The sequence below is a fragment of the Bufo gargarizans genome, chromosome 2 (genome assembly GCF_014858855.1).
Source record: "Bufo gargarizans isolate SCDJY-AF-19 chromosome 2, ASM1485885v1, whole genome shotgun sequence".
NCBI lineage: Eukaryota > Metazoa > Chordata > Amphibia > Anura > Bufonidae > Bufo > Bufo gargarizans.
Genome location: NC_058081.1, coordinates 51709658 through 51838879, shown reverse-complemented (window position 1 = coordinate 51838879; position 129222 = coordinate 51709658). Strand labels below are relative to the sequence as shown.

The 129222-nt window shown below is 46.7% G+C and overlaps 2 protein-coding genes and 1 pseudogene across 2 annotated transcripts; all 3 read left to right on the top strand.

Annotated features, from left to right (window-relative positions):
• Positions 1-9068: 9068 nt before the first annotated feature.
• Positions 9069-9737, top strand: LOC122925599 (annotated as a pseudogene).
• An 11327-nt stretch (positions 9738-21064) lies between these two features.
• TNFSF12 (TNF superfamily member 12) lies at positions 21065-45307 on the top strand. The gene is made up of 8 exons (XM_044276956.1): positions 21065-21915; positions 27047-27082; positions 37462-37543; positions 39315-39383; positions 39535-39751; positions 40932-40966; positions 42098-42222; positions 43684-45307. Exons 1-8 carry the CDS (start codon positions 21748-21750, stop codon positions 43933-43935), a joined length of 984 nt encoding a protein of 327 aa, XP_044132891.1. The 5' UTR covers positions 21065-21747; the 3' UTR covers positions 43936-45307.
• Positions 45308-52924: 7617 nt separating this feature from the next.
• TNFSF13 (TNF superfamily member 13) lies at positions 52925-105714 on the top strand. Its single transcript, XM_044278915.1, has 6 exons — positions 52925-53440; positions 87479-87560; positions 97615-97662; positions 98118-98236; positions 98329-98467; positions 105298-105714. Exons 1-6 carry the CDS (start codon positions 53258-53260, stop codon positions 105405-105407), a joined length of 681 nt encoding a protein of 226 aa, XP_044134850.1. The 5' UTR covers positions 52925-53257; the 3' UTR covers positions 105408-105714.
• The last annotated feature ends 23508 nt before the right edge of the window (positions 105715-129222 follow it).

The window sequence follows — 129222 nt, the reverse complement described above, 5'->3', positions numbered from 1 at the left end:
TATATGGGGGTAGGACTAGTAACATAGTATATAAGGCCGAAAAAAGCCCTCTGTCCATCCAGTTCGGCCTGTCATCCTGCAAGTTGATCCAGAGGAAGGCAAAAAACCCCTGTGAGGAAGAAGCCAATTTTCCTCACTTTAGGGGAATAAAAAATTCCTTCTCAACTCCAATCAGGCAATCAGAATAACTCCCTGGATCAACGATCTCTCTCTAGTAGCTATAGCCTGTAATATTATTACTCTCCAGAAATACATCCAGGCCCCTCCTGAATTCCTTTATTGTACTCACCATCACCACCTCCTCAGGCAGAGAGTTCCATAGTCTCACTGCTCTTACCGTAAAGAATCCTTTTCTATGTTTGTGTACAAACCTTCTTTCCTCCAGACGCAGAGGATGTCCCCTCGTCACAGTCACAGTCCTGGGGATAAATAGATGATGGGAGAGATCTCTGTACTGACCCCTGATATATTTATACATAGTAATTAGATCTCCACCAGTCGTCTTATTTCTAAAGTGAATAGCCCTAATTTTGATAATCTTTCAGGGTACTGTAGTTGCCCCATTCCAGCTATTACTTTAGTTGCCCTCCTCTGAACCCTCTCCAGCTCTGCTATGTCTGCCTTGTTCACAGGAGCCCAGAACTGTACACAGTCCTCCATGTGTGGTCTGACTTGTGATCTGTAAAGTGCTAGGACTATGTTCTCATCACGGGCATCTATGCCCCTTTTTATGCAATCCATTATCTTATTGGCCTTGGCAGCAGCTGCCTGACACTGGTTTCTACTGCTTAGTTTGCTGTTCACTAAAACTCCTAGGTCCTTTTCCATGTCAGTGTTACCGAGTGTTTTACCATTTAGTATGTACAGGTGACTTGCATTATTCCTTCCCATGTGCATCACCTTACATTTGTCAGTGTTAAGGAGAGATGGCCTTGCGGTTCACCCGGTGGTCGTTTTGCGGCGAACTTTGCCCGTTCGCGATTTGCAGAGCACGCGAACATATGGTGATGTCCGCCAGCGCCATATTCTTTTGCATTGCGCCGAACTTTGACCCATGACACATCCATCAGGTGGAACAGGACAGAAAATTGAAATTTTCAGCACACGGACACCCCCCCACCTTATAAATAAACCTGATCTGGCCGCCATTTTACATTCAGTGTTTTGCCAGTGTAGGGAGAGGTTGCTGTGTGGAGCAGGGTTAGACTGTTAGGGACACCAAACGCTAGCTAATAGGGCCACAAAAGTCCTTTTGAGGACTGGTATATGTGTGCTATCGATATGTGTGATATACTGAGGGGTGTGATATAGCTTTAATTTACCTTCTAACATAGAAAGTATATTATAGTGCATTTGTATTGTGCAGCAGCTATACAGAGGCAGGGCCAGTGCAAGGATTTTTGCCGCCCTAGGCAAGATAAAAATTGCCGCCCCGCCCTTATCAGATGATCTGCCCATATCATGACATCACATATGCTCCACCCCTTTTCTCAGCATTTAAAGGGAACCTGTCACCCAAAAATCGCCTATTAAGCTGTTTACAGTACCTTATAGTGCTGTATACTCGTTTCTTGATGCACTTTTTGTTCGTTTTCCCGCATGTCTGCTCATTCAGAAATCGATGTTATATTCAGCTGCTGCCCCGTGCTTCAAGTCAGGCTTGAAGTCACGGGGGCAGCGGCCTCGGCGTCTTACATGGCCCTCTCCCCGCCCCCTGCCTCTGTTACTGACAGCCGAACTCCGAATCCGGGACCGCGCTCAACGGCCGCATGCGCAGTAAAGGGCGGCAGGAGCGCGGTCCCGGCTGCCGCGCGTACTCCGCGCCGTCTTACTTTCACCGCACTGCGCATGCGCCCGACATCCTGTATCAAACGCGCCCGCGCCCAGATGCCGGGCGCGGGCGCGTTTGATACAGGATGTCGGGCGCATGCGCAGTGCGGCGAAAGTAAGATGGCGCGTAGTACGCGCGGCAGCCGGGACCGCGCTCCTGCCGCCCTTTACTGCGCATGCGGCCGTTGAGCGCGGTCCCGGATTCGGAGTTCGGCTGTCAGTAACAGAGGCAGGGGGCGGGGAGAGGGCCATGTAAGACGCCGAGGCCGCTGCCCCCGTGACTTCAAGCCTGACTTGAAGCACGGGGCAGCAGCTGAATATAACATCGATTTCTGAATGAGCAGACATGCGGGAAAACGAACAAAAAGTGCATCAAGAAACGAGTATACAGCACTATAAGGTACTGTAAACAGCTTAATAGGCGATTTTTGGGTGACAGGTTCCCTTTAAATGAAAAGAACTGCGATGTTTCCCTTAGGGTTAATCAGGCTTCTTGTAGCCGTCTCCCTGACAGCCGCCACTAGAGGTGCTTCCGCGATTCTCACTGTGAAAATTACAGTGGTGGGAAGACACGGAACATAGTTTTGAATGCGTGCGCATGCGCATTCGCAGCAGAGAGGAGGATCGGGGAGAAGAGTTCCCAGTGCCGGCGCTGGAGATAGGTAAGTGGCTGAAGGGGTTTTAACCCCTTCAGCCCAGTGGGAGGGGGACACGAGGGTGCCCAACTCCTAACAACTATATAGTGCCAGGAAAATGAGTTTGTTTTCTCCTTTACCACCAGTACTGCCCAGTGTCTGTTCTCTGCAGGAACAGGTTATAGACACCAGTACCACTACATTAACTGTACTGGATCTGGGACTATCGTGTCCTTTTAATGTGAGGTAAATTAGTTTCCAATGTAGTATTAATAACTAAACAATTACATAATAAACATATTGCATTGTCTACTTACCACCAGGACAATAAGGTGATCTGGTCTCTGGCTGCAGTCTGGCTCTTGGTCTGGCTCTGGGGACTGGAGACAAACACTAACGTCGCCCTGGGGAATAAGAAAGCAGCTGCACTCCAATCTAGGAGCCCACTTCTATCCCAGAAGGCACTGGGAGACAAGAAATTGCTGGTGGCTGGCTGCTCGGCTGCTCAGTGGCCTTCCCTTCCTTCTTCGCTCCATCCCCTCTCTGCTCTGTGTGCTCAAGGGTGGGAGGGGTCGGGGGGGTAAACGTAGAGATCAGGGCGCACAGTGCACGGCTGTGCGCCCTTGAGCTACCCAGCCTTCCATCCAAGTCGGCAGAGCTCCGCCTCCACCCTCAGCCTGAAGATAAGCTCAGTCAGACCAGAGAGACAGCGGTGTCAGTCTCTCTGGTCTGCTGCGCCCCCACGGCTTCACTGAGGCTCTGGACTGCCTGTACATCATCTCCAGCTGCCGGCTCAGTGCTGTGCCGCCTGAGGGATTCTTACTAGAGCGCTCAGCCGCTCAGGCCGGCCGGCCGCCACTTAATCACCGTTTTATTTTTTTAACCGCACGGTTTCCTCGCTTCCTGCTTAATCACGCTCTAGGCGGCTGCCTAGGTCGCCTTACAGGTGGCACCGGACCTGTACAGAGGGACAAACACTATTAGAACAACTAATTGCAACGGGTGTGATATACCTGTTGCCCCCCAAAAAATTGATTGAGGGGTGTAATTTACCTTCTCCCACAAAATACTGATTGAGGGCTGCGATATACCTGTTGCACCAAATAAACAGGGTGGTGTGATATAACTGTTGTGGCAAAAAAATATTTGAGGGGTGTGATATACCTGCTTCCACAAAATATTGTTTAAGGGTTTTAATATACCTGCTTCCAACAAATACTGATTGAGGGGTTTGATATACCTGTTTTCACCAAATATTGATTGAGGCCTGCGATGTACCTGCTTCCACAAATACTGCTCTTCTCTAGGGATTTAGGCACAGGGTCATTTTGAAAATGAAAGGCAGAGTAAGAGGCAGGTCGTTCCGTAGGGGTGGTAGGGGTCGGGCAGATGCACCAGGCCGGAGCCTAAGTGGGAAGTTGGAGAAGGCATTTGCGATTTCTTCAAAGGACGCACCAGAGTTGGTTGATTGGCTCACTCACCCTTCCTCTTCTGCTCCCTCCTCACCCTCTGTATCTGCACCCTCCTCACTCTCTGCTGTGTGCACCCCCAAATACACCACCACCATAGCCCCTCCACTCGAGTCAGAGAAATTATTTTCCCATCCATTCCCAGACCTTACTGATGCGCAGCCATTCTTGACATCAGATGAGGAAGAGGAGGTAGCAACGGCCGCCACCCAGCGGTCTGATGACAGTACCCAGATCAGCCCAAGGAGGGAGGTCCCCGCTGTTGCCGCCTACTCCGAGATCTCTAATGTCAGTGGTGGTGAAGGTGACGATGATGACATGTCGATGGACGTCATGTGGGTGCCCACAAGAGAGGAAGAGGAGGGGAGTTCAGCGGGAGAGACGGAGCAGCAGAGAGGGAGGAGAAAGAGGAGAAGCAGGCAGAGCTCTCAGGGCACAGGAGGCAAAAAGCAGACTGCAAATGTGTCTGGAGCGAGCCATTCACCATGCACGGTCACATCTGGCGCTCCCAGGACGCCGGCACATGGCTCCGCAGTGTGGGCTTTTATATAACGTGTAAGCTGCTGACAATAGTGTTGCCATCTGCAGCCTGTGCTGTCAACTCATAAGCCGCGGTAAGCCCAACACTCACCTAGGGACGACTGCCTTAAGAGCCCAGTGGGAGCAACGCCATCAGAACTCACAAAGCCCCACTCCCGGCGCTCCACGTCCTGCCTCTTCTCCTCCCATTTGTCCTCCACTCCAACTTCCACTGTCCCGTGTCACTTTCATCTGGCAGAAGGCAGGCTTCCGTGGCCCAAATGTTCGAGCATAAAAAGTAGATGACGCCGGATAACCCTCTTGCCTAACGACTGACCGCTGGCTTGTCGGAACTGCTATCCCACCAACTACTGCCATATAAACTAGTGGACTCGGAGGCCTTTAGAAAATTTGTGGCCATTGGCACACCGCAATAGAAGGTCCCCAGGAAGGAAATATTTCTCCCAGAAGTGCATCCCAGAGCTATATGTCCACGTTTAGTGGCAAGTGAATATATCTCTGGCACACAGTGTCGGTGCCAAGATACATCAGACCACAGACACGTGGTCTAGCAAACACTGGCAGGGAAGGTACATAACTTTTACTGCCCACTTCTGATGGGCAGAACCTTCTGACGGCCGTCAAGCATGTAACCTGTGGCTCCAGTGTGGATTTGGTGTTACTGCCAAGGATTGCATGCAGGCCTGCCTCTTCTTCTCCTCCTCCATCCTCCATCTCCTCCTCGGTTGACTCCTCCTTTTCCACTGATACCGCCTCTTCTGCTTAACCCCCCAAGCTCCCCAGAACCTATTCGACGTTGCCATGCTGTGCTGCGTCTGTTGTGCATGGAAGCCAAGAGCCACACTGATCCTGCACTCCTTTCAGCTCTGCGGTCACAGGCCAATCAGTGGCTAACCCCGCTCAATTGGACAGTTGGTAAAGTGGTGTGCGACAACGGTGCCAAACTGCTGAGCGCGCTGAAACAGGGCAAAATGACACACGTGCCGTGCATGGCACACGTCCTGAACTTAGTTGTGCAGCGATTCGTTGCCAAATACCCCGGGGTCCAGGACGTCTTGCGGCAGGCCAGAAAAATCTCTGGCCATTTTAGAAGATCTTACACGGCCATAGCTTGCCTTGCTGACATTCAGCGGCGACACCACTTGCCCGTCAGACGTTTGATTTGTGACTGCTCGACGCGCTGGAATTCCACCTTGTATATGCCTGATAGGTTGCTCCAGCAGCAACGTGCCGTTAACGACTACCTGTACGAACTCTGCAGCAGGACAGGTTCTGGGGAGCTTGGTTTCTATTCACCGCACCAGTGGCTGCTCATGCGCGACGCATACAGACTTCTGCGGCCATTTAATGAGATCACCAAACTGGTCAGTCGCAGCCAGGGCGCCATCAGTGACATCGTACCTTACGCAATTTGCGGATCCGCAAAACACTACGGACGTGTGAATGGACTCTTAGTCGAGTTTGGTTCTCACGAGATGTTCCAAATTTGAATACTTGGATAAATCTGGTTAATAGGGCAAAAAACTATGAGAATGTCCTATATAGGCAAAGAAATAGAGAGGAGTAGTGGACTAAGATATGGGAGGCCTGGAAGCCTTAATCCTTCTCGCCCCCCATTGGCCGCACACGCAGTCACCTTTTGCTATGGAGATGGTGAGGCTTCTCCACCGTATTTTACTCCCCTGTGGGATTAGTACACGTGGGCATAGGAAGTGGCATAAAATTAATACCTAGAACTAAGCGTATGTCCAACCATCTTCCAATGAGGTGGGGTGGGACTCGGTAAGCGGACCCTATTTCTACATAGATACAGGTCCTACCCATGGGATCGGCTCCGATCCAGCATTTATGGCATACCCTGGGTGTCTGAGATGGGACTACCCCTCTAAATATTGAGGAAAATATACTGTATGAATGCGCTGCACAGGTTTTACCTCTTTGGAGTGTCCTAGTTTGCTTTGCCGCGGTGCGTGGAAACCGGTCCAGTGAGTATTACAGGTCATAAAACGGTATTGTACACAGGGCCGTCTTTACCAAGGGGCAAAAGGGGCAGCTGCCTCTTGAGCCCTGCTAGCAACTGCCCCGGGTGTCAGGCTGTCGGCTACACAGGCATCATGATCGTACTGTGTTAATGATCTTAATTCTAGGACCTTAATGAGTTTTGATCTAAGACCTTAATGACATCATTACCATGTGACCAGTAACCTAGCAATTACTGGTCACATGGCTATGAGGTCATCACAGGTCCTACTGAGTGTTGCAGAAGTTAACTGTGGAGCTTTTTTGTGTAAAGATTACATCAGAAAAAGGTGACAGGGGCTGTTATGTTAATATACTGTAAACTACTGTATAGTGGGGTGCTGTATACTGTGTGGTGGGCTGTATACTGTGGGGGGCTGTATACTGTGTGGTGGGCTGTATATTGTGTAATGGGCTGTATACTGTGTGGGGGCCTGTATACTGTGTGGTGGGCTGTATACTGTGTGGTGGGCTGTATACTGTGGGGGGGCCTGTATAGTGGGGGGGGAGTGCTATACTGCTGTACTGTATAGTGTGGGGGGCTGTATACTGTGGGTGCGGTATAGTGTGGAGTGCTATACTGCTGTACTGTATAGTGTGGGGGCTGTATCGTGTATAGTTTGGGGTGCTGTATACAGTGAGGTGTTGTATACCGTGAGGTGCTGTATACTGTGGGCTACTATACTGCTCTACTATATACTGTGGGGTACTGTATAGTGTGGGGTGCTAAACTGCATACTGTGTGGTGCTGTATACTATAGGGTGCTATACTGCATACTGTGGGTTGCTGTATACTATAGGGTGCTATACTGCATACTGTGGGGTGCTGGGGTGCACTGTAACGCTAGGTGGAGCCGAGCCCTGGTCTCCTTCCTGCAGAGCGGTGCCCACTTCCAGCCCAGAGCACTGATCCTGAGCCGCAGGAGTCTTCAGAACTGGAAGTATTTACAGTCATTCACTGGACTCTACCAGATGTGTGGATTTTTTGTTGTGTTGTGGTGGAGGGCGTGATTGCCTGCTAAGGTGTGGGAAGGCGGGATCCAGGGGGCCCAAGTACATTTTTGCCCAGGGTCCAATCAATATTAAAGACGGCCCTGATCGTACACGAGGGAATCCCGACTTTAGTGTAAATCTGGGCTGTCTGACAAACTGCCAATATGAGAGCTTCATGCCGAGCAAATATTAACTCAGAAGCAGGTTGTGGCGCATGCCCGCCACCCCCGCCTGCGCCTGGCACTGCCATCTCTGTGTCTGCAACTCAATAACTGTACAGTCGACCGCGTCTCTAGTGCTAGACAAATCTTCCCAGCCACAGAATATCAGCCACATTGCCCTGTCATGCCGGTTTTGGTGGCTTCGTGCGTTTCCCGTGTGGTGACAATTCTGGAGCGTCTATTCCTGTCACTCTGTGATGTGCCATTCCTCTATTGTTCCTGCAGGAAGTTGTGGGCGAATTGCCAGCAGTCTGCAGTGGGGGTGCGGAGGGTGTTGCCGGTTGGGGCGTGTCCCCTGCACAGTCTGGCACTGATTGGACAAAGTCAGACACACCTGCTGCCGGTGGCGCCTGCTGCAGACTGCTGGCGATTTGATGGTAAGCTTTTAGCGGGAATGATACAGGAACGGCGGTGCACGGAGTCGTGGGGGTACATGCAGGTAGTTACTAGAACAGACATGTCAGGAGAGGTGACAGCTCCTCTTAAACCCAAGTCTAGATCTCCCATGTTGTTTAATCTCACAGCTGTAATTGTGCAGTGACCCGGTGGTTCACTGCTAAAGGGTTACTGCTATAATGCACCATGGTTCACTGCTAAAGGGTTAATGTACACTGTATATGCACTTCCATGCATAACAATGGCTAATGTGACTTTAGTCAGTCTGCACTATAGGCTAGTAGTTAACTGGCAAGAAAGTCAAGGGATAGGATTTGTATGCAGTTGGAGGACTATTACCACCCATACCCAGCCTTCAGGAAAAGCATACCTTGATTTATACTGGGCCAACCATTATCCACTCAGTCAAAGAAGGACTATATTTTGCTTTAACCATGCTGGCCTGGTCATTTGTCTTCATGGCCGACCCAGGTCCCGGTTCTTCTGCATTGCACACCGCTGCTCATCTAACACCAAGGGCACCTCAAGACATACAGGAGACATCAAAATCCTCAGAGGAGAAGAAGATTTGCACCTTTTCTATCAATGCAGGCCCGGCTTGGGGGTAGTGCTGGAGCAGGGGACTACAACTACCGTCATTGCCACAGCCATCACTCCCATCCTATCTACCCTACACTGCATTTGTATTACGTATGGATCTATATAGAGGTCTATCTAGAGTTCATTGCAGCCAGTAGATGGAGATCGATTGCCAGATGTCTACAGATACTGTAGGGCTCATGCACACAGCTGTACTATGGATCCATGCTTTCACGTGTGGTATGGGCGCAATACGACGGTATACTAGTGACAAGGCGTTGGAGAGCCCAGTGTCTACCATGCAGTGGTGGTTATATTTTTGGAGTTTTTCTCCTGGGGATTGCTGACAACGCCCATGTTAACGGTTCCCTCAGCACACCTTCTTAATGAATGGCCTAATCCATGGAGTGAAGAAACGTCTGTCCTTCTTGAGTGCCCCCCTGATTGGAGCATTGTCTGATGTTTGGGGCAGAAAGTCTTTCCTTCTACTCCCTATATTGTCAATTTTGGGTCAGACTGTGGTGCTGGGAGATCAATTAGCAATAAGAACACTATATTACTTGGTCTTGGCTTCCAGATATTGCAGCTTGCTTGGTATGGCTTTGGGTCTCAGCCATGGATGATGTGGGCTGCTGGTGCAGTAGCGGCAATGTCAAGTATGACCTTCCCTGCTATCAGTGCTGTGGTGTCTCGCAATGCAGATCCAGACCAGCAAGGTGTTGTACAAGGAATGGTAACTGGAATTCGTGGCTTATGTAATGGAATAGGGCCAGCTTTATATGGGTTCCTCTTTGAATGAAATGAATAAGGAGGAGCCTTCCGACAAAGTCCTGAAACCCAATATGGCCAACCCTTCTGATGAGAGAAGTATAATCCCTGGTTCACTCTTCCTGTTTGGGGCTTGTTCTGCATTGTTGTCCTTGCTTGTAGCACTCTTCATCCCAGAGCACACCGGCCTTACACTGCGTTCTGGTGGTGCTCAGAGCCATGCACTTCTACCTTCTGCCCACCTCCCTGAGGGCAAGGAACCGCTCCTTGATGATAGCAGAGTATGACCCAAGGACTTTTACATGGGTGTCCAAGCGAGAAGACTGTCAGCATCATGGATGGCTCCAAGATAGTTGAGGGAACTTAACTAGAACACCAAAGAAAGGACCAAATGACAGAGGAAACTTTGACAGTGTCTTTTACCATGGCTGGGATTGAGGTGGTGGGTCTGTCTGTAAGAACGTGGCCTGGAAAGGTATACATGAATAGTTCATCAGTTATATGCTGCAGGGAATTGGATATGCCATGTAAAATGTTATAATAGGAAGACTGGCTGAGTGAGATGTTATGAAATCAGAAAATCTCTTGCCAAATCCAAGAAGAGGACTTCAGTAGGAGCTGCCCGAAGTTCTGCCTTTACACCAAATTACAGAAGAAGAGCCAATTGCATTGTGACAAAAATTATACCTTTTTGTTAATTCTCACTGAATTGAGTTGACTGAAATAATGTGTACACAATGTTTATTTTTGTATATTATGTTTTCTCCATTTTTTAAGCCCTGCAGTTGGAGGGCCACAGGTTGGGCGTCCCTGCTCTAGATCACCAGGGATCATCTGGTTTAGATAGAACAGTGCCGCAAACCAACACAAGTCCTGTATACTGTACATATCATGTTTCAAGTTGAATCACTGCCTATAATAAAAGTGGAAGCAAATACAATACAAAGTAATTACAAAACACAGCAAGACGTTCCAGCTGACCACAGCTCAGACCACCCACGTGCCCGGAAAAAACTGGAAATAGAGTGGCAGGAACAACTATATCCAGCACAGTAGGGAGGTCCGATAACACTTCCACTTTATTTCAGTACAGCATAGTGTCCAGTGAGATAAAATTGCTTCCATATTTTGGATTGTAACATCTGTAATCCTGATTATCCGAAAAAGTGTCAGTGATTCTAGCACACTGGATATGTAACGCCCCAGAGGTGCATTACCACTTCTGCACCCCACTATTGTCTTTATTGGTTAACCTAATGTCATCTGTGCGTTTATTTCCAGATCCTATATTATGTGCATATCACTATTCTGTAACTGTTTATGTTATGATGTGTAATGTGCCTGGTTCAACAGCAGGTGGTAGCATAAAAGGCAAAGCTATCCTACATAGAATGGAGCTTTCCTTCCCATTCTAACACCCCCTCTGTGCTGAAGGAAGGGTGGGGATCAGTGAGAGTTAGTCTAGTTTACCCCCGTGATGCAGGTGCCCGTCCCTGTTGGACGTGGCCTTGACAAGGCCAGCTGGAGCACCTTCAGCTTGGCTGGAAATGGAGGCAGAAGCTTAAGAGCCTCAGGAGCCAGGAGAGAGAGACTCCCTGGTATTAATTCAGAGTCAGACTACAAGTGAGAAGTTGCAGCACCCAGAGAAAGCTGAGTTACCGTACATAGCTATCCTGTTAACACAGCAGAGCCAGAGAGCAACAGACGTAGCAGAGAGGAGTTTGCCTGCCACAGTTCATGCTAAAGCCTGCTGGAACCAAGATAAAGTCTGTGAACTGTTTTGGAGAAACGTTTATTCAAGTAAAGCTGTTATCAACTTCATCACAAGGTCTGGACTCAAGTTATTTCTTCAAACCCCTCAACTATTCCCCCTATATTTCTGCTTTCGGAGGTCAATGCCTGGGGTATCCAGGTGGGAGCACCGTGACACGTGCACCAACATTAAGGGACATTTAGGCCATCCTACACCATTCTGGCATTCCTACCCCTGGGTACCATCCACAGTATCACTAAAAAGGAACCCTGTGCCCTTGTTGCTTCACTGCAACTGGCGTCACGAAAGCAAGTACTTTTTTTCCTCTTAGAGGGACCCCTTGACGTTGCTGTGCATCGCAGATACCAAACGTTTTATCCGACCTCCCTACTGTGCTGGATACATTTTTTCAAAAGTAGTTTTGCTATGCCAGGGACGGCTAACCTGCACCCCTCCAGCTGTTGTAAAACTACAGTTCCCACCCTGCACGCTGATAGCTGTAGGCAGTCTAGACATGCTGGGAGTTGTAGTTTTGCAACAGCTGGAGAGCTATGCCCTTTATGTGCTCATGATCTCCCTGTACTGTAGCACTGACATCCAGGTTACACAGCATTTACTAGTATTCAGCCAAGGGTCTATTTCCAGTAACATTTCCAGCGTTCGGCCGGTCCCACACCCACCCTGTGAGGAGGCTGGGATACTTGGCAGTCTGAGGATCATTCATTACTGCTCCCTGTAAGGCCGCCTGAGGATCGTGGTGCAGGTGTAGGGTGGGTCTGGTCACGGACACTGCATGAAGTCACAACTTAGCCGAGCTGATCGGATTCTTACACTTGGAGCTGTGTCCAGGAGGAAGTTCTAGCAGCCATTGTTAGCAGCTATGCTGGGTAGAACCAAAATCACTTTACCAGAAAATTTCATTTCCTGTAGTCCGTAGGCAGCACGGGGGCAGAGACAGGTTAACAAGCAGTAAAGATCAATTATTCAATTAACTAATTGCCATGTCCCCTATAAAGCTGAGCAGCAGGAAGGAGAGTGTCATTTTATCCAGCAATAGCCCGATGAAGGCCCCCGGCGGCTGTTCTCGGAACTGCCTGCTCCCGGTGACCGCATTTCATTTCAGACCGGCTCCCGACACAGGCACAGGGAAGGGCTTACCTGTGCATCTCCAGGACTTGTCAGTTAAGATGGCAGATTGCATGTGTTCGCGGGCGAACACGGCGAACTGGCCATCACTGCCCCTAATCCACTGACCTGGGGATGTTACTTCCTCTGACCACTTCTCCTGTCCTGTATACTGGGTGTAATCCTTAGTGCGCTGGAGCCAGTGGACGGGTGTGGTTGTGTGTGGAGGAGCTCATGTTGATTGCAATCAGACTTCCAGGGATTTTTCCATCTCTCCCAGCCCAGGCCCTGCCTCTCCCTAGGGAGGTGGTAGGTTCCTGGGCCATGAAGCGACTGAAGACCCAGGATCCTACTTCCCGGGGTAGGCCGGCGGGAGGTAGGGGAGGTGAGCTACCGGCCTCAGTTCCATCTTCCGCCCCAGGGTTCAGAAGATCCAGCAGGAGTCGTAGTGTAGCGGACCCTGCAGCCCCCGGAGGTGAAGCCGCGTCCATCGCCGGCAGTTCCAGGAGGGCGGACAGTAGCCCTCCAAGAGGTACGCAGAGTGCTCCTGGGGGTGGGCCGGGCTCGGTTGCGGCTGACTGGGGCAGCATGAAATCCCAGGAACTAATCGCCGTTTACAGCCTACCTCCAGGAGTATGAGGAAGCGAATAGGACCCTCAAGAAGCTGAGGGAGAACTTAAAGCTTGAGAGGAGGAAGCTTGACAAAGCGGCAAGAAAAGACAGGCCAGAAATATCAAATAAAATAAAAGGCTTAAAAGAAATTATTAAAGAGCTGCAAGAAAGAAGGGCGGCCATTCTGGAAAACAGTGGCCCCTTTAAAGAAAAGCTAAAGAACGACAAAAGGTTCACTGAAATGGCTGGAAGCCGAGAACAGCAGGAAGATGACTCCTCTAGTGAGGAGGAAGAGTCGCACATGGGGGGGCAACCTGCAGAAACTGGTATCGCCACAGGTATCACCGCAGAGCAGCAACTGTGGGTGGAGGGGGTGGGTCCGCGGGTACAGCGGTGTCCCGATCCGGAGTTGCAGGGGGAGGGTGCGAGGTGGCTGCCTCCGCCCCCTCCCAATTTGTATGCCCAAGTACTTGCCGGGGTTCCAGTCTCCTCTGCCCCGGTCTGCTCCACTTCAGTCCCTTCCGCTGGTATTTTTGTGGCGGCGGGGAGTGGAGGCGCAGTGGGAGTGGTCAGGGGTGGAGGGGGTGGGGCTTCGGATATTCAGAAAGGAACTCAAAGCAGTGTGTGTGTAGGCAGAGAGGGAGGGGGCGGTCCTGATGCGAGTGTGGTGCGCACCGCCCCTCCCTCCTGCACTGTCCATCAAGTGGATAAGGCCGGCGTGGCTGGGACCAGTGGTTCTACAGCCCGCCGGCCCGAAAAATCAGGAAAGACTGTTAAAAATGTTTCCAGCAAGGAGATGCTGGACAAAACGAATAACGTGACCTCTGTCCCAGCAGTGTGTGTGGGTGGAGGGGAGAGTGCGGTAGTGGCCACTGAAGAAGTGGTCACCTGTGTAAATACAGTTTCTGTTAGTGGTGTTGCCCCGGGCCCTGATGGAGGGGTGAATGTTGGAGGTCGGCAGGCCACTGTACAAGTGGCCGGTGCACCTCATGTAGCCCCTTCAGAGGGGTCTGGAGTGGCACCTGCTGTAGATAGGTCTGGGGGGGTGGGGGTGGGCCCGATCCGGCTGCCCCTCCTGCGTCGGTTACGCCTGGCAGAAGTTATACTGGTGTGGTCGCCGGCGCAGGGGGGGAGGGGCGGTCCCCATTGTCCTCCCCATTACCAATGTCTGGTGACGGTAACTTGCAGCGGCAACTTCTAGAGGCTCTTGGGAGAGGGGAGAATTCCATTACAGTAGGGGGGGAGCAGGTGGATCTATCCTTCTGGATAGACAGGCATGGCCTGCGTGCCTTCCGAGAGCAAGGCAGGGGCGAGACCACCTGGTCTTTACCCACAACTGGCCCCGGGTCAACCAGACGGAATGTCGTCTGTCTGAAATGGAGAGGCAATGAAGCGTGCCCTACCAGGAAGAGGGTGGCAGAGCTTCTCTTTCAGATGGGCATCAGGGCATGTGACATCTTTGCCCTGATACATCCGTATGGCACCCAGGAGTTTGATGTCAGTTTTGCTCGACCAGAGGGTCTTGAACTTTTTTGGTCTGGGTATGAACTGGCAAAAGACCAGCCGGACTGGCAGGGTTTTTTTGTGCAAGCGATAACCCGCCAGAATGAGGTAAAAAAAAGTGACCGTTCTGACCCGTAATGAGTCACTTTCTTGTGTTGACATCTTGACCTGGTTGAGCAGGTACGGGGACGTCCAGGGTCTTCCTAGCAAGAACCTGGATGAGTTTGGCATCTGGTCGGGTGCCTGGACGTTTCTGATTAAGTTGAAACATTCAGGGGGGTCGGTTTCCCACATACCGTTTCCCACATACCGTCATCTGCTTTCCTTGGTCGGGATAGGATCATGGTGTTCTACAGGGGGCAGCCTAAGCTGTGTTACAAGTGCGGCAGCCCTTCGCACTTCAGCGCCAGCTGCCAAGTGCAGAGGTGCGCGTTGTGCGGGGGTGAAGGCCATCTAGCTGCATCTTGTGGGCAGATTAGATGCAACCTGTGTGGTGAGCTAGGGCACCCGTTCAGTCGTTGCCCTCGCTCTGTCGCCAACGTGGCTCGTGCACGCGCAGAGGCGAGCCGGGAGGCCCCCACTGCCAAGGCGGGTGCTGGCGAAGGCGACAGGGCAGTGGGGTTGATGAAGAGAAAAGACAGCCCGTCCCAGCAGAGAAGGAGGGAGAGGCGTCAAATGGAGAGGGGGCAGGTGGAACCCTGTCCTGGGGTGATGCCTGTGCCCTCCCAAGAGAATGCCTCTCCTAGAACTGAGACCCTGGGGAATATCGAGGTGAATGAGGAACTCAGGAGACTAGACCGTTCCGAGGTGACTCTGTCCTCTTGCTACGAGAGTGCAACAGAGGAGAGCGAGACAGAGTCTAAAATAACAAGAAGGAAACGTCTGACCAAAAAAAGATCTAGCCCGACTAGAGTGCCTGTGGAAGGCAAAGCCAGCTCCCCCCTGGACCTCTCTAATCCTGACTCTCTTCCCCTGGATCTTTCCAACCGGTACCTCACCTTGGATGAGATCTCCACCTCCTCTTCTTCCGGGGAGGAGGTTGAAGGTGGGGAGCCGGAGGGGCAAGAGAAGGAGCCTCTGGAAGGTCCTCGGGAGGTGGGGCGGGTTCAGACTCTGGTAATGGGAATGACAAGGGTGGTGCGAAGGAAGAGGCGGTGGTGACTAATGAGATGGACACCACTGTCTCTCTCAAAAGAGATCGTGCCACCTTAGGGGGTAGCCCCAAGAGGGGTAAGAAGAAGAACAAGATAGGGAAGGAAGAAGGCCGTCTAACTTAATCACTATATATGGCGGCACTCTCTCCATTGACACTGGCGACCATTAATGTCGCCAGTATTAAATCGGATGCGGCTAGGTTTGCAGCCTTTGATTTTCTCAGCCGGGTTGAAGCTGACATTTTATTTTTGCAAGAGACCAGGCTGCCAGATTTGGCGGCTGTATATAAAGCAAAAACGGAGTGGAGGTGTGGTCCATCATATTGATCTCTTGTGGCTGAGCCGTATAGCGGAGTGGCGGTTCTTTTTACCGCACCAGTAGAAAGCCGACGAGTGATTGAGTTAGAAATGGGGAGGTGTTTGATTTTAGATGTCCTCATGAAGGGTCAAGAGCTTCGCCTGATAAACATCTATGGTCCCCAAACCAGGTGGGATCGGAAGCGTCTCTTTATGAGGATCAAACCTTTCCTTTTTACGAGTCGGCAGGTGGTCTTTGGCGGGGACTTTAAAGGGACTCTGTCATCAGATTTGTGCCCTATAAGCTAAACATATGGTCACGTCGGTGCTAATCACATGAATCCTAAACTGCCCTTATTAAACCTGCTTGTGGCTCTATTAGCCCAAAAAACAGGTTTTTATAAGCTGTCACTCACCTACCTAAGGTGCCCAAGGGGTTTTGCGTTAATCCAGGATGCTCGCCTGCACCCCTCGCCGTCTGGTGCCCAGCGCCGCCTTACTCACCTCAGCGCCGCCTCCTCAATCCACCCGTCCCTCTGCCAGATCCTGCGCCTGCGCACTAGGCTCAGCCTGATGCGCCGCGGACTCCTGGCAGCGGCTTCATTGAGCAAAGTGCGCATGCGCCGACCTGATGCGCATGCGCACTTCGCTCAACGAAGCCGCTGCCAGGAGTCCGCGGCGCATCAGGCTGAGCCTAGTGCGCAGGCGCAGGATCTGGCAGAGGGACGGGTGGATTGAGGAGGCGGCGCTGAGGTGAGGAAGGCGGCGCTGGGCACCAGACGGCGAGGGGTGCAGGCGTGCATCCTGGATTAACGCAAAACCCCTTGGGCACCTTAGGTAGGTGAGTGACAGCTTATAAAAACCTGTTTTTTGGGCTAATAGAGCCACAAGCAGGTTTAATAAGGGCAGTTTAGGATTCATGTGATTAGCACCGACATGGCCATATGTTTAGCTTATAGGGCACAAATCTGATGACAGAATCCCTTTAATATAGTCACAAGGTCCCAAGACCGGGGAGGCGCCAGAAACCGTCTGGCTTATGATAGTGTATCCCTGAATAGCATAGCTAGCGAGGCTCGCCTGGTGGATGTCCACATTAGGCACACCCCAGGCCACGGTGGTTTCACTTATTATAGAGGTAGTCAGATTAGGTCTAGAATAGACAGGTTTTATTTAAAGAAGGAGACTACTTTTTCACCTTTAGAGGTGGTAGAGGTGGAATTCTCTGATCACTGTCTAATTATGTTCTCTTTGAATGTTGCAGAATCCCCCCAAATGGGAAGAGGCTATTGGAAGCTAAATTCGGCCCTCCTGGAGGAAGCAGAGGGGAGACAATCCTTTAAGGACTTCCTTCAGGGTCAGGTAGAGTTGCTGGATCTTTGTGACACTAAGTCTGAGTGGTGGGAGATATTCAAAGATCAGGTGGCAAAATTCTTCCGCCAGCTCTCGAGCCTCAGGTCCCTGGACAAGTACCGCTTGTATCAGGGTCTGAGGAGGAAACTCGAACAACTGGTCTCGACTGGAGGTAGCCGAGAGGATATCTCCAGGGTGAAATCTTTGCTTAAGAGGTGCCAGTACGATAGGCACGCATCTTTGGTTTTTGAGAGGGATTTCGGGAAGTACCGCTCGCCCGACCCTTACAGAAACTGTAAGATGTCAGTGAAAAGTAAGTTGGTGACAGGACTGGTCGATGGTACGGGATCTCTGGATAGGTCCAGATCAGGGATCTTGGAAATCGTCAAGTCCTTCTACTCGTGCCTCTTGAGGAAGAAGGATCTGAATCGGGACAGGATTTCTGCTTTCCTGGCTGAAACCATCCCTGAGTCAAGAGTAGACCACTCTCTTGGCGTTTTGATAGAAGAAATCAGAGAAGAGGAAGTCAGCCTGGCGATCGAAGGGCTTGCCCTAAAGAAGTCGCCAGGCCCGGATGGCTTAACATCCGAGTTTTATAAGACCTTTAAGGACTCCTTGGTTCCCCTCTTGACTAAGGTATTCAATGAGTGCCTTTCCTCGGGTGCTCTGCCAAAGTCAATGAGGAGGTCAGCTCTGATCCTTATATCAAAGGGTAAAGATCCGAGCCGTATTGAGAATTGGCGTCCCATAGCGCTTCTCAATACGGACAGAAAGATCCTGGCCAAGATACTGTTTAATCAGTTGGTGCAGTTTGCGCCCCGGCTCCTTTCAGAGACCCAACATTGCTCAGTTCCAGGCCGAAGCACGTTTAGTGCTGTGCTCGGTGTCCGAGAGGCAGTGGAGCAGAGTAGGGCGGGTAACTGGAAGGGGTACATGCTGGCTTTAGATCAGGCAAAGGCTTTTGATCGGGTTGACCACGAGTACCTCTGGGCAGTCCTTCTGAAATATGGCCTGCCGGGGGGGTTTGTCGATTGGTTAAAGATCTTGTATGCAGGGGCAGAGAGTTTCCCGCTGGTGAACGGTTGGTCTGACAGCCCTTTTGAGGTCGGGTCTGGAGTCCGCCAGGGTTGTCCATTGAGCCCGCTCTTATACGTGTTTGCGATTGATCCTTTTATTAGGAGGATTGATCGAGGACCGTTGGCGGGAGTCAGGATGAGTCTGGAGGAGCTAGAAGCCACTCTGAGGGTGGTGGCGTATGCCGATGATGTCACTGTTTTCGTGTCCTCGGGAGGGGAGGCGGAATACGTGATGTCGGAGGTAGAACGCTACTCGGAAGTCTCCGGGTCCGTGATTAACCGGGATAAGTGTGAGAGTCTCTGGCTGGGAGGGGGTGATCCATCTTTCGGTCTCCCGGTCCAGTCGTCAGCCAAAGTCCTAGGCGTTCAATTTGGCCATGGGGATTATCCCACCCAAAATTGGGACAGCAGGCTCACGATCACCGCTCAGAAGGTTGACCAGTGGAAGGGTTGGTCTTTGACCCTCAGGGAAAGGGTGAACCTGATCAAGACTTACCTTCTCCCTTTGCTTATCTATTTGGCCAGTGTATGTGTCTTGCCAGAACCTCTCTGGACTTGGGTTTACAGTCTGTTCTTTCAATTGTTATGGGGGAATAGGCTGAACCGAGTCAAGAGAGAGGTGACATACCGTACGAGGAGATTAGGGGGGTTGGGTATGGTCAACCCAGTGGTGTTCCTTGTGAACACCTTTGTTAAGATCAACCTGGCAAACCTCTGGAAAGAGAGGGCTCCTCCGTGGGTAGTCTCTTGCAGGGGTTGGTTTCGGCCTTTCTTCCAGGAGTGGGAGACAGGAGGGCAAGTGAAGGATTTGCGTACACCTCACGGATATCTTCCGGCTTATGTCACCCCGATTCTGAAGGTGATCCGCCGGTGGGGTTTGGGAGTGAGGGAAATCAAGACCCAGTCAAGGAGATCCCTTGACGAGAAGGTCTTGTTGACCCACTTCCAAAAGCCCCTGGCCCTTAAGGATTGCCCAAGCCGGGATCTAGACAGGGGTTTACAGTTGTTAAATTCGGCAAGGATCCCCTTGAAGTTTTGGGACTTGGCTTGGCGCTGCTTTCACGGGAAGCTGTATGTAAGGGGCAACTTGAGGTATAGGAACTCTGATGAAAGGGGTTGTCCCCGGGAGGAGTGTGGCGACATACTGGAAAGTATGGAGCACTTCCTGATTCAGTGTCCCTTTAATACAGAGGTATACAAACGGGTGGGCGCATCCATTGGCTGGCCTAGGCTAGCCAACCTCTCCTATGTGGAATGGGCTTATGGAGCATTCAAAGGTTTGGGAAGAAGGGACCCATGCACAGCTTTTGTAGTTAGCATAGTGGTCAGGTACTTCAAATGGAACGCACAGTGTTTAGTTTCAACCCAGCAGAAAGTCCTCCCTGTGGAAGAGGTGTGTAGGAACATTCTAGGTGACCTGGCGAAGGTTCGCTCTCTTGAGTGCGAGAAGGTGGGTACGGATGGGGTCTCTTACCTCTGGAGAAGCTTCATCTTTGATGTGCCTTAGCCTCAGTAGCACTTTTCCTGGTGTTGGGCTGAGGCTTTCACATTAGGTTTTTGTTTTGTATTTAAGATTAGTTTTTGAAGAAAGGTTTGCAAATGACTGAACTTGGGCCTTCGGGTGGATTTTAATATTGGTTTGTATAGATTGATATGGTTGTTATAAGATGTATATATTGTATGATAGGGTAAGTGGGGTGTAGTTAGGTTGGGTGGGATAGGGTAGGGGGGGGGTTCATATTCTTTTTTCGTGTGGGGAGGCCTGCATCCAGCCCTGGACTATGCGGACATAGGAGGACATGAGGCGAGGGGCTGGGTGTGGGTGGTGGAGGAAGGGCTGGCCTCATGGAGGGACACGAGGCGGAGGTTGGCCCTGGGTGAAGGTGATGGGATAGATAGATTGGTAGGGTTAGTATAGGTTTGTTTTTGTTTTTCTCATATGTGTGTGTATACCAAAAAAAATATACAAAAAAATACAAAAAAAATGTATATATAAAAAAAAAAAATACAAAATAAAAATAAAATACAAAAAAAAAGTGTAAAAAATAAAAAAAATTGTTATTATTTATTGTAACAATTTGTCATTTATTTTCTGTTAGAAACAATTTGTGTAAATTTGTATAAATTTGTCTATAGTCGGGGTTCAGCCGGATCGGATGTTTACGTTAGGCTAGGTTTTATTTTCTCTTTTTAGTAGGTATGAATGAGATAGTACGCATGGAGCTGGGCCAGTAGGGTAAGTGTATATACTTGTTTTATATCTTGTTTGGAAATTTTATGGCAAAATTTTTGTATTTTTGTATAAAAGAGTTCCTCAGTATCTTCTCTTATTCTGTATATATGGACACTGCACAGTACCACTTCTCCGCTCCTGTATCCTGGGTGTAATTCTCAGTATCTGCTCTTATCCTGTATATATATACCCTGCACAGTACCACTTCTCCTCTCCTGTATACTGGGTGTTTTGGTCCACATCTATTCTTACTCTGCAACCTTTTACCCAGTAACACACAGATCTGCATTGGACCCGGACGTCTCTGCTGAATCACTGCCATTTTTTGTGAGGGACCCGTCCCCGTGGTGGGATACTCCCCCGCTCGCACAGGTGCAATTTCCCATGCTGTAAGAAGCTCACACATACTACTACTACTACCACCGCTATTATTTCCTGTCATGTGTTGAGTAGTCATTGTCTCCATCCATCTTGTTGATGGTCATCCTCTCAGCAGTCACTGCTGCTTGTTGCTACTCCCCCCTCTCCTCCTGTCAGTGCTTTATGCAATCCCTCGCTGTCTCTCCCCCTCTCGCTCCTCCTTCCTCCTCTCCTTCTATTTCCTGCCATTCTTTATTTTTTTCCTTCTTTTCTGGAGCTCATCCAGAGACAAGAAAAACACGAGCGCTGAGTCCGACCAGCTGAGTACAACTCTTCCAAGTGCCCGCTCACTCTTCTACTTCTGCAGCAGTCCAGCCTCATTCTCCTCAGGGTGTCTGTCACTTCTTCGAGAGGCCATCCTTCGCACTCACCGGGATCTTCTCCATCGCAGCAATCGCCTAAGTGGCCTTGCGAGGAGAGGGGTGTCTGAATGTCCCCTTAACCCTTCATTGTCCATGGTGGTCCTAGTGGGGCAATACAATATGGCTGCTCTCTGGTCAACGTCAACTCGTGAACTTGTCCAATCACAACTAGAGGGAAATTTTTGAAAGTTTCTTCTGCTGATTTTTTTTTTCTCCGACGAAGTCAATTTTTGCATTTTTCCCCCCCCAGACATGGCCCTCTGATCTTCATTACTTCCCCATTTGGAGACATGTAGAGTGGGGTGTCGTCGTCGTCGTTTCTTAGGGTGGATTTTGGCGGCACATTTTGCAGTGGGAGGGGGTGCAGGTGGTGGGGCCATAGAATGAGTTAGAAATAAGGAGAACCTCAATGTCTCGCTGGAGTAAGAAACGAACGGGCAGAGGTGCTCTGCTTCCGCTGCTACTTCTGGCGCTGGCACTAGGGGGCACCTCTCTTGTCTTGGCATCCCTGAATCTGCTACTGACCACCACCGCCTGGGGACAGAACCTGTGCCACGGACGGGCGCAGCAACAGCGGGTAAGGGGCATGTTATATACAACATATACACATCCCATGTACATCCAAGCCTGTATCACACGGCTTACCTAGATGAGAGGTTGAGAAGACAAGACCACGCTCTAAAGCTACATGCACACGGCCATATGTGTTTTGCGGTCCGCAAATTGCAATCCACAAAAAAAAAAAACGGATGACATTCCGTATGGCATCCGTTTTTTTTGCGAATCCGTTTTTATCCATTGTAATAATGCCTATCCTTGTCCGCAAACTAGAAAAAAAATAAGACATACTGATGCGGACAGCACACTGTGTGCATGTAGCCTAATACAAGGTGGAGCAGACCGTATCACACAGGATAGGATTAGATACACAGCTCAGCAGACAGTATCACACAGGATAGGATTAGATACACAGCTCAGCAGACAGTATCACACAGGATAGGATTAGATACACAGCTCAGCAGACAGTATCACACAGGATAAGATTAGATACACAGCTCAGCAGACAGTATCGCACAGGATAGGATTAGATACACAGCTCAGCAGACAGTATCACACAGGATAAGATTAGATACACAGCTCAGCAGACAGTATCGCACAGGATAGGATTAGATACACAGCTCAGCAGGCAGTATCACACAGGATAGGATTAGATACACAGCTCAGCAGGCAGTATCACACAGGATAGGATTAGATACACAGCTCAGCAGACACTCAGACAGTATCACACAGGATAGGATTAGATACACAGCTCAGCAGACAGTATCACACAGGATAGGATTAGATACACAGCTCAGCAGACAGTATCACACAGGATAGGATTAGATACACAGCTCAGCAGACAGTATCACAAGGATAGGATTAGATACACAGCTCAGCAGACTGTATCACACAGGATAGGATTAGATACACAGCTCAGCAGACAGTATCACACAGGATAGGATAGATACACAGCTCAGCAGACAGTATCACACAGGATAGGATTAGATACACAGCTCAGCAGACAGTTCACAACAGGATAGGATTAGATACACAGCTCAGCAGACAGTATCACACAGGATAGGATTAGATACACAGCTCATCAGACTGTATCACACAGGATAGGATTAGATACACAGCTCAGCAGACAGTATCACACAGGATAGGATTAGATACACAGCTCAGCAGACAGTATCACACAGGATAGGATTAGATACACAGCTCAGCAGACAGTATCACACAGGATAGGATTAGATACACAGCTCAGCAGACAGTATCACACAGGATAGGATTAGATACACAGCTCAGCAGACAGTATCACACAGGATAGGATTAGATACACAGCTCAGCAGACAGTATCACAGGATAGGATTAGATACACAGCTCAGCAGACAGTATCACACAGGATAGGATTAGATACACAGCTCAGCAGACAGTATCACACAGGATAGGATTAGATACACAGCTCAGCAGACAGTATCACACAGGATAGGATTAGATACACAGCCAGCAGCAGCAGTATCACACAGGATAGGATTAGATACACAGCTCAGCAGACAGTATCACACAGGATAGGATTAGATACACAGCTCAGCAGACAGTATCACACAGGATAGGATTAGATACACAGCTCAGCAGACAGTATCACACAGGATAGGATTAGATACACAGCTCAGCAGACAGTATCACACAGGATAGGATTAGATACACAGCTCAGCAGACAGTATCACACAGGATAGGATTAGATACACAGCTCAGCAGACAGTATCACACAGGATAGGATTAGATACACAGCTCAGCAGACAGTATCACACAGGATAGGATTAGATACACAGCTCAGCAGACAGTATCACACAGGATAGGATTAGATACACAGCTCAGCAGACAGTATCACACAGGATAGGATTAGATACACAGCTCAGCAGACAGTATCACACAGGATAGGATTAGATACACAGCTCAGCAGACAGTATCACACAGGATAAGGATTAGATACACAGCTCAGCAGACAGTATCACACAGGATAGGATTAGATACACAGCTCAGCAGACAGTATCACACAGGATAGGATTAGATACACAGCTCAGCAGACAGTATCACACAGGATAGGATTAGATACACAGCTCAGCAGACAGTATCACACAGGATAGGATTAGATACACAGCTCAGCAGACAGTATCACAACAGGAGTAAGGATTAGATACACAGCTCAGCAGACAGTATCACACAGGATAGGATTAGATACACAGCTCAGCAGACAGTATCACACAGGATAGGATTAGATACACAGCTCAGCAGACAGTATCACACAGGATAGGATTAGATACACAGCTCAGCAGACAGTATCACACAGGATAGGATTAGATACACAGCTCAGCAGACAGTATCACACAGGATAGGATTAGATACACAGCTCAGCAGACAGTATCACACAGGATAGGATTAGATACACAGCTCAGCAGGACAGTATCACACAGGATAGGATTAGATACACAGCTCAGCAGACAGTATCACACAGGATAGGATTAGATACACAGCTCAGCAGACAGTATCACACAGGATAGGATTAGATACACAGCTCAGCAGACAGTATCACACAGGATAGGATTAGATACACAGCCTCAGCAGACAGTATCACACAGGATAGGATTAGATACACAGCTCAGCAGACAGTATCACACAGGATAGGATTAGATACACAGCTCAGCAGGACAGTATCACACAGGATAGGATTAGATACACAGCTCAGCAGACAGTATCACACAGGATAGATTAGATACACGGCTCCGCAGTCAGTATCACACAGGATAGGATTAGATACACGGCTCAGCAGACAGTATCACACAGGATAGGATTAGATACACAGCTCAGCAGTCAGTATCACACAGGATAGGATTAGATACACAGCTCAGCAGACAGTATCACACAGGACAGGATTAGATACACGGCTCAGCAGACAGTATCACACAGGATAGGATTAGATACACAGCTCAGCAGGCAGTATCACACAGGACAGGATTAGATACACGGCTCAGCAGACAGTATCACACAGGATAGGATTAGATACACAGCACAGCAGACAGTATCACACAGGATAGGATTAGATACACAGCTCAGCAGACAGTATCACACAGGATAGGATTAGATACACGGCTCAGCAGACAGTATCACACAGTACAGGATTAGATACACAGCTCAGCAGACAGTATCACACAGGATAGGATTAGATACACGGCTCAGCAGACAGTATCACACAGGACAGGATTAGATACACAGCTCAGCAGATAGTATCACCCAGGATAGGATTAGATACACAGCTCAGCAGACAGTATCACACAGGACTAGGATTAGATACACAGCTCAGCAGACCGTATCACACAGGACTAGGATTAGATACACAGCTCAGCAGACAGTATCACACCGGATAGGATTAGATACACAGCTCAGCAGACAGTATCACACAGGACTAGGATTAGATACACGGCTCAGCAGACAGTATCACACCGGATAGGATTAGATACACAGGCTCAGCAGACAGTATCACACCGGATAGGATTAGATACACAGGCTCAGCAGACATGTATCACACAGGACTAGGATTAGATACACTGGTCAGCAGACAATATCACACAGGATAGGATTAGATACACTAGCTCAGCAGACAGTATCACACAGGATAGGATTAGATACACAGCTCAGCAGACAGTATCACACAGGATAGGATTAGATACATAGCTCAGCAGACAGTATCACACCGGATAGGATTAGATACACAGCTCAGCAGACAGTATCACATAGGATAGGATTAGATACACAGCTCAGCAGACAGTATCACACAGGATAGGATTAGATACACAGCTCAGCAGACGGTATCACACAGGACAGGATTAGATACACAGCTCAGCAGGCAGTATCACACAGGATAGGATTAGATACACAGCTCAGCAGACAGTATCACACAGGACAGGATTAGATACACAGCTCAGCAGACAGTATCACACAGGATAGGATTAGATACACGGCTCAGCAGACTGTATCACACAGGATAGGATTAGATACACAGCTCAGCAGACAGTATCACACAGGATAGGATTAGATACAGTGCTCAGCAGATGGATTCCGTGCGGCTGTTCTCAGGACGCCATTACTATGACTCCTGTACGGTGTCGCCTGCTGTCTCCTCGGCAGGGTCTGGTCTGCGCTCTCTTCCTTCAGCTGACGGCCATTATGTAATAACGTACAAAGAAGAAGTGACAGGCCGCAGCGTGCTCGAGTCAGCATGACATATCAACTTATACACAACTGAGAACAGAAACTCATCCTCCGGAGAGGGGTTCGCGGAACACCAGCGAGGCTGCCTGTGTCATGCCCCGCCCCCTCAGGCCCTGCAGCCAGCATACCCTAATGTGTTCCTTTAGGAAATCTTAAAATGCAGTTCTGCATGGAATGTAAAACTTACTGCCTGCACATACCAATGCCCAGCGTACTCCCCTCGAGTTGTCTTATACTCCGATCACATCCAGAGCTGCATACACAGTAAGAACACCATAGAAAAACTAAAAGAATTAGCTTTAAAACAATCAACTCCCACCATTCTGTAGGGTTCAGTTACACAGTGATTTTGGCAGTGCGACGTGTCGTACCCAAGTATCCCAGTGTAGCAGGGAATCCATAGAAATGAGACCACAACCCCAGAATTGCACAAAATCCAACCCTGCTGGATTTTATGCAATTCTGCCGTCGCTGCAAATGTGTTCGTTGCACTGCAACCCCGATCATTTCTAAGGATGCTCTGCTACACTGAGATACCTAGGTGAGACTTACAAGATCAGTGTATTGTGTGTAATTATAAACCTCCCACCACTAGGGGGGGCTCTATCAATCTTCCTGCAGCCAGGACACTTTCCCATCAAGCAGCTCAGTGTCAAGTCCCTCCTACTGGACTCTTAGTCACATGACCAGTCTCTATGGCGGGTAGAACCTTCCACCTTACTGCAGACTCAGGGTCTATACTGAACATGCTCTTCTAATGTGGATGTACTGATCTGATTGTTTAGGGCTGCGTCAGCAGAATTCTTTATGCAGCTCTGGATGTGACTGGAGTATAGGGCATGATGTCAATTTTGATGTCCAGTTTCGACTTCCTAACATCCTGTTTGTTCGTTCTTCAGGTGCATCCACTGCGAGAGCCCAGCGCTGATACCCGGGTAAGAGAGTCACACACTGCATGCATTGTATAGCCCATTCTTCCTTTTTCTCTACTAGTGTTGTGTAAACTTCTGTTTTCAAGTTCAGTGTACAAGGTTCGGGTTCTCTAAGAATTCCATTATGGATAAGTTATGGTCCGTGGTAGCGGAATCCATAACGGAATTCTTAGATAACCCGAACATTGTACACCGAACTTGAAAACAGAAGTTCGCTCATCCCTAGTGCCTACCTATTACCAGAACTTTGTCTACTGGACCCTGCATGCATGCTACCAAAGCATATTGTATGAGGGACGAACAACATGACAGCCGATGGTCTTCCTTAGAGATGAGCGAATCGAAGTTGACGAAGTGGAATTCGAACCGAATTTAAGGAAAAATTCAATTCGCACCGAATCCGAATTTCCTCACGCTCCGTGGTAACGAATCAAATTTTTTCCTATAATGGCTGCTGCACGTGTGAGGACATGGAGCAAGAAACTCTGGAAAGGCGCGATCACCCATAATGCCATGCATGCAGCCAGGCAGCCCTATAAATAGCCATTTTGGATTCAGCCATTTACCAGTGTGCTTAGTGCAGGGAGAGACGTCAGCGGGCGCTAGGGACAGTGCTAGGAAAGACTTCATTCTGCTGTAAAAAGATTTACAAGTTCAGGGAAAGATTATTCAAGGTGTAGGGAAAGCATAGGGAGGAATTATTACACAGTATTGAAGCAAAACAGGGTCCAATAGGGGTGTTCACCGCCTGGGTAATAGGAACAATCATATTACACCTTGCTGCACTGACTGGGGATCCAAATCGCCATTATAAACCGTTCTTATTAGGGTGCAAGTGCTGTGTGATACAGCCATTAACAGGGTTTATTGCAAGGAAATATTTCTATGTCTTATTTGCCCTTGTGCGGTGCTGTTATATGTTCTAAAACGAAAAAAAGGGCTTATTAGCCGTTGTGTGTTAAAGCATGAAAATTACAGCCCATTTTGGCGTGTATTAGTGGCTAAAAAATATATATTTGCCGTTCAGCGGTGCAGTTATATGTTCTAAAGCCTTTTGTGGCGTGTATAAGTGGGAAAAAATAAGTGCCTATTTGCCGTTCAGCGGTGCAGTTATATGTTCTGAAGCCTTTTGTGGCGTGTATTAGTGGCAAAACAATATATATATATTTGCTGTTCAGAGGTGCAGTTATATGTTTAAAGCATTTTGTGGCGTGTATAAGTGGAAGAAAATAAGGGCCTATTTGACATTCAGCGGTGCAGTTATATGTTCTAAAGCCCTTTTTTGGGTGTATTAGTGGAAAAAGAAAAATATATTTGCCGTTCAGCGGTGCAGTTATATGTTCTAAAGCCTTTTGTGGCGTGTATTAGTGGCAAAACAATATATAAAATTGCCGTTCAGAGGTGCAGTTATATGTTCTAAAGCCTTTTGTGGCGTGTATAAGTGGACAAAAAAATAAGGGCCTGTTTGCAGTTCAGCGGTGCAGTTATATGTTCCAAAGCCTTTTGTGGCATGTATTAGTGGCAAAAGAAAAATATATTTGCCGTTCAGCGATACAGTTATATGTTCTAAAGCCCTTTTTGGCGTGTATTAGTGAAAAAAAAAGGGCTTATTAGCCGTTGTGTGGTGAAGTGAGAAAATTACAGACTTTTTTGGGGTGTTTTAATTTCCTATTTATTTATTAGATCTAACAGTATGTCAGACAGAGAAGTGCCAGGCCCTGGACAGGGGAATGGCAGAGGCCTAAATGTTTCTGGCGCAGGCACAGGTTGCAGCAGAGTAAGGGGGCGTGGCAGCAGGAGTCGCAGCGAGAAGCCTGAGCTCCTGGTGTCATCTAGCGGTCGTGTCTTGACCAGAAACCCAGCGGTTATTGAATGATTGACTCGGTCATCCACTTCGTCCCAAGTGACATCAGACACCCCTAGTCAAGAGTCGGTGGGTTCGTCAGACACAACCCTTAGTTGCCATGGCCTGGGAGCAGGCCCTGTGCCCTTACCTGTCCTCAACCTGCCTCTGTCCCTTTCTGTTCCCTCAACCAGAGAAGTATTATATACTGTGGGCTCAGCTCCACTATACAGCGAGGACGCGCTACTAGAGGACAGTCAGCAGCTACTGGCCAGCCAAGATGTGGAGTAGACATCCGCTGCTTCCTCCGCTAGGTGGGCAAGTAGTGATGAGGCGAGTGGCATGGGAGCTGGTGTTGCAAGCGGTCAGGCTCCTGACCCAGAGACCGCTGAGGAGGACATCAGTGACGTGCAGACAGTACTCGATGATGATGATGTAGCTGATCGCACTCAGGAGCCGGGTGAATTAGGGGCTTCATCATCATCGGGAGAAGAGGGTGTCAGCTTGCCCGTGAGGCAGCGGCGGAGCCAGCAAGTCGCCAGCGTGGCCGGGAGTCAGCAGGGTGGCAGCAGTGGGAGGTCAGTAGCCAAACGTGCCAGGGGTAGACCACCTGCATCGCAGGAGCCTACCTGCCCGGGTGTCACAACCAGACAGCTGAGAAGCTCTGACAGAAGCCTTTCAGAACCTCCTCCTTGAGTTTTCCTTGTTGTGGTGTTCAGTTCCTCATCTTGTTAGCCTCTCTCAGCTGTCATGTAGTTGGACTGATTGCATCCCTTTAAATTCCTCCCCATAATGCATTACTGGGCGGCTTATACTACTTCCTGGAGTGTGTGTGCATGCTGATCCTGTTTCCCACTCTGCTACAAAGTTAAGTGCTGTACATTTATCTGTTATTTTCTGTTTGCTGGATCCCAGGTGACCCTGACTCCCTCCGTGTCTGGTGCAGGGAGCCGGTGGTCGTGTCCCCTCACTATTTTAGGGTGTTCAGGGGTTATATAGTCGAGGTACGTGGATATGCAACCATCCACCTTTGGGATCTTTGCATAGGCTGAGCAGCCAGGGAAAGTGCCAGGTTTTGTGCAGGGGTCTCCCTTTTGGTTCCTTAGCTTTGGATTCAGTGAGTTATATATTCATGTTGCATTGTCTTGTTTCCTGTCCACCGTCCGTGACATTATAAGCCGCCAAAACCGCCTCAAGCATGGATCCGGTTTCACTTTTGGCTGAACGCCTTCAGGGTCTTTCATTGGAGGTAGCTGATCTCCGCAGGACTTTTTCTCAGCTTCAAGTGACCGGTTCAGCTGGCGTTCATGGAGTTTGTTCTGAGCCTAAGATCTCGCTCCCGGATACGTTCTCCGGGAGTAGTGAGAATTTTGTGCGTTTTAGAGAGGCTTGCAAACTCCATTTTCGCCTTCTTCCCCATTCCTCTGGTGATGAGGAATGGAGGGTGGGGATCATTATATCGCTGCTCAGGGGTAACGCTCAGTCTTGGGCCTTTTCGCTGCCGGAGGGGGCACGGCCTCTCCGTTCAGTGGATGAATTCTTTTTAGCCCTGGGTCAGATATATGATGATCCGGATCGTATTGCTCTGGCGGAGTCTAGACTACATCTATTATGCCAGGGTAAACAATCCGCAGAGATATACTGCTCAGAATTTTGGAGATGGGCAGCTGATACTGGTTGGAATGATGCTGCACTCTGAAGTCAATTTTGCCATGGTCTTTCAGAGGGATTGAAAGATGCATTTGCCTTTCATGAGAGGCCTATTTCCTTGGACTCTGCTATGTCTCAGGCCGTTCGTATTGACAGGCGTCTTAGAGAGAGAGGAGAGATCTCTACTTCCTGTCATACTCAGTCCCAGGACAGTGCAGCGGTCCCTTTCTGTGTGCAGGAGTCTCAGTCGCTGTCAGCCCCTTCTGATCAGGAACCCATGCAGCTGGGGTTGATTGCTTCTGACAATAGAAGATTCAGCTTGCATGGGAAGGTTTGTTTTTGTTGTGGAGGTATAAATCATTTGGCAAATGTTTGTCCCTCTAGGAGATTCAGGCAGTTCTCTGGGAGTAATAAAGAAACAAAGAGGAAAAAATCTTTTAAAAATGTTCCGTCTGTTACTATTGGCAGGGTTGAGGCGGAAATTGAAGGTTTTTTATTTGCTTGTAGTTCCCGTTTTGTCCTGCCTGCTAGGGTGGCGCTAGAGAGCAAGATCATTTTTTTGTGAGATTTTTGTGGATAGTGGAGCAGCTGTCAATCTCATTGATAATCAATTTGCAATAACTTATGGTTTCCAGGTGTGCACTTTGGGAAAGGATATTCCTGTTTTTGCTATTGATTCTGCTCCACTTTCTCAGAAATCATTAAAGGGCATAGTTCACAATATCCGTTTAATTGTGAGTGATGCTCATGTTGAGGATGTGTCATGTTTCGTCCTTAGCGGTTTGCCTACTCCTCTAGTGTTGGGGCTACCCTGGCTCACTAAACATAACCCCACCATTGATTGGCAAGCGAGGCAAATAAATGGTTGGAGTGACTTTTGCAGAGAGAATTGCCTCACGACATCTGTTTCTGAGGTTTCTACTAAGACTGTACCATCTTTTCTCTCTCTGTATTTTCGGATGTCTTCTCTGAGAGTAGAGTTCAGGATTTGCCCCCGAACAGGGAGTACGATTGCCCTATTAATCTCATCCCAGGCGCCAAGCTGCCTAAATCTCGTTTATACAATCTTTCCCAACCTGAGAGGATCGCTATGCGTGCTTATATCTCTGAGAGTCTGAGAAAGGGACACATACGACCCTCGAAGTCACCTATTGCCGCTGGTTTTTTCTTTGTTAAGAAAAAAGATGGTTCTTTAAGACCTTGTCTGGATTTCAGGGAGCTGAACAGTATCACAATTCGTGACCCTTATCCGCTTCCTCTGATCCCGGACCTGTTTAACCAGGTTGTTGGGGCTAAAGTCTTTTCCAAATTAGATCTAAGAGGGGCATACAACCTGGTCAGGGTCAGAGAAGGAGACGAATGGAAGACGGCCTTCAATACCCCTGAGGGCCATTTTGAAAATTTGGTTATGCCTTTTGGTTTGATGAATGCCCCAGCCGTTTTTCAGCATTTCGTGAACAGCATTTTTTATCATTTGATGGGAAAATTTGTATTAGTGTATTTGGATGACATTTTGATTTTTTCTCCTGATTTCAAGACTCATAAGGAACATTTACGTCAGGTCTTGCTCATCCTGCGGGAGAATAAATTATATGCGAAACTGGAAAAATGTGTCTTTGCGGTTCCAGAAATTCAATTTCTGGGGTTTCTTCTCTCCGCTTCTGGTTTTCTCATGGACCCCGAGAAGGTCCGTGCTGTGCTTGAGTGGGAGCTTTCTGAGAATCAGAAGGCGCTGATGCGTTTTTTGGGCTTTGCCAATTATTACAGGAAGTTTATTTAGAATTATTCCTCTATTGTTAAACCACTCACTGATATGACCAGAAAGGGGGTAGATTTTTCTTCTTGGTCGGTAGAGGCGCGTAAGGCTTTTTCTAATATCAAGGAGAGTTTTGCTTCCGCTCCCATCTTGGTGCAACCTGATATTTATTTACCCTTCATAGTTGAGGTTGATGCTTCTGAGGTGGGTGTGGGTGCGGTCTTGTCTCAGGGTTCCTCTCCTGCCAAATGGCGACCGTGTGCCTTTTCCTCGAAAAAACTCTCCTCCGCAGAGAGAAATTACGATGTGGGAGATAGGGAATTGTTGGCCATCAAGTTGGCTTTTGAGGAATGGCGCCATTGGCTAGAGGGAGCCAGACACCCTATTACCGTGTTTACTGACCATAAAAATCTGGCCTACTTGGAGTCAGCCAAGCGTCTGAACCCAAGACAGGCTAGATGGTCTTTGTTCTTTTCAAGATTTAATTTTGTTGTCACGTTCCGCCCTGGGGTTAAGAATGTGAAGGCAGATGCCCTGTCACGTTGTTTTCCGGGAGGCGGGAATTTTGAAGACCCGCATCCCATTTTGGCCGAAGGTGTGGTGGTCTCTGCTCTTTTTTCTGAATTGGAGGCAGAGGTGCAGGCAGCCCAGTCAGAGGCTCCTGATCTTTGTCCTCCTGGAAGGTTGTTTGTGCCTCTCGCTTTAAGACACAAAATTTTTAAGGAACACCACGATAAGGTCCTTGCTGGGCACCCGGGGGCAAGAGCCACACTGGATCTCATCGCTCGGAGATTCTGGTGGCCTGCGCTTCGTAAGTCGGTTGAGGGTTTTGTGGCAGCCTGCGAGACTTGCGCTCGTGCCAAAGTCCCTCATTCACGGCCGTCAGGTCCTCTCCTTCCCTTACCCATTCCTTCCCGTCCTTGGACACATCTGTCCATGGACTTCATAACGGACCTGCCTCGTTCCTCGGGGAAGACTGTGATTCTGGTGGTGGTGGACCGTTTTAGCAAAATGGTGCATTTCATCCCTTTTCCTGGTTTGCCCAATGCTAAGACGCTGGCGCAGGCATTTATTGATCACATTGTCAAATTGCACGGTATTCCTTCAGACATAGTCTCTGATAGGGGCACGCAGTTTGTTTCCAGATTCTGGAAGGCTTTCTGTTCTCGCTTGGGGGTTCAATTGTCATTCTCTTCTGCTTTCCACCCGCAGTCGAATGGCCAGACGGAGCGCGTCAATCAGAATCTGGAGACATATCTGCGCTGTTTTGTGGCGGAGAATCAGGAGGATTGGTGTTCTTTTTTGTCCCTTGCTGAGTTTGCTTTAAATAACCGTCATCAGGAGTCCTCTGATAAGTCACCATTTTTTGGTGCATATGGGTTTCATCCGCAGTTTGGGACTTTCTCGGGAGAGGGGTCTTCTGGTTTACCTGATGAGGACAGATTCTACTCGTCTTTGTCATCTATTTGGCAAAAGATTCAGGATAATCTAAAGAGCATGAGTGAGAGATATAAGCGTGTGGCAGATAAGAGACGTGTGCTTGGTCCGGACCTGAATGTTGGTGATCTGGTGTGGTTGTCTACCAAGAATATCAAATTGAAGGTTCCCTCCTGGAAGTTGGGTCCTAGGTTTATTGGGCCTTACAAAATCCTGTCTGTCATCAATCCTGTTGCCTACCGTCTTGATCTTCCTCAGACTTGGAAGATCCATAATGTTTTTCATAAGTCCTTATTAAAACCTTATGTTCAACCCATTGTACCCTCGCCTTTGCCTCCTCCTCCGATTATGGTTGATGGGAATCTTGAATTTCAGGTCTCTAGGATTGTGGATTCTCGTCTTGTCCGCGGTTCTCTCCAGTACATTGTTCATTGGGAGGGTTATGGTCCTGAGGAGAGGATGTGGGTCCCAGTGACGGACATTAAGGCCTCTCGTCTCATCAGGGCTTTCCATAGGTCCCATCCTGAGAAGGTGGGCTCTGAGTGTCCGGAGTCCACTCGTAGAGGGAGGGGTACTGTCACAACCAGACAGCTGAGAAGCTCTGACAGAAGCCTTTCAGAACCTCCTCCTTGAGTTTTCCTTGTTGTGGTGTTCAGTTCCTCATCTCGTTAGCCTCTCTCAGCTGTCATGCAGTTGGACTGATTGCATCCCTTTAAATTCCGCCCCATAATGCATTACTGGGCGGCTTATACTACTTCCTGGAGTGTGTGTGCATGCTGATCCTGTTTCCCAGTCTGCTACAAAGTTAAGTGCTGTACATTTATCTGTTATTTTCTGTTTGCTGGATCCCAGGTGACCCTGACTCCCTCCGTGTCTGGTGTAGGGAGCCGGTGGTCGTGTCCCCTCACTATTGTAGGGTGTTCAGGGGTTATATAGTCGAGGTACGTGGATATGCAACCATCCACCTTTGGGATCTTTGCATAGGCTGAGCAGCCAGGGAAAGTGCCAGGTTTTGTGCAGGGGTCTCCCTTTTGGTTCCTTAGCTTTGGATCCAGTGAGTCATATATTCATGTTGCATTGTCTTGTTTCCTGTACACCGTCCGTGACACCGGGAAGTAGTGATGCACGGGTTCACGGAAGCAGCAGCGGTAGCAGTCAGTCAGTGCGTAGTGTTGGGGGTAAAATCACCTACTCCGCAGTGTGGCAGTTTTTTGTTAAGCCGCCGGAGGAGGTGAACATAGCCATATGTAGAATCCGTGGGCAGAAGGTAAAGTGAGACCACGGCCCTGCGTCAACATATGCAGCCTCACCATAAAGTGGCCAGGGAAAACCATTGCTCCGATGTAGTGGTCCAGCCTGCCGCAGCAACTGCTGCATCACCCAGTGGCATGAACTTCAGATGGGTACATATCAAACTAAAGATTTTGGCTGTACAAGCCTACAATACGGGCTATATATGACAGCTACAAATATACGACCTGCTAGTACAAGGGTAGACTCAACTCCAGTAATCGCAAGAGGTGCTCCTCATAATTCAGATTGACTCAACTCAGAATCACAGTGCATATTGAGCAACATAATACAAAACAGATGGCTGCACACCGTTATTTAACAACATAGAGCTAAGAAATGGGGGTCATTCTAGATAAAAGTGGTACAATACAGATGGTGGCATACTTGGACAGTACCTTCCCAACCAACATTGAAGATCCGCTGGACTACTGGGCAGCCCAACTGGATTTGTGGCCGCAACTAGCAGAGTTTGCCCTGGAAAAGCTGTCTTGCCCGTCCAGTAGTGTGGCATCAGAGCGGGTGCCATAGTTACCCCAAGAAGAACTCGCCTGTCAACCCAAAATGTGGAGAGACTCACCTTTGTCAAGAGGAATCAGGCGTGGATCAGCCAGGATTTCCACCCACCAGAGCCTGATGCATCAGACTAGATCATCCATGGTGCCACACCAACACTTTGACAAAAGAGACCGTTTTCTTCTGGCTACCTGCCTCAGCTACTATTCTGATGCTGCCACCCGCCTGATGCCACACATCTGCTGCCAAGTGCTCCTTCTTTCACCCACCATCTTCAGCTGGTACTCGTATTGCCACCCACCTCCCCACTTTGTCACCGGGTCACTCTGTGGTCTCCTGATGCTGCTGCCACCTCCTCACTCTGTCACCGGGTCACTCTGTGGTCTCCTGATGCTGCTGCCGCCTCCACACTGTCATTGTGCCACTCTGTGGCCTTCTCCTGATGCTGCTGTCACCTCCAGACTCTGTCAATGGGCCACTCTGTGATCTCTTTATGCTGCTTCCACCTCACCACTATGTCATAGGGCCACTCTGTGGACTTCTCATGCTGTTCCCACCCTCCCCACTTCATGACTGGGCCACTATTTTGCCTTTTGGCCTGGCTGACATCATCATTTATTTGACCTTTCTTCTGATCTGTCAGAAGGAAGGAAAAATGAGATGCCCAATGGATCTTGTCTGTGTAGCAGCTGTAAGGTCCCATCAGAATTGGCTTATGATTTGGTAGCCAAAAGCAGGAGTGGGTACAAAACACAGAAGACATGCAAATATTCCATTCACGTGTCATCTCTGTTTTGGATCCACTCCTGTTTTCTTTTGGGCATTAGTAATACTGATGGATTATTGAGCAAATACTGACCGAGTGAAGGCGGATGCTCCACAGCCAGGATCCGTTTTTTGTGGGTTGACGGATCAGAGGAAGGGCAAAATATTCAGTCACGTCAACACAAACTTACTGCTGACACTCTTTCCACTCTGTCCGGGGCTCTTCCTGTAGAAGTGTTTAATAGAACAGGTTCTGTAGACATCTATGTGCAATCAGCTGACGACGGTGTAAAAGGAGTGCGCTTCTTCTTGGCGCTAACATCGACCTGTAAGGCTGAGTTCACACTTGAGTTATTTGGTCAGTTTTGGCCTCGTGACTGCCCAAATTAGTGACTTGTGAAGTGATTCTAAGAGCGACACCTGTCATCTCCATGTCATACTGACTCACAGTGTTATTTTACTACCACAGCAGACTCCCTATGTGTGTTACTGCAAGGCACCGTGTTCTACACCCTATAAAGGCTCTCAGCAGACAGGAAATAGACGTTTTTTAACGCGAATAAATTCGGATCAAAGTGAATTTTTTCAAAAAATTCGGCGAACCGGCCGAATCTAATTTTTTCTAAATTCGCTCATCTCTAGTCTTCATCTTATAACGGGCCAAAGTAATAAAACTTGCATAACATTCTCTGGTCTCATATCATGAAACGACCATATTGTTTGTTTCCGTTGTGTGCAAGAGCTTAGTAACCAACAGTCCATACTACAATTGCAAATGGCAGATGCATCCTTATAGATATTTCTCAAGTTTCTCAGAGATTTTCTATCTTTCAGATTTTCTGCCTCAATTACAGTTCCATTTTTGGACTCCTAACTTTAGTTCTTATCACCATTATGACAGATTTTAAGGGAAGCTTTCCTTTATTACATTTCTTCCACTTCTTTTTACTTTTACTCGTCTTCATCATGATCTTCCACGTTCCAGCGGACTTGCGTTGACTTTCTATCTAATGACCATAAGACTGAAAGAGGGTTACCTAACCCTAAATCTTCTAAACCAATAATGATCCATTCTTGTGCCTTGGGATGATATCCAATGCAATTAATGAACAACTTTTCTTTTAGATCTACTACCAGAATGTCTGGGAAAAACATCAACTTCTGTATCAGAAGCTGACAGAGGATAGGAGACGTCACAGGCGTTCAGGTAATTACATACAACGGTGGAACCTACAAACATTACAACATATTCCAAAAAGCCCTAGTTACCGTATTTTTCGTTTCATAAGACGCACTTTTTCCCCCTCCAAAGTGGGGGGGGGGAGTCACTGCGTCTTATAAAACGAACATGATGCAAATTAGGTGGCTCAGGAGCTCTCAGTCATTAACAGCTCCTGAGCCTGCCATTAAACTGTTCGGTGGGATGACTGCTTCACTTAATGTGCTCTGTCTGCCGCCAGCCCGCACGTCCATTGAGCTCCCCTATCGTTATAAAGCGGTGGGCGGGCTGGTGGCTTCACTTACTGTGCTCCGCTGCCGCCAGCCCGCACATCCATCTTACCAAGGAGCTCCTGAGGCCACGTTTGGGCGGGCTGGCGGCTTCACTTACTGCGCTCTGCTGCTGCCAGCCCGCACCGTTCAGCTGATTGGTGGTGAGTGCATCCTGCTACCCACACCTCCACCAATCAGCCTCCTTCCTATCTCCCGCCTCCCGCCGTACCAGCACTGCTCCTGCTGTGTACGGTGGTTTTGTGGATCTAGTCTCTGGGTGAGTCGGGCTCAGGGGCTATAAATGTGTGTCATAAATGACTATAACCCCCCTCATCCATAGGTATCCACTCATATACTGCAGTATATGAGTGGATTCCTATGGATGAGGGGGTTATAGTCATATTTAATATAAATACTGTCCAGCGACTGTTCTGTAATTAGCACGTGTTTATATTAAATAAGACTATAACCCCCCTCATCCATAGGAATCCACTCATATACTGCAGTACATGGGTGGATTCCTATGGATGAGGGGGGTTATAGTCATATGCCAATTACAGAACAGTCCCTGGACTGTGTTTATATTACATATGACTATCACTCCCCTCATCCTTCAGAATACACCAATGTACAGTACCTACAGTACATCAGTGTATTCTTTAGGATGATGGGCATTATAATCATATAACAGTGTCATCCACAGTTCCCTCATAACAGTGTCATCCACAAATCCCCCATAACAGTATCATCCACAGATCCCCCATAACAGTGCGTCATCCACAGCTCCCCCTCTATCAGTGTGTCATCCACAGATCCCCATAACAGTATCACCCACAGATACCCCATAACAGTGTGTCATCCACAGCTCCCTCCATATCAGTGTGTCATCCAGAGCTCCTTCCATATCAGTGTGTCATCCACAGATCCCCCATAACAATGCGTCATCCACAGATCCCCCATAACAGTGTGACTTCCGCAGATCAGTATTAGTTCAAAACCCACCAAAAGCACACCTTTTGGTTAAAAATTTTTTTTTCTTATTTTCCTTCTCAAAAACCTACATGCGTCTTATCATCAGGTGCGTCTTATAAAGCAAAAAATACAGTAGTTGTTTATGCCCTACAGTTAGACCAAAAGTTGCGTATTGCCAAAAAAATTAGTTTTACTATAAGTTTCCCCAAAAGTGGAGCTTTAAATCAAGTTGCCCAAATTGTGATGCATCACTGTCCCCAAAAATTTGCCTTACTGTATATTGCCAAAATGTGGAGCTTCAAAGTGGCATTTCACTGTATGTTGCCCAAACATTCAACTTTACTGTATTTAAGCTGCCCAAAATGTGGAGATTTACTGTACTTTACCCAAAATGTGCAGCTTCACTCTAGCATAAACCTTTTAAAAAATGTCCACCTGAAATGACTCAGCTTTTTTCCTGTCTTGAAGTGATATAGTGTGATATTTTCTCCTCACTGTTCATATTTATTTTCCAGCAAATGGTAATAGAAGAAACAAACAAAATAATCGGAAATCTTCAGTAGTCACAGCAGCTCATTATGAAGGTAATGCTCCCAACATCTCAATCAATCTTCTTCAGATCTTCAGCTCAGTCTTCATATTCCTGAGATCTTCAGCTCAGTCTTCATATTCCTCAGATCTTCAGCTCAGTCTTCATATTCCTGAGATCTTCAGCTCAGTCTTCATATTCCTCAGATCCTCAGCTCAGTCTTCATATTCCTGAGATCTTCAGCTCAGTCTTCATATTCCTGAGATCTTCAGCTCAGTCTTCATATTCCTCAGATCTTCAGCTCAGTCTTCATATTCCTCAGATCTTCAGCTCAGTCTTCATATTCCTCAGATCTTCAGCTCAGTCTTCATATTCCTCAGATCTTCAGCTCAGTCTTCATATTCCTCAGATCTTCAGCTCAGTGTAAACCTGGCACTGAGTGTAGGTCAAAGGAGGAACAAGAAGGTTTCCAAGAAGTTAAATATTCCAATTTAAATTCTTGAATTAGTTAAGAGTTAAAAAAGTGAGACTTAGAGAGGTTCTGCAGGATCCTGAAAAATGTCATTTAATTGTGTAAACTTCGAATAGTCTCCTACAGAGCAGAATAGTCCACTTTTCCAGAGTCTGCGCTTCAATCTCCGTGCTTCCGCTATGATCCATTGTCTACCATACAGACGAGCAGCAGTCACAACACTTCCCATAGTGCTGTGTGCGGCAAGCTCAGCCAGAAATGTAAACGCCACTACATCCCCCATCATCCCCTTGCTGTTTCCTCCCACATAGCTTTCATATGACCAGCAGTGGACTATGTCTACCCTGCTCGTGGATTGAGAGCATTGACCGGCCCATTCCAAGATCACATGGGTCTGACATCAAGACTATTTGGCTGGGGATTCTGATGAAGGGCATCATGGGAGGTCTGGTCGTGATGTCTCTACAGAGGGCGCAGTCACGTGACCACTCTGCTGATCTCTGGAGAAAAAGTAGCTTAGTATATTAGTAAGTTGTAGGGCTTGGCAGGGGAAGGACAGGGTAGAAAATTTTGATTCGGATAACTCCTTTAAATGGACTGCGGCACACAAATTATTCTCGGTGCCAGACAGTGAGCTTTGAGAATCTCAGAATCTTCGAATCTTGTAAAACAAAAACATCAAGGGAACATCAGTTTTAGGTGCAAAAACACCATGTCAATATGAAAGGGTAAATATGTTGGTGTTGTAACAGGACCTGCTGCAACCAATCAATTGCCACATGTGATGAGACAAATCCCTTTAATACCAATTTCCACCGTTGCTGCTGACCATGGCCAAGCCTTTATGGCTAACGTCTAATAATCAATACTTCCAGAAGGAGAACATGTGATAAAGCTCACACCATCTCAAGATGGTAATCATCTCAGTCTACTCCAATATGGCAACCACAGATTTCCCAGGGAGTCGCCCCAACCCCACAACTATCCCTAGAAGAAAAGCGCATTACAGATTTTTGTCATTGTGATCCAGGAATCCTTTCAGAAGGGTTTGCTTTGAATGAGGCATTAAAAGTAATTGATCTTGTGCAAAGAATTTTGTCTGGCGTCAACGATGGCTTTTGTATTTTTCAGTAAATTGCCAAAAGGAGGACAACAGATGAATGCAGGTGAGCAGACGACAGATGAATTTCCACTGTGTTATATGAAGGTGTCACTGAATAATGTAATTACCCTTAAAACTTAACATTTATTAGTGATACCTTAAAATATATATAAATATATCCCCACAACAAAAAACTAAATCAATTCAACAAAACATAGATAAATGGAGATTATTATCAGCATAAGGGACATGTCCATAAATTCAATAATATTCAACTGGTGCCACAAGTGTGGTCACTCACTATACTGTAGACCCCTATGGTAAAGGGACCACATTCACCATATCACTCAGTGGGGATTACTTGGATACTTGCTGCAGAGACTTGTGGTCTGGAGTCCTCCAGGTAATTAGGAAGGAGCATGTAGGTTAATGCATAAAGTCTGCTTTCAGTCATCAGGGAAGCTATCCCTAAATTTCTGTACTGTCCCTGCCTAAAAGCGAAGTAATCGCCCTGAAAGGGGCGGCCCCACTTAATGGTGGCTGTACCCTCACTGAGAGTCCCTACCTATTCAGTAATTCCCAGTCACTTATGATGCCAGTTCTTTCAATCAGTTGTCCCATGCGGTATAGGATCTCCAATTTTCAAGTGTCCCGACGCGTTTCCCCTATTAGATGTGTTGGTTCATTGGGGGACCAGTATAGAGAAAGCACGGTGGCATGAAGTGATGGAAGGCCAATGGATAGTACTGACCTGCGGCGCAAATGGCTTCCCGCCGCGGGTTTAGATACCCTGTACATAGTGGATATTGGCGTCCGTCAGAGACAGGTGTGCAGGCACCGTATCTAATGCTTGCGCCTGGTGCCAAGCATGCTTCCATTAAGTGTCTGAATAAAGGGCAGAATCAGGAGTGAGTACGTCACTCAATGTAAAAGCACTAACAGCGCATGTGCCCGCTCCGTACTCCGGTCATCAGCGATACTGGCAGGCGGCATCCATGCGCTAAACTGAGTATGCGTGAATACCAATAGCTGAATATGTCGGACAAATGTCCAAATATATGATAGAAGCTAAGTACCCTTACTGAAGAGGATAGAATATGCTTTATATATCTTCATAAATTATGATGTAGGCAGACGATATCTTCCCATTTCTTTCCACTGTGTGATATAAAACTATAACCTTCTATCTTCACAGATGATAATGGTACGATCCTTCACTGGAGTGAAGTTCCACGAAACTCTACCAGCCCAGTCAGATATGATGATGGAAAGGGGGAGTTTATGGTCAACGTCAAGGGATTGTTCTATTTGTATTGCCAGGTGAGAAAGATGTTACCTCCTGGGTTCTTCACTTCCCATTCCATGAACTAAATCTGACTTCCAGTCCATCTTGTTTTTATCTTGTTTCACTTTCTTTTCTGAGATACCATATCTTCAGTCAGAATTACTACCACCATTCACCATAAACCATCTTCATCCTTCTTCTTATATCCACCACAAAATTGCTAACATCTTGACAACTGTCTACAATGAACCACACCAAGTCATTCATATCAAAACCATTTGTTGCCATTTACAACAATCTATAAGTAGTGTGAGGATTTAGGTAAAGAAACATGTAGATGGACACTCCGTAGATGGCACACAAGAAGGTTGCAATCCACACAGCAGAATTTTTTATGCAACTTACCTCAGTCAGTGTCATTTATAAGTTGTGACAAGAGGAACATAATTTAACTAAGCAAAGTCAAAGCCTATGCCTGTGTGGCTCTGACTTAAACACAATACGGTTGCTAACTAACCAGGTTTTGGCTTAGTGTCTAGTACCACACATCAACAAAGCAGTACAGTTCATACAAGTGGTAAGTTTTTCAAAGTACTAAAACTCCAGCTTCTTTACCCAGAACTGCACCAACTGCAGCCCTAAAATAGCCCGGCCATTATATATTGACTGGACTGGTCCTGGAGCCGGGAGTCAATGGCAAGATCCACTAACAATCCTACCTGCCTTTCCATAGAAACCTAGGCCCAGAACGTCAACTTATCAACAAAAAGCCTGAGCAAACTAGATTTGCTGAGGAAATCCTGCTTTCTGAGTTCCTCCTCTCACCATACTAGAAAACTAGGTGAGATGTACACCCCACCAGCTACAGGCCTATAGTATCTACCTTGTAAGTCAATGTCTAACATTACAGATTCTTGACTCAGGCTATCGGTAATACTACAGACACCCATCCGCAGACATCAAAGATTAAGAAACATTGCTCCTAGGAAGCATTGCTATAAATACTCTCTAACAGTTGGACCTCCACAAAAAAAATTAGTACCTGCTGAAAGTCCAACATCTTTGTCCTGTAGGTAGTATACTTTGATTACCATTCTACCAAAGATAACTTATGGGATAGTAGAAAGTGGCGCCACAATTCAAACTGGTTCATAGTCAAGTGTCTACTTTGACATATACAGTAAAGCTATTGGGCAGGCTGCTCCAGCAGAGGAACAGCCTGACCGAGTTATAACTAAACAAAGTCTATTACTGAATTTTCATCAACTGACATTGGTCACAAATTTTGGTAACCTTCTATTGCTACCATAATTGCCTTAATAGTCTTCTTGTTACTAAAACAACTTACTAGCATTCCCTGCTCTACTTCTTTTAATTTGTCTACCTCTTCCCTGTCTTGGTCTATCTCTTCTTCAGTCATATATTGTTGATGGTATCCTTCTTTAATAGGTTCCATTAATGTTTGCCTACAAAGCTTCCATCTCCTTTTTTCCAAGGTGCACTTTAATGAGGACCGAAGCAGCTACATCAAGTTGGATTTACTTCTAGATGGTAATCTGATATTTCGTTGCCTGCAAGAATTTTCTGCTACTGCTGCAAGTATCCGTGACCCCAAACTGAAGACCTGCAGTGTTTCAGGGCTTGTGGTCCTTCGTCCTGGCCACACCCTCCGCATCAAAACTCTACCCAAAGTCAGCTTGAAGGTAGAGCATTTCCTCACCTACTTTGGTCTTTTCCAGGTCCATTGAGAGTTTTTATTCTTAGGGGTTAGAAAACCCCACAAGGACTTTCCACAACCTTGTCCATTATCACCATAATGCCTGGTTCCAAAGGTCAACTGAAACACCAAAACAACTCTGGAATGAATGAACACATATTTCTAAATAATCAAAGCCACGACACAAGATCCAATTCATCTTGAGAACAAAGACTACTATGTTAGCAGCCACTGAAAATAGTGAATCAACAATTAAGCAGAACTTTCCAGTTACGGTTAGCAAGCAGAACTTACAAGACTAACTACATAGTAGATCAGACAGGAGACAGAAGCTTTGTATAGGAAAAAGGTTACTGATCCATAAAATATTAGTATGACATGACTTAGTCTAGTCCCATGTTCTTGATCACATAGTGTACAAAAATCTCTATAATTTCTGTTAGTTCACCAAATGGAGCCCAGTTGACCCATGGTGACCATACAACCTGTGTTCGTATCCAGTCCATAGGTTGGGTCTTTGTGCCTTTTGATGACTATGGTGTCTATTACTTTCTTGACTGTCCTAAATCCAAGCTTTTAACTTTTAGAAGCCATAACAGTCTTCATCAATGAGATTTGTCTTCTCATAGTATGTCAAATACAATAAAGCTTTGTGTATCAAGTGGAAAGTTCTACTCATGTCAAAAGGCAATTGATCCAAAAAGTATTACTATGACATGCCTTAGTCTAGTCCCATGTTCTCAATCACAGAGAGTAAAAAAAAACTCTATATATTGTGTTAGTTCATGGAATCCAGTTGACCCATAGTCAACATACGACCAGTATTCTTATTTTGTCTGCAGGTTGGTTTTTCATGCCTTTCAAAGACTATGGTGTCCATGACTTTCTTCACGGTCTTAATCCAAACCTTGAACTTTTACAAGCCATAATAGTCTTCACTAATGAGTTGGGTCTGCTCATTGTATGTTTAATACAAAGCTTTGGGTGTCAAGTGGAAGGTTTTGCTCCACTGTATCAAAGATCCAATGTTTAGTTGTCTTTCCATTTGTGATGTTCTCCAAAGCCATTGAGCTCTAGACCAATCCAAAAGACTACATGGAAAACTATACAGACAACAGAAATCTTACTCATGCAAAGTAGTATTTACTACAGGATAACAGGGTTCAGCATACGTATTGGTAATGAACACTGGGGATCAAAAAGTGCCTACTTGTCTGATGTATGCAGAAACTAGTGAACTTTTTGTATAATTTTTGTTTATTTTTCTGAATTTAACTTCAACCCACTAACCTTATGGACTGCAAGAACGGTTCCAGAGTATTGATGATCTGTACAGGTCATAACTAGATATTTGATGAATTTATATAACACTGATCACTTTCAAATAAATTTTATACATGGGACACGTTAAATGATAATATTGCTTATTATTTGATTATTGTATTGGGGCAGTATAATAAAGAGCATATACAGGACCTATAAAAAGTATCTTCTCCCCCCATATGAACTATTTCAGTGACATTTTTAACACTAATCAACACAGAAAGACTCTTTAAAGGGGTTCTCTGGGAATTAAGAAAATAAAATTACTGAAAATACTTAATTACTTTATTATAAAGATACTCCCAAATACCTTTCATTAGTTATAATGGCTTGTTTTGTCTGGGGAATAATCATTAGGAGAAATAAAATGGCCGCCATGCTATCAGTACACACAAAACCTGTCCTAATCACACAAGAGCACACGTTACTTCAGCACATTGAGCTAAAGAGCTGCCTCATCCTCCTCTCTGCTCTGCTCGTCAGGGATCATGGTCCTGAGCTGATAAGATCTTCAGCTGAATCTCTGTAGGAATGGAGTCCATGAGGAGACATGAAGTAAAGAGAGGAGATGGGGATGTGGTTAATGAGCAGCAGCACTTGTATGTAGTCTCCATTACCACAGTCTGTCCTGTCCATCCTCTCTGTACTTTATGTCACCTCATGAACTTCATTCCTACAGAGATTCAGCTGAAGATCATATTAAACTGTATCTAGGATCATAATCCCTGAGAAGCAGAACAGAAAGGAGGATGAGGCAGCTCTTTAGCTAAGTGTTGTGAAGTAACTTATTGTGTGATTAGGACAGGTTTTGTGTGTAGTTATAGGACTGCGGCTATTTTATCTCCCCTTATGATTGCTCTCTACACAAAACGAGCCATTATAACTAATGATAGGTACTTGACAGGCTTGCCATAGCTACATTCCTATAGACAGCCTGTATACAGAGAACTGTCAGTCTCTGAGTAGGACCACCCACTGGATAACTGTCAGTCTCTGAGTAGGACCACCCACTGGATAACTGTCAGTCTCTGAGTAGGACCACCCACTGGATAACTGTCAGTCTCTGAGTAGGACCACCCACTGGATAACTGTCAGTCTCTGAGTAGGACCACCCACTGGATAACTGTCAGTCTCTGAGTAGGCCACTGGATTTCTAAACCAGAATATATGAACAAATGACAATGTATACTGATTCCTTTCCAACAAAACTATATATCAATCTGCTCAGCTACTCCTGCCTGTGACTAGAAAAACATAGCTGCTCAAAAAACAACACCACACCTTTCCACAGAACTCAGTCCCATTTGCGTCAGTGGTAAGTTGGCACAACCTATGGACAGTTATTTCTAGAAGAAAGCAGACATGTTTTTCCAATCCCACTTGATGTCTATGTGCAACACAAATTAATTCATTACAATGATCAAATGCATAAGTGTGTACACCCTCCAAGTAAGTATTAACCTGGATTCAATGTGATAACCAAGATTTGTTTGAATACATCTCCATCATCTTTAGGCTTTATTCACAAGGTGTGATTAAATCAAATTTTTTTCTGATTATTTGCAAAATTGCTTCAGAAGAGCTGCATTCTGTCGCAATTTTGCAGAATTCCCTGCAGCATGTGAACAGACCCTCAGACATGTACAATAAAACTTTCGAAGCTCTGGCATAGGTACTGTGAATGCACAGCTAATGTATCTTCACGTTCAATCACACATTCTTAAGGGGGTTGTCTCATCAAGGACAATGGGGACATATCGTTAGGATATGCCCCCCATTGTCTTATAGGTGCGGGTCCCACCGCTGGGACCTGCACCTATATCAAGAACGGAGCACTGAAGTGGTGGAGGGCACACTGCGCAGCCGCCCTCTATTTATTTTCTATGGGGCCTCCGAAAATATCTAAGCGCTGGATTGGTTTGGTGGTGGCCGGACTGGAGACCTCCAGCCACCACTTTGCGGGGCTCTGTTTCAGATATAGGTGTGGGTCTCAGTGGTGAGATCCGCACCTATAAGACAATGGGGGCATATCCTAGCAATATGCCCCCATTGTCTGAGATGAGACAACCCCTTTAAGTAAATCGGACTATTTGCTAAATCATGCCTGTTTAGCTTTGTCTTTAGGTCTGGGATCGTCTTTTTGGAAAACCAATTTTCTGCAAAGTTGGAGTTCTCTTGCAGACTGCAGCAGGTTTTCTTGAGAATTTTTCTAAGGAATACGTTGAGTTTTATGCAATTTTGTGTACTGCAGCTGTCATGTATTAAAATCAATCTGCAGTGCTAAATAAGGTCTCCATGCAGCCCTAGCCTAAGGCTGGAGCTGCACCTATACTTTTTGTACATTTTTTATTTAGTTTAACCGTCAAGTGATAGCTGCAGTACACAAGATTGTATGAAGTCAATGCATTGAACTACAGCTGCCACTCTATAGTTTAAAAAGTCTAGGTGTAGCTGCAGCCTTAATCCTCTCCCCAGATTTATTCTAAATGAAGTGCTAGCAATGAGGGTAATGCTGGCAATATGGCAAGTGACTTGAGTTCTGGACTTGGTCACCTCAAGACATTGATAAAAGTTTTTCTAGCCTGTGTAGCTCTGGCTTTAAGCTTGCGGTTGTCTTGATATTTGTCTGCAGTTCTCTTGCAGACAGCAGCTGGTTTTTCTCCAGAGTTTCACCCTACTTTGCTATTCTGCAAATCATGTTTCATCTTGTTATGTGAATCATCAAGGGGTATATAGGATGCCTTAGTACCAATTAGAGCCTAAAGGCCATTATACGGAGGCCCGAGGATCGAGGCAATTCTTGGGATGAGCATTTGTTCGAACACTTGTTCCTGATAACTGCTCCATATAAATATGCCAGCAATCACCTGAGGAAAAGCTTGATTATTGGGTGATCACATATTGTATGCGGGACATAAAGTCATCAGCTATCAGCAGATTGTCCTGTATGAACAGGGATGTGCCCCCAGCAAACAAAAAAAATCTGTATGGGGATGAGTGATCGCAGTATCGATCGCTAATCCCCATAAAGAGGAGATGATTGCTGGATGTAACTTGCTGCCAGAGGCTATGTATTGCTAACCTGTGTGCCACATCACGGGTACGGCGGAAGGATGAAACAATTTAATGGTACATTGTCCACCACAATCGGAAATTTATTACTACTGATTATTTCAAAGTACAGAATGCAATCTCAAAGTTCACCACATTCATGCCTTACCTTAGGTAGTGGACCTCCTGGTAAGAGATCGCTGACTGCTAGACATGCCTCTACGACGTACTCGAAGACATTTTGCCCAGTTGACAGACACTAAGATGGGGCGCATCACTGGACTGAGAGAAGCAGGATGACCATTTCAATGAACTGCCCACCATCTAGACCGTTCTGTCCCAACTGTGAGGAGGTGTTGGGAACAGGGGATACACGGAGGCACGGATACGCGGTGAACAGGCTCTGGACAGCCCAGACAGACCACCAGTAGAGAGGATTGTTTGACCCAGTTATGGAAAATTGAATTTGGCTGCTTCGCCGAATTTCACAAAGAAATTTGGTTCGTGACTAATTACTTTGTCACGAAGTGCATTTCTTTGTATGTAGAGGGTGCTATGACGGGGAACAGCGATTGCACCACCCCTCCGTCATTGAACCCCTTGGATGCTGCATTCATCGCTGAGGTTAACATTGAGGGCTTTCAGGAGTTAATCTGGTAAAAAACATAAAAAATACTCACTTTAGCATAGAAGCCGCGGCGGCAATCGTAAGATTTTGCACAGTGTATTCAATTAAGATAGCCGCAAATGTATGAGGTATGTATTTTTTTGTTTTTACTGCCATTTCAGGAAAAATGTATTCTTTACCATGAAGCATGAGGAAATTCAGCTTTGCAGAGAATAAAATTTTTCCTGAAATTCGTATCGAAGTCCACTAAGTCGGATACTTCGATTAGCTCAACACTATTTGCTTGTGTGTTGTGAACGAGAAACCTGGACTGTGTTATGACCAGTGGGTGGGAACCCGCTGCCCCACGTGACCAACTCCCTCTGAGGACAATGTCTGAGGAAAACCCCTCGTTCTTCACACAATACCTCTGATGGTGAAGAGAGACTTGGACCTCCAGGTGACACAATACACCCAGTAGATGCTGGGAGGCCAGAGGCTGATCAGACGGAGGCGTAGTCAGGGTACGAAGACAGAAGTCAGGGCAGACGGCAGGCAGGCAAAGTCCGTACACGTAGATCAGGGTCAGGGCAGGCATCAATCAGGCAAAGTCCGTAAAAGATAATCCGAAGTCCGGTACTTAGAATGACAAGAACCAACAGAACATCTTCACTCAAACAGGAAACTAGACTAGCTAGGAACCTAAGCTGCTCCGGCGCCTTCCTGTAAAAGAGGCGCCTTTAAATACCTCCTGCATGCAGGCCATAGGCTGGGGAAGATAGGAGGCGTGCGCAGTCTGCCTCACAAAGGGTGGAGAGACACGCCCGCACACACCCTAAATACATACAAGGAACTGAGCCTCCTGGTGGCAGGAATGCAGACCACATCTAAGAACCCCGCTGCCCGCACCTGTCAGCATGGCATGCAGCAGCGAGGAGGAGTGAAGAAGCCCGTACCTGCGTGTGGGGACAGAATCTCAGGTATAGGTTGCTGGGCTAATAGACTACCAGGGACTGGAACCAAATTGTCTTCAGCAACAAATCCAAATTAGGTTTGTAATCTGATGACGGTCCAGTTCGAGTATGGAGGCCTGGTGGTGAGCACTGCCTTTGCTGCGGAGGACACACTGCCCCAACTGCTGGTGTGATGATCTGTGGAGCCATCACATATGATAGTCGGTCACCCCTAGTAGTGATATGAGGGACACTAACAACTCAGCGATATGTGGAGGACATCCTGCCTCCATGTGTGATCCTCTCATGGTAGAACTTCCACCTGGCATCGTTTAGCAGGATAATGCTCATCCACACATCCTTGGCTGCCCAGTCACCAGATTTATCACCAATCTAGCATTTATGGGACCAGTTGAGATGCCAGCTTCAGCAACCTAAGGCCCCTTTTAGTGAGTTTTCCACGCGGGTGCAATGCGTGATGTGAACATAGCCATTAATTTCAATGGGTCTGTCTGCATTTTTTTTTCACGCATCAAGAAAGTGCGGATGCAATGCGTTTTTCACTGATGGTTGCTAAGAGATGTTGTTTGTAAACCTTCCGTTTTTTATCAAGCGCGTGAAAAACGCATCAAAACGCATTGCACCCGCGCGGAAAGAACTGAACAGCTGAACGCAATCGCAGACAAAACTTGCAAAATGGTGAGTTTCCCTGAACGCATCCGGACCTAATCCGTCACGCTCGTGTGAAAGAGGCCTAAGAGTGTGCAGGGTCTACAGGATGAGCTGTAACATCTGTGGGCAAATATACAGCAGGACACCGTACAGAACCTGTATGCCTCCACGCCCAACCGTATCTCATTCTCTGTCCAGGCTAGAGACGGTCAAGCAGGGTCCTGGAGCCTCCTTTCAATTGTACAGTTTTCCCTATTAAGCTTCCTTTCGCTCTAATATTGTAATCACTTCGACATTTCATCATTACCATTATACATAGAAAGCTTCATTAGATTCCAACAACTCCTTCTTGGCGACTTATTTTTTTGGTCAATGAGGTGTATTAAGTGGTCACCCATTCATTTGAAATGAGAGGTCTCACAGGGTGTAGGTTAGACTTGTAGTCATCACTCGATCGATGGGGTGGATCCAACCTAATGAGGGTTTTTCCGAATGGGTCAACCCTTTGCCATAATCTAGCTTATAACCTAGGAAAATTACCCTAGTGCATCCAAGCCAATTCAGGCAAAGTATTGTAAGCGTAATACTACTGACTGAGAAAAAAAATAAACTGGAGAAATACTAGAAATGTAGTTGCTTCTTAAAACAAACTTCATCGGAGGTAGTGGAATAGAATAAAAAAAAATCTCCTTGACAAGAGTAGAAGCAATTCAACTCCATTACCAAAATAATTTGGAATTTCAAAAATTCAGATCTTTTATTCAAAAACAAAAGGAAAAAAAGACAAAAAAATGTATAATTTTTTTTTTTCTTCCCAGTCGTAATCTAAAAACTAGGTCTCTCAGGGTAATGTGAGGGAAAGAATAAAGGTGTCCATTTTGTATACATATTCATTTATATCTACAGGGTGGGCCATTTATATGGATGCACCTTAACAAAATGGGAATGGTTGGTGATATTAACTTCCTGTTTGTGGCACATTAGTATATGTGAGGGGGGAAACTTTTCAAGATGGGTGGTGACCATGGCGGCCATTTTGAAGTCGGCCATTTTGAATCCAACTTTAGTTTTTTCAATAGGAAGAGGGTCATGTGACACATCAAACTTATTATGAATTTTACAAGAAAAACAATGGTGTGCTTGGTTTTAACGTAACTTTATTCTTTCATGAGTTATTTACAAGTTTCTGAACACTTATAAAATGTGTTCAATGTGCTGCCCATTGTGTTGGATTGTCAATGCAACCCTCTTCTCCCACTCTTCACACACTGATAGCAACACCGCAGGAGAAATGCTAGTACAGGCTTCCAGTGTCCGTAGTTTCAGGTGCTGCACATCTCGTATCTTCACAGCATTGTTTTTCTTGTGAAATTCCCAATAAGTTTGATGTGTCACATGACCCTCTTTCTATTGAAAAAACAAAAGTTGGATTCAAAATGGCAGACTTCAAAATGGCCGCCATGGTCACCACCCATCTTGAAAAGTTTCCCCCCTCACATATTAACTTCCTGTTTGTGGCACATTAGTATATCACCAACCATTCCCATTTTATTAAGGTGTATCCATATAAATAGCCCACCCTGTATATATAACCTGCAGGATTTAGCCTCGGAAGGCAGGAGTACAAATTCCACGGTGGGCCCCTAGGGGGGGCTATGCTGACCATTCCTTTTCAATTGAAACCAAACATAGTCACTCAAACCTGGTCTTTACCTAGGACACCTTTATTGTGATGGTCTATGTATAAATATTTTCACAGCTCATTACAATAAAGAGGCCATTATGAGAAACCCATCCATGTGTGTCTTGACCTCCAGCCGGCTCACTCAACTTCAGAACTATTAGGACACCGCATCAGAAGGTCGGTTTGCGACCACAGTAAGTTGACCAGTCTTAATAGCTCAGGTTTGCAAAATAAATTTTTTGAATTCGAAACTAAGCCTAATAATAATAATTATCAACCTGTTCACCTATGGATCAAACAGATAAAAAAAATTAACAAATATAGTAAAAAATATAGAGTAAGAATCCCTTGGTGACGCTGGGCCCTCATCCATCTTTGCCTGAGATGCTTGCACTCCACGGAATGGACGTAAACTCTTGCGTCCTTACTTCAGTCAGTTGTGACAGACTTTTTTGGCAGGAAAAAAAAGTCTTGGACACAACTTGGCCTTTCACAAGAAAAAAAAAATTACCTGCTTTGCATATTAGGATTTTCCTGGTGAGTCATTTAACTCATTGCTGTCCAGGGGTTTTATGGATTTATTGACGGGGAAGGATGATTAACCTGACCGTACCACTTTAATGAGAGATTATAATCAGAGATTCCCGGGGGCGGGCGGCGGGCGCGGGGGGGGGATTACGAAATGTCTTTGGCTTATCCATAGTCACTACTGTTTGGCTGGCTAGTCAGCTCTCCCGAGCATCTCGTGTTTATAGCAGTAATATACATGACTCTCTCTTAGGCAGTCTCTTTCCTGGACAGCTCTCCCTCTCTCTGTAATTTCAGTTATTCCCTTGCCACTTTCAGTTTCATTGTTCAATTACTGGCGTTCCCTTTTTTGGCTCGGTTTTGTTTCTCTTCTTTTATTGTCTCCGGCACAATCCATCGGTGCCACGTTCATACCAGCTTGCGGGACTGTCTTCTCCAGGGAACAGTTTTCACCGGATTAATCCTATACAGTCGCTGTTACGCCCTGCTTTCTGAATAACCTCCTGCCTTTGCCCAGTTGGTTGCAAGGAACGCCATGGCTCATACCATGACGGTCAACGTGGTTCCAAGTCTGGCACGGGGAATGTGGGGTGGGACAGGATCTTGGCTGGGTGTCCTTCTTTGCCTAATTGCATTGGTCTACCAGTCCATTAATCTTGGGAACCTGCAGAGAGAACTTTCTGTATTTCAGAAGAGTAAGGAGCAGTCCAAGGGGGAGGTAAGTGCCTTCATGTAGGATCTTCTAATGTCCTGCTTAGAGGGTTGACCGTTCTTCAGAACTCTTCTGGCCACTTTTTGTATGCTGCTGATCCAATGACTGGGCATAACTATAGCCATAGCTCTTGATATGGGCCCCTGAGGGGGTTGAGGGGGTCCAAATAGGTCAAGAACATTGTACCTTTTTGTAGGGAATAATAATATGGTGGCTTTTTGCTATAACGTGGGTTTTCTGCTATATTGTGCTATGATACATATCTATAAGTCTTGCTACTTATGCTGCTGTTTTAATTTTGGTAGGGAGGGGGGGTCCCATTTTATTTTGCTATGGGGCCCCAGTGAATTATAGTTACGCCCCTAACTGCCAGTGCCACAGTGCAAATTATATACCTCAATGATCAAATATTACCACAGAACTGGCTGTAAAGTCATCTGTTTGTGTTTTATAGGTCATCTTGAGCAAATATTAACTTGTGCTACTTAATAGGAATAAACTACAGATTAGGCTTCGTTCACACTTCAGATATTTTGATCAGTTATTGTGAGCGAAAAACGGAATAGATACAAGTCAAATCATTATATCTCCGTGGAGGCTTCACTCCTGGCTTTGGTTCACGATAGTGGAATGATGGAAATAACGGACCGAATAACTGAAGTGTGAACTCAGCCTTGCATTAGAAGAATTTTTATGTAAAAAAAAAAATAGAAGGATCACGGAAAATAGGGAAACTTCCAAGAACAAATCTTGAATAAAGTCCAGCGGCAGAAGTGGCGAGCAGTCTGAAGAAGAATAATAAACTAGAATGATAAAGAACAGCCATAACTAGAACAATAATAACATAGAATAAAGACTAGATAGAGATATAAATAGACCGTAATATAAGTAAAAAAAAACAAAAACAATGCAAATAAAAAAGAATAATAAAAACAGGAATACATTAACCACTTCATTACCGGAGTGTTTATCCCCCTTCCTTACCAGGCCGGTTTTTCAGGTTTTTCATGCGTCCATCCTAGCGTTTTTCTTTTCCGGCATTGAGTTCCGTCCCAGGGGCTCAATACCGGAAAAGAACTGATCAGTTTTATCCTAAAACATTCTGAATGGAGAGCAATCCGTTCAGGATGCATCAGGATGTCTTCAGTTCAGTACATGTATTTGATATCATTTTCTCTCGGGATACCTTAGACCTTTCTTTTGTGCCATTAGATGATGGATATAATATAAAAAAAAATCAGGAAAAACTAAAAATTATGAAAACATTATTTTTCCTTTCTTAGCAATTTTTTTAACTATTACAAAAGGTTTCAAGACAAAACATTTCTAAAACCACAACCGTACTATTGTACTTTGAAAATAAGCGCTCTTCATGGAATGTATCTACTGGCTGGGCCCGCCGCAAGACTTCAAAAGACTGGAGCGCATTTTGGCGGCCTATATTTCTATCGCTGGTTCTATAGCACTGTACTGCCAGAAAAAATTTGTACAGCGCCAAAACGCTACAAGCCCATTGAAAGTGATTTTTTTTTTTAGGTTATTCGCCTAAGGTATTCATCTTGGGGAAATTTAGACAAGATTTTTAGACAAGATTTTTTTTTTTTTTTAGACAAGATATTTTATTTTATTTTTTACATTTTTACGTGCGTTTGTATATTTTACACAGAAAACAATACCCTGCTATACCAAATATAGCTAAAACAAATACCTAGATTTTTAAATAAACAAGTGTGTGTATGTTTGTATATTTTACACATACAAATTCCACTATACTATTGCTAAAACTAATAAATATAATAAATATATATTTTTTATTTTATTTTTTATGAACAAAAAAGGGGCAGGATTGTTTGTATGGGTGTGTACGTAGTCTAATTACTATTGCTAATATTTATAACTATTGCTATATCTTTTAAATCTTAAAAAAAATAAATTATACATCTATTTTAAATTATTTCTTTATTTTTTATTTTATTTTTTAAAGTGAATTAACCCCTTTCTGCCACAGTCAAGGCAGGAAGAGGTTAATTCCCAGCCTGCAGGCTGACATTTCATTTTAAAGCCAGCTGTTTCTTACACAAGAAATAGCGCTCCCTGCCAGCTTTCAACTTCCTGAATGTAAGACACACTTGTAGCAGAGTGCTACAAGCGTGTATTACAAGCACACGGCTCCAGCTGGCCACGGCAGCTGTCTAATGACAACGCGGTCACAGAGACCTGTGCCGGCACGGGCCACCGGCAGATCGCGATGTAACCCCGACGCTTTTTACGTCGGGTTACAAATAGGAGCCTGCCGCCGAGACGTAGAAAGTCATGCTGCACTTTTAAACAGCAGACACTTGGGACTAATGTCTGCAATCAGCGATAATGCCGATCGTAGACATTATCAAATGTGACCATAGCATCTGAGATCTGAAAACCCAGAAGCACTGTGTTTCCAGGCATGGAACAGCTCCCCCACACACTTATTTATTCGTTGTGAAAGATCTGAGCCTGCTGGAGACTAGCCTTTCAAAGGTATATTCCAATGTTGGCCTGAAGGGGGCAGCACTATATTGGAATATACTGAATTTTCTATTTAGCAATGTCTTAAATCCATTGGTAAATAGAAATGGCAATCTAAAAATTGTATGTTGTTAAGCCATTGGGGGTATAAAAACAGCAAAAAAAAAAAAGTTTTGAAAAAAAAAATTAAAAAAAATCATCCCCATTACTGCAGAATAAAGATAAACAATAAAAAATAAATATCATGGGCATCACCATGTCCCCAAATGCCCAAACTATTAAAATATAAAAATATTTATCCCATAAGGCAAACAGCATAATGAAAAAATATTAAAATGGCCAAAATGCCATTTTTTTACCGTTTACCTCCCCAAAAATTTGAATGAAAAGTGATCAAAAAGTCACACACACACTCCAAAATGATATCAATAAAAGCTACAGAACATCCTGCAAAAAAAATGGGCCCCGCCAAAGGTCTGTAGACATAACTATAAAAAAAATTATGGGGGTCAGAATGTGGCAATGAAAATAAAAAAATACTTCTCCCAAAGTTTTTTTTCTTTCAGTATTAAAACACACAAGAAAAAAAATATAATTAATATATATATATATATATATATAAATATGTATATACACGTGGTATCATTGTAATCATACTGACCCAAGGAATGAATAGCCTGAGTCAGTTGTTTTTTTTTTTATAGCAAAACAGTATTGAGGTAGTAGAAATGAAAGTGGGTATAAAGCATTAAAAATATCGGGGTGGTGCTGGACAAACTGTGGGGGGTGGGGGGGATCTCTTGCAGGGTGGCAGACTCAGATTTAGCACTCACCAGCATGTATAGGTAAATTCTTAAATAGACAGTAATGGTCTGTTTGGAGGATCAGGAAGGGAGTATTCCACCCAAGGTGTCCATAGTTTTAATAATTGATCGTGACAGTCTGCTAAAATGGAGGTCAATTTTTCTTTGACCAGGGAGGGTTTTTTCTAGGCTGTGGCAATCATTTGCTTGGTGGCCAAGAAAAAGAAACCTATTCACCGTCAGGAGTGCGAACAATTCTCAGAATTCTCTTATTGAGCAATGCCTCAAACGGGTTCTTCTGTGTAAACTCCCTCCTCCTGTGTAAACCCCACTCCTTTGGCTAGTCACAATCTAGACCAGACTAGGCTGCCACGCCGTCCTTTTCCTATAAAATATGTATATATACAGTTGCAAGAAAAAGTATGTGAACCCTTTGGAATGATATGGATTTCTGCACAAATTGGTCATAAAATGTGATCTGATCTTCATCTAAGTCACAACAATAGACAATCTGTCTGCTTAACCACTTCAGCCCCGCTAGCTGAAACCCCCTTAATGACCAGGCCACTTTTTACACTTCTGCACTACACTACTTTCACCGTTTATCGCTCGGTCATGCAACTTACCACCCAAATGAATTTTACCTCCTTTTCTTCTCACTAATAGAGCTTTCATTTGGTGGTATTTCATTGCTGCTGACATTTTTACTTTTTTTGTTATTAATCGAAATTTAATGATTTTTTTGCAAAAAAATGACATTTTTCACTTTCAGTTGTAAAATTTTGCAAAAAAAACGACATCCATATATACATTTTTCACTAAATTTATTGTTCTACGTGTCTTTTTTTGGGTAAAAAAAAATGGTTTGGGTAAAAGTTATAGCATTTACAAACTATGGTACAAAAATGTGAATTTCCGCTTTTTGAAGCAGCGCTGACTTTCTGAGCACCTGTCATGTTTCCTGAGGTTCTACAATGCCCCGACAGTAGAAAAACCCCACAAATAACCCCATTTCGGAAAGTAGACACCCTAAGGTATTCACTGATGGGCATAGTGAGTTCATAGAACTTTTTATTTTTTGTCACAAGTTAGCGGAAAATGATGATATTTAGGCAATGATGGCAATGATGGCAATTTAGGGGCCCAAATGTGTGAGAAGTAGTTTGCAATCAAAATCTGTAAAAAATGACCGGTGAAATCCGAAAGGTGATCTTTGGAATGTGGGCCCCTTTGCCCACCTAGGCTGCAAAAAAGTGTCACACATCTGGTATCGCCGTACTCAGGAGAAGTTGGGGAATGTGTTTTGGGGTGTCATTTTACATATACCCATGCTGGGTGAGAGAAATATCTTGGTCAAATGCCAACTTTGTATAGAAAAATGGGAAAAGTTGTATTTTTGTCAAGGTCTTACCTTCTTACTGTTCTCCTTCGTTTGACATGTGCTGGCGGCCATCTTGGTTTCTGGGTTTCTTGTAGCCTCCCACCCTGCGGCTTCTCCTTCCCACTGGGAGGAGCTGGATGCCTAGCTCATATATATAGGAGGTCTGTGGCTTCAGTTCCTTGCTTGGTCCTCCTGTGTTCACATGCTTCTAAGACTGCTGCTGCTTCTGGTTCCTGATCCTGGCCTCGTCTGACTACCCCGTTGGTTCCTGATCCTGGCTTCGTCTGACTACCCTGCTGGTTCCTGATCCAGGCTTCGTCTGACTACCCTGCTGGTTCCTGATCCAGGCTTCGTCTGACTACCCTTCTGGTTCCTGACCTCTGTCTACACAAGTCCCTGCTTCGGTTTAGCCATCCGTTTGGACTTTTGCTTACAGCTTGATTTTCAATAAAGCCTTCTTATTTTCCACTTATCTCTTGTTGTACGTCTGGTTCATGGTTCCATGACATTAGGACCAAGCCATGAATTCTGACGGTACAGGGCCATCCTCGCTACCTACGCTGGTTGCCAGACTTGATCAGCAGGATCACCTGTTGGGTCGGTTCGCTGTGGCGTTGCAAACCCTGCTTGAACGCACGGCTCATTTCGCTTCCGTTGCCGATGGGTCGGTTGTCGCTCCTGGGCCCGCTCCTACTGCCGCTCCAGTTGTTGCGCCAGAGTCTACCCCGACACCTGTTGCTGCGCCTGCGGTGTCTCGGGGTATGACCGGTTCTGCCCCCCTTCCACAGCGCTTTGGGGGAGAGCCAACTCAGTGCCGAGGTTTCCTTAACCAGGTGGGCATTTATTTCGAGTTGCTGCCACATGCCTTTCCTACTGAGAGATCAAAGGTGGGCTTCTTGATCTCGCTGCTCTCGGACAAGGCCTTGGCCTGGGCCAGCCCTTTATGGGAGAACAACAATCCGGTGGTTGCCGAGTTTTCCGGTTTTGTTGCTTCTCTTCGGAAGGTATTCGATGTGCCGGCTCGTGCTGCCTCTGCTGCGAAGCTCCTTATGTCCATCAGACAGGGTTCACGATCCGTAGCTGAATACGCCATTGAGTTTCGTACCCTGGCAGCAGAGGTGGGCTGAATAATGAGGCTCTGGTCGCTGCTTTCTCTCATGGTCTCTCGGATGCCTTGAAGGATGAGGTTGCAGCTAAGGACCTACCAGTGGAGCTCGAGTCTCTTATTTCTTTCCTGATTTTGATTGACACCAGACTCAGGGAGAGACCTTCCTTTAAGGAGAGCCTGCGGAGGTCTTCTAACAGATTGGCGCCTACGTTTGCTGTCCCACCCGTGCCTCCCTCTCCTCCCACGCCTCCTGGGGATGACTTGTCTGGGGGTGAACCCATGCAGCTGGGGTTTGCTCGCCTGTCCGAGGGGGAGAGGGTACTCCGGAGACGCGAGGGCCGATGCATGTACTGTGGCCTCGGTGGGCATTTTCGGTTGGCATGTCCGAACCGTCCGGGAAACGCTCGCACCTGAGATCCTGTCGGGGGCAGATCTTGGGTGGAGTCTCCTCGTCCCCGGTTTCCTGTGTTGACAAACCACTGATCACTGTTGTCCTCTCCTGGGTCGGGGGCTCGGTGACGACCCAGGCGTTGGTGGACTCTGGTGCTGGTGGTTTGTTCATTGATAGTGTGTTCGCTGCCGCCAATTCCATTCCTCTGCAGCCTCGAGGTTCCCCACTGGCTCTTGAGGCGATAGACGGCAGACCCCTTCTGCCGCCACACGTGACTCATGAGACCCTTCCAGTGGGGATAGCCATTGGTGCCGTTCACAGAGAGTCGGTCTGTCTCCAGGTGATTTCGTCTCCACACTACTCGGTGGTCTTGGGGTACCCCTGGCTCCAGAAGCATAATCCGACTTTCGATTGGAGATCGGCCGAGATCCTCTCGTGGTCACCGCAGTGTGGGGCTAGTTGCATCCATGGGCCTGTCAAGTTGCTGTGTACTTCCTCGGACTCTCTGTTGCCTCCTGAATACGAAGAGTACCGGGATGTATTCGATAAGGTGCGCGCGGTTGCCCTACCTCCGCACCGCCCATACGATTGTGCCATAGAGTTACAATCTGGTGCCGTTTCTCCTCGTGGCAAAGTCTATCCACTGTCGGTAGCGGAGAATGAGGCCATAGAGGAGTACGTGAGGGAGGCGCTTTCACGCGGACACATTCGCAAATCCTCGTCCCCGGCAGGGGCTGGATTTTTCTTTGTGAAAAAGAAGGGCGGTGAGTTGAGGCCTTGCATCGATTACAGGGGTCTCAATCGCATCACGATCAAGAACGCTTACCCGATACCCTTGATTTCCGAGCTGTTCGATCGCCTCAAAGGGGCCACGGTCTTTACCAAACTCGACCTGAGGGCGGCATATAACCTGGTAAGGATCAAGGCGGGCGATGAGTGGAAGACCGCGTTTAACACCAGGACCGGTCATTATGAATCCTTGGTTATGCCCTTTGGGTTGTGCAATGCGCCCGCAGTCTTCCAGGAATTCATCAACGATGTTTTCCGTGACCTGTTGCAGCAGTGTGTGGTGGTCTATTTGGATGACATCTTGGTATATTCTGAATCCATGGAGGCCCACATTATGGATGTCAGACGAGTGTTGCAACGGTTACGAGAGAACAGGCTGTTCGGTAAGCTTGAGAAATGCGAATTTCACCGATCCCAGGTAACCTTCTTAGGTTACATCATTTCCGCTGAGGGGTTCTCCATGGATCCTGAGAAGGTTTCGGCTGTCTTACAGTGGCCCCAGCCCAGTGGTCTCCGTGCCCTGCAGCGCTTTTTGGGCTTCGCCAATTATTATCGGAAGTTCATCAGGGACTTTTCCATGCTAGCCAAGCCTCTCACGGATCTGACCAGGAAGGGCAGTAATTTCCAGGTCTGGCCGCCCGAGGCCATCCGAGCTTTTGAGGCTCTAAAGTCCGCCTTTGTGTCGGCTCCGATTCTGTCGCATCCCAACCCTGGGTTGCCCTTTGTCCTCGAGGTGGACGCGTCTGAGACGGGAGTAGGCGCCCTTCTGTCTCAGCGTAGAAAACCAGAGGGTCCTCTGCTTCCTTGTGGGTTTTACTCCCGGAAACTGTCTTCCGCGGAGTGCAACTATTAGATTGGTGACAGGGAGTTATTGGCCATCGTGCAGGCCCTTAAAGAATGGAGGCACTTGCTCGAGGGTTCGGTGGTTCCGGTCCTCATCCTGACGGACCACAAGAATCTGACCTACCTTTCTGAGGCCAAGAGATTGACACCACGTCAGGCCAGATGGGCTCTGTTCTTGTCACGTTTTAATTACGTGGTCTCCTACCTACCCGGTTCCAAGAACATCCGAGCGGATGCCTTATCACGGCAGTACTCCGAGCTGTCCGGGGAGGAGTCGATTCCGACTTCGGTCATACCTCCGAATCAGATCCTGGCCGCCATTCGCACCAGCCTGACCTCTCCCCTGGGTGATCAGATTTTGGCGGCTCAATCTGGTGCTCCCTCTGGGAGACCCAACGGCAGGTGTTTTGTGCCTGAGGAGTTGCGCACTCGGTTGTTGCGAATCTACCATAACTCCAAGGCCGCGGGGCATCCTGGAAAGAATCAGCTGTCCTGGGCTGTTTCACGTCTGTTCTGGTGGCCTTCTCTACGTTCCGACATCGCCGCATATGTAGCGGCATGCTCCGTTTGTGCCCAGAGTAAGTCCCCTCGGCACCTTCCGTTGGGCCTTTTGCAACCCATAGCCACCGGGGAGCGCCCATGGTCACACCTGGGGATGGATTTCATTGTGGACCTCCCTGCATCCCGAGGCCATACGGTCATTCTCATGATTGTGGATCGGTTTTCCAAAATGTTCCACTGTGTTCCTCTCAAGAAGTTACCCTCTGCACAAGAGTTGGCCACGATTTTCGCCAGGGAGGTCTTCCGGTTGCACGGTTTGCCCAAGGAGATTGTGTCGGATCGGGGGAGTCAGTTTGTGTCCAGGTTCTGGCGCGCCTTTTGCTCCCAGTTGGGGATTCATCTCTCTTTCTCCTCGGCCTACCACCCTCAGTCCAATGGGGCCGCAGAACGATCCAATCAGGCCTTGGAGCAATTCCTTCGTTGCTATGTCTCCGATCACCAAGACAATTGGGTTGACCTCCTGCCTTGGGCTGAGTTTGCCAGGAACACGGCGGTGAACTCTTCCTCTGGGACGTCTCCCTTCATGGCCAATTATGGGTTCCAACCTGCCGTGTTACCGGAGGTATTCTCTCCCCAGGATATTCCGGCTGTGGAGGATCACCTTTCTGTCCTACGTGCTTCTTGGGTACAGATCCAGAGGTCCCTTGAGGTCTCTGCGCAGCGCCAGAGACTCCAGGCTGATCGCAGACGAGCGCCCGCTCCTTCCTACCAGGTCGGAGACCGTGTATGGTTGTCCACCCGCAACTTCAACCTTCGAGTGCCCACTCCCAAGCTGGCGCCTCGCTTTGTTGGTCCCTTCCGAGTGCTTCGCAGGGTAAACCCGGTAGCCTATGCCCTTGCGCTTCCTCCTGGCATGCGGATCTCCAACGTGTTTCATGTCTCCCTGTTGAAGCCATTGGTGTGTAATCGTTTCACTTCCTCGGTTCCTCGGCCCCGTCCGGTCCAAGTGGGCAATCGTGAGGAATATGAGGTGAGCAATATCCTGGACTCACGCCTGGTCCACGGTCGGTTGCAGTTTTTGGTCCATTGGCGTGGTTATGGTCCAGAGGAGCGTTCCTGGATTCCCTCCGCAGATGTCCATGCTCCTGCTTTGCTCCGAGCCTTCCACGCACGCTTCCCTCAGAAACCGTTCCTTACTCCACGGAGGAGGGGCCCTTGAGGGGGAGGTACTGTCATGGTCTTACCTTCTTACTGTTCTCCTTCGTTTGACATGTGCTGGCGGCCATCTTGGTTTCTGGGTTTCTTGTAGCCTCCCACCCTGCGGCTTCTCCTTCCCACTGGGAGGAGCTGGATGCCTAGCTCATATATATAGGAGGTCTGTGGCTTCAGTTCCTTGCTTGGTCCTCCTGTGTTCACATGCTTCTAAGACTGCTGCTGCTTCTGGTTCCTGATCCTGGCCTCGTCTGACTACCCCGTTGGTTCCTGATCCTGGCTTCGTCTGACTACCCTGCTGGTTCCTGATCCAGGCTTCGTCTGACTACCCTGCTGGTTCCTGATCCAGGCTTCGTCTGACTACCCTTCTGGTTCCTGACCTCTGTCTACACAAGACCCTGCTTCGGTTTAGCCATCCGTTTGGACTTTTGCTTACAGCTTGATTTTCAATAAAGCCTTCTTATTTTCCACTTATCTCTTTTTGTACGTCTGGTTCATGGTTCCATGACACTTTTGCCAAGATATTTCTCTCACCCAGCATGGGTATATGTAAAATGACACCCCAAAACACATTCCCCAACTTCTCCTGAGTACGGCGATACCACATGTGTGACACTTTTTTGCCACCTAGGTGGGCAAAGGGGCCCACATTCCAGAGAGTACCTTTAGGATTTCACAGGCCATTTTTTACACATTTTGATTGCAAACTACTTCTCACACATCTGGGCCCCTAAATTGCCAGGGCAGTATAACTACCCCACAAGTGACCCCATTTTGGAAAGAAGACATCCCAAGGTATTCCGTGAAGGGGCATGGCGAGTTCCTAGAATTTTTTATTTTTTGTCACAAGTTAGCGGAAAATGATGATTTTTTTATTATTTTTTTTTCTTACAAAGTCTCATATTCCACTAACTTGTGACAAAAAATAAAAACTTCCATGAACTCACTATGCCCATCACAAAATACCTTGGGGTGTCTTCTTTCCAAAATGTGGTCACTTGTGGGGTAGTTATACTGCCCTGGCATTCTAGGGGCCCAGATGTGTGAGAAGTAGTTTGCAATCAAAATCTGTAAAAAATGGCCTGTGAAATCCGAAAGGTGCTCTTTGGAATGTGTGCCCCTTTGCCCACCTATGCTGCAAAAAAGTGTCACACATCTGGTATCGCCGTACTCAGGAGAAGTTGGGCAATGTGTTTTGGGGTGTCATTTTACATATACCCATGCTGGGTGAGAGAAATATCTTGGCAAAAGACAACTTTTCCCATTTTTTTTATACAAAGTTGGCATTTGACCAAGATATTTATCTCACCCAGCATGGGTATATGTAAAATGACACCCCAAAACACATTCCCCAACTTCTCCTGAGTACGGCGATACCAGATGTGTGACACTTTTTTGCAGCCTAGATGCGCAAAGGTGCCCAAATTCCTTTTAGGAGGGCATTTTTAGACATTTGGATCCCAGACTTCTTCTCACGCTTTAGGGCCCCTAAAATGCCAGGGCAGTATAAATACCCCACATGTGACCCCACTTTGGAAAGAAGACACCCCAAGGTATTCAATGAGGGGCCTGGCGAGTTCATAGAATTTTTTTTTTTGGGCATAAGTTAGCGGAAATTGATTTTTTTCTTGCCTCCCTACTCTTGGCGTTCTGACACGTGAGAAAATAACCAGCTGTGACTCTATTGTTGTTAATTTGTTAGCTTCCCTGCTGTACTGAGGTGAAATCTTGCTGCTTCCTCCCCTTTGTGGTGCTGGAGAGGGGGGGATAGAGGGGTGATAGAGGGGAAAGAGAGGAAAGGAAAAGGTCCAAAAGAGGAAGCAAAAAGGGAGGAATAAGAGCGGGGGAGAAAGAAGTAAAAGGGGACTCAAAGGAGAGGATAAATTAAGAGAAAGGGAAGGCAAAGAAAGAGGGGGGGAACAAGGGGAAAAAACAGGGAAAACAGGGGGGGAAGAAAGAAAGGGGAATGAAAGGGGGGGAGGGAAAAAAAGGGGGAAAAAGAAAGGGAGGAAAGGGGGAGGAGAGGGGAGAGAAAAGAAAGGGAAAAAAGGGAGAAAGGAGAGGAAGGGAAGGAAGAAAATAAGGGAAAAGAAAAATGGGGGAAAAAAAAGGGAAGAGAATGGCCCCAAAGCGACGGTCAGTGGAATCCTCTGTAGCAAAATCGGGGTCTAGGACTCCAGAGAATAAAATTGATAAGTTCTTGAAATCGCCCTTTTTAAATTAAAAGAACTTAGCTAAAACGAAACTGTCCGCTAATTTGAGAAATCTGTTAAAACTCCCCAAACTGATGAATTTTCCGAGGACGGATCAGCGGAGGTAGTTCAGGAGATAGGGGGGGAGGGTCCCTCTGCACAAATGCGAACCGAATACGACCCTTTTGTCTTGGATAAAATCCTTTGCGCCGTTGAGAACAACGGCACTTTAGTGCAAGGGATGTCCACTCAACTAGGGTCTGTGTAGAGCGATATTTCTCTAATAAGAGAAGACCTGGTAAAGATCCGCGACCGAGTTCTCAATGTGGAAAAAACAGTGGACTCTTTGCAAACCGATATGGACATGTTAAAATCTAAAACCCTGCTTTTCGCCTCAGAAAATCAAGTATTACAAAATAAGCTAGAGGACCTTGAAAATAGGTCAAGGCGAAACAATGTTCGTATAATTGGTTTCCCAGAAGGAGTTGAAGGCCGACACCTAGAGGAACAACTTAAAGATGTGGTGCAATTTTAATAAAATTACTATTATCCGCTGATAGAGACATGATATTGAGAAGAGCAAGAGAATGTGCACCCATTGAATATCAGGGCACTAAATTGCTCTTTTTTCCTGACTTCGCAAGGCAGACTCAGGAAAAAAGAGGAAAATTTATAGAGATAAAGAAACGCCTAGCGTCCAAGGAGATTAAATATTCTCTACAGTATCCAGCGAAACTAAGAGTGATCCATAACGGGACTTCCCTTTTTTTTGAAACACCACAACAAGCATCAGACTGGATGGACCAAATGGATATCTGAAATTGTGCACCACTATGACTGAAGGGATGGAGGGGAGGTGGGGCTAGGGTGGGGGAGAACGGCCGGAGGTTAGAGGTTCGCTGACTAGATCGGGCAGATCAATGGAGGGGGGGGGGAGGCGGGAGGGAAGGGGGAGAGGGAACCCACCTTGCAGGTATGTTTTTTTTTTTTTTCTTTTCATTGTCTTGTGTTTTTTTTTTTTATTGGCCCTGATTGATGTCCACTAGAATTGTATCATGGAATGTTAGAGGGCTTGGGGAGAGGGTCAAAAGGCAAGCTATTATGGATGCATTAAAAAGATATCTTCCAGCAATTATATGCATAGTAGAAACCCATCTTACTAAAGAAACCGTGTCCCGTCTGACAACGGGATGGCATTCCCAATCTTATCATTCTACTTTTAGCAGTTCTTCTAGGGGCGTCTCAGTTCTGATTCATAACTCTGTGGACTTCACCCCCATAGAATCTCATATAGATGATCAAGGAAGATTTATCTTTTTGTACGGTAAGCTGCAGGGCCATAGTTACATCCTCACATTTTTTTATATTCCTCCGCCTTTCTCAATGTACCCATTGATCCAGTTAATATGTTTCTCTGAAAAGAGACCAGAATGCCGTTTAGTTCTGATGGGGGACTTTAATGCGGTCATGGACCCTAATAAAGACAGATTTACATTAGATGCAGAACGGGGGAGGAATTTTTGCAATTCCCCGCTGCCACAGTTCTGCTTGGAGGTTGGAGTGGTGGATATATGGGAACATCTTGGCGGAGGAAAAAGAGTATACTCTTGCGTCAGCAGGGGTGGCAGAACAATGTCTAGGATTGATTTAGCATTCACCAATGAAAGTAACCTGAGCAATATCCGGAAGATACGATATGGGGTAAGAACAGTTTCGGACCACTCACCCGTACTAGTGGAGGTCTGCACTGGGGAGAATAAGGCTAACAGGGGGCTAGGATTTAAGTTGAATCCATATTGGCTCACTATTATGGATAACCTTCAATCTATTAAATTACTGATATCCTCCTTTTGGGACGATCTAATATGGGGGAGGAAGCGCGTTAGATTGAAGCTACTCTATTTCTCCATGCCCTATAATCGGGGAGGTTTAAACCTCCCCTATTTTAGGGGTTACTTTTTGGCCTCCCAACTCTGCCTTTTTTATGACTGGGAAAATAGCCACTTCTGCAGCAAAGTGGTGAAAGATTCAGGTTTTTCGGATTTTTTTACCGTACTGGAGTCTGACTATTTATCAAACACACAGACTGGGCACACACTTTTCTGCAGAATGGCAATAAAGACTTTGCTGGTTATAAGGAGTTGGTGTGGAGTTAAGGCATCACTTATCTGCACCCCACTATGGTACAATTCAAAGCTCTTGAATTTAAATGATTTAACCTGCCGCCAGTATTGGAGGACCAAGAAGGTTCAGTACCTACATCAGGTGGTCAGTGGTGGTCAAATCCTGCCCCTTATGGAGTTAAGGCAAAGGGCAAATCTAGGCGATGTGGCTTGGTATGCATACTTTCAATTGAGGTCAGCACTCTTTAGCACTACGAATAGTCACCTTTTCTTTATAGACACTCCTGAATTTTTACATGATTTAATTTGTAAGAAAGTTGCCACGAGAATTAAAGTATCTCACTGTTATAGACACTTAATGGAAAAAAAAAATTGGGATGTTCTTTCTCCAGGACAGAGATCCTGGTCTTCTTTACTTTCAGAGGTGGGTCCTCCAGACTGGGAGAATATAGGGCAAAGCTTAAAATTTGTTTCACATAATTTTAATCACACGGTCGTACAATTTAATATTTTGCACAAAATATATGTGACACCCATATGGTTACACAGGAGAGGACTTAGAGCCTTCTCTGACTGCCCTCGCTGTGGCGATTCCGGGGCAGATCATTTACACCTGTTCTGGGACTGCCCAATGGTGGGCAGGTATTGGAGACTGGTCCAAACCAATTTGGCCCGTAAACTTAACATTGACGTTCCTTTGTCCCCCAGGATATGGGTCCTGGGAGACTTATCGGAGGTCAATTGTCAGCCTACAAAACGTCAACTGCTGATTAAGGTGATGTTTTTAGCCAGGCTTCTCATTTCTAGATCATGGTTTTGCTCCTCTGTTCCAGACTGTAATAATTGTCTGGGTTTGGCTGAGAAAGTGAAAAACTATGAGAGGATTTTGTATAAGCAAAGAGGATCTTACCTAAAGTGGGGCAAACTGTGGAAAGACTGGGACACGGTTAATTAATCAGGACTCCTATTGTCGCCTCAAACGGGTTCTTCTGTGTAAACTCCCTCCTCCTGTGTAAACCCCACTCCTTTGGCTAGTCACAATCTAGACCAGACTAGGCCGCCACGCCATCCTTTTCCTATAAAATATATATATATACAGATGCAAGAAAAAGTATGTGAACCCTTTGGAATGATATGGATTTCTGCACAAATTGGTCATAAAATGTGATCTGATCTTCATCTAAGTCACAACAATAGACAATCACAGTCTTACTGATATCCTCCTTTTGGGACGATCTAATATGGGGGAGGAAGCGCGTTAGATTGAAGCTACTCTATTTCTCCATGCCCTATAATCGGGGAGGTTTAAACCTCCCCTATTTTAGGGGTTACTTTGTGGCCTCCCAACTCTGCCTTTTTTATGACTGGGAAAACAGCCACTTCTGCAGCAAAGTGGTGAAAGATTCAGGTTTTTCGGATTTTTTTACCGTACTGGAGTCTGACTATTTATCAAACACACAGACTGGGCACACACTTTTCTGCAGAATGGCAATAAAGACTTTGCTGGTTATAAGGAGTTGGTGTGGAGTTAAGGCATCACTTATCTGCACCCCACTATGGTACAATTCAAAGCTCTTGAATTTAAATGATTTAACCTGCCGCCAGTATTGGAGGACCAAGAAGGTTCAGTACCTACATCAGGTGGTCAGTGGTGGTCAAATCCTGCCCCTTATGGAGTTAAGGCAAAGGGCAAATCTAGGCGATGTGGCTTGGTATGCATACTTTCAATTGAGGTCAGCACTCTTTAGCACTACGAATAGTCACCTTTTCTTTATAGACACTCCTGAATTTTTACATGATTTAATTTGTCACAACAATAGACAATCACAGTCTGCTTAAACTAATAACACACAAAGAGTTAAATGTTACCATGTTTTTATTGAACACACCATGTAAACATTCAAAGTGCAGGTGGAAAAAGTATGTGAACCCCTAGACTAATTACATCTCCAAGAGCTAATTGGAGTGAGGTGTCAGCCAACTGGAGTCCAATCAATGAGATGAGATTGGAGGTGTTGGTTACAGCCGCCCTGTCCTATAAAAAACACACACCAGTTCTGGGTTTGCTTTTCACAAGAAGCATTGCCTGATGTGAATGATGCCTCACACAAAAGATCTCTCAGAAGACCTACGATTAAGAATTGTTGACTTGCATAAAGCTGGAAAGGGTTATAAAAGTATCTCCAAAAGCCCTGCTGTCCTTAAGTCCACGGTAAGACAAATTAACTATAAATGGAGAAAGTTCAGCACTGCTGCTACTCTCCCTAGGAGTGGCCGTCCTGTAAAGATGACTGCAAGAGCACAGCGCAGACTGCTCAATGAGGTGAAGAAGAATCCTAGAGTGGCAGCTAAAGACTTACACAAGTCTCTGGCATATGCTAACATCCCTGTTAGCGAATCTACGATACGTAAAACACTAAACAAGAATGGATTTCATGGGAGGACACCACAGAGGAAGCCACTGCTGTCCCAAAAAAAACATTGCTGCACGTTTACAGTTTGCACAAGAGCACCTGGATGTTCCACAGCAGTACTGGCAAAATATTCTGTGGACAGATGAAACCAAAGTTGAGTTGTTTGGAAGAAACACACAACACTATGTGTTGAGAAAGAGGCACAGCACACCAACCTCAAAACCTCATCCCAACTGTGAAGTATGGTGGTGGGGGCATCATGGTTTGGAGCTGCTTTGCTGCGTCAGGGCCTGGACGGATTGCTATTATCGAAGGAAAAATGAATTCACAAGTTTATCAAGACATTTTGCAGGAGAACTTAAGGCCATCTGTCCACCAGCTGAAGCTCAACAGAAGATGGGTGTTGCAACAGGACAACGACCCAAAGCATAGAAGTAAATCAACAACAGAATGGCTTAAACAGAAGAAAATACGCCTTCTGGAGTGGCCCAGTCAGAGTCCTGACCTCAACCTGATTGAGATGCTGTGGCATGACCTCAAGAAAGCGATTCACACCAGACATCCCAAGAATATTGCTGAACTGAAACAGCTCTGTAAAGAGGAATGGTCAAGAATTACTCCTAACCGTTGTGCGCATCTGATCTACAACTACAGGAAACGTTTGGTGGAAGTTATTGCTGCCAAAGGAGGTTCAACCAGTTATTAAATCCAAGGGTTCACATACTTTTTCCACCTGCACTGTGAATGTTTACATGGTGTGTTCAATAAATACATGGTAACATTTAATTCTTTGTGTGTTATTAGGTTAAGCAGACTGTGATTGTCTATTGTTGTGACTTAGATGAAGATCAGATCACATTTTATGACCAATTTGTACAGAAATCCATATCATTCCAAAGGGTTCACATACTTTTTCTTGCAACTGTATATACACTACGTGCAGAATTATTAGGCAAATGAGTATTTTGACCACATCATCCTCTTTATGCATGTTGTCTTACTCCAAGCTGTATAGGCTCGAAAACCTACGACCAATTAAGCATATTAGGTGATGTGCATCTCTGTAATGAGAAGGGGTGTGGTCTAATGACATCAACACCCTATATCAGGTGTGCATAATTATTAGGCAACTTCCTTTCCTTTGGCAAAATGGGTCAAAAGAAGGACTTGACAGGTTCAGAAAAGTCAAAAATAGTGAGATATCTTGCAGAGGGATGCAGCACTCTTAAAATTGCAAAGCTTCTGAAGCGTGATCATCGAACAATCAAGCGTTTCATTCAAAATAGTCAACAGGGTCGCAAGAAGCGTGTGGAAAAACCAAGGCGCAAAATAACTGCCCATGAACTGAGAAAAGTCAAGCGTGCAGCTGCCAAGATGCCACTTGCCACTTGCCACCAGTTTGGCCATATTTCAGAGCTGCAACATCACTGGAGTGCCCAAAAGCACAAGGTGTGCAATACTCAGAGACATGGCCAAGGTAAGAAAGGCTGAAAGACGACCACCACTGAACAAGACACACAAGCTGAAACGTCAAGACTGGGCCAAGAAATATCTCAAGACTGATTTTTCTAAGGTTTTATGGACTGATGAAATGAGAGTGAGTCTTGATGGGCCAGATGGCTGGATTGGTAAAGGGCAGAGAGCTCCAGTCCGACTCAGACGCCAGCAAGGTGGAGGTGGAGTACTGGTTTGGGCTGGTATCATCAAAGATGAGCTTGTGGGGCCTTTTTGGGTTGAGGATGGAGTCAAGCTCAACTCCCAGTCCTACTGCCAGTTTCTGGAAGACACCTTCTTCAAGCAGTGGTACAGGAAGAAGTCTGCAAGGTAAGAAAAACATGATTTTCATGCAGGACAATGCTCCATCACACGCGTCCAAGTACTTCACAACGTGGCTGGCAAGAAAGGGTATAAAAGAAGAAAATCTAATGACATGGCCTCCTTGTTCACCTGATCTGAACCCCATTGAGAACCTGTGGTCCATCATCAAATGTGAGATTTACAAGGAGGGAAAACAGTACACCTCTCTGAACAGTGTCTGGGAGGCTGTGGTTGCTGCTGCACGCAATGTTGATGGTGAACAGATCAAAACACTGACAGAATCCATGGATGGCAGGCTTTTGAGTGTCCTTGCAAAGAAAGGTGGCTATATTGGTCACTGATTTGTTTTTGTTTTGTTTTTGAATGTCAGAAATGTATATTTGTGAATGTTGAGATGTTATATTGGTTTCACTGGTAAAAATAAATAATTGAAATGGGTATATATTTGTTTTTTGTTAAGTTGCCTAATAATTATGTACAGTAATAGTCACCTGCACACACAGATATCCCCCTAAAATAGCTAAAACTAAAACAAACTAAAACTACTTCCAAAAATATTCAGCTTTGATATTAATGAGTTTTTTGGGTTCATTGAGAACATGGTTGTTGTTCAATAATAAAATTAATCCTCAAAAATACAACTTGCCTAATAATTCTGCACTCCCTGTATATATATATATATATATATATACAGGTCCTTCTAAAAAAAATAGCATATTGTGATAAAGTTCATTATTTTCTGTAATGTACTGATAAATATTAGACTTTCATATATTTTAGATTCATTACACACCAACTGAAGTAGTTCAAGCCTTTTATTGTTTTAATATTGATGATTTTGGCATACAGCTCATGAAAACCCAAAATTCCTATCTCTAAAAATTAGCATATCATGAAAAGGTTCTCTAAACGAGCTATTAACCTAATCATCTGAATCAACTAATTAACTCTAAACACCTGCAAAAGATTCCTTAGGCTTTTAAAAACTCCCAGCCTGGTTCATTACTCAAAACCGCAATCGTGGGTAAGACTGCCGACCTGACTGCTGTCCAGAAGGCCATCATTGACACCCTCAAGCAAGAGGGTAAGACACAGAAAGAAATTTCTGAACGAATAGGCTGTTCCCAGAGTGCTGTATCAAGGCACCTCAGTGGGAAGTCTGTGGGATGGAAAAAGTGTGGCAGAAAACGCTGGACAACGAGAAGAGGTGACCGGACCCTGAGGAAGATTGTGGAGAAGGACCGATTCCAGACCTTGGGGGACCTGCGGAAGCAGTGGACTGAGTCTGGAGTAGAAACATCCAGAGCCACCGTGTACAGGCGTGTGCAGGAAATGGGCTACAGGTGCCGCATTCGCCAGGTCAAGCCACTTTTGAACCAGAAACAGCGGCAGAAGCGCCTGACCTGGGCTACAGAGAAGCAGCACTGGACTGTTGCATGTCATTCGGAAATCAAGGTGCCAGAATCTGGAGGAAGACTGGGGAGAGGGAAATGCCAAAATGCCTGAAGTCCAGTGTCAAGTACCCACAGTCAGTGATGGTCTGGGGTGCCATGTCAGCTGCTGGTGTTGGTCCACTGTGTTTTATCAAGGGCAGGGTCAATGCAGCTAGCTATCAGGAGATTTTGGAGCACTTCATGCTTCCATCTGCTGAAAGCTTTATGGAGATGAAGATTTCATTTTTCAGCACGACCTGGCACCTGCTCACAGTGCCAAAACCACTGGTAAATGGTTTACTGACCATGGTATTACTGTGCTCAATTGGCCTGCCAACTCTCCTGACCTGAACCCCACAGAGAATCTGTGGGATATTGGGAAGAGAAAGTTGAGAGACGCAAGACCCAACACTCTGGATGAGCTTAAGGCCGCTATCGAAGCATTCTGGGCCTCCATAACACCTCAGCAGTGCCACAGGCTGATTGCCTCCATGCCACGCCGCATTGAAGCAGTGATTTCTGCAAAAGGATTCATGACCAAGTATTGAGTGCATAACTGAACATAATTATTTGAAGGTTGACTTTTTTTGTATTAAAAACACTTTTCTTTTATTGGTCGGATGAAATATGCTAATTTTTTGAGATAGGAAATTTGGGTTTTCCTGAGCTGTATGCCAAAATCATCAATATTAAAACAATAAAAGGCTTGAACTACTTCAGTTGTGTGTAATGAATCTAAAATATATGAAAGTCTAATGTTTATCTGTACATTACAGAAAATAATGAACTTTATCACAATATGCTAATTTTTTGAGAAGGACCTGTATATATATATATATATACACACACATATATACACACACATGTATATATATATATATATTTACAAACACACACTGTCTGTCATGTAGTGTCATTGTATAATACTGTTGTGGGGCCCTGTCAAAGTCTTAACCCTGCCTTTGCCGAACTTTACATTTCCCTTCCTTCTTTTCCTGTAACCCTTTGTAAAATAGGACCTGTGTGGCGAAACCAACCTCGCCACGGTGTTTTGGAGGGGGCTGTTTGCCAGCCTCCTGCCCCAGGATTACGGCCCTTTGAGATACTTTTGCTAACTTTTAAAGGGATTCTGTCACCTCCCCTAACCCAAAAAACGATTTTAAAGCAGCCATGAAGCACAGCTTACCTTGATTAGGCTGTGCTCTTTTATCTTGTAATCCGTCCAGCAGTTTCTGCAAAAAACGACTTTTATTGATATGCAAATGAGTCCTGAATGTGCCCAGAGGGGCGTTTTGTTCCTCTTAGAGAGCCCAGTACCGCCCCTCTTTCAGTGCCCAGCCCGCCTTCCTTGCACTGTCTAACCGCCCCCAGCCTGCCACAGCCTCTCCACCCCCCTCCCTCACGCCGAACGAACTCTCGCACAGGCGCAGTACCCACTGAGGGCTGCGCCTGTGCGATCAGCAGGAGACTGAGGGCAGGAGCTTCATCCTCGTCACTGGGCATGCGCCAAGCCCAGTGACGTCCGATGCTCGCTCTTCCCTCAGTCAGCAGGGAAGAGCGAGCATCGGACGTCACTGGGCTCGGCGCATGCCCAGTGACGAGGATGAAGCTCCTGCCCTCAGTCTCCTGCTGATCGCACAGGCGCAGCCCTCAGTGGGTACTGCGCCTGTGCGAAAGTTCGTTCGGCGTGAGGGAGGGGAGGCTGTGGCAGGCTGGGGGCGGCGGTTAGACAGTACAAGGAAGGCGGGCTGGGCACTGTAAGAGGGGCGGTACTGGGCTCTCTAAGGGGAACAAAACGCCCCTCTGGGCACCTTCAGGACACATTTGCATATCAATAAAAGTCGTTTTTTGCAGAAACTGCTGGACGGATTACAAGATAAAAGAGCACAGCCTAATCAAGGTAAGCTGTGCTGCATGGCTGCTTTAAAATCGTTTTTTGGGTTAGGGGAGGTGACAGAATCCCTTTAAACCCCTGAACCTATTCAAGTGAATTTTGGATAGGTTTGTCCCCAAGTTATACTGTTTAAATTGATGTAAGTTATATGTATGGACAATGTAACCTCACAAAGTTGTAACAATTTATAATAAGTGTAACTTGTCAGCTTGGGAGGAATATGCTGGGTGTGGTTCTATTGTCCCATTGTGTGTTTAAATGGTGATGTCTGTCCTGTTGTCTCCACATGTGTATTGGCGATCTCCCCTTTGTCCTGAGAGATAATTGGATTGCCCTCGGTTATCTCTGGGACAGAGAGGAGGAAACCATGATGCATTGTGGGGATGTGTTGTATCTGTTCTGTGTCGCAGTCTCCCTTTTGGTCCTCTAGGGGGCGTGAACGATTGGTTGCTGTACTTGCATTGTGTGTGTTGTAAGATATTGATTGGTTGTATTTCAAAACCCTGTGGGCAGTACTATGTTTGTTTTTTATGAATAAAAGAGGCTGTATCTGAAGTACAGTCAGACCACTGCTTGACCCTGAACACAGAGCCTTGTCTCGTCATTGGGGGGATTCCCTGTATGCTGTTGGAGACTGATTGCCAGGAGTGTAAGCTGACTGTATGCTTTTCCTGTTCGTCTGCTGGGGGCTATTCGAGAGGTTCCAGTTTGGAGTGCTATTTTGTATCCACTTCGGGAGTTTGGTGTTCTGCAGTAGCTGTGCCTGTCTCTCAGAAAGGGGCATATCGCCTAAACTGATCTTAACCCCTTGTCTGCTGAAACGGTCCGTTTCAATTGGTGGCAAGCAGCGGGATCGTTCCTACAGCCAGAAGGACAGCTACAGGAGACACCATTTCTTTGGATTTTACAACTTAAGGGCAACGCATGTCTCAGTACAGCGACCCTAAAAGCACGAGGATGGAACCAGCAGTGGAGTACAGATACTCTGTTGAGGAATTTGACCGTATGATGTGGTTGCGGCTGAACTTCTTCGGACCCAATCCAGCTGAGAAATACGTGAAGTTCGTGAGGAGTCTAGTGTTCAAGACCCTACTATACCGGGCAGAAGGTGACGGTCAGCTGCCACGTTGGGTGGACCTCCATCGGAAGTTGCAGTTGCGGGACAGAGGGAGCCCAGTCTCCATTCCCCAGCGGCAGTGTGAAGTGCAGGGAGAGGAGAGATGCATCCTCCCTCCCCAGCGGCAGGCTGAGTTACAGGGGGCAGAGGTAGTTGTTCCTGCCCCCCAGCAGCAGAGTGATATGCCGGGAAGGCAGTGTGAAATGCAGGGAGAGGAGAGCAGCGTCCTCCCTCCCCAGCGGCAGGCTGAGTTACAGGGGGCAGAGGTAGTTGTTCCTGCCTCCCAGCAGCAGAGTGATATGCCGGGAAGGCAGTGTGAAATGCAGGGAGAGGAGAGCAGCGGCCTCCCTCCCCAGCGGCAGGCTGAGTTACAGGGGGCAGAGGTAGTTGTTCCTGCCCCCCAGCAGCATAGTGATATGCCGGGAAGGCAGTGTGAAATGCAGGGAGAGGAGAGCAACGTCCTCCCTCCCCAGCGGCAGGCTGAGTTACAGGGGGCAGAGGTAGTTGTTCCTGCCCCCCAGCAGCAGCATGATTTTTTGGGAATTGGGAGCCCAGTCTCCATTCCCCAGCGGCAGGCAGAGTTACAGGGGGCAGAGACAGTCGGTCCTGTCCCCCAGCGGCAGAGTGTCCTACAGGGAATAGAGAGCCCAGTCTCCTTTCCCCAGCAGCAGGACACTGTATTGGGAGCGGAGGCGGTCGGTCGCCCTACCCAGCGGCTGGAAGTATGTATGGGAGAGGAGCTCGTTACCCCCTCTCCCCAGCGGCAGCTTAACGCACCAGGGGGAGACAGTAAGCCCCACAACTGTGCAGATGGGACCGTGGTCTCTGCACTCACAGCACAGGAGGTAGGGACAGTCGGTCCTGTCCCCCAGCAACAGGGCTGTTTAGCCAAAGAGGAGACAGTCGGTCTCCCCCTCAAACAACCAGATCTCCAGCCATCTCCGCAGGGATACCAGAAGGAGGAGGTAAGCGAGCCCTCCCCTTCCCAGCTACTTCCCAACCAAGTTCTGAGGGCAGGGGATGAGCCTGCAATACCCACTGATCCCTTCCCAGCGGAAGAGCTGGCATCAGGGCAGAGAGCCGCTAGCCTCTGCTCCACCGACCCCCTTGTTACAGGGCTGGCTTGTACCCCCCTCACCCCAGTGGAAGAGCTGGCATCTGGGCAGAGCACAGTCGGCCTCTGCCCACCAAGTACCTACAGCTCCAAGCTGGAGAACCACAAAGCAAGGAGTAGCAGATGCACACTCAACAGCTGGGGACCTACAGAACAGAGCCAGGCCCCAAAATTCAACAGGTCCAGTATTGGGTTGTGGGTGGGCTGCCAGACTAACTCAGGTACCGACCGGCGTGAGGTCAGGTATCTGGTTAGTCTTCCCTGAGGGGGGGGAGATGTGTGGCGAAACCAACCTCGCCACGGTGGTTTGGAGGGGGCTGTTTGCCAGCCTCCTGCCCCAGGATTACGGCCCTTTGAGATACTTTTGCTAATTTTTAAACCTCTGAACCTATTCAAGTGAATTTTGGATAGGTTTGTCCCCAAGTTATACTGTTTAAATTGATGTAAGTTATATGTATGGACAATGTAACCTCACAAAGTTGTAACAATTTATAATAAGTGTAACTTGTCAGCTTGGGAGGAATATGCTGGGTGTGGTTCTATTGTCCCATTGTGTGTTTAAATTGTGATGTCTGTCCTGTTGTCTCCAAATGTGCATTGGCGATCTCCCCTATGTCCTGAGAGATAATTGGATTGCCCTCGGTTGTCTCTGGGACAGAGAGGAGGAAACCATGATGCATTGTGGGGATGTGTTGTATCTGTTCTGTGTCGCAGTCTCCCTTCTGGTCCTCTAGGGGGCGTGAATGATTGGTTGCTGTACTTGCATTGTGTGTGATATTGATTGGTTGGATTTCAAAACCCTGTGGGCAGTACTATGTTTGTTTTTTATGAATAAAAGAGGCTGTATCTGAAGTACAGTCAGACCCCTGCTGACCCTCAACACGGAGCCTTGTCTCGTCATTGGGGGGATTCCCTGTATGCTGTTGGAGACTGATTGCCAGGAGTGTAAGCTGACTGTACGCTTTTCCTGTTCGTCTGCTAGCAGCTATTCGCGAGGTTCCAGTTTGGAGTGCTATTTTGTATCCAGTTCGGGAGTTTGGTGTTCTGCAGTAGCTGGTGTTCTGCAGTAGTCTCTCAGAAAGGGGCATATCGCCTAAACGGATCTTAACCCCTTGTCTGCTGAAACGGGCCGTTACAGGACCCATCACCACACCTGACATGTCCGTTTTAGTAATAACACTGCATTCCACAACATCTTTTCTCACAACTTTCCCACTCGATGTAGCTTGGCGGCCAGTGCCTCAGAAGTCCATCCTTATCCTCCTCTAATTTTACTAAGATGTAGAGGCTGAGAAGGAGACACCGGGGTCCACAGCACTGGCGCCAGCCGTACTCACCCTTGTTGGTATCTTTCTCACCGGACCGCAGTCTTCACTGACGTGCTCTTCTCCTCTTCAAGTTCTGCCGACACACGGCTCGAAGCAATGAAATCTAGAAGGTAGAAAAACATCTTTTGTAATATACTATTAGCCCAAGATGTAGAAAATGTAAGATGAGGGTGAGAAAGTCATCAAATCCTAGACATGACCTGAGCAGTGCGCTTGGCTATTTTCAGTTTTGGTGTTTTGGGGTGCGTGCAATTTTTTGATAATTGTTAGGGCTCATGCACACAACCATATGCCCTCCGAGACATACAGGCAGTGAGAGGGCCATATGTCCCTGAGCAGCATTGATCGTGTGCACCGGAGCGCACAGCATCATAGGTCCCATAATCATATGTTTTAGTCATCTCTGATGCTGTGTGCTCCCGTGCACACGATCAATGCCGCTGCAGGACTGAATGTCTCAGAGGGCATATGGTCGAATGCATGAGCCCTTATTCAATTTATTTATTTTTTGGTGTGTGTATGTGTTGTGAAAGGGGGGGGGGGGGAATTGGTCACCAAAACCGTGTTTTTAGTATTTTTATTTTTTAATAGTGAAGACTTTTTTATTTTTTATTTATCTTTATATGAAACATTGGGAAGGGGGGTGATACTGTCAATAGCTTGCAGTACATGGCAGCCTCCCCTTTCTGCCCGCTGTTCTGTCATGTTCTGGGGGGGGGGGGGCACAGATAAGGTCCGGGGGCACCGACAAGGCCCAGAGGAGCGCAGTCGGGTCAGGGGCTGTGCTGAAAGAGACAGGGGGAGGCACGGACAAGGGCCAGGGGCTGCGCTATCAAGGGCAAGGGGGTATTGCTTTAATTACCTGTCCGGACCTAATCTATATTTTTCTGTTCACATTCCCAGTTTCCCACATAGTAACTAGGGGCTGGGAAAAGATGGTGGGTCCATTGACCATGCTAGCTGGTGGGTCCATGGGGAGAGCTAGCTGGTGGGTCCATGAGGGGATGGGGGGGCCCGGCCAGGCAAACTTTATTAGAAAATCAATTCAACTCTCCACTTCTCAACTGACTCCGTGAGAGCCAGGAGAGGTGAACAGAGCAGCGGCACTGTGGCAGCACTGAGGGCTAGGACACGGAGCAGCGGCAGCAAGAGCTGACGGAGGGCACACAGGCAGCACAGCGAGCACAGACAAATCACATCTCTGCCACTGCACTGCTGCTCCTCTCTTCCCTGTCGGCTGTCGCGCTGTTTCTCCTGCTGTCACGCCTTGCCCTGTGAATGTGCGGAGATCTGTCAGACTGGCTGCACATGTCTAACCTCTTGGTTTCTTGTGATTTGTATTTGAGTTGGATCCACCTTCTCTCAGGTGTACTGGGTTTCATCGTTAGTGAGGTTATTTATCCTTCCTTCCCCCAGTGGCCTGTGCGGGTTATAGTTCTTTTCTAGGAGCTCTTGATTGGTGGTGGATCGTCTGCTCCAGCTCTGCTCAAAGATAAGTCCTCTCCTTCCTTTCCCTTTGTGTGTGTTATCTAGGCCTCTAGGGAGACGCTTGCTTCTTCCTGGTTGGAAGAAGCAGGTTGCCTCTTTCCTTTTCCCTGCTGCTTAGGGTTTTCCCAGGGTGTTCAGATTTAGGCACGAGGGCATGTGCATATCCACCTTAAGGGTATGCACATGGGCACAGCAGTCTAGGGAAAGCTTTTAGGGATCGCTAGGAGGTGACGCCTTTTCCCTAGCTTTTGGGCCTAGTCATTTGTTCTGTTGGTTTTCCCTGTATTTGGTTGTTTCCCCGCTTACCCACGTGTCGTGACATTATAACCCGCCAAAAACCTGTCATATTTCTGCTGTTTGTGAAATGGAGGCTATGGATGCCTTGGTTGATCGCATGCAGGGATTATCACTGGAGGTTGCTGATCTCCGCAGTTCTGTTGCACGGTGTCAGAATGCTCTGGCGTCTGGCGCCGTTGGAGGAAATCAGATCTGCTTAGAGCCTAAAGTAGCTCTCCCTGATAGGTTCTCAGGGGGTAGTGATGACTTTATACGGTTCAGGGAGTCCTGCAGGTTGTATTTTCGTCTGCGGCCAATTTCATCTGGTGACGAGAATCAAAGAGTGGGGATCATTATATCTCTGCTCAAAGGAGACGCTCAGTCCTGGGCTTTTTCTCTGCCGACCGGTTCACCATCCCTCGAGCCTTGGGCTTGATTTATAATGACCCAGCTGCATCTCTAAAGCTGAATCTAAGCTGCGCAGTTTGTTACAGGGAGAACGTACTGCGGAGTCGTATTGTGCAGAATTTAGAAGATGGGCAACTGACTCGGGGTGGAATGATCCTGCACTCCGGAGTCAGTTTTGTCAGGGGCTAGCTGAGAGGTTGAAAGATGCCCTTGCTTTTCATGAGTATCCCGATTCATTGGAGACGGCCATGTCTTTGGCAGTGCGGCTTGATAGACGTCTTAGAGAAAGGTATAAGATTCCTCTCGAGCGGGGGGTCCCGTCTGTAAGTGGATCCGCCCCACCTAGTTCCCGGAGTAAGATGACTTTTGAATCAGGGGCAGGAGAGGAGCCTATGCAGTTGGGCCAGGTTTCCTTTCGCTCAGGTGATAGGGATTTTAGGAAGCTGAATAAGCTATGTTACTTCTGTGGAAAAGAAGGTCATTTTATTTGTGCATGTCCTTTTGTTAAACCTCAAAGCGGTAATGAAAAACTACGGAGGTATTCACATAAAGAGAAAAAAAGACTTCCCTGACTCTTGGTAGTGTGAATGAGGAGTCTGAGCAAGCAAATATGCATTCTCCCTGCAGTACTCGTTTTCTCCTGCCTGCCATGGTGGTGCTAGACTCAGGAAATTGTGATTTTGAGGTATTTGTTGACAGTGGTGCGGGGTAAACCTTATTGCTTTTCAGTTCCTCAAAAATCTTGGTTTTAGGACTAGCACTTTAGATAAAGAGATATCAGTGTTTGCTATTGATTCCTCCCCTCTATCACAAAAGAGTCTGACTCATATCGTTCATGACATTAAGTTAAGGGTGGGTGATTCACATGTTGAGTCCATTTCTTGTTTTGTTATGAAGGGCTTGCCTGCTCCGATGGTTCTGGGTTTACCGTGGTTGATAAAGCATAACCCTACTATTGACTGGCAAACAAGACAAATCAGTAGCTGGAGTGAATTTTGTTCGGACAACTGTCTTGGTGTTTCTATCTCAGGGGTGTCAACTATGGTCCTACTTTAGTTTCTCTCTGATTTTGCGGACGTATTCTCGGAGGGTGGAGCCCAGGAGCTGCCTCCACATCGAGAATATGATTGTCCGGTCAATCTCATCCCTGGAGCTAAAGTGCCAAAATCTCGACTACACAACCTTTCCCAACCTGAAGGAGAAACTATTGCAGAGAGTTTGTAAAAAAAGGAAAGACGGATCACTTAGACCGTGTTTGGATTTCCGGGAATTGAATCTCATTACGGTCCATGATCCATATCCCCTTACTTTTGATTTCTGATCTATTTGATCAAATTGTCGGAGCCAAGGTGCTGTCCAAGCTGGATTTAAGAGGAGCTTATAATCTGATCAGAATCAAGGAAGGAGATGAGTAGAAAACGGCCTTCAATACACCCGAAGGTCATTTTGAGAATCTTGTCATGCCCTTTGGTTTAACTAATGCGCCAGCGGTCTTTCAGCGATTTGTGAATGATATTTTTCATCATTTAGTGGGAAGGTTCATTGTGGTTTACCTTGATGATATACTAATTTACTCGATTTGGAGACCCATGAGGATCACGTGAGACAGGTGTTGTCGATCCTTCGGGAGAATAAATTGTATGCAAAATTGGAAAAATGTGTATTTGCTGTCCAGGAGCTACCGTTTTTAGGATACCTACTTTCTGACTCTGGTTTTTGTATGGACCCCGAAAAGGTCTGGGCAGTACTGGAATGGGACCGGCCTGAGAATCAGAAAGCTCTGATGCAGTTTTTGGGTTTTACTAATTACTACAGAAAATTCATTTTGAATTATTCCAGCATTGTAAAACCTTTGACAGATATGACTAAAAAAGGCGCCGACTTTTCTGTCTGGTCGGACGAGGCATTACAGGCCTTTTCTGCTATTAAATGTTTTGCGTCTGCTCCCATTCTGATGCAACCTGATGTGTCTCAACCGTTTATCGTGGAGGTTGATGCATCAAAAGTGGGGGTCGGAGCAGTTGTGTTGCAGAGTCCATCCCCTAGCAAATGGCGTCCATGTGCTTTTTTCTCCAGAAAGCTCTCGGCCGCTGAAAGAAATTATAATGTGGGAGATAGAGAGTTGATGGACATTAAATTGGCCTTTGAGGAATGGCGTCATTGGTTGGAGGGGGCTACTCATCCTATTACGGTATATACTGACCACAAGAATTTGGCTTACTTGCAGTCTGCTAAGCGCCTGAATCCTAGACAGGCTAGATGGTCACTGTTTTTTACTAGGTTAAATTTTGTGGTCACCTTTCCCCCTGGAGTTAAAAACATCAAGGCAGATGCGTTGTCTCTGAATCACTCCTGGGGGGAGTGATTCAGAGGATCCCGCTCCGATTTTGGCTGATGGGGTGGTGGTTTCCACTCTGTACCCCGAGCCGTTAGGGGCCCAGGAGGATTCTTGTCCTCCAGACAAGTTGTTTGTTCCTGCTGAACTGCGATACAAGGTGTTCAAGGAACATCATGATACGGTCCTTGCGGGACATCCTGGAAGCAAATCCACCATAGATCTTATTTCCCAGAGATTCTGGTGGCCAGGGTTGCGCAAGAGTGTGGAGGGTTATGTAACAGCTTGTAAGACCTGTGCACCCGCGAAGGTGGCTTACACTTGGCCTTCAGGATCCCTCCTTCCTTTATCCATCCTGTCTCATCCTTGGACGCATTTGTCCATGGACTTTATTACCGATTTAACGTGTTCCTCTGGGAAAACTGTCATTTTGGTGGTAGTGGACCGCTTCAGTAAGATGGCCACTTTGTACCGTTGCCTAGCTTGCCCAATGCCAAGACTCTCGCTCAGGTTTTTGTCGATAACATTGTGAAACTACATGGAATTCCCTCTGATGTGGTGTCTGATAGGGGGACACAATTTGTTTCCAGGTTTTGGAGGGCGTTCTGCTCTCGCCTGGGAATTCAACTGTCTTTTTCCTAGCTTTTCATCTCCGCTCGAATGGTCAGATGGAGCGTACTAACCAAAACCTGGAGACCTATTTAAGGTGTGTTGTTGTTGAGAACCAGGATGACTGGTCCTCGTTCCTGTCTCTAGCCAAATTTGCCTTGAATAACCGTAGACACTGATAAGTCGCCATTTTTTGGCGCATATGGTTTTCACCCACAGTTTGGTACTTTTTCTGGGACTGGATCTTCTGGAATGTCAGAAGAGGAGAGACTCTCGTCCGCCTTGTCATTTATCTAGCGGAAGGATCCAAGTTAATTTGGAAAAGATGAGTGAAAGATATAAACAGATGGCTGACAGTAGACGTATGACTGGTCCGGACCTGTGTGTGGGTGATTCGGTGTGGTTGTCTACTAGAAACATTAAACTGAAGGTACCATCTTGGAAATTGGGTCCAAGATTTATTGGTCCTTACAAAATCTCTGCAATTGTCAACCAGGTGGCGTTTCGTCTGGATCTTCCGCAGACCTGGAAGATCCATAATGTGTTTCACAGGTCTTTATTAACAAAATATGTGGAACCTGTGGAACCATCTCCATTGCCACCTCCTCCTTTCCTGGTGGATGGCAATTTGGAGTTTGAAATCTCTAAGATTCTCGACTCACGTGTTCTTCGGGGTTCCCTCCAGTACCTGGTGCAATGGAAGGGATAAGGTCCAGAGGAAAGAATATGGGTTCCGGCTGCTGATGTCAGTGCTAGCCACCTGGTGAGGGCTTTTCACAGGGCACATCCGGATAAGGTTAGTCCGGGGTGTCCGGAGGTCACCCGTAGAAGGGGGGTACTGTCACGCCTTGCCCTGTGAATGTGTGGAGATCTGTCAGACTGGCTGCACATGTCTGACTTCTTGGTTTCTTTTGATTTGGATTTGAGCTGGATCCACCTTCCATCAGGTGTACTGGGTTTCATTGTTAGTGAGGCTATTTATCCCTCCTTCCCCCAGTGGTGCGGGTTATAGTTATTTTTTCTAGGAGCTCTTGATTGGTGGTGGATCGTCTGCTACAGCTCTGCTCAATGATAAGTCCTCTCCTTCCTTTCCCTTTGTGTGTGTTATCTAGGCCTCTAGGGAGACGCTTGCTTCTTCTTAGTTGGAAGAAGCAGGTTGCCTCTTCCCTTTTCCCTGCTGCATATCCACCCTAAGGGTATGCACATGGGCATAGCAGTCTAGGGAAAGCTTTTAGGGATCGCTAGGAGGTGACCCATTTCTCCCTAGCTTTTGGGCCTAGTCATTTGTTCTGTTGTTTTCCCTGTGTTTGGTTGTTTCTCCACTTACCCACCTGTCGTGACACCCGCCTGCTCCTCAGGTCAGGAGTCAAACTGACTTGGTGGGAGGGGGCCTGGGGGGGGCAGGGCCGCAGGGGGCTAAGTATTTTTCAGATGATGAACAGGCCGGCGCCGCACTGTATGTGAAGGGGCCTAGGCCTGGCCGGAAAAACTTTATTAGATAATTATCTCCTTGGTGCCATGCGGATGGGCACCGGGCGGGCCCCTTATCAGCTCGGGCCCGGCAGCTGCTTCCCCGGGAGTTACGCCACTGTTCCGGATATTATAACCCATTATTGAGTTAATAAGGTTATACAGGTCCTTCTAAAAAAATTAGCATATTGTGATAAAGTTCATTATTTTCTGTAATGTACTGATAAACATTAGACTTTCATATATTTTAGATTTATTACACACCAACTGAAGTAGTTCAAGCCTTTTATTGTTTTAATATTGATGATTTTGGCATACAGCTCATGAAAACCCAAATTTCCTATCTAAAAAAATTAGCATATTTCATCCGACCAATAAAAGAAAAGTGTTTTTAATACAAAAAAAGTCAACCTTCAAATAATTATGTTCAATTATGCACTCAATACTTGGTCGGGAATCCTTTTGCAGAAATCACTGCTTCAATGCTGCGTGGCATGGAGGCAATCAGCCTGTGGCACTGCTGAGGTGTTATGGAGGCCCAGGATGCTTCGATAGCGGCCTTAAGCTCATCCAGAGTGTTGGGTCTTGCGTCTCTCAACTTTCTCTTCCCAATATCCCACAGATTCTCTATGGGGTTCAGGTCAGGAGAGTTGACAGGCCAATTGAGCCCAGTAATACCATGGTCAGTAAACCATTTACCAGTGGTTTTGGCACTGTGAGCAGGTGCCAGGTCGTGCTGAAAAATGACATCTTCATCTCCATAAAGCTTTTCAGCAGATGGAAGCATGAAGTGCTCCAAAATCTCCTGATAGCTAGCTGCATTGACCCTGCCCTTGATAAAACACAGTGGACCAACACCAGCAGCTGACATGGCACCCCAGACCATCACTGACTGTGGGTACTTGACACTGGACTTCAGGCATTTTGGCATTTCCCTCTCCCCAGTCTTCCTCCAGACTCTGGCACCTTGATTTCCGAATGACATGCAACAGTCCAGTGCTGCTTCTCTGTAGCCCAGGTCAGGCGCTTCTGCCGCTGTTTCTGGGGAATGCGGCACCTGTAGCCCATTTCCTGCACACGCCTGTACACGGGGGCTCTGGATGTTTCTACTCCAGACTCAGTCCACTGCTTCCGCAGGTCCCCCAAGGTCTGGAATCGGTCCTTCTCCACAATCTTCCTCAGGGTCCGGTCACCTCTTCTCGTTGTGCAGCGTTTTCTGCCACACTTTTTCCTTCCCACAGACTTCCCACTGAGGAGCCTTGATACAGCACTCTGGGAACAGCCTATTCGCTCAGACATGTCTTTCTGTGTCTTACCCTCTTGCTTGAGGGTGTCAATGATGGCCTTCTGGACAGCAGTCAGGTCGGCAGTCTTACCCATGATTGCGGTTTTGAGTAATGAACCAGGCTGGGAGTTTTTAAAAGCCTAAGGAATCTTTTGCAGGTGTTTAGAGTTAATTAGTTGATTCAGATGATTAGGTTAATAGCTCGTTTAGAGAACCTTTTCATGATATGCTAATTTTTTTAGATAGGAATTTTGGGTTTTCATGAGCTGTATGCCAAAATCATCAATATTAAAACAATAAAAGGCTTGAACTACTTCAGTTGTGTGTAATGAATCTAAAATATATGAAAGTCTAATGTTTATCAGTACATTACAGAAAATAATGAACTTTATCACAATATGCGAATTTTTTTAGAAGGACCTGTATACTCTGATCCAAAGTCTCTTCACCCGAGAGCAGGCCCACCATATATGCATTACATCACTTACAGATTGACAACCCCTGAAACTGTTGAGGGAGTAGCCCGGTAGTGCGTAGGCCATTCTGGATGGAACTAAATACCAGCGGAGTAATACTTTAAACTACGTCTCTAACAGTAATGTGTTTTGGGCACTTTTCTGTGTGGAATCCCAAGTTTGTTTCCACTGGTCATAAGTTAAGGTAGAGCCCAGGTCTGTTTACCACTTTGAAATGTAGGACAATTGGATTCTGTAGGAGGCATGGGTCAGTTTTATGACATAGGAAACAATGTAAAAATGAAACCAATAAACCTGTACTTCGGTAACGCAGGGAGTAAAAAACAAAAACGCAAAAACGTTTGTTTCAATCGGAAGAGGAAGACAAGCTGCTTTCAGACTCCTCTGGCACTGGCTTATCTTCTGTTGGAGAAGAGGATTCGTTGAAGTCCACTATGCCTGATCCAACATCTGCCATCAGGGTAGAGTTGGGTGGTCTTCATGGACAGTAGATCATTCCTGAACAAGAGCAAAAGGATCTGGCAGTTAATATCCAGGAAAGTAAAGGGTAGGAAGATTGTCATAAACATAAAACTGATGGTCCTTCCTGCTGAGATCTGATGACTCGCCGAATCGTGCTTTCAGGGCTACCAATAAATAGATTGTTATTGCTAGTTGTCAGCCTAAAAACCTTTTCTGGTTGACCAGAATGTCGATGTTGAAAATTATTTCCTGTCACCTTTACATTACAGGTGAGCAAATTCTGTGACTCACAGCTCTGCTCCCCCCGGCAGAAGAGAGATGTCTCGGTGAACAAAAAGCGGAAACACACTGGTGAGATGATAGGGGGATGTTTGCCTTTGGCCTATGCTTCTTCTTGTCACCCCATTGTTCACAGATGTACTTTTTTTTTTTTCATTTCATTCTTCCCCTTGACACACAGAAAAGATTGTGCAATGACTGCATAAAATAAAATTGTCAGCTAAGATCAAGTAACGAGTATTGTTATGGAGATAATAAATCCGCTTGCAATGCTTCCACTTAGATGTTTCCGTGTTATGGTGCCAGTTAATACAAAGATCTCATGGAGAGCACTACTAAGCACTCGACGACTCGCTCAACAGAGGTTTCAAATATCAGCCTACAGATAAAGCAGTGTTTACCGAGTCCTCATGGCACTGGAATGGGCTTGTGTTTAACTTTATTAATATAAGTTATAATGGTCTCGCTAAGTACCGTAAATAAGTCATACATAAGCCATCATAGTGATGATCTCCCAGATGGAAGGATGGAAAAAAAAGATTAGACATTATAAAAAACAATCAAATCTGCTCAACCCTTCTTTCCTTGATGGCCGATTGTTGGGTTGCCCCTATACAGATTAAATTATGGCTAATCCAGCCACACACTGTTACCTAATGGGTAAGGCTAGTTATGGTGGGCCACTGTTTCCACCCATCTCTGTTCTACACTCAGCTCATGCCTATGGAGAGGATAGAGACAAAGGATATCATAGAGGGGTATCCACTGCTCAATTGCCCTTATTATAAAGTGTGGACTATAAAAATAGGTGGTGGAGGTCATGTATCATCTGCGTCAACCACTCATGGAACACCATTTGTCTTGTCATGAAATAAGGGTGGGTTATCTGATTACCCTGGTGATAGCAGCTGGTCCTGGAAGCAGATGTCCCCTAAGGCCTCTTTCACACTTGCGTTGTCCGGATCCGGCGTGTACTCCACTTGCCGGAATTACATGCCGGATCCGGAAAAACGCAAGTGTACTGAAAGCATTTGAAGACGGATCCGTCTTCAAAATGCTTTCAGTGTTACTATGGCAGCCAGGACGCTATTAAAGTCCTGGTTGCCATAGTAGGAGCGGGGAGCGGGGGAGCAGTATACTTACAGTCCGTGCGGCTCCCGGGGCGCTCCAGAATGACGTCAGAGCGCCCCATGCGCATGGATCATGTGATCCATGCGATCACGTCATCCATGCGCCTGGGGCGCCCTGACGTCACTCTGGAGCGCCCCGGGAGCCGCACGGACGGTAAGTATGCTGCTCCCCCGCTCCCCACTACACTTTACCATGGCTGCCAGGACTTTAGCGTCCCGGCAGCCATGGTAACCATTGAGAAAAAGCTAAACGTTGCATCCGGCAATGCGCCGAAACGACGTTTAGCTTAAGGCCGGATCCGGATCAATGCCTTTCAATGGGCATTCATTCCGGATCCGGCCTTGCGGCAAGTGTTCCGGATTTTTGGCCGGAGCAAAAAGCGCAGCATGCTGCGCTATTTGCTGCGGCCAAAAAACGTTCCGTTCCGGAACGGAAGACATCCTGATGCATCCTGAAGGACGGACTGTCCATTCAGAATGCATTAGGATAATCCTGATCAGTATTCTTCCGGCATAGAGCCCCGACGACGGAACTCTATGCCGGAAGACAATAACGCAGATGTGAAAGAGCCCTAAGTTGCAATTAGCTAGGGACCAGTGCAGAGGAGAAGGATTGTCTATTCAGATTAGCCAAATTAATCTGGCAAATGGAAAACTGGGATAGATATTGGCCAACTCTGTAGGTCTATGCAAATGTCACGTTCGGGTGTGGGAGGGAAACATCACACCCTGTATGTGAAAGATAGCATAAAATCTAATTTGATACAAGTTAGCGAGAACAATTTAGAGTCAGTTTGGGTTACCTTGCAGCTTGATAATCATAAGGTAACTCGTGTAGGTGTGATATATAGACCACCTGGCCAAGTCAAAGAATTAGATGATCTACTAGTTAAAAATGACATTGAAGGGGGAAGTTATCATTATGGGAGACTTCAATCTTCCTGATGTAAATTGGAAAACCAAAATAGCTAGTTCTGCCAGGAGTACAGATATTCTAAATTCCCTACTGGGATTATCTCTACAGCAAGTAGTGAAGGAGCCAACCCGGAAGGAGGCCATTTTAGATTTAGCATTCACAAATGGGAATTTGGTATCTGATATTACTGTAGGGGAAAGCTTGGGATCTAGTGATCACCAGTCAGTGTGGTTTACTATAAGTACAGTGACTGAGTCACACCACACAAAAACAAAAGTTTTAGATTTTAGAAAAACTGACTTTTTTAAAATTAGATTAGTGGTATACGAGTCCCTATCAGACTGGAACAGTTTCATTGGAGTCCAAGAGAAATGGGACTACTTAAAAGAGGCACTATGAAGGCAACAGAAAATTGCATTAGGCTTGTCAGTAAAAGCAAAAAAAGGAAGAGACCACTGTGGTACTCAGCAGAAGTGGCCAAAATCATTAAAAACAAAAAGAAAGCAAAAAAAAACTAAAACGAGGATGACAGGCAAATTTATAAGATTAGGCAGAGAGAGGCCAAACAAGTTATAAGAGCTTCTAAAGCACAGGCAGAAGAGAAATTAGCTCAGTCAGGGAAAAAAGGCGTCAATACATTCTTCAGATACATAAATTAAAAAAGGAAACTAAAACAAGGAATTACCCAATTAAAAACAAAAGAAGGAAGGTATATGGAAGAAGATAAAGAACCAGCTGACTGCCTCAATGAATACTTCTGTTCAGTTTTTACAAAGGAAAATGAAGGAAAGGACCTCAGTTAGGAAAGAAGACTAATGAATCTTTTGATGCATGTGTCTTTACAGAGAAAGAGGTTCTAAGTCAGCTGTCTAAAATGAATACAAATAAGTCACAGGGGCCTGATGGGATGCACCCAAAGCTATTAAAAGAGCTCAGCGGTGAACTAGCAAAACCATTAACAGATTTATTTAACCAATCACTGGCAACAGGAGTCGTCCCAGAAGATTGGAAATTAGCAAATGTTGTGCCCATTCACAAGAAATATAGTAGGGAGGAATCGGGCAACTATAGGCCAGTAAGCCTGACATCAATAGTGGGGAAATTAATGGAAACCATACTCAAGGAGAGGATTGTGGAACATCTAAAATCCCATGGATTGAAAGATGAAAAACAGCATGGGTTTACTTCAGGGAGATCATGTCAAACTAATCTTATAGATTTTTTTGATTGGGTGACTAAAATAATAGATGGCGGAGGTGCAGTAGACATCGCTTATCTAGACTTTAGTAAGGCTTTTGATACTGTCCCACATAGAGGGCTTATCAATAAAGTGCAGTCTTTGGGCTTGGACTCCCATATTGTTGAATGGATTAGGCAGTGGCTGAGGAGCAGACAACAGAGGGTTGTAGTCAATGGAGTATATTCAGACCATGGTCTTGTTACCAGTGGGGTACCTCAGGGATCTGTTCTCGGACCCATATTGTTTAATATCTTTATCAGCAAAATTGCAGACGGCCTCGATGGTAAGGTGTGTCTTTTTGCTGATGACACAAAGATTTGTAACAGGGTTGATGTTCCTAGAGGGATACACCAAATGGAAAAGGACTTAGGAAAACTAGAGGAATGGTCAAAAATCTGGCAACTAAAATTTAATGTTGATAAGTGCAAGATAATGCACCTGGGACGTAAAAACCCAAGAGCAGAATATAAAATCAGTGATACAGTCCTAACCTCAGTATCTGAGGAAAGGGATTTAGGGGTCATTATTTCAGAAGACATAAAGGTAGGCAGACCATGTCATAGAGCAGCAGGAAATGCTAGCAGAATGCTTGGGTGTATAGGGAGAGGCATTACCAGTAGAAAGAGGGAGGTGCTCATGCCGCTCTACAGAGCACTAGTGAGACCTCATTTGGAGTATTGTGCGCAGTACTGGAGACCATATCTCCAGAAGGATATTGATACTTTGGAGAGAGTTCAGAGAAGAGCTACTAAACTGGTACATGGATTGCAGGATAAAACTTACCAGGAAAGATTAAAGGACCTTAACATGTATAGCTTGGAAGAAAGACGAGACAGAGGGGATATGATAGAAACTGCTAAATACATAAAGGGAATCAACAAGGTAAAAGAGGAGAGAATATTTAAAAGAAGAAAAACTGCTACAAGAGGACATAGTTTTAAATTAGAGGGGCAAAGGTTTAATAGTAATATCAGGAAGTATTACTTTACTGAGAGAGTAGTGGATGCATGGAATAGCCTTCCTGCAGAAGTGGTAGCTGCAAATACAGTGAAGGAGTTTAAGCATGCATGGGATAGGCATAAGGCCATCCTTCATATAAGATAGGGCCAGGGGCTATCCATAGTACTCAGTATATTGGGCAGACTAGATGGGTCAAATGGTTCTTATCTGCCGACACATTCTATGTTTCTACACCGAACATAGGAGGGAAAGGAGTGAGGGAATAAAGCTTGGAAACTAGGGAAATGAGATGGACACCTACTAATAAAACCCTAATCAAAGTCCTGACTAACTAACAGTATGAACAGACCTCAGAGGTAGGTGAGTGAATACCTAATGTCCTAACTTACCCTATAGGACCCTGGTACTAATGTCAGGAGTCCAAAAGGAAGGACGAACAGGAGTCTCCCTCGGGCCTTAATACAAATGACAGGGAAATGCAACACACAAAATAACCCAAACAAAATACAAAAGGGAAAGAAAACACTTAACTTCTTTTTTAACAAAGAAAAACCCTGCTGCCACTGGAGATTTGGAAGGTATTATGTGTCCTTTAGCCAAACTCTCGGTAATATACTCTCTTATGGCCATTCTTTCGGGTCCAGAAAGGTTAAACAACCTAGATTTGGGCAACTTAGCTCCGGGAATAAGATTGATAGCACAATCATATTCCCGATGCGGAGGTAAATCCTGGCATCCACTCTCACAAAATCTGATATAAAAGAGGGTAATGTCTTAGTAGTTAAAACAGAAAAAGATGTATTCAGACAATTGTCAACGCAATAATCACCCCAATCCAGAATCTGTCTAGCTTGCAAATAGATGGTTGGATTGTGCTTGCTTAAAGGGACACTGACAGGCCCAATAAGCATAATTATCTATATATATGCATGCACAGGTCTTCTATTGTGTATTAAAAACATATAAGTCTAACTCCTGTCCACCTTATGAACACTGCAAACTGATGTTTTATAACCTGATGTAATCGGTCTTCTTTCTGCCCAAGGGGCGGTGTTTCAGCTTCACTTCTGCCTAGCCAGCCGTGCCCCAACTGCCGTTTTGAAGCGCCGCCCAGCTCATCAATATTCACTTCGCTGGGCGGCTTCTGCTGTCCCCGACGTTCTGAGATCCCGCGCATGCCCATAGCTTTCTAGAGTCACCCACTCTTAATTGGATGTCATGCACCATCTGAGATAAACACTTCTGAGTTAGAGGTGCAGAATCAATAGCAAAAATGGAGATGTTTTTCTCTAATGCACTTGGAGACAACCCGTGCATAAGGACGAACTGAGCATCAATCAAGTTCCCCCCTGCCCCCATGTCGATAAACACCTCAATCTTGGACTCTAGCGCCACCTCGGTAGTCAGGAGAAATCGGGTACTACCAGTCAAAGACAAATGCACCTTCTCTGACTCCCCTCTCACCCCTCCAAGAGTCAGATGGCAATTAGAGGTCCCCTTTTTTTCTTTTTGACTCTGAATGCATGGACATACATCGATAAAATGTCCCTTTTGTCCGCACAAAATACAAGATCCAGGAGTAGCTCCCCCTAATTGCATGGGTTTGTCCCAGACATAAACCCAGGAGTATCCTGACCCAAAGTGTCAAAGAAAGACGATACGTTATGCGATATTACGTCCAGAGAGTAGGGGCCCCTAGATCTCTCTCTCAGGCATCTATCAATGCGTACTGCAAGAGACATAGCGGCTTCCAGAGACTCAGGACTCTCATGAAAGGCCAAAACGTCCTTCTGATAATCCCTGACAGAACTGACTACGGAGAGCCGGATAGTTCCACTCCATACCCGTAGCCCACCTCCTAAACTCAGAGAAATAGATCTCAGCAGAACGCTCTCCCTGAGGAAGGCCACGTAGCTTGGTCTCGGCCAGGGAGGTCCAATCCGGGTCATCATAGATGAGACCCAGAGAAAAATTCATCCACCGACCGGAGAGGTTGTGGTTCGGTAGGCAGAGAAAAAGCCCATGACTGAGCGTCCCCTTTAAGCAATGAAACAACCACACCGACTCTCTGAATCTCATCCCCAGATGAGTGTGGACGTGGCCTAAAATACAATTTGCACGCCTCCCTAAACAAAATGAAATTATCACTTCCCCCAGAGAAGACAGGAGGGCAACTTTAGGTTCGTGACAGGCCTTGTAACCACCACTAGGACCAGCAGCCTGTGGTCTCTGGATCTGTGAAACAGTCGTGCGGAGGTCAACCACCTCCAAAGACAGCCCCTGCAGCTGTCCGACCAGTGCAGAAATAGGATCCATGGCAGTACTGAAACAAGAAAAAAAATGACGGTTTTGGCGGTTTATAACAGGCCTTAATACAAATGGAAATGCAACACACAAAATAACCCAAACAAAATACAAAAGGGAAAGAAAACACTTAACTTCAAGTGGCTATGGCAGCACCAGGAACTCAGCCGAGATCCACACACCAGCTATCCACGACTCAAACTGAAGCTATAAACCGCATATCATAGTGGGAGAAACAGCAATAGAGAAGGTTAAATGACCATAATGGCCACACCTGGGGAAAGATGGTGTGGCAAGCACCAGAAACAACACAGACGTCATTTAATCCAAATAGAAAACAGGTCAGATCAAACCACGTGTTGCCAGTCTCACCGATCTCCTGCCACCTGTCGCAGGAATGTCCGTGACAGCCAAGTTGAGAGACCCTTGAAGAACTTTGTTATGGAGAGAGTGATGGAACAACCCTCCATAGCTGATAATTCTTAAGGTGGCTACACACATTAATGTTGGCAGAACCCTTTTAATTTTATGTGACCAGCTGACCTTCTAATGTGTATGGGGGCTTCCTGACAGCTGATGTAGGAGGGAAGAAGCATTGGGCTGTTGGATTCCAACATGTTTGATCCTTTTGTTCTTAGGAATATACAGTGCCTTGCAAAAGTATTCACCCCTGTGACTTTTTTCATATTTTGGTGCCTCACAGCCTTGAATTAACATGGAATGTTTGAGGATTTGCATCATTTAACATGCCCACAACTTTGAAGATTTTTTTTATTTTTAATGTCAAGCAAACAACAAATACGACAAAATAACTGAAAAAGTCAATGTGCATAACTATTCACCCCCCTAAATCAATACTTTGTAGAGCCACCTTTTGCACCAATAACAGCTCCAAGTCCCTTTGGATAAGTCTCTGTGAGCTTCCCACATCTTACCGCTGGGAGTTTTGCCCATTCCTCCTTGCAGAACTTCTCCAGCTCCTTCAGGTTGGATGGTTGCTCTTGTGAACAGCAATCTTTAAGTCTGACCACAGATTTTCTATTGGATTGAGATCTGGGCTGTGACTCGGCCATTCCAACACATTTACATGTCTCCCCTTAAACCACTCAAGTCTTGCTTTAGCCGTGTGTTTGGGGTCATTGTCCTGCTGGAAGGTGAACCTCCGTCCTAGCCTCAGATCACACACAGAGTGGTGCAAGTTTTGCTCGAGAATATTCCTGTATTTAGCACCATCCATCTTTCCCTCAACTCTGACCAGTTTCCCAGTCCCATCCCCCAAGCATGATGCTGCCACCACCATGTCTCACTGTGGGGATGGTGTTCTTTGGGTGATGTGTTGGGTTTGTGCCAGACATAGCATTTTCTTTGATGGCCAAAAATTCAATTTTAGTCTCCTCAGACCAGAGCACCTTCCTCCATACATTTTGGGGAGTCTTCCACGTGCCTTTTCGTAAACTCACAATGTGCTTTTTTGTTTTTAGCTGAAGTAATGGCTTTCTTCTGGCCACTCTGCCAAAAAGCCCAACTCTATGGAGCGAACAGCTTATTGTCATCCTATGTACAGATACTCCAGTCTCTGCTGTGGAACTCTGCAGCTCCTTCAGGGTTACCTCAGGTCTCTGTGCTGCCTCTCTGATTAATGGCCTACTTGCCCGGTTCGTGAGTTTTGGTGGGTGGCCGTCTCTTGGCAGGTTTGCTGTTGTGCCATGTACTTTGGTTATAATAGATTCGATGGTGCTCCCGAGGATCATCAAAGATTTTTTTTTTTATAACCTAACCCTGACTTGTACTTCTCAACAACATTGTCCCTTACTTGTTTGTAGAGTTCATTGGTCTTCATGGCAGTGTTTGGTTAGTGATGCCTCTTGCTTAGGTGTTGCAGCCTTTGTGGCCTTTCAAAAAAGGTGTGTATATGTAATGACAGGTCATGTGACACTTAGATTGCACACAGGTGGACATATTTTCACTAATTATGTGACTTCTCAAGGTAATTGGTTGCACCATAGCTTTTTATGGGCTTCCTAAGAAAGGGGATGAATACATACGCACATGCCAATTTTCTGTTTTCAATTTCTAAGCAATAGTTTTATTTATATATTTTTCTGATTTCACTTGACCAACTTAGACTATTGTGTTCTGATCCATCAGATCAAATTCAGATTAACAAAAGATGGAACTTAAAGGGACACTGACAGGCAAATTCAGCATATTGTGTTATATATCTGACATTACAGGTCTTATACAGTCTATTAAAAGCATGTAAGTATCCCCCCTGTCCACCTTCTAAATACCGAAATATAAAGTTTTATAACTTGCCTGTCTCCTCACCAATCTGCCCAAGGGGCGGCGTTTCATCTGAAAATGCGCCCAGCCAGCTGCTCCCAACTGCCGTTCTGTAGCCCCGCCCAGCTCATCAATATTCACTTCGCTGGGCGGGGCTACAACTCTCCGCACTATCATCAACCCCTTTGGAGATGTGAGTGAGCAGCGCTCTGAAGCGCTGTTTTGAACAGTGCCTGGGGCATGCGCATGAGGCAGAGGCTGCAGCTGCCTCTGGGAACGCAGGCAGGGTGTGTACAGCAGGCGCGATCCAACCACGGCGGGGCGCAGGCGCAGAGGATTAGACGGACGCTGCCAAGAGGATTCTATCAACCATACGCAGGATCGTGACTGGGGAGAGTTGTAGCCCCGCCCAGCTAAGTGAATATTGATGAGCTGGGCGGGGCTACAGAACGGCAGTTGGGAGCAGCTGGCTGGGCGCATTTTCAGATGAAACGCCGCCCCTTGGGCAGATTGGTGAGGAGACAGGCAAGTTATAAAACTTTATATTTCGGTATTTAGAAGGTGGACAGGGGGGATACTTACATGCTTTTAATAGACTGTATAAGACCTGTAATGTCAGATATATAACACAATATGCTGAATTTGCCTGTCAGTGTCCCTTTAAGCCTGTAATGTAACAAAAGACGAAAAAAGTCAAGGGGGTGAATACTTTTGCAAGGCACTGCAAGATGCCACAAGTAGAGTCAGGCATGGTTTTACTCCCCATTGAGAACACATGCACACTCTATTGAGCTGCACATGCATGTGTACAGGTGGGTCAAGAGGACTCATTACAGGTGGGTCAAGAGGACTCATTACCTATGGCAGATGCCTGGAGAAAGAAGGGTCAGGCTTGTTGGATTTCAACATGAGTAATCCTTTTGTTCTCAGGGGAGATGAGCCTCTGCCAGTGCAGTTTGGCAGTGGCTTTACTCTCCACTTAGAGCACATCCACACTTGGCCAAGCTGCCTGTGAATATGTATAAAGGATATGAGAGGTTCAAGAGAAGTAGATGTCGGCTAAACAAGCTTATGACCGGCTTTAGTCCATCTTATTAACTTATCTTTATCTGACAGTCCCATGAGTTAGATAGTCCACCTGATCGCTGTAGAGGAGAGGTAAGGGCCAGGGCATGCAGTCACATAACAGTGCAGGTCTAACCTCAAATCAATTGTCCTAACACACCGATGATAAAGAAGAACTGGGGCAATAATCTTTGGCATTGACAACTCATACTGTGCTGTTTCTTTCAGGAAATCGTTCTCTGCTTCACCTGGTACCAGAGTCGATATATTCCAATGGTGAGAATTTCCTATAAAACATAAAATATTTGCCCCTTTCTAAAGACAGATTTTATTTTGCAGGTTATTTAATCAGTCTACAGAGAAGTCTCTTCATAATGTTCCCTCATCATTTGGTCAAGGCCTCTTATTGGTATCGTGTGGCTCTACGATTTACATCTTGTGGCCTTTCTTCATCTTTTGACCTTATATCTTCCATGCATGCTTGTCTTCTCCAATACATCCAAAATAGGGCTTATTTTTTCTAGTTCACGTTTCATGTCAGAGGTTGACATTGATCTGGCCAAAGATTTTCTTGCCGTCCACAGTAAAAGATGTCCACTTAACACAGAGGTTTAAAACCAGTGATTCTTCAACTGTTGCGGGACTACGACTTACATTGTGCAGCCATTGTTTGAGGGAACCCCTTTCTTAAAAGTTAGATGTTCATTAATGAAGGTCTTCTCTTGTCTTAGTCTTCCAGGACCGGACAGAAATTTCTTGGAAGGTGTCCCTACAGGAGGGGAAATCTCTGCAGGCTGAAGGCAAAACTGTTCATGTGAAGCATTCAGGGATATACTCAATATACAGCCAGGTATTGTACTACCTATTCTCATGTCTTGGAATGATCCATTGTCATCTTTCCACCTCAAAGCCAAAGTTCTGTATCTCCTGCTTCTGTCCTAGGTGTTTTACACAGATACGACGTACACTATGGGTCATATAATATTTCGGAAGACAGATGAAAAAAGAGATATTCTTCTCCGATGTGTTCAGAGCATGCCGGGGGATAAAACTCTGGCATTTAACACTTGCTACACGTCAGGTAAGAATCTTATCATCTTCAAATCATGTCCTAAAACTGGAGGATTAAGGAAATACCCGGAATACTCCTAATAATAATAATCTTTATTTATATAGCGCCAACATAATCCGCAGCACTTTACAATCAGAGGGTACATGTACAAACTAAATCCTACATTATATAGCAACAAACAAGTCAACAATTAAGACAAGAGGAGTGAGAGCCCTGCTCGCAAGAGCTTACAATCTATGAGGAGATAGGGATGACACAGAAGGTAAAAAGTACTTTGTACAATGGTCTGGCCAATAGGGAAGTAAATATAAGGCTGTATGAGCCGCCACCAGCCGATATCTGTAGGGCTTATCAGAGCATGGGGTATGGTGGATACTGATGGATGATGGATCAGGTGCAGAAGAATGAGGCTGAAGGTGCTGAAGGGAGAAAGGTTAGATTAGGGGATGTAATAGGCCACCCTAAAAAGATCTGTTTTTAGGGAGCACCTAAAACTGTGGATGTTGGGAATTATCCTAATTGCTTGGGGTAGGGCCTTCCAGAGAACTGAAACAATTAGGGAAAAGTCTTGAAGACGGGAGTAAGAGGTTTGGATTATGGTGGATGTCAGTCGTAAATCATTGGCTGAACGGAGAGCACGAGTAGGATGGAAGTCAGAGATGAGGGAGGAGATGTGGGAGTGCAGCACTGTGGAGAACTTTGTGGGTGAGAATGAGCAGTTTAAACTGTATCCTATACTGTACGGGTAACTAGTGTAATGACTGGCACAGGGTGGAGGCATCGCAGCAGTGACTGGCAGAAGGATCAGAGTAGTGACTGGCCCAGGACGGAGGCATCGCAGTAGTGACTGGCAGAAGGATCAGAGCAGTGAGTGGCACAGGACGGAGGCATCGCAGTACTGACTGGCAGAAGGATCAGAGTAGTGACTGGCACAGGCTGGAGGCATCGCAGTAGTGACTGGCACAGCACGGAGGCATCGCAGTAGTGACTGGCAGAAGGATCAGAGTAGTGACTGGCACAGCACGGAGGCATCGCAGTAGTGACTGGCATAAGGATCAGAGTAGTGACTGACACAGGACGGAGGCATCGCAGTAGTGACTGGCAGAAGGATCAGAGTAGTGACTGGCAGAAGGATCAGAGTAGTGACTGGCACAGCACGGAGGCATCGCAGTAGTGACTGGCATAAGGATCAGAGTAGTGACTGGCACAGGACGGAGGCATCGCAGTAGTGACTGGCAGAAGGATCAGAGTAGTGACTGGCAGAAGGATCAGAGTAGTGACTGGCACAGCATGGAGGCATCGCAGTAGTGACTGGCATAAGGATCAGAGTAGTGACTGGCACAGGACCAAGGCATCGCAGTAGTGACTGGCAGAAGGATCAGAGTAGTGACTGGCAGAAGGATCAGAGTAGTGACTGGCACAGCACGGAGGCATCGCAGTAGTGACTGGCATAAGGATCAGAGTAGTGACTGGCACAGGACGGAGGCATCGCAGTAGTGACTGGCAGAAGGATCAGAGTAGTGACTGGCACAGGACGGAGGCATCACAGTAGTGACTGGCAGAAGGATCAGAGTAGTGACTGGCACAGGGTTGAGGCATCGCAGTAGTGACTGGCAGAAGGATCAGAGTAGTGACTGGCACAGGACGGAGGCATCACAGTAGTGACTGGCAGAAGGATCATAGTAGTGACTGGCACAGGGTTGAGGCATCGCAGTAGTGACTGGCAGAAGGATCAGAGTAGTGACTGGCACAGCACGGAGGCATCACAGTAGTGACTGGCAGAAGGATCAGAGTAGTGACTGGCACAGGATGAAGGCATCGCAGTAGTGACTGGCAGAAGGATCAGAGTAGTGACTGGCACAGGACGGAGGCATCGCAGTAGTGACTGGCAGAAGGATCTGTCCTGGCACACAATGAAAGTCAATGGGGACGGATCCGTTTTCTCTGACACAATCTGACACAATAGAAAACAGATCCGTCCTCCATTGACTTTCAATGGCGTTCATGACGGATCTGTTATGGCTATATAAGACATAATACAACCAGATCCGTTCATGACGGATGCATGCGGTTGTATTATTGTAACGAAATAGTTTTTGCAGATCCATGACGGCTCCGCAAAAAACGCTAGTGTGAAAGTAGCCTAACATGTATGGGGAGCTCCCGACTCTTCCCAGACAGATGATGTCGGGGTAATAAAGGATCAGGTGCTTTGAATTTGAAATCTTTTTGTTGAAGTTACAGTTGCAAGAAAATGTATGTGTCACAACCAGACAGCTAAGAAGCTCTGACAGAGGCCTTTCAGAACCTCCTCCTTGACTTTCTTTGTTGTGGTATTCAGTTCCTCATCTCGTTAGCCTCTCTCAGCTGTCATGTGTTGGACTAATTGCTTCCCTTTAAATTCCTCCCCAGAATGCTTTTCTGGGCGGCTTATACTTCTTCCTGGAGTGTGTGTGCATGCTGATCTTGTTCTCCTGTCTGCTACAAAAGCTAAGTGTTGAACATTTATCTGTTATTTTCTGTTTGCTGGATCCCAGGTGACCCTGACTCCCTCTGTATCTTGTGTAGGGAGCCGGTGGTCGTGTCCCCTCACTATTGTAGGGTGTTCAGGGGTTATATAGTCAAGGTACGTGGATATGCAAACTTCCACCATTCGGATCTTTGCATAGGCTGAGCAGCCAGGGAAAGTGCCAGGTCTTCTGCAGGGGTCTCCCCTTGGTTCCTTAGCTTTGGATCCACTCAGTCATTTATGCATGTTGCTTTGCCTTGTTTCCTGTACACCGTCCGTGACAGTATGTGAACGCTTTGGAATAATATGGATTTCTGCACAAATTGATCATAAAATGTCATCTGATCTTCATCTAAGTCACAACAATAGACAATCACAGTCTGCTTAAACTAATAACACACAAAGAGTTAAATGTTACCATGTTTTTATTGAACACATCATGTAAACATTCACAATGCAGGTGGAAAAAGTATGTGAACCCCTGGACTAATGACATCTCCAAGAGCTAATTGGAGTGAGGTGTCAGCCAAATGGAGTCCAATCAATGAGATGAGATTGGAGGTGTTGGTTACAGCTGCCCTATAAAAAACACACACCAGTTCTGGGTTTGCTTTTCACAAGGAGCATTGCCTGATGTGAATGATGCCTCGCATAAAAGAGCTCTCAGAAGACCTACGATTAAGAATTGTGAACTTGCATAAAGCTGGAAAGGGTTATGAAAGTATCTCCAAAAGCCTTGCTGTTCATCAGTCCACGGTAAGACAAATTGTTTATAAATGGAGAAAGTTCAGCACTGCTGCTACTCTCCCTAGGAGTGGCCGACCTGTAAAGATGACTGCAAGAGCACAGCGCAGACTGATCAATGAGGTGAAGAAGAATCCTAGAGTGTCAGCTAAAGACTTACACAAGTCTCTGGCATATGCTAACATCCCTGTTAGTGAATCTACGATACGTAAAACACTAAACAAGAATGGATTTCATGGGAGGATACCACAGAGGAAGCCACTGTTGTCCAAAAAAAAACATTGCTGCACGTTTACAGTTTGCACAAGAGCACCTGGATGTTCCACAGCAGTACTGGCAAAATATTCTGTGGACAGATGAAACCAAAGTTGAGTTGTTTGGAAGAAACACACAACACTATGTGTGGAGAAAAAGAGGCACAGCACACCAACCTCAAAACCTCATCCCAACTGTGAAGTATGGTGGTGGGGGCATCATGGTTTGGGGCTGCTTTGCTGCGTCAGGGCCTGGATGGATTGCTATCATCGAAGGAAAAATGAATTCCCAAGTTTATCAAGACATTTTTCAGGAGAACTTAAGGCCATCTGTCAACCAGCTGAACCTCAACAGAAGATGGGTGTTGCAACAGGACAACGACCCAAAGCATAGAAGTAAATCAACAACAGAATGGCTTAAACAGAAGAAAATACGCCTTCTGGAGTGGCCCAGTCAGAGTCCTGACCTCAACCCGATTGAGATGCTGTGGGATGACCTCAAGAAAGCGATTCACACCAGACATCCCAAGAATATTGCTGAACTGAAACAGTTCTGTAAAGAGGAATGGTCAAGAATTACTCCTGACCGTTGTGCACGTCTGATCTGCACCTACAGGAAACGTTTGGTTGACGTTATTGCTGCCAAAGGAGGTTCAACCAGTTATTAAATCCAAGGGTTCACATACTTTTTCCACCTGCACTGTGAATGTTTACATGGTGTGTTCAATAAAAACATGGTAACATTTAACTCTTTGTGTGTTATTAGGTTAAGCAGACTGTGATTGTCTATTGCTGTGACTTAGATGAAGATCAATTTGTGCAGAAATCCATATCATTCCAAAGGGTTCACATACTTTTTCTTGCAACTGTATATGGGAATCTTTACATCCATAAAATAGCAACAAAAAAAAGAACCCCCTCTATTCTGTGAAAGCTACGTAGACAGCTAGGGATGTCTTATGAGAGGCAGAGGTGTAGATATTACTAGTGCATCTCAATACATTAGAATCTCATTGGAAAGTGAATTCATTTCAGTAATTCCATTCACAAAGTTAAGTTCCTGTATTTTATAGCTTCATTACACACACAGTGATCTATTTCAAGCGATTATTTCTTTTACTGTCGATGGTTATGGTTCACAGCTAATAAAAACTCAAAAGTCAGGATCACAGAAAATTTGAATATTGTGAAAAAGTTCAATCTTGTAGACTCATGGTGTCACAATCTCATCAGCTATACAACACAAAACACCTGCAGAGGTTTCCCAAGCCTTTATCTGGTCCCCTCAGTAGGCTACACAATCATGGGGAAGACTGCTGACTTAACAGGTTGTCATTGAAACCCTCAACAGGGATGGAAAGCCACAAAAGGTCATTGGTAAAGACCGTGTGCTGTATCCCAGCATATTAATGGAAGTGAGTGAAAGGAAAAAATGTGGTAGAAAAAGGTGCATTCAAGAATTTGGGGGAGATTGACAAGGAGTGGACTGTGTCACGGGTAGTACGGGGAAGGAAAGACAACCAAAGGGAACAACAACAAAACAACTACAGACTCGGCCCCAAGTCTAGGGAATAAAAAGGTCACCTCCTAGCAAACCCTGACTCTCTCCCTAAGCTGCTAACCACATGTTCAAGTCTCAAAGGTAGAAATACACATGCACGGGAACCTAAGACTGCTGACACACTGCACCAAACCCTCAGCTTAGGGAACAGGGAAAGAGGCAACCGGCTCCTTCCAACCTGAAGGAACCAGTGTCTCTCTGAGGCCTAGTCAGGACAGACACAACAAGAAAAGGGAAAGGACTTAGCTTGAGAAGCAACTGGAACAGGAGAATCACCACACAAGCAGAGCACTCCTCAGAAGAACTATCAGCCACAGAGAAACAAGTGAGAGGTGGAACATATAAAGAGCCAGCTGACTGATAATGAGCAACACCTGCGAAGGGGTGGAAACCTGTCAGCAACAATGAAAACAAGAGAGATCTGTCAGAACGACTCCTGAGTCTTCCGTCTATCTGGAGATCTAAGATCTCTCCCAGAGCCGGCGGTGACAAACTGCTGCTGGAGTCAGTGCTTCCAGGGCCACCACACACAGACGTATCCAGGAGATGGGCTACAACTGTGGCATTTCTTGTGTCAAGCCAATCATGACTCAGAGACATCAGAAGTGTCTTAGGCCGGTTTCATTCCTGCGGCGTGAATTGTGGCAGACTGTTACAGCAGAGAACAGCCTGCCCCGATTCTCCGGATCCGGACAAACAGAGTTCCTGCCGGTCCCATTAAGTATAATGGTGTCCGGTGGACATTTGGCCACATTTCAGCAAAAATGGGGAGAATCAGCTGGACACAAACGGCTGCACGCTGTGGTTTGTGTCCAGCCGATTCCTGGCACTGTCTGACGAATTAGGCGGTCAGATCTACGTACCGCAGGTCTGAAACTAGCCTTACCTGGACTAAAGAGAAAAAGGGACTGGACTGTTGCTCAGTGGTGCAAGTCCTGTTTTCAGATGAAAGTAAATTCTGCATTTCATTTGGAAATCAACGTCCCAGAGTCTGGAGGAAGACTGGAGAGTCACCACACATGCCAAGCTGCTTGAGGTCCATGTGAAGTTTCCACAGTCCGTGAGGGTTTGGGGAGCCATGTTATCTGCTGTTGTTGGTCCACTGTCTGATATCAAGTCCAAAGCCAGTGCAGCTGTCTAGCGGGAAGTTTTAGAGCGCTCCCCTCTGCTGACAAGCTTTATGGAGATGCTGGTGTTATTTTCCAGCAGGACTTGGCACCGGCCCACACTGCCAAAAGTACCAGTACCTGGAGTAATAACCCCGGTATCACTGTGCTTGATTGCCCGACCTAAACCCCATAGAGAATCTATGAGAGACACCAGACCCAGCAATGTAGACGAGCTGAAGGCCTCTATGAAAGCTACCTGGGCTTCCATAACACCTCAGCAGTGCCACGGGATGATCGCCTCCATGCCACGCCGCACTGGTGCAGTAATTCATACAGAAGGAGCCCCGACCAAGTACTGAGGGTACATACTGGACTATTCAGTACAACAACATTTCTGTATTAAAAATCATATTTAAATTGGTCTAATATAATATTCTAATGTTCTGAGATCCTGACTGATGGGTTTTCATTATCTGTAAGCCGTAATCATCAACATTACAGGAAATAAAGGCTTGAGATAGATCACTGTGTGTAATAAATCTGTGTAACACAGGAGCTTCACTTTTTGAACTGAATTACTGAAATAAATGATCTTTTCGATGATATTCTAATTTATTGAGAGATACCTGCATATCTGAGATTTGTATTTTGCTCTCTCTTAGGTGCTTTCCGTCTACGAAAGGGACAAACTATCGTGCTGGAAATACCTCGGAGGAATGCCAGCCTGGATATCAACAGTCAAGCCACGTTTCTTGGAATTGTCAAATTGTAACCCTCCCTGCCGACTGCCACAGGACTGCCAACCTCCTGACCAATGGAAAGTATTTATAGCAGCAAACATCCGGATATGGACCGCTAATTACAGGGTAGAAACAGCGGATAATCAGCCTGCCCCTCCCCCAAGGGTGACACAAACAGAAGAGAACGATGAGCATGCCCCTCCTGCTGCAGGGTAATACATATAGAAGGAGCTATGAGTCTGCCCCTCCTTCTGCAGGGTGATATATATAGAAGGAGCTATGAGTCTGCCCCTCCTCCTGCAGGGTGATACATATAGAAGGAGCTATGAGTCTGCCCCTCCTCCTGCAGGGTGATACATATAGAAGGAGCTATGAGTCTGCCCCTCCTGCTGCAGGGTAATACATATAGAAGGAGCTATGAGTCTGCCCCTCCTTCTGCAGGGTGATATATATAGAAGGAGCTATGAGTCTGCCCCTCCTGCTGCAGGGTAATACATATAGAAGGAGCTATGAGTCTGCCCCTCCTCCTGCAGGGTGATACATATAGAAGGAGCTATGAGTCTGCTCCTCCTCCTGCAGGGTGATACATATAGAAGGAGCTATGAGTCTGCTCCTCCTCCTGCAGGGTGACACATATAGAAGGAGCTATGAGTCTGCCCCTCCTGCTGCAGGGTAATACATATAGAAGGAGCTATGAGTCTGTCCCTCCTCCTGCAGGGTGATATATATAGAAGGAGCTATGAGTCTGCCCCTCCTCCTGCAGGGTGATACATATAGAAGGAGCTATGAGTCTGCCCCTCCTTCTGCAGGGTGATACATATAGAAGGAGCTATGAGTCTGCTCCTCCCCCTGCAGGGTGATACATATAGAAGGAGCTATGAGTCTGTCCCTCCTCCTGCAGGGTGATATATATAGAAGGAGCTATGAGTCTGCTCCTCCTCCTGCAGGGTGATACATATAGAAGGAGCTATGAGTCTGCCCCTCCTTCTGCAGGGTGATACATATAGAAGGAGCTATGAGTCTGCTCCTCCTCCTGCAGGGTGATACATATAGAAGGAGCTATGAGTCTGCTCCTCCTCCTGCAGGGTGATACATATAGAAGGAGCTATGAGTCTGCCCCTCCTCCTGCAGGGTGATACATATAGAAGGAGCTATGAGTCTGCTCCTCCTCCTGCAGGGTGATACATATAGAAGGAGCTATGAGTCTGCTCCTCCTCCTGCAGGGTGATACATATAGAAGGTGCTATGAGTCTGCTCCTCCTCCTGCAGGGTGATACATATAGAAGGAGCTATGAGTCTGCTCCTCCTCCTGCAGGGTGATACATATAGAAGGAACTATGAGTCTGCCCCTCCTCCTGCAGGGTGATACATATAGAAGGAGCTATGAGTCTGCCCTCCTCCTGCAGGGTGATACATATAGAAGGAGCTATGAGTCTGCTCCTCCTCCTGCAGGGTGATACATATAGAAGGACTATGAGTCTGCCCCTCCTCCTGCAGGGTGATACATATAGAAGGAGCTATGAGTCTGCTCCTCCTCCTGCAGGGTGATACATATAGAAGGAGCTATGAGTCTGCTCCCTCCTCCTGCAGGGTGATACATATAGAAGGGAGCTATGAGTCTGCCCCTCCTCCTGCAGGGTGATACATATAGAAGGAGCTATGAGTCTGCTCCTCCTCCTGCAGGGTGATACATATAGAAGGAGCTATGAGTCTGCATCCTCCTCCTGCAGGAGTGATATCATATAGAAGGAGCTATGAGTCTGCTCCTCCTCCTGCAGGGTGATACATATAGAAGGAGCTATGAGTCTGCTCCTCCTCCTGCAGGGTGATACATATAGAAGGAGCTATGAGTCTGCCCCTCCTCCTGCAGGGTGATACATATAGAAGGAGCTATGAGTCTGCTCCTCCTCCTGCAGGGTGATACATATAGAAGGAGCTATGAGTCTGCTCCTCCTCCTGCAGGGTGATACATATAGAAGGATCTATGAGTCTGCTCCTCCTCCTGCAGGGTGATACATATAGAAGGAGCTATGAGTCTGCTCCTCCTCCTGCAGGGTGATACATATAGAAGGAGCTATGAGTCTGCCCCTCCTCCTGCAGGGTGATACATATAGAAGAAGCTATGAGTCTGCTCCTCCTCCTGCAGGGTGATACATATAGAAGGAGCTATGAGTCTGCTCCTCCTCCTGCAGGGTGATATATATAGAAGGAACTATGAGTCTGCCCCTCCTCCTGCAGGGTGATACATATAGAAGGAGCTATGAGTCTGCTCCTCCTCCTGCAGGGTGATACATATAGAAGGAGCTATGAGTGTGCTCCTCCTCCTGCAGGGTGATACATATAGAAGGAGCTATGAGTCTGCCCCTCCTCCTGCAGGGTGATACATATAGAAGGAGCTATGAGTCTGCCCCTCCTCCTGCAGGGTGATACCATATAGAAGGAGCTATGAGTCTGCTCCCTCCTCCTGCAGGGTGATACATATGAAGGAGCTATGAGCTCCCTCCTCCTGCAGGGTGATACATATAGAAGGAGCTATGAGTCTGCTCCTCCTCCTGCAGGGTGATACATATAGAAGGAGCTATGAGTCTGCCCCTCCTCCTGCAGGGTGATACATATAGAAGGAGCTATGAGTCTGCCCCTCCTCCTGCAGGGTGATACATATAGAAGGAGCTATGAGTCTGCTCCTCCTCCTGCAGGGTGATACATATAGAAGGAGCTATGAGTCTGCCTCCTCCTCCTGCAGGGTGATACATATAGAAGGAGCTATGAGTCTGCCCCTCCTCCTGCAGGGTGATACATATAGAAGGAGCTATGAGTCTGCCCCTCCTCCTGCAGGGTGATACATATAGAAGGAGCTATGAGTCTGCTCCTCCTCCTGCAGGGTGATACATATAGAAGGAGCTATGAGTCTGCTCCTCCTCCTGCAGGGTGATACATATAGAAGGAGCTATGAGTCTGCCCCTCCTCCTGCAGGGTGATACATATAGAAGGAGCTATGAGTCTGCTCCTCCTCCTGCAGGGTGATACATATAGAAGGAGCTATGAGTCTGCTCCTCCTCCTGCAGGGTGATACATATAGAAGGAGCTATGAGTCTGCCCCTCCTCCTGCAGGGTGATACATATAGAAGGAGCTATGAGTCTGCCCCTCCTCCTGCAGGGTGATACATATAGAAGGAGCTATGAGTCTGCTCCTCCTCCTGCAGGGTGATACATATAGAAGGAGCTATGAGTCTGCCCTCCTCCTGCAGGGTGATACATATAGAAGGAGCTATGAGTCTGCTCCTCCTCCTGCAGGGTGATACATATAGAAGGAGCTATGAGTCTGCCCTCCTCCTGCAGGGTGATACATATAGAAGGAGCTATGAGTCTGCTCCTCCTCCTGCAGGGTGATACATATAGAAGGAGCTATGAGTCTGCCCCTCCTCCTGCAGGGTGATACATATAGAAGGAGCTATGAGTCTGCTCCTCCTCCTGCAGGGTGATACATATAGAAGGAGCTATGAGTCTGCTCCTCCTCCTGCAGGGTGATACATATAGAAGGAGCTATGAGTCTGCTCCCTCCTCCTGCAGGGTGATACATATAGAAGGAACTATGAGTCTGCCCCTCCTCCTGCAGGGTGATACATATAGAAGGAGCTATGAGTCTGCTCCTCCTCCTGCAGGGTGATACATATAGAAGGAGCTATGAGTCTGCCCCTCCTCCTGCAGGGTGATACATATAGAAGGAGCTATGAGTCTGCCCTCCTCCTGCAGGGTGATACATATAGAAGGAGCTATGAGTCTGCTCCTCCTCCTGCAGGGTGATATATATAGAAGGAGCTATGAGTCTGACCCCTCCTCCTGCAGGGTGATACATATAGAAGGAGCTATGAGTCTGCCCCTCCTCCTGCAGGGTGATACATATAGAAGGAGCTATGAGTCTGCTCCTCCTCCTGCAGGGTGATACATATAGAAGGAGCTATGAGTCTGCCCCTCCTCCTGCAGGGTGATACATATAGAAGGAGCTATGAGTCTGCTCCTCCTCCTGCAGGGTGATACATATAGAAGGAGCTATGAGTCTGCCCCTCCTCCTGCAGGGTGATACATATAGAAGGAGCTATGAGTCTGCTCCTCCTCCTGCAGGGTGATACATATAGAAGGAGCTATGAGTCTGCCCCTCCTCCTGCAGGGTGATACATATAGAAGGAGCTATGAGTCTGCCCCTCCTCCTGCAGGGTGATACATATAGAAGGAGCTATGAGTCTGCTCCTCCTCCTGCAGGGTGATACATATAGATGGGAGCTATGAGTCTGCCCCTCCTGCTGCAGGGTGATACATATAGAAGGAGCTATGAGTCTGCCCCTCCTCCTGCAGGGTGATACATATAGAAGGAGCTATGAGTCTGCTCCTCCTCCTGCAGGGTGATACATATAGAAGGAGCTATGAGTCTGCCCCTCCTCCTGCAGGGTGATACATATAGAAGGAGCTATGAGTCTGCCCCTCCTCCTGCAGGGTGATACATATAGAAGGAGCTATGAGTCTGCCCCTCCTCCTGCAGGGTGATACATATAGAAGGAGCTATGAGTCTGCTCCTCCTCCTGCAGGGGTGATACATATAGAAGGAGCTATGAGTCTGCCCTCCTCCTGCAGGGTGATACATATAGAAGGAGCTATGAGTCTGCTCCTTCTCCTGCAGGGTGATACATATAGAAGGAGCTATGAGTCTGCCCCTCCTCCTGCAGGGTGATACATATAGAAGGAGCTATGAGTCTGCTCCTCCTCCTGCAGGGTGATACATATAGAAGGAGCTATGAGTCTGCCCCTCCTCCTGCAGGGTGATACATATAGAAGGAGCTATGAGTCTGCCCCTCCTCCTGCAGGGTGATACATATAGAAGGAGCTATGAGTCTGCCCCTCCTCCTGCAGGGTGATACATATAGAAGGAGCTATGAGTCTGCCCCTCCTCCTGCAGGGTGATACATATAGAAGGAGCTATGAGTCTGCTCCTCCTCCTGCAGGGTGATACATATAGAAGGAGCTATGAGTCTGCCCCTCCTCCTGCAGGGTGATACATATAGAAGGAGCTATGAGTCTGCTCCTCCTCCTGCAGGGTGATACATATAGAAGGAGCTATGAGTCTGCTCCTCCTCCTGCAGGGTGATACCTATAGAAGAGGAGCTATGAGTCTGCCCCTCCTCCTGCAGGGTGATACATATAGAAGGAGCTATGAGTCTGCCCCTCCTCCTGCAGGGTGATACATATAGAAGGAGCTATGAGTCTGCCCCTCCTCCTGCAGGGTGATACATATAGAAGGAGCTATGAGTCTGCTCCTCCTCCTGCAGGGTGATACATATAGAAGGAGCTATGAGTCTGCCCCTCCTCCTGCAGGGTGATACATATAGAAGGAGCTATGAGTCTGCTCCTCCTCCTGCAGGGTGATACATATAGAAGGAGCTATGAGTCTGCTCCTCCTCCTGCAGGGTGATACATATAGAAGGAGCTATGAGTCTGCCCCTCCTCCTGCAGGGTGATACAATATAGAAGGAGCTATGAGTCTGCCCCTCCTCCTGCAGGGTGATACATATAGAAGGAGCTATGAGTCTGCCCCATCTCCTGCGGGGTGATAAATATAGAAGGAGCTATGAGTCTGCCCCTCCTCCTGCAGGGTGATACATATAGAAGGAGCTATGAGTCTGCTCCTCCTCCTGCAGGGTGATACATATAGAAGGAGCTATGAGTCTGCTCCTCCTCCTGCAGGGTGATACATATAGAAGGGAGCTATGAGTCTGCCCCTCCTCCTGCAGGGTGATACATATAGAAGGAGCTATGAGTCTGCCCCTCCTCCTGCAGGGTGATACATATAGAAGGAGCTATGAGTCTGCCCCTCCTCCTGCAGGGTGATACATATAGAAGGAGCTATGAGTCTGCTCCTCCTCCTGCAGGGTGATACATATAGAAGGAGCTATGAGTCTGCTCCTCCTCCTGCAGGGTGATACATATAGAAGGAGCTATGAGTCTGCCCCTCCTCCTGCAGGGTGATACATATAGAAGGAGCTATGAGTCTGCTCCTCCTCCTGCAGGGTGATACATATAGAAGGAGCTATGAGTCTGCCCCTCCTCCTGCAGGGTGATACATATAGAAGGAGCTATGAGTCTGCTCCTCCTCCTGCAGGGTGATACATATAGAAGGAGCTATGAGTCTGCTCCTCCTCCTGCAGGGTGATACATATAGAAGGAGCTATGAGTCTGCTCCTCCTCCTGCAGGGTGATACATATAGAAGGAGCTATGAGTCTGCCCCTCCTCCTGCAGGGTGATACATATAGAAGGAGCTATGAGTCTGCTCCTCCTCCTGCAGGGTGATACATATAGAAGGAGCTATGAGTCTGCCCCTCCTCCTGCAAGGTGATACCTATAGAAGGAGCTATGAGTCTGCCCCTCCTCCTGCAGGGTGATACCTATAGAAGGAGCTATGAGTCTGCCCCTCCTCCTGCAGGGTGATACATATAGAAGGAGCTATGAGTCTGCCACTCCTCCTGCAGGGTGATACATATAGAAGGAGCTATGAGTCTGCCCCTCCTCCTGCAGGGTGATACATATAGAAGGAGCTATAAGTCTGCTCCGCCTCCTGCAGGGTGATACATATAGAAGGAGCTATGAGTCTGCTCCTCCTCCTGCAGGGTGATACATATAGAAGGAGCTATGAGTCTGCCCCTCCTCCTGCAGGGTGATACATATAGAAGGAGCTATAAGTCTGCCCCTCCTCCTGCAGGGTGATAAATATAGAAGGAGCTATAAGTCTGCCCCTCCTCCTGCAGGGTGATAAATATAGAAGGAGCTATGAGTCTGCTCCTCCTCCTGCAGGGTGATACATATAGAAGGAGCTATGAGTCTGCCCCTCCTCCTGCAGGGTGATACATATAGAAGGAGCTATGAGTCTGCTCCTCCTCCTGCAGGGTGATACATATAGAAGGAGCTATGAGTCTGCCCCTCCTCCTGCAGGGTGATACATATAGAAGGAGCTATGAGTCTGCCCCTCCTCCTGCAGGGTGATACATATAGAAGGAGCTATGAGTCTGCCCCTCCTCCTGCAGGGTGATATGAAAATAATGTGACATTGGTACAGGGAGGGGGGGATTTCTTTTTGGTTTAACCCTTTATTGGGACATTTACACTACAAGTTATGATGTATAATTTTATTCAATATGTTTTTATAATAAAAATATTTAAAAATCTTGTTTCTCTGGATTTGAGTCTTCAGATGTCAGGCAGCATCTCCAGTGTTAATATACAATGTTCGGACTCTGGAGGAGAAGATTAGAGGGTCCAGGTTTCCTGTATTAGATCACATTATCCAGCCATGTCCTGTCCCGTGACCACCATTGGCATTCATAAAACTAGATGGGCTGTAGTGGTCACAATTACTTAGATTACTCTTACCGGTAATCCGTTTTCCATGAGCCCATGAGAGGACCTCTACCTCTTCTTCATCATCAGTTTGTAGCAAGATCCATAGGTCTGAAATGTTCTTCATATATATTTTTATATAAAGTATCTCCAAGCATCTGCCTAGTAGAATGGGCCAAAAATCCTGATGGTACTTTAAGCCCTGCAGAGGAATACACTTGAGCAATACCCTTAGTCATCCATCTAGCTAAAGTAGGATTAGAGACCTTATGTCCCTTATTTAGACCCTGAAACTGCATGGGCAACTGAGGTTATTTCCTCCATTCTCGAGTAGTTTCCAGGTACTTAATTATGTACCTCCTGACATCTAATGCATTGAATCTTTTATCACCTATATTAGCTTAATAAACCTGTCCACCCATGGGTGAAAGGCCAATTTCAAATCAAACAGAGCACTTAACGCTGAGATCTGAACCTTCAATGTACTGGGCCTAAGATCTTTGTTGAAACCTTTCTACAAAAACTCTAGTACAGATCGGATACTAGGAGGTAGCAAAATGTCTACCTCTCCCCCAATAAACCCTAGGTAGACCTTCCAAATCCTAACGTAAATGCCTGACATGACTCTTTTCCTACTCTAGATCACCTCATCTGAAAGGTCTCAATTCCCTCTTGAGATCCAGGCCATCAGATGAAGCTTCGTACCTCTGTATGGGAAAAAAGGACCCTGAGACAATAAATCCGACCTCACTGGAACAACCCGTGGATCTGAAAGGGACAGTTTCCTGAGCCAGGAGACCCAGACCCTCCTTGGCCAAAAACGGGGCAATCAGAATCACCCTTGACTTCTCTTTCCTCAACTTCTAAACGACTCTGAGAAATGCAAAGCACAGATCCTCCCCCCCCCCCCCAAGGATTATCCCCCAGGTCCAGAGAAAATAACTTCTTGCACTTCGTATTCTTCTGAGTGGCAAATAAGTCTAACTCTGGAATCCCGCATAGACCTGTTATCTGAACAAAGACCTCCTGGTTGAGACACATTTCACCTTGACTTATCTTTTGACGACTGAGGTAGTCTGCCTGAACATTCGGTCCCCTTCAGATCAACCACTGTCAGGGACAGACACTGCTTCTCCATGAGTGACTGCTATTTAGTGTGTGGGACCTGGTTCCTCCCTGCCTGTTTATAAATGTCACGGCAGTAGCACTGTCCAACAAAATTATTGTATGTGTCCTATGTGAAGAACAATTTGAGACAGTGTGTTGACTGCTCTCAGCTCTCTCACATTCTTAGTCATTCCTTTGAGAACAAGTCCAAAAGGAATTTGAGAACAAGACCTTAAAGGAATCCCAAAACTGAGTGAGCTCCCCAACCTGAGGGGCTTGCATCTGTGGTGAAAATCAAAGGATCAGTTTGTAACCACTCTAGTCCCTTCCCTAGGTTGTTTAAACTCTTCCACCACCCAAGGGAACTTAGTACTGGAACAGGGAGCTATCACGATCGGCGTAACTGTCACATACGTGACACGGAGGGAGGAAAAGAGGGAGGCCCTGCCCTAGTGAGAGGGAAGGTGGTGACCCCTGACTCACCTTGCGACTGGCGCCTGGCTGCCCTGTCGTCCCTAGACGGGTTCCTCACCCGTACGCCGATCACGTGCCTAAAACCCTGGCTTTCCCTAGGATGAGCCCTAGATAGTGAACAGGGCGGTGGGAACACTAGTCCGCACCACTAGCTCTAAAGGAAAACACCAAGGGGAGGACAGACAATACAAACTAAACATATAATCCCAGGAGGGCAACAACAGGGGACAACAAAAGCCCAACAGGGATCCGGAGGGTAGCACTCTGGAACAACAACCAGATTCTCAGCTCCAGTGGGTCAGCATAGATGTCCAGGCAGGAAGCTCTATAACTGGCAACAAGAGAAGTGTGAGAGGAGAATATAAGGAGTTTGGGAGTGGCAGACAAGAAACAGCTGAGGAGGAGAAGCTACGGATCCCTGAGTGAGACAAAAAGGATAGCAATGCAAACACAGAAAACAAACACTAAGAAACACCGTGATCTTTAGACATAGAGCGCGCAGCCACCCGCTGCGACTTCCTGACCCCGGGTATAACGGAGTCAGACGTGGCTCTTGACACCCTCGTGACAGTACCCCCCCTTTCACGAGGGGCCTCCGGACACTCAGGACCAGGTCTCTCCGGATGAGAGACATGGAAAGCCTGAATCAACCTGTTGGCGTTTACCTCTGACGCTGGAACCCACATTCTTTCCTCGGGACCGTAACCCCTCCAATGCACCAGATACTGAAGAGAGCGGCGGACCCGACGAGAATCAACAATTCTGGATATTTGAAACTCCAGATTACCATCCACAACAACAGGAGGAGGTGGCAGCGGTGATGGTTCTAGAGGTGGAACATACTTCTTGAGCAGCGACTTATGGAAGACGTTATGGATCTTAAAAGTCTGAGGTAGCTCCAGGCGAAAAGCCACAGGGTTAATGACGGCTACAATTTTATAAGGACCAATGAACCTAGGACCCAGTTTCCAAGAGGGAACCTTCAACTTAATATTCCTAGTAGACAACCACACATAGTCATTCACTCCTAGGTCCGGACCTGGCGACCGTTTCTTATCGGCCATGCATTTGTATTTACCACTCATATTTTTCAAGTTAGCTTGCACCTTCTGCCATACCGATGAAAGAGATGAAGAAAACCGTTCCTCTTCGGGAACCCCAGAAGACCCCCCCTCTTTGAAAGTACAAAATTGGGGATGAAAACCGTATGCACCAAGAAATGGTGACTTGCCAGTGGATTCCTGACGGCGATTATTTATGGCAAACTCGGCTAACGGTAAATATGATGACCACACCTCTTGGTTTTCAGACGCAAAACACCTTAAATATGTTTCTAGGTTTTGGTTGGTACGCTCAGTCTGTCCATTCGACTGAGGATGGAAAGCTGAGGAAAAGGATAAGTGTACCCCTAAACGGGTACAAAAAGCTTTCCAAAACTTAGAAATAAACTGGGTTCCCCGATCCGAAACCACATCGGAAGGGACCCCGTGAAGCTTCACGATTTCACTGATAAACACCTGAGCAAGAGTCTTAGCATTAGGAAGTGCGGGTAGAGCAATAAAGTGTACCATTTTGCTAAACCTGTCTACTACTACCAAGATAACTGTTTTACCCGCAGACAAAGGTAAGTCAGTGATGAAATCCATTGATAGATGTGTCCATGGTCTATTGGGGATGAAAAGTGGCAATAAAGACCCTGCTGGACGTGTATGAGAGACTTTCGCGCGTGCACAAGTAGAACAAGTAGACACGAAATCTATTACATCCTGACGCAACCTTGGCCACCAAAAACGACGAGACAATAGCTCCAAGGTTGCTTTACTACCCGGGTGCCCAGCAAGTGCCGAATTATGATGTTCCTTCAATAACTCAAGACGCAGGTTTAACGGTACAAACAATTTCTCTGAGGGGCAAGAGGCCGGGGCGTCCCCCTGGGCCTCTAACACCTTTCCCTCTAGAACAGAGTGTACAGCAGAGACAACCACTCCTCTTTGTAAAATAGGTACCGGATCACTAACATTACCCCCTCCAGGGAAACTACGAGACAATGCGTCTGCCTTGGTATTTTTTGCCCCAGGACGATAGGTGATTACAAAGTTAAATCTGGTAAAGAATAGCGACCACCTAGCTTGTCTAGGGGTGAGACGCTTAGCCGATTCTAGGTACAGAAGGTTTTTGTGATCCGTAATTACCGTGACGGGGTGGATTGCTCCCTCTAAGAAGTGACGCCACTCTTCAAACGCCAGTTTAATCGCCAACAGTTCCCTATTTCCAATATCATAGTTCTTTTCTGCTGCAGATAATTTTTTGGAAAAGAAAGCGCAAGGACGCCATTTGCCAGGAGACGGACCCTGAGACAATACAGCCCCCACTCCCACCTCCGACGCATCAACTTCAACAATAAAAGGCTGGGAGACATCAGGTTGAATTAGGACAGGTGCCGAGGTAAATCTCTCTTTTAGAGAGGAAAATGCAATTTTAGCGGCGTCAGACCATTTAGAAAAATCAGTCCCCTTCCTAGTCATGTCAGTAAGGGGTTTAACGATCACTGAATAATTTTTAATAAACTTTCTGTAGAAATTTGCGAAACCCAAAAACCGTTGTAGAGCTTTAAGGTTCTCAGGAAGATCCCAATCTAAAATTGCCTGGACCTTCCCAGGATCCATACGGAAACCTGAAGCAGATAATAGATATCCCAGGAATTGTATTTCCTGAACGGCGAAGACACATTTTTCAATTTTCGCATATAATTTATTCGTCCGTAGGACCTGCAGTACTTGCCTGACATGTACTTCATGTGTTTTCAGATCAGCCGAATAAATTAAGATATCATCTAGGTATATGACTACAAACCTGCCGATGAGATGACTAAAAATATCATTAACGAAATGTTGGAAGACAGCAGGGGCATTGGTCAGACCGAAAGGCATGACTAAATTTTCGTAATGCCCCTCAGGGGTGTTAAAAGCTGTCTTCCACTCATCCCCTTCCTTGATACGAATCAGATTGTAGGCCCCCCTAAGATCAAGTTTGGAGAACCACCTAGCACCCGCAATCTGATTAAAAAGGTCAGGAATGAGAGGAAGAGGGTATGGGTCTCGGACGGTTATCCGGTTTAGCTCACGGAAATCTAGGCAAGGACGCAGGCCCCCATCTTTCTTTTTAACAAAGAAAAACCCTGCAGCCACGGGTGAAGAAGAGGGTCTGATGTGTCCCTTGGCCAGACTCTCGGAGATATAATCTTTCATGGCTTGTCTCTCGGGACCCGAAAGATTATACAACCTGGACTTGGGTAATTTTGCACCGGGAATCAGGTTAACCGGGCAATCATAAGGACGATGAGGTGGTAGCTTCTGACAACCCTTTTCAGAAAAAACGTCCTCAAAGTCTGAAATAAATGTAGGTAGGGAAGCTATGGAGGCGATTAAGCAATTGTTATTTAAGCAATTCTCTCTGCAATGCTCACTCCACTCCAATATCTCCCTGGCCTGCCAATCCACCACTGGATTGTGCGCTACCAACCAGGGAAGACCCAATACCACAGGAGAGGGAAGGCCCTCCAGAACGTAACATGAAAGACGCTCCTTATGGTGGTCCCCTACCCGAAGATGTAAGTTATGGACAACGTGAGTGAGGTTTCTCTGAGACAGAGGAGCAGAGTCAATAGCGAATATGGGAATGGGTCTCTGCAGCGTACAGAGAGACAAACCCATAGTGCGGGCAAAATGGGCATCTATCAAATTTACCCCTGCACCACTGTCTAGAAAAAAAGAAATAGACTCCGTCTTAACACCAAAAACAATAACCGCTGGCAACACAAATTGAGATGTTCGTATGGAGGAAACGTATACCCCCCGGCTGACATCCTCCGCACAGCCTGGGGTTAGTAGTTTTCCGGCGGTCTTTTGTTTTTGGGAAAAGGAGGGACAGACATTAATGAAATGACCCTTCCCCCCACAGAAAAAACAAGCCCCCCACCTACGGCGAACCTCAGGAGGACGGACCTGACGAGAAGTTCCTCCTAGCTGCATAGGCTCATCCAAGTCAGTACAGACTAACTGCTGCTTGGGAGAGGTTACCGATTGCTCAGGAATTTTCGATCTCTCCCTAAGACGTCTATCTATCCTGATAGAGAGGGACATAACAACATCAAGGGAAAGGGGGGTCTCATACAGCGCCAGCGCATCCTTAACCCTTTCAGATAACCCAGAGCAGAACTGACTCCTGAGAGCCGGGTCGTTCCACTGAGTATCCGTAGCCCACCTGCGGAACTCTGAGCAATATTCCTCTGCTGGCCGATCTCCCTGTAGGAGTCTCCGTAACTTCGACTCAGCCAGGGCGACACGGTCAGGGTCATCATATATGAGACCCAAAGCCCCAAAAAATCCCTCCACTGACTGGAGAGCCTGGGAACCAGGGGGTAACGAGAACGCCCAGGATTGCGGGTCCCCCTGAAGCAGGGAAATAACAATCCCCACCCGCTGTTCTTCATTACCTGAGGAGTAAGGGCGCAGCTTAAAATATAATTTGCAGGCCTCACGGAACAACACAAATTTGTCCCTTCCCCCAGAGAATCTGTCAGGAAGAACAACCTTGGGTTCTGTAACAACCTGGTTACCCATAGCAACCGCTGGGCTTACGGTCTGCTGCATTTGCTGCTGCTGTTGGAGGACAGACGCCTTCAATCCCGCCACCTCCAAAGACAGGCCTTGAAGCTGTTTTGCCAAAGCAGCAATAGGATCCATATTGGATTCTAAGTAGAGAGAAAAAAAAAAAACGTATATATTTTTTAAAAAAAATTTTTTTTTTTCTCAAAAAAAAATAAGGGCCAGTTATAATATCACGATCGGCGTAACTGTCACATACGTGACACGGAGGGAGGAAAAGAGGGAGGCCCTGCCCTAGTGAGAGGGAAGGTGGTGACCCCTGACTCACCTTGCGACTGGCGCCTGGCTGCCCTGTCGTCCCTAGACGGGTTCCTCACCCGTACGCCGATCACGTGCCTAAAACCCTGGCTTTCCCTAGGATGAGCCCTAGATAGTGAACAGGGCGGTGGGAACACTAGTCCGCACCACTAGCTCTAAAGGAAAACACCAAGGGGAGGACAGACAATACAAACTAAACATATAATCCCAGGAGGGCAACAACAGGGGACAACAAAAGCCCAACAGGGATCCGGAGGGTAGCACTCTGGAACAACAACCAGATTCTCAGCTCCAGTGGGTCAGCATAGATGTCCAGGCAGGAAGCTCTATAACTGGCAACAAGAGAAGTGTGAGAGGAGAATATAAGGAGTTTGGGAGTGGCAGACAAGAAACAGCTGAGGAGGAGAAGCTACGGATCCCTGAGTGAGACAAAAAGGATAGCAATGCAAACACAGAAAACAAACACTAAGAAACACCGTGATCTTTAGACATAGAGCGCGCAGCCACCCGCTGCGACTTCCTGACCCCGGGTATAACGGAGTCAGACGTGGCTCTTGACACCCTCGTGACAGGAGCACAATCTTCCTAAAGACATTGGATGTGGGCCTGAAGTGTCCTCGAGTAAAACTGGGCCCAATGCTGGAGGTCATTAGGCCCAGCAGTCACATAGTTTCCCTCAATGATACCCTTCTGGAAAGACTTACTGAGGACACCTTCTCTTGTAAAAGGCCTATCTTCTGGGAGAAAAGAAACCTGGTTCCTGGAATCTAGAATTATTCCCAAACAAGTACAACGGTAATTTGGTGACAGGGATGACTTCTCCCAATTGATTACCCATCCTTGGAGGGTCAAAATCTCAATAACCTCCTGAATCAGAATCCTGAAATTGATTGGGGAGCTTCCTACTAGAAGTAAATGGTTCAGATAAGGAACAATGATTATGTCTAATCTCCTGATCTCAGCCATGACCTCTGCCATTAGTTTTGTGAAGACCCTGGGCGCTTGAGCCAGCCCAAAGGGAAAAGCGGGAAACTGAAAATACCGAATTGAGTCCCATGTCTGGACTTCCATCCTGAGAAATATATCGGAACATGATAATTATGCATCCTTGAGGTCCATTGTAGCCATGACACGATCCGGAAAAAGATATTGAATTGTTTTGTTTATTATTTCCATCTGAAATTTTTGGTAAGACAGGAAGATATTCAAGTCCTTTAGATGTATAATAGTCCTGTCGGGATTCGAACCCGTGACCAGCCACATCCCAGGCAGTAGCCCTGCTTACTAGGCTAGCATCCTCTCTGGACATTCCTCCCTGAAACCTATTAGTTAACCTCAGTCTTGCCAAGCCTTGCTCATCACCCTTGATTCCCCACACCTGGTACTTCCCTATATAAGTCCAGCCCCTTGCACTCTAGCTTGCTGATTATTGAGCTCCTGAGCCTTGATCAAGCTTCTCCTCATCTGCTGCTCTTGCTACTTGCTACTACCGCTACTACCACTGCTGACCAGGAATTGCCTACCGACTACTCTTCTGCTTTGCCCCTACCTACTGAACTGCTACCACCGTTGCCATCCGGATTGTCTGACCACGCTTACTACCTGCCTGCGGTCCTTGCCACTGGGCTCCACTCCTACCTCCAGCCAGCTGTCCTCTGACTCAGGTGAGCCTGTAGGACTGTTACAGAATAATCAGCCACACTATGGAGTCCGCAATGGCCACTCTGCGTAAGCAGGTCTCTGAACTTCAAGAATTTGGTACTACATATCAGGAGAAATTTGCCCAGCTCCAAGTCGTAGTCCAAAGCCAACAGAGCGAGATTATTGAACTACAGAGGCAACTCCTGGACGTCCGCGGCACGGCTGCAGACACCCGCATGCCACTCCCATCAAGATTCGGCGGTGACAGACGCCAGTATCGGGGGTTTCTAAACCAATGCCGTATCTATTTTCAGATGTACCCGGCCCCCTTCACCACCGAGAAAAAGAAGGTGCTATTCATGGTCAATCTCCTGACGGATGAAGCATTAGCATGGGCATCACCATACGTGGAGACTAACAGTCAGCTCCTGAACAACCTAAACAACTTCATCACCGCAATGAGCCAAGTCTTCGATGACCCCAACCGCTGTGCGACAGCCGAGGCGCGACTACATAGTCTGCGGCAAGGGAGCCGCTCCGTCGCCGAATACACCGCTGAGTTTCGCCGTTGGGTCATGGACACCACCTGGAACCCAGCGGCACAGAGGAGCCAATTCCGGCGAGGCCTGTCCGAATTAATAAAGGACGAACTCGCCAGAGTTGAGGCCCCGGACGATCTGGACGACTTCATTCAGTTATGCATCCGGATAGATCAAAGACTCTCCGAGAGGAAGAAAGAAAGACTCTGGTCCTTGGACCACAGATCCACTTATTCCTTCTCTTCCACCGCCCAGCGCGACCCCCGGTCAGCAACTGAACCTATGCAGGTCGACGCTCTACGTAGGTCTCTATCCACAGCTGAGAAGGAGAGACGGCTGGCCGAAAACCTCTGCCTCTACTGTGGGGAGCCAGGTCATTTTGCCATCAAATGTCCTCATAAGATCCGAAAGACTATTGCCATCACGGAACTAAAGGAGCAACCACAGACTCCAACCCCACCAGCAGCCCCTGAAAATAACAACACGGCGGCTCATGGATCCCACTTCATCATCCCCATCCTCATCGAGATTGAGGGGTGACAACTCCCCTGTTCAGCGATGTTAGACTCCGGGGCGGGAGGCAACTTCATGGACCTAACCTTCGCCCGCGAAAAGAATATTCCACTGACAATCAAGGCAGCCCCCGTTGACCTGGAAACCGTCGACGGATCCCCACTCTCCTCGGGGCCGGCCACTCACGAGACCACCGAACTACAACTCCTCATAGAACCAGATCACCGTGAAAAGATCCACTTCTCTCTGATCGCCTCCCCGAAGTTCCCAGTGATCTTCGGCATCCCATGGTTGGCCACCCACAACCCCTCGGTGGACTGGGAAACCCGCTGCATACGATTCCCGTCCGAGTTCTGCACGCTAAATTGCTCCCACAAACCCGTCCTTCCACCCGAAGACACCACCATCTCAAAACTATCTGTCAAGGATCTGCTACCCCCTCAATACAGCGAGTTCCAGGATGTCTGCGACAAGAAAAACGCAGACAAGCTGCCACCACACCAACCCTACGACTGCCCTATAGAACTGTTGCCCGGGGCCGAAATACCCTTTGGCAGTATCTACTCCCTCTCAGAGCCTGAACTCAAGGCTCTGAAAGAGTACCTGGACGAGGACCTGAGGAAGGGGTTCATCCGGCCCTCCACCTCTCCTGCGGGAGCCCCCTTTTTCTTCGTAGAGAAAAAAGACTCCTCCCTGCGTCCCTGCATAGACTACAGAAAGCTTAATGACATAACCTTAAAAAACCGGTACCCGCTCCCACTGATTTCCGAACTCCTTGAGAGACTCCGGGAAGCGAAGATCTTCACCAAACTCGACCTTCGAGGGGCCTACAACCTCGTCCGAATCCGCCCTGGGGACGAATGGAAGACCGCCTTCCGGACACGTTATGGTCATTTCGAGTACCTGGTCATGCCTTTCGGACTCTGCAATGCTCCTGCCACCTTCCAGCACTTCATTAACGACGTCCTCAGGGACATGCTGGATCTGTTTGTAGTCGTTTACCTGGACGACATCTTGATCTTCTCCGAAGACCTCGAGCAGCACCGCGAACACGCCCGCAGGGTACTGCAGAGGCTCAGACAGAACTCTCTCTATATCAAGCTAGAGAAATGCGAGTTTGAGCGAACCACCACTCAGTTCCTCGGATACATCATCTCCCCAGAGGGCCTAAGTATGGACCCGGGGAAGGTCCAAGCTGTGATGAACTGGCCCGTTCCGAAAAACGAGAAGGAGATACAAAGATTCATTGGCTTCGCCAACTTCTATCGGAAGTTTGTCCGGAACTTTTCCAAGGTCATAGCACCAATCACCCAACTCACCAAGAAGGCAGTCCCCTTCTCCTGGACACCCGAGGCCCAGGAGGCCTTCACCAAGTTGAAACTCCTCTTCACTTCTGCCCCAATCCTAATCCACCCGAACCCCGAGCTCCCATTTACAGTCGAAGTGGATGCATCAGACTCTGCGGTGGGGGCAGTTTTGTCACAACGGACAGGGGAGAGGATGCTATTACACCCGTGCGCATATTTCTCCCGCCAGATGTCCCCCTCTGAGAAGAACTATGACATCGGGAACAAAGAACTACTGGCGATCAAGGATGCCTTCTCCGAGTGGAGACACCTGCTGGAGGGAGCCACCAACCCCATAATCGTACTAACTGACCACAAGAACCTCGAGTTCATCCGCAGCGCTAAGAGACTCTCAGCCAGACAGGCCAGATGGAGCCTATTCTTTTCCCGCTTCAACTATCTCATCACCTATCGCCCTGGATCAAAAAACGGCAAGGCTTACGCCCTTTCCAGAATGTTTTCCGAGCCCTCACAGAGTAACAAGGGCCAAAATAACATCTTGCCCGAGAGAAGGGTCGTAGGGGCCACCTACTCTAAAGAACTCCTGGGCACAATCAAAGAAGGATATGAAAATGACCCCTTCCTCTCCCACCCCACAGGCAATGTCAGCCTTACGTTTAAGAACGGTCATTGGTTTCATCAGGACCTACAACTATATGTACCGGAAATCGCACGGCTCGAAGTGCTCAAACTCAACCATGACTCCAAGGTGGCCGGACATTTTGGCACAAGAAAGACCCAGGAGCTTCTCTCCCGCTCCTTCTGGTGGCCAACATACAAGGAGGACATCAAGAGGTACATCTCCTCGTGCACGGTCTGTGCCCGCAATAAGACTCCTCGTTCCTCTCCCGTGGGTCTGTTACAACTTCTCCCGATTCCCTCCCGCCCCTGGGGCTCGATCTCCATGGACTTTGTGGTAGACCTTCCTCCTTCAAAAGGGATGAACACCATCCTGGTCGTGGTCGACCGTCTCACCAAGATGGCCCATTTCATCCCCTACAAAGGCCTACCCACAGCCAAACAGACGGCCGATCTTATTCTCAGAGAGGTCTTCAGGCTGCATGGGATCCCGGACGACGTGGTCTCCGACCGAGGTGTACAATTTGCCTCAAAGTTCTGGAAGAACTTCTGCCTGGCGCTCGGGGTTAAAGTGAACCTGTCCTCTGCTTTCCACCCTCAGTCAAACGGGCAGACGGAGAGAACTAATCAGACCCTAGAGCAATACCTACGCTGTTTCAGCTCCCACCTGCAGGATGACTGGCTTGATCATCTCCCCACGGCCGAGTTCGCCTACAACAATGCTGAGCACAGCTCAACCAAGCACAGCCCCTTCTTTGCTAACACAGGCTCACACCCGGTGTTCATTCCCCACCTACCCGTTGCCTCCACCCTCCCAGCAGTGGCCGAACGCCTAACAACCCTACAGGAGGCACAAGAGAACATTATAGACAACCTCCAGCTTGCCCAGAGGCGCTTTAAACAGGGAGCAGACAGGCGTCGCAAACCCACCCCGGGCTTCCATGTGGGAGACAAGGTATGGCTGTCCACCAGGAACCTCAGATTGAAGGTCCCCTCCAAAAAATTTGCCCAAAGATACATGGGTCCGTTCCGGATCACCGCACAAATCAACGAGGTCACGTTCCGGCTTGACCTTCCGGACTCCATTAGGGTGCACCCTGTCTTTCATTGCTCTCTCCTCAAGCCTTACGTGGAGAACACCTTCACAGGCCACCACCACCCGTGAGGGTACAGGGTGAAGAAGAATACGTTGTCGCAAAGATCCTCGACTCCAGGATCCACCGGGGAAGACTACAATACCTAATTGGGTGGGAGGGTTACCCTCCCGAGGATAACTCCTGGGAGCCAGAAGAGAATGTCCACGCCCCCAGACTGGTAACAGAGTTCCACCAACGGCACCCTTGCCCCTGCGGTGCCCGGAGGTCACCTTGGAAGGGGGGGAGTACTGTCGGGATTCGAACCCGTGACCAGCCACATCCCAGGCAGTAGCCCTGCTTACTAGGCTACCATCCTCTCTGGACATTCCTCCCTGAAACCTATTAGTTAACCTCAGTCTTGCCAAGCCTTGCTCATCACCCTTGATTCCCCACACCTGGTACTTCCCTATATAAGTCCAGCCCCTTGCACTCTAGCTTGCTGATTATTGAGCTCCTGAGCCTTGATCAAGCTTCTCCTCATCTGCTGCTCTTGCTACTTGCTACTACCGCTACTACCACTGCTGACCAGGAATTGCCTACCGACTACTCTTCTGCTTTGCCCCTACCTACTGAACTGCTACCACCGTTGCCATCCGGATTGTCTGACCACGCTTACTACCTGCCTGCGGTCCTTGCCACTGGGCTCCACTCCTACCTCCAGCCAGCTGTCCTCTGACTCAGGTGAGCCTGTAGGACTGTTACAAGTCCTTAGTGAACCACGTGACTTGGGTACAAGAAACATCGTTCGATAAAACCCTTTCCCCAATTCTTCTCTTAAGGACTGGTTTTAGAACCCACTTGTTCCTCAAAATATCTACTTCTTGGAACAGTGATCTGTGTTTTATTGAATCAGAACAAAAATCCAGGACCTTTAACCCTTATGGTGGTGGCTCAACAAAATTTTGCCGATACCCGTCTTTTATAATACTTTTCAGCCAGGAACTTGCCGATATATATTTCCCGGCCTCTGACCTGCATGCTGGTGTCATTGCTAGGTAGTATTTCAGGACTGAGACTTTTGATGTATTACTTAGAACTTCTTTTTGCTCTCTGAAGTCTTCCTTTTCAGTCTGGTTACCAAAGGGCCACTTCTGCTTGGGGAAACTAGAAAAGGGAAACCCTTTCTTCTTTTCTGAGCAGTGCTCCAGACAAAAAAAAAAATATCAAGGAGCCATTGTCTCCTAACCTGAAAAATGTAGGAGCCAAATTAAATTTTTAGTCACCAAATTTAAAATACCGTACATATAATATGGCTGGGATGCTTAGGAGCTTGGGGTTTTCTGAGCTACGGCCCGCGCAGTTAAAGGGGTTGTGCACTAATTTCCATGACCTGTCAGACTAGCCGGATTCGCGTTCGTAATCCCTAGGTGCTGGGCCTTGGCTCATTCGCTTCCGGGCCTCCGCTGCTTGTCTTGGGTTTCTCCATGAAAACGTTTGGCTGAAGTGGCATCAAGACAATCATTGTCCACGGTGGAGATCTGCTCCCCGTGCATCACATGACCATTGAGGAAGCAGTGGTCAGTTATTGGCTGCAACGGTGTAAAAATAGGAAGTTTTCATGAAGGGACTCAAGACAAGCAACAGAGGCTGGGGAGAAAACGAGCGGGGACCCCTCACTGGGCATCAGGTAAGTATAGTCATCAACAAAGGTCCTGCCAGTCTCAGAAATTAGTGTATGCAAACCCTTTAAGGAGTTCCTTTTCTTTTTAAAGGGGTTTCAAACCAGTATTCTTCAATTTGTGACACAGAATGGGTTAAAATAAACTATCCCCACTGCAATCGCTTGAGAGTCGCCACTGCAACCAGTGACCACATCAGCAGGCATCACGTGTGCACGGGACCAGCATAACGGGGAAGGGTAGGGTGTGAGTTTTTTTAGTTTTTTTTTTTTACATTTAGAAAAAATATAACAGATAAAATATAATACTTCAGGAGCTTTACTCTTCATTCTCAACCCCTCTGCTTGCCTGTCAGTGAATAAAAACCCTTTCTTGTTTGCTGTTGTTTCTTGAGGAAAGATTGCCCATATTTTAGTGCTGCTCACTGTGTAACTATGGCCGGACATGGACATTCAGTCTGTGAATGTCAACCTTGAAAGTTTCCATTCACTGCCAGCAAGCAGAGATGTGGGAATCGTAGGGGACCTCTTCTGGCAGCTGAACTAGCCTGTGCCTAATAGGCTGCTTCAGTGCTATTATCCCTCTTTTTAACTTTACTGCATGTCTTTGGAGCAGAAAGGAGCAGCTAAGCGCTGTCTGCCCGTCACCCACGTGTCAGTAAGGAGCCGCGCACGGACATCGCCGTCCTTTTCTAGAACGTGCGCAGTATAGGCGGCAATCTCTCCTCGTCAATCTGCGTGCCTTGGGACTGCTGAGCGAACCCCTAGGCCGGGGGAGTCCTCATCATTCTGCCGGTAGTAAGACGGACTGACGGGAAGGCTGAGAGCTGATTGCTACTGGTCTTGTGGAATACTGAGAATACAGTTGCAAGAAAAAGTATGTGAACCCTTTGGAATGATATGGATTTCTGCACAAATTGGTCATAAAATGTGATCTGATCTTCATCTAAGTCACAACAATAGACAATCACAGTCTGCTTAAACTAATAACACACAAAGAGTTAAATGTTACCATGTTTTTATGGAACACACCCTGTAAACATTCACAGTGCAGGTGGAAAAAGTATGGGAACCCTTGGATTTAATAATTGGTTGAACCTCCTTTGGCAGCACTAACTTCAACCAAACGTTTCCTGTAGTTGCAGATCAGACGTGCACAACGGTCAGGAGTAATTCTTCACCGATCCTCTTTACAGAACTGTTTCAGTTCAGCAATATTCTTGGGATGTCTGGTGTGAATCGCTTTCTTGAGGTCATGCCACAGCATCTCACTCGGGTTGAGGTCAGGACTCTGACTGGGCCACTCCAGAAGGCGTATTTCCTTCTGTTTTAAGCCATTCTGTTGTTGATTTACTTCTATGCTTTGGGTCGTTGTCCTGTTGTAACACCCATCTTCTGTTGAGCTTCAGCTGGTGGACAGATGGCCTTAAGTTCTCCTGCAAAAGGTCTTAATAAACTTGGGAATTCATTTTTCCTTCGATGATAGCAATCCGTCCAGGCCCTGACGCAGCAAAGCAGCCCCAAACCATGATGCCCCCACCACCATACTTCACAGTTGGGATGAGGTTTTGAGGTTGGTGTGCTGTGCCTCTTTTTCTCCACACATAGTGTTGTGTGTTTCTTCCAAACAACTCAACTTTGGTTTCATCAGTCCACAGAACATTTTGCCAGTACTGCTGTGGAACATCCAGGTGCTCTTGTGCAAACTGTAAACGTGCAGCAATGTTTTTTTGGACAGCAGTGTCTTCCTCTGTGGTGTCCTCCCATGAAATCCATTCTTGTTTAGTGTTTTACGTATCGTAGATTCGCTAACAGGGATGTTAGCATATGCCAGAGACTTGTGTAAGTCTTTAGCTGCCACTCTAGGATTCTTCTTCACCTCATTGAGCAGTCTGCGCTGTGCTCTTGCAGTCATCTTTACAGGACGGCCACTCCTAGGGAGAGTAGCAGCAGTGCTGAACTTTCTCCATTTATAGACAATTTGTCTTACAGTGGACTGATGAACAGCAAGGCTTTTGGAGATACTTTTATAACCCTTTCCAGCTTTATGGAAGTCAACAATTCTTAATCGTAGGTCTTCTGAGAGCTCTTTTACGTGAGGCATCATTCACATCATGCAATGCTTCTTGTGAAAGCAAACCCAGAACTGGTGTGTGTTTTTTATAGGGCAGGGCAGCTGTAACCAACACCTCCAATCTCATCTCATTGATTGGACTCCAGTTGGCTGACACCTCACTCCAATTAGCTCTTGGAGATGTCATTAGTCCAGGGGTTCACATACTTTTTCCCACCTGCGCTGTGAATGTTTACATGGTGTGTTCAATAAAAACATGGTAACATTTAACTCTTGGTGTGCTATCAGTTTAGGCAGACTGTGATTGTCTATTGTTGTGACTAAGGCTACTTTCACACTAGCGTTTTCAATTCCACTCTTGAGATCCGTCATAGGATCTCAATGGAGAAAGAAAACACTTCAGTTTTGTCCCCATTTGTTGTTAATGGGGACAAAACTGAACGAAACGGAATGTACCAAAGTGCATTCCGTTCCATTTGGTCGCGTCCCCATCGCAGACAGAAAAATGCTG

What these genes read in the sequence shown, in the direction of transcription:
- TNFSF12 (XM_044276956.1), top strand. Translation starts at nt 21,748, where the DNA reads ATGTCTCGCTGGAGTAAGAAACGAACGGGCAGAGGTGCTCTGCTTCCG. An exon ending in GAGACGTCACAGGCGTTCAG is followed by an intron (nt 37,544 to 39,314) that starts GTAATTACATAC and finishes TTTATTTTCCAG; the next exon opens with CAAATGGTAATAGAAGAAAC. An exon ending in CCTCAGATCTTCAGCTCAGT is followed by an intron (nt 39,752 to 40,931) that starts GTAAACCTGGCA and finishes TGTATTTTTCAG; the next exon opens with TAAATTGCCAAAAGGAGGAC.
- TNFSF13 (XM_044278915.1), top strand. Translation starts at nt 53,258, where the DNA reads ATGGCTCATACCATGACGGTCAACGTGGTTCCAAGTCTGGCACGGGGA. An exon ending in AGAGTCGATATATTCCAATG is followed by an intron (nt 97,663 to 98,117) that starts GTGAGAATTTCC and finishes CTCTTGTCTTAG; the next exon opens with TCTTCCAGGACCGGACAGAA. An exon ending in TATACTCAATATACAGCCAG is followed by an intron (nt 98,237 to 98,328) that starts GTATTGTACTAC and finishes CTTCTGTCCTAG; the next exon opens with GTGTTTTACACAGATACGAC.